At 40.9% G+C, this 144,179-nt stretch overlaps 2 protein-coding genes across 12 annotated transcripts in view; one reads left to right on the plus strand and one right to left on the minus strand.

Annotated features, from left to right (window-relative positions):
• Nucleotides 1-9,096: 9,096 nt before the first annotated feature.
• On the plus strand, nt 9,097-101,686 carry LOC144694437 (ubiquitin thioesterase ZRANB1). 2 transcript variants are annotated; one of them, XM_078564849.1, is made up of 11 exons: nt 9,097-9,473; nt 14,253-15,112; nt 35,509-35,624; nt 35,747-35,803; nt 40,530-40,683; nt 71,705-71,776; nt 73,336-73,534; nt 77,294-77,414; nt 95,091-95,220; nt 98,484-98,713; nt 99,646-101,686. In XM_078564849.1, the coding sequence occupies exons 2-11, from the start codon at nt 14,296-14,298 to the stop codon at nt 99,862-99,864; spliced, it is 2,115 nt and encodes a 704-aa protein (XP_078420975.1). In that variant the 5' UTR covers nt 9,097-9,473; nt 14,253-14,295; the 3' UTR covers nt 99,865-101,686. The 2 variants fall into 2 exon arrangements, with proteins under 2 accessions (XP_078420975.1, XP_078420974.1); XM_078564848.1 differs by lacking the exon at nt 35,747-35,803 and having other exon boundaries at nt 35,509-35,696.
• A 20,915-nt stretch (nt 101,687-122,601) lies between these two features.
• LOC144694436 (C-terminal-binding protein 2) overlaps nt 122,602-144,179 on the minus strand; it is a 312,875-nt gene continuing 291,297 nt past the window's right edge. For 8 of the 10 annotated variants that reach the window (XM_078564845.1, XM_078564840.1, XM_078564844.1 and 5 more), the window contains 3 exons: nt 136,898-137,025; nt 127,260-127,377; nt 122,602-124,466 (listed from right to left, as the gene is read on the minus strand). In XM_078564845.1, coding sequence (XP_078420971.1) covers nt 124,286-124,466; nt 127,260-127,377; nt 136,898-137,025 — 427 coding nt within the window. In that variant the 3' untranslated portion in view covers nt 122,602-124,285. Of the gene's footprint in view, nt 124,467-125,028; nt 125,067-127,259; nt 127,378-136,897; nt 137,026-144,179 lie in introns of all 10 variants that reach the window. The other 2 variants (XM_078564839.1, XM_078564838.1) reach the window with 2 other exon arrangements.

Here is a 144,179-nt window from a genome sequence, read left to right on the forward strand (position 1 = left end):
TGTGTTTGCCAATGAAAGAGAATTGGGCCAGGATTTTATGTGGTGGTGGTGATCCTGCCCACTTATCAGAAATTTGGGGAAAGCCATGACTCAGTTTTAGGTTCAACAGGCAGTTAATTGCCTACAGTCGAGGCTTCTGCCCCATGGGGCTGGATTACCCACCTACAAGGGCTGCTGGTCAATCAGAGGGCCGGCAGCTCTCCAGTCCCAGCAATGCCACTAGGTCAGTAACCACTGCTGGAACTACAGCCAGTCCCAGATCAAGGATGATGGAGCAGGCCCTGATTGCAGGTAAGCAGGGGTCAGGGGTCACTCATGAGGGCCGAGGGAGAACTTCCATCAAGCATGCTCTTTGCCACTCGTTTGGGGGGGGCGGAGGGGAATGGTTGGTGGGGCATCTATTGGCCGCACGGTGCCTGATTAGGAAGGACACCCCAGCATCAAGGTCTCAAGGAGGCCGCCAGGTTTTACTGGTTGACCTCCCCAGGTGGCAAAGTGGCCACCTGCCACTTAAGGGCCTCAGTTGACCTAAGGATTGGCAGGATGCCCACCACATACTCTACTATTGGTAAAATACCAGTTGAGGTGGGAAGGCACACATCCCTCACCACCCTACCTGATTTTATGCACCCCTGACTCCCACCACTCCCAGGGTTATTCAGAGCTTTGGAGAAGAGTCATACAAACTCGAAACATCAACTCTGTTTCTCTCTCCACAGATGCTGTCAGACCTGCTGAGTTTTTCTAGCATCTTCTGTTTTTGTTTCATACAAAAACAGGTCAGATTCTACATGTACAGTGAGATACCCAGCTCTAGCTCACCATCAACTCTCTTGACCCCTCTGCTGTCTCTGATTTGTTATATTACTTGTCCAACTAATACTCAAAGAACAGAAATTTCCTACAACTAAATATTAGGAAGACTGAAGTCATTGTTTTCAGTCCCCATCACAAATTCTGTTTCCCAATCACTGACTCCATCCCTCTAATTCCAATTTCCACCCTTCTCTCACCTTAATTTGTTCATCCCCAACTTTTTCATTCAGCTCCTTGACTTCTCTGTGTTCATTTCTGGGGATAAGCCATCAACAAATATTCTTTAAAATCTCACTGACTCCCTGAGCTACCTTAACTACACTTCCTCACAGCATGCTTCCTGTAAGGACTCTATTCAATTTTCCCATTTGTCTTTGTTGCGTCTGTTCTGATGATGTAACCTTCTGATATAACTTTCTTTTCCCTCAACGAGAGGATTCTGATCCCACCTCCGACTGCTGCTGTCAAAGTCCTCAACTGTGTGCAATTTATTTCCTGCATCTCTGCTCTCACCCCTTCCCAGAACCATGATAGGGTTCCCCTTGCCCTTATCTTCTACCCATCCAGCCTCCGTATTCAATTAATCATACTCCGCTATTCCTGCCTTCTCCAGCAAGATGCCATCACTAAATACATCTTCCCCTTCTCTTTCAGCATTCCAAAAGAATTCTGGGAGAGGTGGTGATACATTGGTAATGTCAGCGGGCTAATAATCCAGAGGCCCAGGCTGATGCACTGGGGACATGAGTTCAAATCCCACCACCATGGCTGATGGTGGAATTTAAATTCAGTTAATAAATATGGAATTAAAAAACTAGTCTCGGTAATAGTGACCATGAAACCATTGTAGATTGTTGTAAAAACCCATCTGGTTCACTCATGTCCTTACCCAGTCAGGCCTACATATAACTCCAAACCCAATGTGGTTGACTCTTAAGCGCCCTCTAAAATGTCCTAGCAAGCCACTCAAATATATCAAACCGCTACAAAGTCTACTAAGGAATGAAACTGGATAAATTACCCAGCATCAACCTAGCCACCGGATTCGACAACGGCAAATTCAACCCAGACGACCCTGCAAAGTCCTCCTTACTAACATCTAGGGGCTTGTGCCAAAATTAGGAGAGCTGTCCCACAGACAAGTCAAGCAACAGCCTTACATAGTCATACTCACAGAATCATATCTTACAGACAATGTCCCAGACACCATCATCACCATCCCTGGGTATGTCCTGTCCCACCAACAGGACAGACCCAGCAGAGGTGGCAGCACAGTAGTATACACTCGAGAGGGAGTTTCTCTGGCATCCCCAATGTTTTCAACATTGACCCTGGACCCCATGAAGTCTCATGGCATCAGGTCAAACATGGTCAAGAAAACATCCTGCTGATTACCATCTACCAACACCTCCCTCAGCTGATGAACCAGTACTCCCCCATGTTGAACACCACTTGGAGGAAGCACTCAGGGTGGCAATGGCACAGAATGTACTATGGGTGGGGGACTTCAATGTCCATCACCAAGAGTGACTCAGCAACACCACTGCTGACTGAGCTGGCTGAGTCCTAAAGGACATAGCTGCTAGACTGGGTCTGCAGTAGGTGGTCAGGGAACCAACAAGAGGGAAAAACCTACTTAACCTCCTCCTCACCAACCTACCTGCCGCAGATGCATCTGTCTATGACAGTATCGGTAGGAGTGACCACTGCACAGTCCTTGTGGAGACAAAGTCCCATCTTCACATTGAGGATCGCCTCCATTGTATTGTGTGGCACTACCACCAAGCTAAATGGGATAGATTTCGAAGAGATCTAGGATATCAAAATTGGACATCCATGAAGTACTGCAACAACAGCAGCAAAATTGTATACAACCATAATTTGTAACCTCATGGCCCTGCATATCGCCCACTCTACCATTACCATCAAGCTGGGCATCAACCCTGGTTCAATGAAGAGTGCAGGAGGGCATGCCAGGAGCAGCACCAGGCATACCTAAAAATGAGGTGTCAACTAGGTGAAGCTACAACACAGGACTACTTACATGCTAAACAGTGAAAGCAGCATGCAATAGACAGAGCTAAATGATCCCAGTACCAACAGAACAGATCTAAGCTCTGCAGTCCTGCCATATCCAGTTGTGAATGGTGGTGGACAATTAAACGACTAAATATCCCCATTCTCAATAAGGGGGAGCCCAACACATCAGTGCAAAAGCATTTGCAACAATATTCAGCCAGAAGTGCCGAGTGGATGATCCATCTTGGCCTCCTCTGGAGGTCCCGAGCATCACAGAATCCAGTCTTCAGCCAATTTGATTCACTCCACGTGATATCAAGAAACAGCTGAAGGCACTGGATACTGCAAAGGCTATGGGCCCTGACAATATTCCAGCAATAGTACTGAAGACTTGTGCTCCTAAACTAGCTGCGCCCTTAGAACAAAAACAAAAACAAAATTACCTGGTAAAACTCAGCAGGTCTGGCAGCATCGGCTTCTCCGCCGATGCAGCCAGACCTGCTGAGTTTTTCCAGGTAATTTTGTTTTTGTTTTTGTTTTGGATTTCCAGCATCCGCAGTAGTTTTTTGTTTTTATCTTTGCGCCCTTAGACGAGCTTTTCCAGTACAGCTACAACACTGGCATCTACCCAGCAATATGGAGGACTGTCCAGGTATGTCCTGTTCACAAAAAACAGGACAAATGCAACCCGGTCAATTACTGCCCCATCAGTCTACTCACGATCATCAGCAAAGTGATGGAAAGTGTTATCAGCAGTGCTATCAAGTGGTACTTACTCAGCAATAACCTGCTCAGTGACAGTCAGTTTGGGTTCTGCCAGGGACACTCAGTTCCTGACCTCATTACAGCCTTAGTCCAAATATGGACAATACAGCTGAACTCAAGAGAAGAGGCAAATGTGACTGCCCTTGACATCAAGGCAGGATTTGACCAAGTGTGGCATCAAGAAGCCCAAGCAAAACTGGAGTCAATGGGAATCGGGGGAAAACTCTCCGCTGGTTGGAGTCATGCCTAGCATATGGAAGGAAGATGGTTGTGGTTGTTGGAGGTCAACCATCTCAGTCCCAGGACATCACTGCAGGAGTTCCTCAGGGTAGTGTCCTAGGCCCAACCATCACCAGCTGCTTCATCAATGACCTTCCTTCCATCATTAGGTCAGAAGTGGGGACGTTCACAGATGATTGCACAATGTTCAGCACCATCTGTGACTCCTCAGACACTGAAGCATTCTGTGGCCATATGCAGCAAGACCGGAAAAACATTCAGGCTTGGGCTGATAAGTGGCAAATAACATTTGCACCACACAAGTGCCAGGCAATCTCCAATCAGAGAGAACCCAACCATCTCCTCTTGACATTCAATGGCATTACCATTGCTGAATCCCCCCACTATCAACATCCAGGGGGATACCATTGACCAGAAACTGAACTGGATCAGCATTTTAATACTGTATCTGTAAGAGCATCTCAGAGGCTGGGAATTCTGTGGAGAGTAACTCACCACCTGACTCTCCAAAGCCTGTCCACCATCTGCAAGGCATAAATCAGGAGTGTGATGGAATACTCTCCACTTGCCTGAATGAATGCAGCTCCAACTCAAGAAACTTGATACAATCCAGTTCAAAGCAGCCTGCATGATTGGCACCCTATCCACCGCCTTTAACATTCACTCCCTCTACCACCGATGTACAGTGGCAGCAGTGTGTACCATCTACAAGATGCACTGCAGCAACTCACCAAGGCTCTTTCGACAGCACTTCCCTATGACCCCTACCACCTAGAAGGACAAGGGTATCAGATGCATGGGATCACCACCACCTGAAAGTTCCCCTCCAAGCCACACACCATTCTGACTTGGAACTATATCGTCATTCAATCACTGTTGCTGGGTCAAAATCCTGGAACTCCCTCCATAACAGCACTGTAGGTGTACCTACACCACATGGACTGCAGCAATTCAAGAAGGCAGCTCACCATCACCTTCTCAAGGGCATAGGGCACAGTAAATGCTGGCCTAGTTAGCAATAGCCACATCCCATGAAAAATTTAAAAAAACACCTCCAACATCATTTTCCCCCTTCCCATGGCCCCTTTTCATGCAACTGCACAGCTTGCAACATCTGCCATTTACTGCCTATCTCCTCATTGTCCAAGGTCTAAAATACTCATTCCAGATGAAACAGTGATTTGTATGTACTTCTTTCTATTTAGTATACTGCATTTGGTGCTCACAATGTGTCTACTCTACATTGAGGAAACCAAGTTCAGATTAGGTGACTGCTTTGCAAATACCCCCATTCAAGCATGACTCTGAGCTTCTGATAACCTGCTATTTTAATTGTCCATCTTGCTCTCATACTGAAACCCCTGCCTTTGGCCTATTCAGTGTTCCAATGAAGGTCAATACATGCTTGAGGAACAGCGCCTTATCTTTTGATTGGGTGTTTTCCAGCTCCTGGACTCAATATTGAGTTCAACAATTTAGACTGTAATCTCTGCTTCCCATTTTGTTTGCATGTTTCAGTTTTAATCACATTTTTCTCTTGTTTTTGCTTTCGGATTGTACCTGTTCATTATTCTGTCATTCATACATCCTCTGGAACTATCTTTTGTTTTTTTTGTCCAACACTACTCCCTCTGGCTCTCTCCTACTAACTCTTTTGTCATTTAATGTCTCCTCTCTTCTGTCCTATCATAGGTCTTCTGTTTTTTTTCATTTTCCACCCTCCCCCTTTACTTGTATTTATATGCCGTTTTTCATGGCTCCTGGATGTCTCAGATCACTTTTTGGCCAATGAAGCAAGTTTGTGATGTAGTCAATGTTGTGATGTGGAAAACAAAGCAGTCAATTTGCGCTTGGCAAACTCCCACAAACAGCAATGTGATAATGATCAGATAGTTTGTTTTTGTGATGTTGATTGAGGGATATATAGTGGTGTGGAAACTGCAGATAACTCTCCTATTTTGCTTTGAAATAATGCCATGGGATCTTTTACATCCACCCAATCGAGCAGATGGAGCCTCGGTTTAATATCTCATCTGAAAGATGGCTTATCAGATGGTGCAGCACTCCCTCAGTACTGCACTGGAATGCCAGCCTAGATACAATATAAAATCAATTCCTTTCAATTGTTGATGCAAGATGCCTTTTTGACAACTGTTTGGATCCTACATATTAATAAAACCTACATATTAATAAAATCAAAGTAAGTTTGATTGTGAACTTGAAGACTGGAATATGCTTACACCCAGTTTAATTTTTATGTTAGTATTTTTCAGTTTTAGGTGAAACTCTTTCTGTACAAATAGTATTTGCAGGCTAAACAACAACAGCTTTGCATTTATAATTGCCTCATTAATGTGAAAAATGTCCCTTGGGAGTCAGGTAAGAAAACAAAAGCGGCAAAAGATAATAGTCATAAAAATAGCAGATGGCAGGAGTTAGGAGAGATGATAGAAAGCTTGGCCAAAAGATGGCTTTGAGAAAGTTTTTTTTTTAAATTGTCACATGGTTGGAACATCATGTGATCAAACACCCAGGTTCATCTCCAAGCAAAGATTGGCAACTCTAGTGCCAGAGCTTAAACTGATTCCATGTGCATTTCACCAATGTTAGCTGAGCGCCTAATGTCAGATTCCAACTACATGTTACCTGTGACTCAGTTGGTAGCATGCTCACCTCTAAATCTCAAGATTCTGGGTTCAAGTCCTACTGCAGGGCTTAAGTACAAAATCAAGGCTGACACTCAGTACAGGACTGAGCGAACGCTGCACTGTCAGAGATGCTGTCTTTCAGATGAGATGTTAAACTGAGGCCCTAGCTGCCTGTTTGAGTGGATGTAAAACACCCCACAAACAGCAATGAAATAAACAACACATCATCTGTTTTGGACCATAAAGTCATTATAAAACAGAAGGAGGCTATTCGCCCTTCAAGTCGATACCAGCTCTCTGTACAGCAACCAATCAATCCTATTCCCCCGCTTTATCCCCATAGCTCTGCAAGTTTATTTCCCTTGTGTGCTGATCCAATTTCCTTTTGAAATCATTAATTGTCTCTGCTTCCACTGCCCTCATAAGCAACAAGTTTCAGATCATTGCCACCCGCTGCGTAAAAAAAAACTTCCTTACATTCCACTGCACCTCTTGCCCAAAACCTTAAACATGTGTCCCCTAGACTTTGTACAATGAGCTGATGGAAAAAGCTTTTCTTTCTCTACCTTATCTGAACCTTTCATAATCTTACACACCTCGATCAAAACTTCCTTCAATTTTCTTTGCTCCAAGGAGAACAACCCCAGCTTCTCCAACCTAACCTTGCTGTTACAACTCCTCATCCCTGGTCTTGTAAATCTCCTCTGCACCCTCTCAAAGACCCTCAAACCCTTTATAAAGTGTGGTGACCAGAACTGAATACAATCATCACATTGTGGCCTAACCAGAGCTTTGTGAGGGTTCAGCAGACCTTCCCTGCTTTTTTATTCAGTACATTTATTTATGAAGCCCAAGGTCCCATATGCTTTGTAAAGTACTCGCTTAATATATCCTGCCACCTTTAAGGATATGTGTTTATGGACCCCACAAGTCCTTCTGTCCCTGCATGACCTTTTGAACTTACTTCTGTTACTTACCCAACCAATAAGATTTGCTTTCTCCTCCCCTTGAGAAATTGACCCATTAGTTTATACCCCCAATTTGCCCATTAAATATATGTGTAGAAATATTTAGATCATTTGTATGTTCCTCCATGTTGAGCCAGTTTGATTTAGAACATTTTACAGAATCACAGTAGAATCTCTCAACTCTTCCTGTAGCCCTACATTTTTTTCATTTTCAGCTAATAATCAAATTCCCTCTTGAATGCCTTGATTGACCCTGGCTCCACCACACTCATGGGCAGTACATTCCAGATTCTAACCACACGCTGCATGAAAAAGCTTTTTTCCTCATGGCATCATTGCCTCTTTTAAAAAAATTCATTCATGGGATGCGGGCGTTGCATTTATTGCCCATCCCTAATTGCCTTGAGAAGGTGTTGGTGAGTTGCCTTCTTGAACTGCTGCAGTCCATATGGTGTACACCCATAATGCTGTTGGGGAAGGAGTGCCAGGATTTTGACCCAGCAACAGTGAAGGAACGGCGATATATTTCCAAGTCAGAATGGTGAGTGGCTTGGAGGGGATCTTCCAGTTAGTGGTGTTCCCATGTGTCTGCTGCCCTTGTCCTTCTAGATGATAGTGGTTGTTGGTTTGGAAGGTGCTGTCTAAGGAGACTTGGTGAGTTCCTGCAGTACATCTTGTAAATTACATTTTGCCCATTATCTTAAATCTGTTCCCTATCTATTCTGTCCAAATGCCTCATGATTTTGCAGACCTCTGTCAAATGTCCTCTGAACCTTCTCTTCTCCTAGGAAAACAGTCCCAACTTCTCTGATCCATCTACATAACCGAAGTTCTTCATCCCTGGAACCATTCTTGTTAATCTTTTCTGCACTCTCTCTAATGCCTTCACATCCTTCCTAAAGTGTGGTGCCCAGAACTGGATGCAATACTCCAGCTGAGTCCAAACCTGTGTTCTATACAAATTTACCATACCTTTCTTGTTTTTGTACTCTATGCCCGTATTAATAAAGCATAAAAGCCTAGGATGCTGTATGCTTTATTAATTGCTATGTCAACCTGTCCTGCCACTTTCAATGATTTATGCACACATTCACCCAGGTTCCTCTGATCCTGCACCCCCTTTAGAATTGTACCCTATATTTTGTATTGCATCTCTGCCTTCTTCCTACCAAAATGAATCACATGAATTACAGGTTTAGTGAGTTTAAGGCGTGTTACTCTATTTAAAGTTTAAATAGTATTGGGTGAGTCTTTCCTTGCACCGCACAATCTGACACAAGCTCTTGATCAGCTGAGTTGAGTTTTACTTCACCGAACTGTGTGATGTAATCGCGGGCCAATCAGAAAGCAGAGCGGGACATCGTCACGTGATCGGCCGCTTGCTCCTCCCCCTCGCGTTTTGTTGACGCGGTGTCGTCACAGCCTGGTTACTCGGGGTGACGTCGGTTCCAAAACACCAAGGACGGCATTTGCGATTGGCCCGCCACCCGAGTCGGAGCAACGGCCAATCAGGGGAGCGGGCGGGCGCGAGGTGCGATGTGACGTTTAAAATATCCCAGCAAACTTTGTCTGATGTTGTCTTTGCCGTCGCCATTAGAGTCGAACGGAGGAGCCTGAGGAAAGAAAGAAAAATGTCATAAAAAAGAAGGAAGCTTGGGGAGGGGGGGGAGGGAGACGGGTGAAAGCTGGAGGTCGCCAGTCGGACGGGGTGAGGTGCGGTGGGACTGAGCGGGGGATTTTTTTATTTGACCCGGCCACCATGTAAGGGAAAGAGCGGCGGGGGTGGCGGGGAGGGGGGGGGGGAGGTGGGGGAAAGAAGCGAGATCAACTGGAGCGGCGGCGGCGGAGAGAGACCAGAGAGCGAGAGAGTGCGCGGGGGAGAAGGTCTGTTTGTTGTATGCTGCCCCTCTGACACTAACGTAAACATAAGGTAAAGATGGGGCGGCGGCGGCGGCGGAGTGGAGGTGCAGCCCCAGCGCAGCGGAATGTGAGGCCGGTGCCCGAGATCTGGAATTAGGTAACTGCTGGTTCCCGCAGCTCAAACCGCGCTCTTGAATTATCCTGCGCGGCGTGACAGAAACCTGATCGCAACCCGGCCAGGATCCTGTTCAGCTCCGCTTCTTTTCCAAGCTTCAGGGGTAAAGTTAGTTTAGAGAAAATGCACATTCGTTTCTCGAACAGCTGCTTATTTTGGGGTTTGGGGGGGGGGGGGGGCTTGGTGGGGGTGGGTGGTGGAGCGGTAGATGAAACTCAGCTGACCTGTGTAGGATTAAGTTCAGTTTAAACGAAGCTTTTCCGTATAGGTGTAAGCAGAGTTTTCAAAAGTTTGTCGCTAACAGTCGCGATGTCGATGCAATGTCGGCAAAAATTCCTGGGTTTGCTACTTATTTGCATGGGGAGATTAGTTCTGTTTTGTTTTTACGTGTCGCGGCTTTCTCAGAAAATGACCTGTGATATAACAGACTCTGGATAATCATTCAAACTTAGTGGTTTTAAAAAACAAAATACAGATGTTGTGTTACAAAAATAAACGTACCTAACTTGGCATGGCTTTCCCTTCTCTGGGGTTCTGTTTCCAATTGCATTTGCTCCAGATCTAATGCCACGTTTGTGGTGATTTACTTACCTCGAATGAACAGCTCGAATGTTTGTAATCAGACCACTGTGCGAGCAAATAATCGCCAGTCGTTCCGCCGCTGTTACTGAAACCCTTATTTTTATGATACAATCTCCATGGCTAAATAGAAGGAAAAGTAAAACATTTATAAATGTACGATTTTGTAGCAGTTTGTGAAACTTTTGCAATGTGGCCAACATTCCAGTTTAACATCGGGACTGCAAACATTTACAAATTGTCTTTTTCGAGTTCTGTTTATTGCTGACTGTTTCGTCTACAGTTGTAGTTTAATGGGAGATATTGGTTCAGAACCGCTGGGTTGTTAAATAAATTTAAGGTTGTGTTTTGACACGTTTGTTGAACCGTAATCTAACAACCTCCCCGAATTCAGATTTACAGTTCAGTTAATCAAAATTTGCTGAAACCCAGAGGTGCAGTAGTTGATTTATTATTCCTACTTCCTTGATTCAAATTGTCTGATTTTAACTCTACGTTCTCACTTTGTTTATTAATACAAGTATTTTTAGTGCAAAATGTGGACTGATGCTGTTTAATGGTAAATTGGGCAGGACTTTTTGGTGTTCTATTTTTAGAAAACTTGATTGGACCACGGGGTTGAGGTTGTGTAGCCAGAAGATGTCATTTTATTCTTAGGTAAAGGCTGTAGCGGTTTCCTTGCTTCCACTCTCATTAGATGTCTTGTAGTAAATAAGATGTATTCAGCTTCTTGGTAATGTCAATCCATTGGTTCTGCCTTTTTAGAGCTCCGCTTGGATATCAGGCTGTGAAGCTTATATTTCTCTCATAACATTCATTATTAAACTCTACAGGTTGTGTAATAATCAGGTGTAATGTTTTCAGGCGATTAAGAATTTCTGAACTAATATAAATGTATAGAATAGTGTAGCGCTATTTTCTAGGTTTATAGTATTATCGATGATATCCAACTTTAGTCCACCTTATTTCGTTTCAGATTTGTAGGTTGTATCCTAAAGTTCCATGTAAAAGGGCTGATTGAGTATTTCTTAATGGATTGTCTGTGTGTAGTGATTGTACTGGATTAAAAGCTCCTTTTATGGGTTTAAGCTATCTGGTCTAGGAAGGCCCCAAGTTTAATTTTAACCTTTTGTTGAGTTATTTGAATAGTGATGCTACAATTGCTTTCCCTACCACTAGATCAGAGAGAGAGAAATGGACAGTTGGAATCCTGCTGATCAGTATTGTGACTCTTGTTGGAAATTGGATGTGTGTGAATGTGGATGAGGATGGATTTGGACCTTTCTGTCTATCCTTGTTCCAAAATAATTATCAAACATTTGCTGTCATTCTCCCACTGTAGCCTTCCCTATTTCCCTCTGCATGTATTTTCTTCAATATAAGGCATTTTAAAGCTTCCTGAAAATGAAGAGTCTTGCAAAATGCAAGTCAGGAAATTGTAATGTTATTGTCTAATGTATATAGAAGATTTTCATATATTTGTTTTGATCATTATGTAAGTGTGACATTTTAAAAACACAAAGGGGTGTAACAATTTACATGTAGGGTTTCAAAACTTCCTTTGGTCTTTAAGTGAAACAATACTTCCCAGTAACAATAGTCACCATTGCAACATTCATTTGCTAACAATGTCTGAAAGATCTACTCAATGTTCAAAACTAATTTTTGAGAGTTTTTGTCTGCGAGTTTTGATCTGTTTAAAAGTTTCTTTGCAGTTAAATTTCTAACTTTTTCCTGTGGGGCGGGAAAAGGGATTTAGATCAAGCACACACATTCTCTCCTTTATAAAGGATAATTGTTACTATGCTTACAACCTATGGTTGTGTAGTTTTATAGAAATAACTTTTGTTAATGTAGACCAGAATTTTGGAATCTACGATGGGTTCAAAAGAAAGTTACTCCATAACATTTTACATGTGGCTTTGAAATACTAAAGAATGTATGTTGATCAGATTTTATTTTTATCTCTCTCAAATGTAAGTGCTATTTTTGTGTACTTGTAGTGGATCTCTGCTGTATTCCACTGGTTATTCTGAATCTCTCAAATGATACAATAATAGTCAGCTGAAAGCAGAACCTGCTAATACATGTGCCGTACACCACTAGCTACTTTGTCGAAGAATCTATATATATCTTTTTGAAAATCAGTTTCTTTGGATCAAAATGTGTTCTCAAGCAGGAATCAGTTTTTATGGATATTTGAGTGTTAAATTCTTTTTTAGTGCAACTATTATTTTGGGGCTTGAGTTTTCCTCCTAAACTGAGAATGTTTTATTTACACTGGAAGTGATGTTTACTGTGCTATCCATATAGTGCAAGGAGCAACATCACATGAAAATAAAGTTGGGGAATAAGAGGAAATTAGATCGTTGGAATATAGTAAAAATTACTAGAGAAAGTCTAAGCATGCAGCGAAGAAATAGCAGAGTTGATATTAACTTTCAAAATAGAATTAAATGATTATTTCAAAAGGGAAAAATTTTGCATGGCTATGGGGAAAAGAGTAGGGAGGGGGAATAATTGGGTGGCTCTTTCAAAGAGCTGGCACAGGCCGCCTTCTGTGTTTGTATAATTCCTGTGATTATTCATTTGGTTTGGCCCTAGTGAACAAGCAGCCCATAAGATGAAAACAACAATTGACTCTGTTAAGGTTAACCTTAGACTGATGGTAATTCTTGGAAATGTTGGACATTCTTGGCATTTCGTTTTAATAGAAAATTTCCAGTGCTTTTTTTTTAATTGTTCATTCTCAGGATGTGGGCGTCAATGGAAAAGCTGGCATCTTCCCATCCCTAGTTGTCTTGAGAAGGTGGTGTTGAGCCACTTTCTTGAACCGAGTGATGTTCTAGGCCATTTCAGCGGGCAATTAAGAGTTGGTATGGAACTGGAATCACATATAGGCCAGACCAGGTAAGGAGGGCAGGTTTCCTTCCCCCAATGGGTATTGGTTAACCAGTTAGGTTTTTAACGACAAGCCAATAGCTTAATGGTCACTTTTTTTTTGCGATACCTGATTTTGAAAACTGATTTCAAATTCTCAAACTGGCATGGTAACATAATGTAAGGTACATGATCAGTTATTAAATTAAATGATTTATGTAAATGCAACAGTATAAGTCACACCTCACCTGAAGACCAGCATCTGTGAGCACATAAACTTGTCATTTGCAAACAGCTTTTCAAATGCATGGGAAATTTGTTTTCAACGAATTAATGGGGGAGTAAGAATGGATGTCCTGCCTGATTCTGATCAAATGGACTTTATAATGAGTTCTGGGTTACTTTTCGAAGCTTATGTTGAAGAATGGGTGTAATCAGGGATAACTTGTACAAGAATGCACATTAAGCCTTGAACATAGTGAAGAGTATTAATCATTTTTTTGTGGACTTCACAAATGTGCAAATTTTCATCTTTCTGGTAACCAAATTACCAGTTTAAGATACCAAACATGTACTATGCTGTGGTCACATTGATTGGCTTGATACCAATTACATGCTTTGGGATGGAAATTGAATGTATAGTTGCTTTGGTGCAGTTGCACAGAATTAAGGCTATAGTATTGTCTTAACCCATGCAATAATGGAGAAAAAAATCCCTTTCTTAATACCAGTTAGCTTCATCCTATTCAGTGCTTATTTCACAATATTGTAAGTAGATTTAACCCCAGCACCTTTGTGATGTTGATTATTGCCAAGCCTTCCTTTTTCAACTTTTAATTTGTGGTTGGAAGTATTAAAAGCTCTCTAGGTTTGAATGGTGCATCCAGAAGGTGTAAGTTTTTAATCCATCAAATTTTCATTCAGCTACTTTTGGCTGAACTGTTTAAAAATGGTGTGCCTGAAGAGATTTTTTTTTTAAGCTAGCTCCACTATAGATAGTATAGACTCATTAACTGGATTTGGCCGTTTTTGTTCATTTGATAAAATGTGTATTTGCATCAGTAAGTTATTACTGAATTGACTTGTTTTGGTGTGGTGGGAGCTGTAGAATTGTCTGGACCTCAATAACATTGTGTTCCCTGACAAAATAAATAAATACAACGCCCTTCTATTAAAATGTATTTCTCATCCGACTATTACAGAAAGCAATGTAGTCTTTTATAATGTTTGCATTCAATAAGTTCTGCCAAAATGGTTGCAAGAGAATTCCTGTACTTAATATATTTTGATTTTAATTTGCAGACTCCAATCCAACATTAAAAACTGGTGCTGGGTGTGAGCAACGATGACTGAATATGGAATAAAGTGGGCCTGTGAATACTGCACATACGAAAACTGGCCCTCTGCAATCAAATGCACCATGTGTCGTGCGCCAAGACCTAATGGCACTATAATTACTGAAGATCCAATCAGGGGCAGCTCAAGTGATTTGAATCAAGACTGGGATACCACAAGTATAGAGGGTGGAAGCAGCCCTCTGATTTGTCCAGACTCTAGTGCTAGACCAAGGGTTAAATCATCCTACAATTCAGAAGGTGCAAGCAAGTGGTCATGCCACATGTGTACTTACCTGAATTGGCCAAGAGCAATAAGATGCACTCAGTGTTTGTCCCAACGTCGGACTAGAAGTCCTACGGAGTCCCCCCAGTCATCTGGTTGTATTTCAAGACCAGTTCAGGCTTCTCAGGACCCATGTGAAGAATATAATGACAGAAACAGACTGAACACAAAAGCACTGCATTGGACATGCACAGCTTGCACGTATGAGAACTGTCCTAAGTCTCGAAAGTGTGTAGTCTGTGACTATCCTAGACCTAATAATTTGGAAGCAATTGAATTTGCAGAGCCAGAGGAAGCTTCATCATTGATAAATGAGCAGGACAGGGCTCGATGGAGGAGCAGCGGCAGTGGTGGCAATAGTCAGAGGAGATCTCCTCCTATACCTAAACGTGAATCTGCCATGAAAATGGACTTTCAGAGAATTGAGCTGGCACCTGGGGCTGTAGGCAGTAAAGAAGAGCTGGAAGTGGACTTTAAAAGACTCAAACAAATAAAGAACAGAATGAAAAGATCAGATTGGCTCTTTCTCAACGCTTGCATTGGTAGGTCTTTATTAACTTAAATTTTGTTTTTAAAATCTTGTGTAATTTTCTCATGCACAGGATATTCATGAATCACTATAATATGCAGAATTCTTTGTGATATGATATTGGGGAAAAATGAGTGTGATGTTATTGCATTTATTTAAAACCTGCTTGAAGTGTTGGTACTTTGTTTATAAAATTCTCTGGATATTATTGCATGCTTGATTTTTGCTATCCAGTATGTCCATTTCTATTCTATAACTTGTTAATGCAGCGGACTGTTTGTAATTGGAACCTCTTTAGCAACCATTTTCCAAGCAAGTGGGGGAAAAAATGTGTGAACCAGTCTGACTGTAAGAAGTTCAGATGGAAAGTGCAGCAAAGAGAGAGTATGAGAAGGGACTGGCAGCCAACATAGAAGGGAATACAAAAGTTATCTATAGGCATATAAATAGTAAAACGGGGCAGGAGGAGCGCAACTAATTGAGGACCAAAAAGCGGATTTGGGCGTGGGAACAGAAGCTCCAATGGCTCAGTACTTGTAGTGAAAGCAGACATAGTTGATGGACTGGCTGGACTAAACATTGATAAAGAGGCAGCATTGGATAGGCTATCTGTACCTAAAGCTGATAAGTCACCAGGATCGGATCAGATGCATTCAAGGATACTGAAGGATGTAAGGGTGGCAATTGTGGAGGAACTGGCCATAATTTTTCAATTGTCCTCAGATGTAGGGGTGGTGTCAGAGGACTGAAGAATTGCAAATGTTACAACTTTGTTCAAAAAAAGGCGTAAGGATAAGCCCATCAACTACAGGCCAACCAGTTTAACCTCCTGTGGTGGGAAAGCTTTTAGAAATGATGATTTGGGGAAAAATTAACAGTCAGTTGGACAAATGTAGATTAATTAAAGAAAACCGGCAAGGATTGTTAAGGACAAATTGTGTTTAACTAATTTGATTGTTTTTGACGTAACAATGTTTTGATTAGAGTAATGCTGTGATGTGGTGCACATGGATTTTCAAAAGGTATTTGCTGACAAGCCTGTTATGTTTTTATTCATTCATGGGATGTGGGCATCGCTGGCAAGGCCAGCATTTATTGCCCATCTCTAATTGCCTTTGAAGGTGGTGGTGAACTACCTTCTTGAACCATTCCACTTAGTGACACTTTATTAAAGTTGAAGCCCATGGAATAAAAGGAACAAAGGCAGCATGGACTTGGTTTAGTGGCAGGAAACAGAGTGATGATGAATGGTTGTTTCTCGGACTGGAGGAATGTTTATAGTGGGGTTCCCCGGGGGCGGGTGTTAGGGCCACTGCTTTTCTTTATCTATATGAATGACTTTGGCTTGGGTGTGCAGGGCAGAATTTCAAAATTTGCAGATGCCACAAAACTTAGAAGCACTGTGAACTATGAGAAGGATAGTGATAAACTTCAAGAGGACACAGGCTGATGGAATGGCCGGACTAGCGGCCGATAAAATTTAATGTGAAGAAGTGTGAAGTAATACATTTCGGTAGGAGGAATGAGGAGAGGTGATATAAACAAAGAATAGAATTCTAAACAGGGCACAGAGGCAGAGAGACTCTGGGGCTATATGTGCACAAATTGTTGGATGTGGCAGGACAGTGAGAAAGTGGTTAAAAAGGCATATGAGCTACTGAGCATTGTAAATAGAAGCATTAAATTAAAAAGCAAGGAAGTTATGGTGAATCTTTATAAAACACTGGTTCGGCTTCAACTGGAGTACTGTGTCCAGTTCTGTGTTGCAAACATTCTATGATTTGATCTAGCATAGCTTTCAGTGATCTACATAGTGAAGACTTTTATTAAGGATAATTCAATTTTCTTTGTCTCAATTAAATGTGATTTGGGGGCAGTGAAGGCTGGTTCTGAACAAAAGTTGTGGAAATTGTGTTTCTAGGTTGTGTTGACAATGGGAATTGCTATTTGCAATAACAGTTCAGGGACTTGCTGGAAATGACCCAATATGTAGAATCACTGCAGCGCCCTATTTTTATAATTCATTTGAAAATAGACTTTAGTATAGCGAGCTGATTTTTAAAAAAAAAAATCCTGTCTCCCTCTGCCCATGTTAAAGAGGTGCTGCAACTTAATTATTTAGCTACTTCTCCCAATTTGGCTCTTTGTGGTCTGAAAGATCATTGCATGCTTCTGGAGTTTAATAACCTCTGTTCATATGTTTTTCTTTATAAAAACTTTTGATACCAAGAAGTAAGAATTTGAAATGTCGATCAAACTTCTTAGTACCGTGACCAAAATATTTGATTTATACTTTGCTATTGGAAAAAAAGTCTTGGGGCAAGACTAAACCTTTCTGCTGATCTAGATTGTTCATTTATGTGGACCAATTTTATGTTTCTGCTGATTCCTGTGATTCTCTGTTAAGTTTCTGGGCTTTTATGTGACATATATTTCATTGGTTTAGCATTGCTTGTCACTCCCTCAATTAGACCTTTTGTGCCTTCTGACCTCATGCCTTTACCTGCCCAATATTTAGGTGAATGTATCACCTAGGGTTGAACAGGGAGCACTTGTCATCTGACACAGGTTACTGTATAGTTCATGTGCTGCCATGTGATCTCTGCAATTTTGGTAGATGGCGGAATGGAGGAGGTAAAAAGTAAATTCCTTAATTCCCCACCAAATGAGGGGAGCTGTCCTTAACTTGTGTTGCTGTAAAGTTACGAAAACAGTATGTGTTCATGATGTACAGATGTGGTTGCAAGTGCTTGTTTTGGGAATGTTTTGGTGAAGTATACAAACATGGCCTTGAAGTAAAAACTTTAGTGAAGGTATCAGCCACAAAAATTTAATGGGCAAATGTGTCAATGTGCATTTTTAATAGTTCTTTACATCTTTTCTAATCTAATTTTAGACATCAGAAATTTCAGTTATGGTTCAACAAATGTGATGAAATGTTAACAGTTCAGATAGGATTTTCCCATTATACATGTTTATTATTTTTTAGGCAAGGAGTAGTAGTATGCATAGTGTTAGACTAGGCAATCCAGAATCATGAGTTCCATTATGGCAGATCATGAAATTGTATCCAGTAAATTTGGTAATTTTGTGGGTTTATTGATTCCATACAAAATCTAACTGATTCATTCATGTCTTTGAGAGAAGAGATCTTGCCACCTCTACCTTGATCTAGCCTACACACTTCTTTATTCTTTCGAGTTATCAACAGTCACAGATTGCAACTCTTTTGAGTACAATCACAGTTCTTGGTTTCCGGGAGTGGGACACGAACCCACAACCCTCTGATTCAAAGGCGAGGGTGCTATGAACTGAGCCACAGCTGACTTCTTTATGTTGCACGCTGTGGGATTGAAGCCTAATGCCCTCAATATCAGTAAATGACCCCTCTCTGATCTGCAATTTTGATGTGGTTGATCACACTACTGTCCCCTAAGGTCTCTCCATTGTCGACGAGTTGGGTGCGACTGTAATTGCCTGGTTCCATTTTTATTTATCTCATTGTAGCCAGAGTATCAATTTTGAAGTTCTCATCCTTGTTTTCAGATTCCTGCATGGCTTTCAACCCCCTCTGAGGTTTCTGCACTGACCTCTCGAACATCTCTGATGTTAATTGCTCCTGCATTGGTGGCCAAGGTCTGGAACTCCCTCCTAAACCTCTCTGATCGCTACCTCTTTTTTTTCTGCTCCTTATAACCTACCTATTTGGCCATCAGACCTCATATCACCTGTAACTCGGTGTCCAATTATGCTTTATAATGCTCTTCCGAAGTGCTTTGGGACCTGCATCATGTTAAAGGTGCTCCATAAATATAACTTCTTGTAAAATGATTGGTACTTAAGGCAGCCTGCTTGCTACTTTGGGACCCCCTATGGATGGACAATGAATATCTCTTTACCAGTGATGCCCAGATACAGGGAAAAAAAACACTTCATACCACTCCCTCCAAGCCACACACCATCCTGATTTGGAACTATATTGCCGTTCCATCACTGTTGTAGGATCAAAAGCCTGGAACACGCTTCCCAACAGCACTGTAGGTGTATCTGCACCAGACGGACTGCAGAGGTTTAAGAAGGCGGATCACCGCCACCTTCTCATGCGCCATTTTTATATTTTTCATAGTGCAGCAAAATTAAGGTTTGTGGGTAGACAGTGCATAACAGGCACATGATTTTAAATAGTATAGATCGATGTGTTTAGACTTTTTAGATGGCTCAGCTGGTTACACCAGGAACACTTTAGCAATGCATACTGGGAGGGGCTTTGCTAAATGGTAGAATAACACTACGTTGTCTGAGTTAAAGGAGGAGAGGGGGAGATCTTAACTGGGGTCCTACGTCTGATCGTTACCAAGCCATTCACCCATTCCCCTGGGTGCAATTTGGATGCCATTGCCCTGTGTTTAAGTAGACTGCCAATACTTGTTGAGTAGGCTAGTGAACAACAAATAACAGCAAAGGGGGACAAATAAACGTTGGAGGAAGGTGGGGTCAGGCAAGACAGATCATGCAGTGAGATTTTTACCTGCTACTTCCATAACTTGTTATAAGTCCTGGATTACTTATTTCTTCTGCCCCCTCCAGTGCTTCAGTGTCTCTTGTTCAAAGTTAATTATCAAAAACTGCATTGAAATACAGTATTTCAAATATGGTTCATCAAGGAGCTATTCTGGGTTGAAATGACTTGATTTGCTTGTAATTTCTTCCCTCAAGATGCATCAGAGTATTAAATGATGACTGAAATGATGGGATACTTGCCTTTATTAGCTGAGGCATAGAATATATGAGCAGGGAGGTTATGCTGGAACTGTATGAAACACTGGTTAGGCCACAGCTAGAGTATTGTGTGCAGTCTGGAATCCGCATTATAGAAAGGGTGTGATTGCACGAGAGAGAGTGCAGAGGAGATTTACCAGGATGCTGCCTAGGCTGGAGAGGTTTAGTTATGAGGAGAGATTGGATAGACTGGCGTTATTTTCCCTGGAGCAGAGGATATTGAGGGGGGGACATGATTGAGATGCATAAAATTATGAGGGGCATAGATAGGGTAGACAGGAAAGAACTTTTCCCCTTGGTGGAGGGATCAATAACCAGGTGGCATAGATTTAAGGTAAGGCGCAGGAGGTTTAGAGGGGATGTGAGGAAGAATTCTTTCACCCAGAGGGTGGTGGGAATCTGGAACTCACTGCCTGAAAGGGTGGTGGTTCTTAAATAACACTTAAGAAGTATTTGGATGTGCACTTTCGATGCCATGGCATACAAGGCCATGGGCCTAGTGCTGGAAAATGGGATTAGAATAGTTAGGTACTTGTTTGACCGACTCAGACTCGATGGGCCGAAGGGCCTTTTTCTGTGCTGTGGTCCTCTAACTCTATGACAGCCTCACATCGTTTGCATACTTTGGGTGCAATTATTTAAGTCACTCAAATTTTCTCCACTTTCACCTTTGACGAAAGACCCATTTGCTTGCAATGGTATGCTATATTGCATTAAATGTGAAATTTTACATTTCCCACATTGAAATTGAAATTTGTGTAATTTGGCAAATTTCCTTTGCTGCCTGAGAGCATTTAACTTCAGGCATGCATAGTATATGTAGAATCTGCTGAATTTCAAGCATGAATTCAACACTTTAGCTCTTGATGAAGGATCTTAAGTTGTGATTTTTTTTGTAAGAAATTGTCACATTTTAAAAAGAGTAATCTTTGACGAGTGATACAAAAATTAATTGCTTCCTCAAATGTTTATATTCCGTTTGATGTTGGCACCTTTAAGCTAGATGGCTGAGGGCTTAACAGATTGGCGCAAACTAGTATATATAAGTTGTTCCCTTGGGATCGTAATGTAATTTTTAAAAAAAATTGCTTTATCATTAGACATAGTGGTGAGACACTCTAATTCAACTGCTCACACAATAAGGAGAACTATGTTTCAGTTGGAAACAAAAACAGAATTACCTGGAAAAACTCAGCAGGTCTGGCAGCATCGGCTCTATGTTTCTGTTGGTTCTGCTTACCTTCAGGAAGACCTGTAATTAGTTGGTGCATTGTTGTACAGAACTTAGTACTAGTCACAGATGCTTTTTGTGCCATGAAGTATTAAAAATATTAAGGGCGTTCCCTTTACGTCCAACAGCTTTCAAATTTAATATCTCAGACAAGAACTAAGCTTATCTTTTGAGTGACCTGGGACATTGCCACAATTTAGAGGTTTTTCAGAATGGGTGCTCCGTAAGTTAAAGGCTTTTTAGAACAGGTATTTATGTCAGACAGTATTACATGGGCAGCACTTGGACCTTGGAGTCCTGGGAATTCGCCTGGCAATATTAAAAGGGAAAGGAAAGTGGTTTTGCTTTTGGTGTGGTGGTTGTTGGGATTAGGCTGTAATGCATGTGAACATGGCCCTAGTAGACCTGAGGAAGGCAGAGGTGAGTGGGACCTAAATTATTCGTGGCCTGTTTGAACCATCAGGTGGCATCCTTCCAGTGTATTTCTGTTCATAGCATCTTGCCCTAACTTATCTCCTTGGAGATGCCACCATCACTGTTTTCCTTGTAGTCTGCAGTTGTTACTTTTTTTACATTCCTGCCTTAGAAAGTAAGAATTAACTTTCTGCTTAAAATTAGTGGACAGAAAATTGCAGATTGGGTGTGTAAAATTTATGGGCTTCTGGGCCAGAATTGAAAGATTATTGGCTTCATAGACTGCAAGAAGAAAGGTTTTTGATAACTTTTTAAATGTTATTTAAGCATGCTAGTTTTTGAAAAGTAACTATGGCTTCACCTTTCCTCCCCTCCCTACCCCACTTCTGTTTTGTGACCATTCCTGTTTTAGTTTGGCACTGCTTTCTCAAAGTTTCAGCTATAACTACTATTCTTTCTTCCTCCTAATGGTCTAATTTTGTCCTGCATATTCATTTTGGATGATGTAAAGATATTTTTTAATTGATAGATCCAGAACTTCGAGGATATTAGTGGACTGGAACAATAGTTCACTGAATCTTTTTGCAATTTAAATTGTGACAATACTTGGAAGTATTCTCTTTTCCCTGTCTCTTTTTACTGTGTTGCAAAATTTGTGCTTAACCCAAAAAAGCTCAGTGAAATTATATTTATATTGTAAAGCACTGTCTTCTAATCCATGCATTCTAGAGTTGCAGCGTACATTCCTGGAGGTTCTTTCTAATGTATGGCCTGCTTGTATTACTGGACAGCTACAGTAAGAAAATATGCTGCAATGCCATTGGCTCCTAATGCTGTGGGGTCCTCCCCTCAATGTAAATAAGGTGAATTCCACAACATTGGGGCAAATGACAAAATAAATGCATAAACAGCCTTGCACAATAATTTGCTGCAACTCATGACTCCACTATTTATCATGATGGAAGGAATAAGACTATGTACAGGCCATTGATGGTTAACCATATGCTGTTGTGCATCTGTGATTGAACACCTGGCCTTCAGGAGTAATACAATTATGATGATGCATGGTGAAAAGGCAATGCACATATTTTTTGTTAGCTGAAGAATTGTTGGTGCAAAGCAACTCTGGTAAATCTGTGGAGGCAGCAGTGACACTTAAGAAATACACACTGGAAGAAAAGCAGTGCATTTTGTTAACCATTTGTTGAAGCCAGGCTGTTTAACTGGGGGGGGGAAATAACCTGAATATGAGTGAACTAATGTGCAACTTTTTGAACAGCTCTAAACATAGATGCAATGTCACTGATTTTCTAAACTAAGTTATTTTAATACTTACTATAGGTAATACTTACTGTAGGATAAAATGTTCTGAACTCGTTGTCTCAAATGTTTGGATGTTTTCTGTTAACATTCTTCTCAAAAGCTTTTTTAATTATCTGGTCAAGGGACTGCCATTTTATTGGAATAAAAAGAGAAAATACTGGAAATACTCAACGTATCAGGCCAGGTTAATGCAAAGCAATAGGGTTGATGTTTCAGGGCAATAACTTTTTACTAAAACCGGAAACATTAGAAATACAGGTTTTAAGCAGGTGAAATGTGGGAGGGTGGAAAAGGAATGAAAGAGTAAGTGGTGCAGCGTCAAAGAGCATGGTAATGGAACAAGTAAAGAAACAAAAGATGTGTCTAGAGGAGGTATGAATGGCAGAATAATAATCAGATGCTGTCTGAGAGCATAAATGAAAGAAGCTGGGACATGATAGCAAAATGGGGAAGAGATTACGGCCTGAACCTGATGTTGAGTCCGGATAGCTGTAAAGATGAGGTGCTGTTCCTCAAACTTCGGTTGACCTTCAGGGCTACATTGCTGTAGGTTGAGGACAAGTCAGCATCAGAGCAAGGTGGAGAATAAAAATGGCTACCCACCAGCAGCATGAGCTCATGCTTGAGGACTGAGCAGAGGTGTTCTGCAAAGCACTCATCAGTGTGCATTTGATCTTCCCTATGTAGAGCAAGACCACATTGTGAGCAGCAAGTAGTGTCTAAATTGAAAGCAGTACATATAAATCGCTGTTTCACTTGAAAGGAGTGTTGGGGTTTTAAACTGTGAGGAGAGATGAAACACCTGTCCTTTTGCTTCCTATGTACTTGCATGGGAAGGGACCAGGTATTGGGGGTGATTAAGGAGTGGACCAGGGTGTTGTGGAGGGAAAAAGTCCTTTGGAATGCGGGGGAGATCTGTTTGGTGATGGTTGTGGAAGCTGGAGGTGCCAGAAATGGCGGAGGATGATCTGTTGAATATGGAGGCTGGTGGGGTGGAATATGAGGGCAAAGGGAACCCTATTGAGTCTATGGGAGAGAAGTGAAGGGGTGAGAGCAGATGTGTTGGAAATGGATGGGACGTAGACAAGGCCCTTATCAACTGCAGACTGAGGAACTGGGAGAATGGAATGGAGCCATTACAGGAAGCAGGGTGTGAGGAAGTGCTCTTGAGATAGTTATGTGAGTCAGTGGGCTTACAATGAATATTTGTTGATAGTCTCCATTTCTGGGGATAGGCTGAGAAATCGAGGAAGGAAAGGGAAGAATCAGAGATAAACCGTGTGAAGGTGAGAGAAGAGTGGAAATTAGAAGCAAAGTTGATAAAAGTTTCCAGCTCAGGGCAAAAGCAGGAATTGGTACCAGTACCGTCATCAATGTACTGGGAAAAAGGTCAGCATTAGGGGGTCCATTAGGACTGGAAAAAGGAATATTCTACATAGCCCACAAAAAGGTAGGCATGGCTTGGACCCACCAGGGTACCTATAGCAATAGCTTTTATTTGGAGGAAGTGAGTTGAGTTAAAGAAACAGTTCAGTGAGAACAAATTCAGCCAAGCGGAGGAGGGTGGTGGTGGTTGGATACTGGTTGGGCCCCTGTTTAAGGAAGAAATGGAGAGCCCCAAAACCATCTTGATGGGAAATGGAAGTGCAGAGAGATTGGAACTCGTGGTGAAGAGAAAATGGTCAGGGCCAGGAAGTTGGAAACTGTTAGTGATGGAGGGTATCAGAAGAGTCATGGATGCAGGTAGGGAGAGACTGGGCAGTAGGAGAAAAATAGAGTTGAAATAGGAAGAAATCAATTTAGTTGGGCAGGGATAGCCTGAAATGATAGGTCTACCAGGGCATCTCTGTTTGTGGATCCTGGGAGGACCTTGGAAAAGAGGTAGAAGTAGGCTGTTTGGGGTTTATGGGGGCCACGAGGTTAGAAGCTGCGGAGGAAAGATCTCCGGAGGAGATGAGGTCAGTGGCAGTCCTGGAAGCAATGACTTGGTGTTTGGTGGTGGGGCCATGTTCCGGGGAAGGTAGGAGGAAGTGTCAGAGTTGGCATTTAGTTTCTCCTTGGTAGAGATCTGTTTGCCAAATAATGGCAACAACACCCTTATCAGTAGTTTTGATAACACTATGGTTGGACCTGAGAGAATGAGTGCAGCAAGTTCAGAGGGAGTCAGGTTTGAGTTGAGTGAAGGGAGCCGAAAAAGTGAGACTACCAATATCATGCCAGCGGTTCTGAATGAAAAGATCAAAAGGGTAATGTTGCGGGGTGGGGAGCTGGTGGGGGGAGGGCGTGGAGGAGGAAAGACTCATTGCCTTTTTGTGCATCCTGTAGTACTTGTAAGAAACTTGAAACCAATAACATTCAGCCTGCTTTTTATAGATTAATTTTATTGATCAGCATATATCTACTTAGTAACTATACCATGGGAAATTCATACTAAGTTTTTGTCTTATTCTCTAGTTAGTATGGTAGTTATCATTCGAACATAAAATTGGACCAGAAAAGGCCATTCAGGTCTTTGAAGTCTGTTGATTCCATAGTCCATGCATGACTATCAGTCCTGATCCCTGATGCAGAGTTGTGAAGATTCTGAAACTTAAAGCTTTAAGCCAAAACCTTAAGCCCCTCAGTATATTGGCAACATGTTTTTCTCAAGAAAAAAGTGGTTCCTTTGTAATTGCATTGGTTAACTGGTGATGCTAGCATTTGGGATTGTGTAGTGGTGATGTTAGGGTTTATATCTTAAGTATGAATTTACTATTGAAAGTATTGTTTTCCATCGTTGGAGCAAAATCCAGTGAACTGATAACAGGTTATATTTAAGATCTGCAAGCAGGAATTGATAAGTAGGGACTTAATACGATAAAGTTTCACAATGAAATATTTTGGCAATAAAATGTATTATCTGAAGGTTCACTACCTTGCCATGTAGGGAAAATCCTATTCCTTTCTGACAGCTATACTGATTGGTAACAGGTTTCAGTGAGTCATTCTGTTTACTTCAATGAAATATGGAGTAAACGATGAGCCCTTCTGAGGAATGTGTAACTGCTGCCAAACTCTCTCTCATGATGCCAAGTTTAAAATTCATTTGTTAGATTTATAGGGCAATAATTGTTAAGACGGCTACCATATTTTGTTACTCTGCAGGTCAAGCATCCCCAGTAATGTACTATTTTTTTATTTCAATTGACTACAGCTGATGGGTGCAATAAATTTAAGCAGTGCCCCCCCAAAGAAATGATCAAAATTGAGTTTTTAAGTGATAGCTGGATTTCATAGCTTCCACTTAGCAGATCTTGCTCTTGTGTGTAGTCTTGGTTGTGATTGTCCATTCTTCTTCAGAATGTTCTGTTTGCAACAATCTTTTCATTAACATTAATGTAGCATGTGATTTGCCTGACTGCACAAAGGAGCTTTTCAGTCTGGATCCATCCATAATGAGTTGAATAAATTTGTATAGAATCCATTGTTTGTAGCATTCTGTGCAGCACAGTGTCTCTCTATGAACAATCTTATAACCATAGTATTTCTGATGATACACAATACTTGAGCTATGACTGCCTGTTTTAATTTCAAAATTAAAAATCCCTCCCATACTCTTAGGTAAGATAAGTTGGCAAGTACGTTGTTTTTTGTTCGCTGCACTCTTTCAAAAGTGCATCGTTCAATGGTTGCTCTACACCAAAGTAATAATCTTGTAAGTAAAACTGATGTTCTTTGCTCGGCATTCCTTTATACATGGAAGATTCAAAATTACATTCTATTAGCACAGTTCACTTTTATAGTTTATTTTAAGGCAAATATAACATTTTTTCCAAGATTGTAGGCAGTGCTAATAGGAGAATACATTGAAGGTCATGTGATTTTATACTTATTGGGAACTGTGTACTTTAGAATTAGTATAATTTAATGAGTACAAGTTTACTGAATCTCGATAAATAAGGTCACTGCCCTTGGCAGGCAATAGGAAGGTTCTAATTCTATCTTTGGGGTTGTTGGAATTGCAGAATGCCAAGTTTGAAAAAAATTATTATAAAGTAGGTTACCAGTTTTTTTTTAAGTGTATGCAAGGAAGTAGCATGCGTCAACTCCTCCATTGATGCTGTTTTTAACAATGGAGCAGAAGATGTTACAGTTGATGTCTCTGAATCTGGACTAAAGAGGATGAAATAATGTTTCTCCTTGTCAGCTCTCCACTTACTGTTTTGAGGAAAATGTGCATGTTGGTGAGCAGTGAAGATATGGTTGATCATGAAATAAGCAATTCAAGAACTCTGAAATTGTGTTTTAGCTATTTACAAAACCAAAGTGATAGAATAAAACTTCCTGACCACAGTTCTTCGGAAATGGTACATATACAGTGACACAATTCAATGAAGAATGGTCTGAATGTTGTATTTCATGTATTCATGTGTTCATTTCAAGTAAGTTGCTGGTGCACTGGATAATTTCTTTTGTCTGCAGTTGAAAGCAGAAATTTGTTCCAAGATTGCAAGCAGATGGTGGCAAGGTAGGGCCCTGAGAATGTTGGCATGTCATGGCAAACATAGTTGGTCAACATGCATGAGTTCTTGGACCTGAAAAGAACTGGAACCAATTTCTTTGCAGGGTGATTTGCTAGTGATATTGGGGAAGATTTAAATTAACTTGATAGATGTGTGGCAACCAGTAGGTAATATTGGAGGGGAAAACCAAGATGCACAGAGAATTGGGAGAGACAGATATCAATAGAATAGGCAACTGTATGATATTAGGTGAGGTCAGAGTATGAGGGAATGTAATAAAGTCTAAATTAGGGTTACAGTGCATGTATGTGACCGTGTGGAATTTGGTAAATAAGGTGGGTGAGGTGCAGGATAGCCACGTGGAACTATGATGTTGTGGCAATAATGGAGACCTGGCACAAAGAAGGGCAAGACTAGCTACTCTATAATTCCAGGATTGAATGTGTTCAGGAAAGACAGAAGGGGAAAAAAGGTGGGGTAGCATTAGAAGGTTTATGTTGGCTATGGAAATTTGGAGTAAGAATAATTAATTGTGGAGGGAAACTTCAGTGGGGTGAGAAAAGATCAGGCCCAGGTACTCAGAGATTGTCAGGCAAAACTGTAACTGAGCAATAAACTGCCTTTTAAAGAGGAGAAAATTTGTGCACAGCCATATAACATTTCCATGAGGGAGAAAAGGTAGGGCAAATAAATCCAGAGCTCCCTGGATGATTGAAGCAATAGAGACTAAGATGAAGCAGAAAAAGTTCTCCTTTGAGAAGAGAAGGTTAAGAAGGAATTTGATAGAAGTATTCAAAATCAATGCTGCTACCCCTCCTCCTTTCTTTCCTTTCCTATCTTTCCTGAATACCTTGTATCCTGGAATATTAAGTACCTAGTCTAACCCTCCTTTTAGCCAGGTCTCCATTATTACCACAACATCGTAGTTCCACATGGCTATCCTGCACCTGCGGCTCACCCACCTTTATTTGCCGTACTCCACACTGTCTTATAAATGCACAGTAACCAATGTTAGGTGGGGAATACAATTGAGAACTAGGCTCAATATAGAAAGCTCAGAAAAAACCAATGAGAAACGAAGAGGCTGGCAGCTAACATAAAAGGGAATCTCTGTCTTTTACAGGCATGTAAATAGTAAAATGGTTGTAAAAGGAGGAGTAAAGTCAATTAGTGACCTAAAAAGGGATTTATGCAAAGAGGCAGGGAGCATGGCACGAAATGACTACTTGGCATCTGCTTTTACTAAGGAAGAAGATGCTGCCCAAGTCATAGTGAAAAAGGAAGTAGTTGAGATACTTGAAGGGTTAAAAATTGATAGTGGTATCAGATAATCTGGCTGTACTTAAAGCTGATAAGTCACCAGGAGATGAGATGCAACCATGGACACTGTGGAAGTAAGGGGGGAAATTGCAGAGGCACTGGCCATAATTTTTCAATCATCTTGGGTTATAGGGTTGTTGCTGGACAGGCCAGTTAGTTTAACCTCAGTAGTGGGGAAGCTTTTATAAATGATAGTACTGGACAAAATTAAAAGTTACTTGGGAAATCGTGGATTAATTGAGAGAAGCCGGCACAGATTTGTTAAGGGCAAGCCGTTTTTAATTTGAGTTTTTTGAGGGTAAGAGGGTCATGCGGTTGACGTGGTGTACATGGACTTTGCTGACAAGCCTGTTATATGACATGTTATCAAATGACTTTTTGAAGTTAGAGCATGTGAATTAAAAGGGACTGTAGCAGCATGGGTACAAAATTGGCTGAGTCTAAGGAAACAGTATTGGTGAATGGTTGTTTTTTGGACTGGAGGAAGGTATATAGTGGGCTTCCCCAGTGTCAGTGTTAGAATCGCTGCTTTTCTTTATACATATTAATGACCTAGATTTGGGACTCCAGGTTACACTTCCAAAATTTGTAGTTGACATCAAACTCAGAAGTATTGTGTACTGTGAGAATAGTGTTAAATTTCAAAAGGACATAGCTGGCGAAATGGGTGGATAAGCGCAGATGAAATTTAAGGCAGAGAAGTGTGAAGTGGTTTATTTTCATTGGAAGAACAGGGAGAGGGAATATAAAATCAAAATTTAATATAAAATATCAAATTTGTGGATCTGTACCGATGACATTTGAGTTCACTCTGTGCATGCATAGAGTTCAAAGTTTTATCAGTCTTAACAGTAAAGTTTTCATCTATATCAGGCTTGTCCAACTGGCAGCCTGCGAGGCCCCCCCAGGTGGCTCTTGGAGCCACTGTTCAAAAGCCAGTAAGACATGCCGGTAAGTTCAAAAGTGAAATTCAAGATTTTGCAAAGGGCTGCTCCTTCAATTGCAGGCTGTTCCTTTCCATTTTTGCCGCTGGTAGCCTGATGGGGAGAGAAACAGTTTCTGATTAGAGGAACAGCAAACACTGGCAGTGCTGAGGGCTGCTGGGCCCAAAGGAAGCAAAGGTGCGGCGGGGCTGGAGCCTGGGGAGGACCAAGGTACGACAGGGCTGGAGCACACATGCACGCACCCTCTCGCACTCCGGCCATTTTTATTAATTGCCCTTTTATAACTTAGCTATGACATTGTTTTACTTTTGCACAGCAATTGCTGCCTTTCTCAACTCAACTCTTTTTTTTGAAATTCAGTTTATTGTTGCGCAGAACTATATCTTTCCAATATTTGCTTACTGGCCCCTTGAGTGAGAAGAAAATGAAAATATGCCCCCCCTCCCACAGAGTATAAGCCTGATCTACATGTTCCAGCAAGGAGCCAAGGGGATGCCTTAAGGCCCAGAACTCCAGCAGAGCAATAAGCAAAAGACACCATTTAACATTTTCAGTGGACGGTCAGGACATCCTGCAGTATCAGCATGCCATTATCAAGAGTTTGCTACATCTTGCAGAATATTGCCTTGGAAGGTGGAATCCACATGAGAAGTGCAGCAATGGACTAGAGAAGAAATGCATAATCGTCGCCATAGAATGGCTACTGCATAGCAGGAGGCCATTCAGCCTGTCATGTCTGTGCCATCTCTCTGCAAGAGCAAATCATCTAGTTGCATTCTGCCACCTTCTTTCCATAGCCCTGCCAATTTTCCCTCTTCAGAAATTTCCAATTCTCTTTTGAAAGCCATGATTAAATCTGCCATTGCCACAATCTCAGTTAGTGCATTCCAGATTCTAACCACTTCCGTTTAAGAAAAAATGTTTTTCCTCATGTCACCATTGATCCTTTTGCCATTTGCCTGAAATTGTTGCCTTCTGGTGCTCAAACCTTCCACCAATGAGCGCAGTTTCCCCCTATCTACCCTGTCCAGACCGCTCATGATTTTGAACACCTCTATCAAATATTCTGTTAACCTCCTCTCCAGCAAGCCTCAGTTTCTCCAAGTTCTGCACTCCTGGAACCGTTCTCATGAACCTTCTCTGCACCTTCTCCGATGCCTTCGTATCTTTCCTAAAGCATGGTGACCAGAACTGGCCACGTCCAGTTGAAGCCAAACCAGTGTTTTATACAGGGTTATCATAACTTCCTTTCTTTTGTACCGTATGCCCCTATCAGTAAAGCCCAAGATCCCATATGCTTTAACCATGCTCTAAGCCTGCTCTGCCATCTTCAGGTCCCTCTGCTCCTACACCCCGTTAGAGTTGTACCCTTTGTTTTATGAGTTTTTTCTATAGCCCACTGTTATAATCATGTACCATCTCATGTAGGTTCCACATGAGGCAATATTCTGCAATATATAGCAAACTTTGGTAATGACGTGCTGATATAGATGTCCTAACCGTCCACTGAAAATGTTAAATGGTGTTTTTGGCTAATTGCTCTGGTGGCTTTCTGGGCCTCATGATATCCCCTTGACTTCTTGGTAGTCTGCAAACCATGGTGGAACCGTGTAGCTGAAAACTTGATGTAAAACTGATTAGTTCCTTCAGTCTAGGATTTAAAGTTGCTATATTTGATCTCTTGTCATCATTGTGTTTCATTGAGCCAATCCAATTGTTCTATTTAACTAGTTAAATTAATATTCTCTAGTAATGTTGGCTGTGGATTCCTGTGGTGACCCTTTTGTTTACCTTTTATCTTATTACCTCTAGTTCAAAAAAAGCAGATACTGTTGTGGCAACTCTCTAGGAGGATATTCATACAAATGCACTTAGCCCTGTTTGAAGATACTGACTTCTAGGAAATCTGGAAAAAAACAAATAAAGCCATAAGTGAAAACTAATTCCTTCAGTCGTAAGCTTTTTATGTAAATTCGAGTATAAAGTACAAATTTTTAATGGGCGCGAAATATAAGGCTAGTACTTGCAACTCAGATTTTGCAGTTGTATTGAGAGGCTGCAAGACTGAATATAACCAAACCAATGGATAGTAGATTAGAAACACTGTTGTTACAGTTTTGCAAAGGTATAAGCTGTTAATGGCACTGGGAGCATAAAGCTACATAGTATAGCATTGCATGATGGGAAAAATGGAGGACAGAAAAAGATTACACTTTGGTAAATGGGTGAAAGAGATCCGTGCTCAACTGCAGCTGAATGTTGCTTCATTAAAGATGGTGCTGTTATACCCTTAATGAAGTGCCAAAGAACAAGTCTGCAAGCTCTTAGAAACATTGGGATTCCACAATACCCTACAGGAAAAGCAGTAAAATTGTCCAACTGTGCAAAATAAATGAAATGTTATTGATGACCCTCAGAACATCTCCACGAAGGCAAATAAATAGCACAAACCTTCAATCGGATGCCGAAACAGTTTCCCAATGATGTTCCCTCAATTGAGATAGAAATTGGAGGCTGGGTTCACCCAACCACTGAGGCAGTCGAAATCCACCAACTATAACTTTTGCCACCTCCCCACCCCCAAAGATTGAAACTAGACTTCTGTATTGCCACCCTCCCTGTTACCTTTCTCCCTTGTGTCATGAAGATATATTAATGTCTGTAATGTTTGGAAATTATTTTAAATTGGACTTATAGTAGGGTCTGAGTGTGTGTGTGTGTGTGTGTGTATATGTGTGTGTGTTAATTGGATTAAAGCCAACTAGCCTGGGTGCTTTGATGTATAGTAGTTTTGAGATGTAAACAGTAAGGTAAAGGGCACATTTGCATTTTGTTGAATAAACCATTCAAAGACTGGGGTGAAATCTTGCACCTAGCTAGGAGACACCAAGCAATATGTTTATATTACTAATAAAATTGGTACTATGAAATGGGTTTTATTGTTAGAAAAGGTGGAGTTCAAAGGGCCTGGTGATACGAGAATTTGCATTCTAAGGGAAGGCCAGGTATACACAGAAGAGTTTTGTGTGTGGAAGTTAGAGGCATGTGAGAACTAAGCGCCTGTAAGACTACAGTTGTCTGCAAAGGAAACAAATTGAAAGGAACCTCATTTTGAATTCATAAGATAAAATGTGCTTTGCCTGGTGTCTCTTTAAATTCTATGGCTTATTGTTGCCTTGGTGAAGATTTTAGGAGTGATTCATTTGGGGATTTGTTTAATAGTTATTGTGGTAGTAGTTTGTAGATATGTATGTGTTTAATACCTTATAAAATTAATAAATGTTTAATTTATATAAAAAACCTCTGGAGGCTTGGTGGTTTCATTTCTGAATTCAGAGTTGCATCTCAAACATGCCAATTGAAAATATAGGTTATGGCAGTTGCGTAAAGTTTCTCTGGGATTTTAAATAACTCGGTCTTTACCAATTGCTGTGTCATTACAGTTGCGATAGAAATCAGGTTGAGAACAAATTAATTTCTTCCCCTCCCACCCAAAGCAGAAATTGGACAGTTCTTAAATACTCATTGCAAGGTTTGCAGGCTGAGCCTACCTCAACATCTCAATCCCCTCCTGAGACTTATTTGCTTTGGGACGTCCCACCCTAAGTGAAGTAGACTTTTCATGTTACTCATTACACTCTCTTTTATCCCCTGTTGTGTCTCTTCCATGACAACACCCACTGGAGTTGAAAACTCTTATTCTAATAGAACATGGAAAGCAGCTTTGTAAAAGTATTTATTTTGTCTTGAGAGAAAACTGGTGGAATTTGAAGTGATTAATATTTCTGGCTTTGCCTCCTGCCACATTTTACCCCCCCCAAAAAAAGGATACTCTTTAAAAGAATTGATCTTGTCTTTGTTTAAGTTTATTACCTACAATGAGCACAAACATTGCTTGCATGTTTGTAACTGTTTCTTAAATAATTAATGAGTAGCACAGGTCCTACATACTTTTTATCGTGCCAAGTATGCAAGCTAGAAATGTAATCGTGGAGAGCAATTTTTTGATAGTGCCAAAGCATACATGGTGTTTGTGTGGCAAATTCACCTAATGTACGTTAGGAATTCTCATCCACAGGAATGATAAATATTGTACATGCATCACATCGTGGCACAGTCTATTAAAGTTAAGTTTAGGATGAGGCTACTGATGTATCTGCATATGTATTTTTTATATATGTTTGTGTATATGTATATATTACACGAGAGATTTGCAATGAGTGCCATTTTTAAAAAACTTAACAGAAACAATTAAAAGTTTTCAAAAAGTAAACAGTGTAACCTGTCAAGTGAACAGATCATTATTAGGTGATGCGCATATTGATTATGGCAGTAGCTGAAACAGGAACTGTGATACCTGACACACTTAATACATTGACCAGACAGTGTGTAGATGGTTATGTGGAGTGTCCTCAACTGGAATGGGAACTGGAAACTGGCATTGCAGTCACTTGGGAATTTTTGTTAGACTTCACACCCCACACACAGTTTAAGTTCCATAAATTATCAGATGTGTGAAGTGACTTGTCTTGACTATTGTTAATTATGATGGTTATGACTTGAAATTGAGATGGGTGTATTAAATTGTTTTTAGTTTTCCAAGAGGGGGGCGGCTAGTTCAGGTGAAGTTTTAACTATTCAGTGTTTTGTTTGCTTCCAACTCTTGAATTTAAAAAATAATTTTTCAAGCTGACTTTTACTAAAGATTTTTGTTTGCTATTGAATTATGTCACTTTTAAACTTACCGTAACACCATTCACTTCCTTGTTAACTGTTTCCCACTGGATCTTTTACTATGACATTACTAACTAAACCTGCTTCATTACACAATGATAGATCTAAGCTAGCTTTACCCCTAGTTGGTTCCACTATGTACTGCTCCAAGAAACCGTCATAAAAACATTCTGCACTCAGTTTCTAGACCATTCTTGCCAATTTGATTGTCGCAGTCTATATGAAGATAAAAGTCTGTCACAATTATTACAATGCCTTTGTTACTGTAGGCTCCAATAATTTATTTTTTAATGCTCTGTCCACTGGTATAACTACTGTTCGGGGGGCCTATAAACTGCTCCCACCAGTGTTTTCCGACTATTGCTATTCCAAATCTCCACCCATACTGATTCTAATTCATGATCTCCAGAGGCCAGATCCGTGCCGTAATGCCCCTATGTTATCCTTTACCATAAGGGCTACCCCACCTCCTTTGCCATTCTGTCTGCCTTTCCGAAATATTGTGTACCCTGATAGGGTATGTTTGCGTTAATATGTTGAAATTGCTTTTTATCCCCCTCGCTTCCCTGTTATGAAATGTAAAAATCCTAATTTAGTACCTGATGCTTAAGAGCTACAGGCAGAACTTTGTTGAAAAGCAACCGATCATAGCTGAAACTGTAGTACAAATTTTGCTTGAATTTTAGGTAATCTGTAAGTGCACCATACCCATCCACAGACTTGACCATAATTAAATCTGTATGTGCCCTGAGATTTCCTGTAATTTTTTGAAGGTTTAAGCTGGAAGCTTTTTCCACTGTTTATTACCCCCATTCTAGAGTTTGGTAAATTACTGTAAACATCTGATTTGCTGTCTAATATGCCTTCTTATGCTGCATTTTCTCAGCAGAATTTCATATTTGAAAATGGATTTTTTACTTTTCAAACAATTTTATTTTATGCAAAAAGCTATTGAAGCCCTATGAAAGCAAGTATGAAAAAATTGCAGAAGAACAACTTTCAATAGGTGTAAAGTGTTTATATTTTTGAGTGATTTCTAATCTTTGCAATATTCACTTGGTCATGTCCTGTGTTCTAAGCCCTCTGATTATATTAAACTGTTGTACTAGATAGCAGTATTGAAATAGGTAATTTGAATCAAGCATGCTCTTGTGTCCTGCAGGAGTAGTAGAAGGGGATCTGGCTGCAGTAGAAGCTTACAAGTCATCTGGAAGTGACATTGCTCGGCAACTTGTATCAGATGAAGTACGCCTGTTGAATCGTCCTTCAGCTTTTGATGTAGGTTACACCCTTGTACACCTTGCTATCCGTTTTCAGAGACAGGACATGTTGGCAATTTTGTTGACAGAGGTGAGTTAGCCTAATAGTTCTATTATTTTTTTTCTTTTATTTCTGTTTAGGAAAGCTGCGGGTTGATGTCAAATGAGTCCTTGCAGTTTGAGATTAAGCCTAATATAGTAAGTACAAAAGAGATTTTTGTAATTCAAAAATAGTGAGGGGACTAGTTAAAATCCAAAGTGGCTGTCTCTACTTAACATACCTCACTACACTTGGATACATATATGTATATATAATGAATGATGGTGGCGTAGTGATAATGTCACTGAACTAGTAATCCAGAGGCCTAGGCTAAGGTCCTGAGAACACAAGTTCATATCCCACAATGGCAGCTGGTGGAATTTAAATCCAATTAATAAATCTGAAATTGAAGCTTGTTTCAATTATAGTGCCATGAAACTATCATCAATTGTCATTTAAAAAAAAAATCTAGTTCACTATTATCCTTTAAGGAAGGAAATCTGCGGTCCTTTCTTAGTCCAGCCTACGTGAGACTCCAGGCCCACGGCAATGTGGTTGACTCTTAACCACCCTCTGAAAGGGCATACAAGCCACTCCTTTATACAAAACCACTACAGAAAAGTCAAAGGAATAAAACAAGACTGACAACCTTGCATCAACTTAGGCATTGGAAACAACAATGGCACACTCCCACCATGCTGATCCTGCAAAGTCCTCCATAGTAACATCTGGAGGCTTGTGCCAAAATTGGGAGAGCTTGTCTCTTAGACTGGTCAAATATCAGCCTGACATAATTGTTATCATGGAATCATTGTTTATAATTAATTTCCCAGACATCACCATCCCTGGATATGTCGTGTCCCACTGGCAGGGTAGACCGCCAGAGGTGGCGGCACAATATATACAGCCAGGAGGGACTTGACCTGGCAGTCCTCAATATTGACTCTGCACCCCATGAAGCCTCATGGCATTGGGTCAAACAAGGGTAAGGAAACCTGCTGATTGCCACCACCTGTCCTTCCTCGGTTGATTAATCTGTACAATGTTTCACACCACTTGGGGAGTGGTTAGGGTGGGGGGAGTACTGAGTGTGCAAACGCCACACAATTTACTCGGTGAGAGACTTCAATGCCCATCATCAAGAGTGGCTTGGTAGCATCACTACTGACTGTGTTGGCCAAGTCCTAAAGGACTTATCTGCCAGACTCGGCCAGTGGCAGGTGGTGAAGGGAAAACCTACTAGACCTTTTCCTTGCCAATCGACCTGTTGCAGATGCATCTGCCCGTGACAGTATAGTAGGAGTGACCACCACACAGCCCTTGTGAAGATGAAGCCCAATCTTCACACTGGGCATACCTTCCACCATGTTGTATAGCACTACCACCATGCTAAATGGGATATATTCAGAACAGATCTAGAAGCTCAAAACTGGGCATCCATGAGCTGTTATGGGCCATCAGCAACAGAATTATATTCAACCATAATCTGTAACCTAATGGCCCAGCATATCCCTCATTCAACCATAACCGTCAAGCGAGGGGATCAACCCTGCTTCAGTGAAAAGTTCAGGAAGGCATGCCAGGAGCAGCACCAGGCATACCTTAAAAAAAACTGTCAACTTGCGTGCTAAACAGCGAAAGCAGCATGTGATAAACAAAGATCAGATCAAAGCTCTGCAGTCCTGTTGTATCCATTTGTAAATGGTGGTGGACAATCAAACCACTAATTGGAGGAAGCTCCACAAATAATTCCATCCTTAATGGTGGGGGAGCCCAGCACACATGCAAAAGAGAAGGTTGACGCATTTGCAGCCATCTTCAGCCAGAAATGCTGAGTGGCTGATCCATCTCAGCCTCTTCCTGAGGTCCCATGCATTACAGATGCCAGTCTTGAACCAATTTCATTCACTCCACGTCAATGGGAATTGGGGGAAAACTCTGTTGGCTGGAGTCATATCTACCACCAAGGGAAATGGTTGTGGTTGTTGGAGGTCAATCATCTCAGTCCCAGGACATCACCGCAGGAGTTCCTCAGGGAAGTGTACTTGGTGCAACCATCTTCAACTTCTTCATCAATGACCTTCTCTCCATCATAAGGTCAAAAGTGGGGTTGTTCACTGATGATTGCACGATGTTCACCATTTGCAACTCCTGTGATACTGAAGCAGCCCTTGCCCAGGTTTTGCTGCATAGGGGCAACATTCAGACGATGACCATATCTAACAGAGAATTTAGCCATCTTCCTTTGACGTTCACTGGCATTCATACCTTCTTCACCGAATCTCTCTCACTATCAACATCCTGGGGATTGCCATTGACCAGAAACTGAACTGAACCAGCCATATAAATACTCTGGCTACAAGAGCAAGCCAGAGACTGGGGAGTCTGAGGCGAGTAACTGTCCACCATCTGCAAGGGACAAGTCAGGAGTGTGATGGAATAGCCTTGGCTGGATGAATGCGGTTTCAATAGCACCCAAAAAGCTAAACACCATTTAGGACAAAGCAGCCCAGTTGACTGCTGCCCCATCCACTACATTAAACATCAACTCCCTCTACTACTGGCGCAGTGGTAGTGGTGTGTACCGTACACAAAATGTGCTGCAGCAACTCGCCAAGCCTCCATAGACAGCGCCTTCCAAACCTGCGACCTCCACCACCTAGAAGAATAAGGGCAGCAGATGCGAGGGAGCACCACCACCACCTGTAAGTTCCCCTCCAAGCCCTACACCATCCTGATTTGAAACTATAATTGCTGTCACTGGGTCAAAACCCTGGAACTCCCTACCTAACAGGACTGTAGGTGTACTTTCGCCAAACAGACTTCAGCCATTTAAGGAGGTGGCTCGCCACCACCATCTCAAGGGCAGTTAGGGATGAGCAACAAATTTGGCCTTACTTGCGACGCCCACATCCCATGAACAAGTATATTAAAAAAACAACGGGGCTCAGCACAGGAATCTTGAGTACAATGAGTAATCATGTCCAGCTTGTGTTGGCTCCACCAAACCCAAAGCATCTTTCATTTGAATTCCACCAAAAGAAAATCATTTTACTGAACATTTGAATTTTGTTTTCATTGTTCTCACTTGTATGTACCCCTGGAGTGTTTTCATGCCAAGATAATGCAGTGTTCTTTATTAAGCATTCAAAATAGTTTGTAAAAGAAGCACAGCCAATGAAGGTGAAAGACTAATTGTGGAGAATGATGGTGTAATGCTTTTACCTCCTATAGAAAACGCTTAAATTTGTCCTCTGATTACATTTGTAATCTAAACAATGAGAAAAAGGAAAAACAAAAATACCTGGAAAAACTCAGAAGGTCTGGCAGCATCTGCAGAGAAGAGCACAGTTAACGTTTCAAGTCCGAATGACCCTTCAACAGAACTAAGTAAAAATAGAAGAGAGGTGAAATATAAGCTCGTTTAAGGGACAAGAGGAGCTGGATAGAGGGTCAGTAATAGGAGAAGATAACCAAAAGATATCACAGACAAAAGGACAAAGAGGTGTTGAAGGTGGTGATATCTAAAGGAATGTGCTAATTAAGGGTAGAAAGCAGGACGAGCAAGGTACAGATAGCCCTAGTTGGGGTGGGGATGGGGTGGGGGGAAGGGATCGAAATAGGCTAAAAGGTAGAGATAAAACAATGGATGGAAATGCACTTAAAAATAATGGATGTAGGTGGGAAAAGAAAAAATCTATATAAATTATTGGAAAAAACAAAAAGGAGGGGGAAAATCGGAAAGAGGGTGGGGATGGAGGAGAGAGTTCATGATCTAAAATTGTTGAACTCGTTATTCAGTCCGGAAGGCTGTAAAGTGCCTAGTCGGAAGATGAGGTGTTGTTCCTCCAGTTTGCGTTGAGCTTCACTGGAACAATGCAGCAAGCCAAGGACGGACATGTGGGTATGAGAGCAGGGTGGAGTGTTGAAATGGCAAGCGACAGGGAGGCCTGGGTAATGCTTTCGGACGGACACTACCCAGACCTCCCTGTCACTTGCCATTTCAACACTCCACCCTGCTCTCATGTCCACATGTCCGTCCTTGGCTTGCTGCATTGTTCCAGTGAAGCTCAACGCAAACTGGAGGAACAGCACCTCATCTTCCAACTAGGCACTTTACAGCCTTCCGGACTGAATATCGAGTTCAACAATTTTAGATCATGAACTCTCTCCTCCATCCCCACCCCCTTTCCGATTCCCCCCCCTCCTTTTTGTTTTTTCCAATAATTTATATAGATTTTTCTTTTCCCACCTACTTCCATTATTTTTAAGTGTATTTCCATCCATTGTTATATCTCTACCTTTCAGCCTATTTCTATCCCTTCTCCCCAACCCCACTAGGGCTATCTGTACCTTGCTCGTCCTGCTTTCTACCCATAATTAGCACATTCCTTTAGATAATATCACCACCTTCAACACCTCTTTGTCCTTTTGTCTGTGACATCTTTTGGTTATCTCCACCTATCACTGGCCCTCTATCCAGCTCCTCTTGTCTCTTCTCTCTCTCTCTCTCTCTCTCTCTCTCTCTCTCTCTCTCTCTCTCTTCCCCCCCCCCCCCCCCCCCCCCCCCCCCCCGCGCCACTTAAACCAGCTTATATTTCACCTCTCTTCTATTTTTACTGTTCTGTTGAAGGGTCATTTGGACTTGAAACGTTAACTGTGCTCCTCGCCGCAGATGCTGCCAGACCTGCTGAGTTTTTTCAGGTACTTTTTTGTTTTGGATTTCCAGCATCTGCAGTTTTTTGCTTTTATCTTAATGAGAAAAAGGGAATGTTTTTTGGAAATTCTTGGAGATATATATATATCATTATTACATTCAGTTTCAATTTTTATAAATATTTTGTGAATGTATAGTACTTTTATTCTGCTTCTTTCACTATATAGGTGTCTCAACAAGCTGCCAAGTGTATACCTGCTATGGTATGCCCAGAGCTCACTGAACAGATACGTCGTGAGATAGCTGCATCCCTCCATCAACGCAAGGGAGACTTTGCCTGTTACTTCCTCACTGATCTGGTGACGTTCACATTACCTGCAGGTACTCTTATCATAATGTTACAATGGATGGATTTTGATATAATATTATCGTATGTCAGCTTTTAATAAAAAGAGCAAATCAGAATTGGAGAGTGGATATACGATGTGTAAGAGATATTTATTTGAACTTGATTGAGTTTAAACATGAGGTCAAATGTAATATATTTATTATCAACAATGATTATAATAGTTTGTTAATATGGGCAGAAGAATTTATTCCAAATAGGTGAGACAGCTATCTGGCCAAGTACTTGTCAGCCATTAGCACTCAGCAGGAGGAAGCTTTAACACAGTTTTTTTGATTAATTTTAGCAATAGTATTGTACCTTTTCATGTTAAGAACATTCCAAGGCACATTAGAGACCTAATCAGATAAAAATAGATCCAAGCTATGGGAGAGACCAAAAGCTTGGTCAAAGGGATGGATTTTGAAGGGGGTCTTTAAAGGAGATGGGGAAGGTGGAAGGGTTTATGCACCCCAGCTGGTGATATCTTTGGTACAGCAGGGAATAATAAATTGCTTGAACTATAGAACAACATAAGTCCACCACATTGAGAGCATTTTCATTGTGCTGTCAGCAGCTGCAAGAACCCTCCTTATCATGATAGCTGTGGCACTAGCATATTTATGTAGTGCTGTGATCCATGCAAGCAAATCAGTCTTTTCAATAAAACATTAAACCTAGGCCCTACCTACCTCAGGTGGATGTCAATGGTACCATGGCATTGTTTTGAAGAAATCTGGGAAGTTCTCCCCAGTGTATTGGCCAATATTTATGCAACATCAGGGCAACAGATTATGTGGTAACTATCTCATTGCTATTTGTGGGACCTTGCTGTGCATGAAAATGGCTTCTTACTATGTTACAACAATACCTGCAATTTACCTTGGGGATTGAAGCAATGTGGATTATGGAAATTGCCAGATTTTGGTTGGGCAGTTTGGGCAATGGGCTATTTGGGTCAAGCTGTGTTGGGTGGGGGTCAAGGGTCGCTGGACCATGGATTAGTGTGGCACACAAAGCAGCAAAACTGATAAACTAGTCTGGAGCCTACCGCACCAATGCAGCGCTTAGCTGAATTGTCCAGATAATTTAAAAAAATTTTTACTCATATTAACTTTGAATGGAACATTTATAAAAGTGTTCAGTTTTCGAACAATTCCAGTTTTTAGACAGCTGGATTTGAGACACTGTATCTGTACTTTGTAAAGTGCTTGGGACGTTGTTCACTCATGAAGAGCATTATATAAATGCAAGTCTTTCAATCAGTGTCAGTAACAAATTGATTATTTACTTCATGGTTGTTCACATGATGCTGCTGGTAAAGCTTGGTTGTTATGTTTGGTTTCATGGGGACGCCACTTCAAACCAGATATTATTGTAGATAGTCCCTTGAAACGTTTTGATGTGAAAAGTGCATTTAAGAGCATTTATTTTAAATTTTTAACAAATGAACTCTCCACATATTAGAATGTTCTAAGCTCCTACGATGGCTTGATGAGTTTATTCAGTTAGTAACTCAGCCATTCAGAAATACCTGATTTCCAGTCATTGAATTAGCTGATCTGAGCTGGAGTGATTGTCAGTGATAGATTCAACACGCCTGGGATAAGTAAAGAAAATTTGCCTTGGATTCCTGCTGTGGTACTCTCTGGTGTCCTCCCTTTCTCCTCCCACAATAATCGAGCATGTTTGGATGAGATGAAACCTGCCTGCCCTGTGAAGAATTGCCATGGTAGACGCATGAACTGTATGATGTTTAAGTGACATTGTTAATCATACTTGTGTAGGAACACTGCCCTAATCAATTTGACTTCATCTCACAGGCACTGCTTGATATATATTTGTACTGCTGCTAGAGATCCACCTCCAAAGGTTATCCCCAGTTCCCTCCCTGCACTCCCCAACCTCCCCTACAATACTAAGAATCACCTCATCTAGTGGTATAGGCTTCCATAATTTTTTTCATAGCTTTGGACAAGTTAAGAAGTGATTACTGACCTCCATAGTCCCCCTCCTGACTTTGGAGGAAGATTGAAAAACTGGGCATGGGTAGCATAGTGGTTATGGTAATAGAGTTCAAATTCTACTATGGCTGGGGAATTTAAATTTGATTAAGAGCTAGGATCAGTAATGGTAACTATGAAATTGCATAATTCTTGTAAAGCCCTATGTGGTTCATGAATGTCCTTTTGGAAAGTAAATATGCCATCCTTATCCATTTGTGCCTATATGTTAATTCAGACCCACAGCAGTATAATTTACTTTTAATTGCCCTGAAATGGCATGGCAAATCACTCGTGTCCACACAGATGCACTTGTATACACTCGGCTGTAAGGAGCAATAAGATTATAACTGGACGGGACACTCAGCATTTCCCCAGGCATGGAATATGACAAAGGCCTGGCAAACTCAGTCGACAATGCATGGTCCTCCTTGCTAATGTCTGGGGACCTGTTTGGGAGAGCTGTCCTATAGACTAGTCAAGCACCTATTGATAGTCATACCCTCGGAATCATACTTTTCATCCACTGTCCCAGGCTCCTCCTCCATCCTCACCAGCAGTGACAGTGCAGTAATATACTATTGGGATGGAGTGACCCTGGGAACCCTCGACATTGACTCCGGACTCTGAAGTTTCATGGCATCAGGTCAAGCATAGATGAGGAAATCGGCTGATCATCAACTACCACCCTCCCTTAGATGATGATTCAGTATTCTTTCATGTTGAAGACTACTTTGAAGAAGCACTGAGGGTAGCAAGGGCACAGAACATACTTGCGATGGGGAACTTCAGTGTTCGAGTGGCTCAGTAGCACCACTATTAATCAGGTTGATCCTGAAGGATGTGGAATTGGGCTAGTGGAGCATGGTGAGAACACCAACACAAGAAAGATATCTTTGACCTCGAACTGTAGTAAATTTGAAGTAAATGGGAATTGGAAGGAAGACCTTCCAATGGTGTCATGTCTACCACAAAGGATAGTTATTGGAAGCCAATAATCTTACCTGCAAGAGTTCACCAGGAGTGTCTTAAGCTCAATCATTTTCATAACTGCCCTCCATCATAAGGTCAGAAGTGGGGATGTTTGCTGATGATTGTACAGTGTTCAGTTCGACTTGTAACTCCTCAAATAATGAAGCAGCCTTGTGCCTCCCCACAAGACCTGGACAACATATGAGACTTGGACTGATAAGTGGCAAGTGATATTTGTGGCACACAGGTATCAGGCAATGACCTTTTCCCACTGTGACCCCATTTTGAGGCTTGAAAATTTGTGACCTCAATGTGAGCCTGTGCTTTGGAGGGAAGAAGAGAGCCATTAGAGGGTGGGGAATGGAGGGGAGAGGGAACTGAGGGGGGGTGGTGTCGAACTGTGAGGGCAGGGGGCTGATGGTACTGCAGGGTTTTTAAATAATTAGCACCTACCTTTTCACTGACATTTTTTATAACTTGAATTGGGCCTCAAAGATCAGCCAGTTGGCCAAGCCCATGATTTTGAAAAAATGCGAGGATTTAGAGGGGCCTCGCAGCTGTTAACACTCTCAGATGGAGCTCCATGACTGCCATTGCAGCCTCGGAACCTGCAACTTCCCAATTTTGTCTCAAGACCCCACTGAGCATCTCAGTCCACATTTTGGGTGCCCCTGATCTACAGCAAGAGTGTCCCATCTGCACCTCTCCTTGATATTCAATGGCATTACCATCGCCAAATCTATCACCATTAACATCCTGGGGGTCACCATTGACCAGAAAATTAACTGGACCAACTGCATAAGAATAAGGAAGGAAGGTTGAGTATACTGTAGCGAATAACTCACTACCTGACTCCCAAAGCCCTTTTGCCATTTAAAAGGTACAAATTAGGAGTTTGATAGAATACTTTCCATTTGCCTGGATGAGTGCAGTTCCAACAACACCCAAGAAGCTCAACACCATCAAGAATAAAGCAGCTCACTTAATTGGCACTCCATTCACCAGCTTCAACGTCCACTCCCTCCTCCGCTGACACTCAGTGTGCTGCAGCAACTTACCACAATGTCTATCGTTTAGAAGGGCAAGGACAATAAGTGTACGGGAGCACCTCCTGCAATTTTCCCTCCAAGTCACACAGCATTCTGACTTGGAAATATATTGCCGCTCCAGGATTTTGACCCAGCAATGATGAAGGAATTCCCTACCTAATAACACTGTGGGTGTATCTTCACCATGTGGAAGGCAGTGGTTCAAGAATGGGTCTACCAGCACCAGAGGTCATAGATTTGAAATAATTGGCAGAAGAGCTAGGGAGGAAGGCGGGATCTGTGCAAGCCGGACGGCCTGCACTTGAATAGGATCGGGATGAATGCTCTTGCAGGGAGATTTGCTAGTATTGTAGGGGAGGGCCAGTGACCTCTACATCCCGTGAATGAGAAAAATTGCATAATAATGACCTTTACAACTCAGTAATCTTGTGAAGTTTGTTTCATTTCTCCATTCCCTCATTATTGAATTGTGCCTGTAATGGAATTAAGTGAATTCAGACCCAAACAAAGAATATAATCTGCTTTAACATGGAAATTATTCTGAAATTTATATTTGTAACCAATTTTTAAAGAAGTGACTAGTCACCAAATGGAAATTAGGATTTAGTCAGTTTTAATGAAGAGGGATAGGCAAAGCAGCAATATTATTAGAGAGTCTCAATACTGCTGGGGCAATGGTAGAGTTAAAGGTGTTTCACCTTATTCAGAAACATCATTGAAATTCACTTCTAAGGTATGCATTCTAGCAGTATTTAGTGACCGTTTGTCCATTTGGCCCAGCTGTGAAAACTTAAATTTGTGTTCTACACAAGATGGAAATAGGATTAATATTTTTAAAGCTGGGTCAGTGATGTTAAATGGCTAAATAAAGAAATAGCTGCATGAACCTCCCACAACTCTTTCTCCGGTATATCGATAACAGTTTTGGTGCTACTTCGTATTCTCATCTGGACCTGGAATAGGTACGTAATATCCATTTTCCTGCAGTGAATAGTATCCTGTACATTTAATGATAGAAGTTAGTTAATATAGTATACCAGTAAATAGTGTATTACTGAAGTTTATTAGCTTCTTACTCAGCCTGTTCATGTGTGCTCTTCAGTACATTGTGCAATGTGAAATAAATACTGCACATTAAATAGAATTTTTTTAGCCTAGAGATCATTTAGCCCATTGTCTGTGCAGAATTTCTTGAGCATTATCCCTTTAATCATATCATATGCCCCATATACTCTTAGAATAACTTTGAAAATAAATTTCATACTTACAGTAGTGTTCAAAGGCTGATTTTTAAAACTTTGGAAGGAATTATATCTCTTTAAAAATACTTGAAACTATTATAGTTTGATCTCAGCAATATTTAAAGGAGGGGAGCATTCTATCGATTTATAAATATACATATTTCACTAATCTCGAATGTTGCTAGATAACCTGTTGCAGTCATCCTAAACATGAAAACCTAAACTAGGTGCCCCTAATTTGCATCTGCTTTATTTTGTCTTCCCTCCAACTCTTGTTTTCATCCCTTTTAGTATTATATAGACTTGACTCTTTATCTGCATTTTTAATTGGAAAAAAGAGTTGGGAATCCAGCAATTAAGTTTTTATACTATTGTGAGACATTTGGTACAGCATTCCAGTAACTTTTATTAAACCCAGATGAAAAAGACCCTGCAGATAAAAGCCAAGAACAAACGTGAACATTTAAAATGTTCGTTGGTACCACTGCTCTCTTTATTATGATTGCTGCAGTGACTAGACATGGCTGATGTATTAGTTCTTAATCTGTTTGATTGAATTAACAAAGATTAGCATTTGTAATGTCACAACTGGGGTCAACAGATTGACCCATTTATTGTCGAGGACAAAACTAATTCTCACTTGAAGCATGGGTTACCAAGGGACAACCAGCTCTGATTTATTAAAGGTAAATCATGTCTGACTAACCTGGTTCAGCTCTTTAACTTGTGCAATAGATGTTGTGTACATATGGATTTTTGAAAGATATTCTGTAATGTACAACATAACAGACTTGTTCAGAAATTAGCTCATGGTATTGGAGAGATGGTGGCAACTTTGATACATAATTGGCTAGCAGGTGGTGAGTAATGGTGAAAAGATGCTTTTCTGATTCGTGAAGTTTGCACTGGGATCCCCTGGATTGATATTGCGGCCATTGCTTTTCTTGTATATAAATTACCTGGACATGAATATATGAATGCAATATTGAAATTTGCAAAGGATAGTGTTCAGAAGGACATGGGCATGTACACGGCGGATGCAGTTTAATGCAGATATGTGTGAAGTGCTGCACTTTGGGAGGCATAATATGGAGGGCAGGCATAATCTAATAGTGCTATTGGGGCTGCAAAAGCAGAGGAACCTAGGAGACTCATATTCGCAAACCTTTGAAGGTGGCAGGGCAAGTTGATAAGGCAGTTAAAGCATATGGAATGGTTGGCTTGATAAGTGGAGGTGTTAAATACAAACACAAGTCATGTTAAACTTTTGTAAATCACTGGTTAGGTCTCAGTTGGAGTATTGTGTATAATTCTGGGTATCACTCGTGAGAAGTATCTCGGGGCATTGGAGAGGATACAGAGGCGGTTTAACCGGGATGTGGGACTTTGGTTAGGCGGAGAGATTAGAGAGCTAGGATTATTTCTCTTAGAGAAGAGTGGTTTAAAGGGGTGATTTAATAGAGGTATTCAAAATTGAGGTGTTTGGATAAACAAGTAGGGAGAAATTATTCCCTCTGGTAACTGGGTTGATGACCAGAGGTCATAGATTTAAAATAATTGGCGGAGAGCTAAGGAGGAAGGTGGGAATTATACAAGCCTCACGGTCTACACCTGAATAGGACGGGCGAATGTCTTTGCAGGGAGATTTGCTAGTGTTATTGGGAGGGTTTAACCTCGGTTGGCAGGGTGATGGGACCCTGAGGGCAGATTCAGATGGGACAGATTCAGAGCAGGAGACAGAAAATTAGCGAGTGACTCTGCTTCTTCTGTCCTTCAAAGGTTAAAAGGTTTACAGCACAGGAATTTGGTAATGTCAAAAGGTATTTAGTTAAATGCAAGGAGTATAGCAAACAAGACGATGAGCTGAGGGCACGGATAGACATGGCAGCATGATATCATTGCTATAATGGAAACTTGGCTTAGGGGGGAAAAAATGACTGCTTTTTTTTAGGCAGGATAGAGAGGGGGCTGAAAAAGGTGGGGTTGTAGCATGATTTGTTAACTAATCAATTGTACCTGTGAGGAGGGATTATGTACTAAATCATCAAATGAGGCCATATGGGTTGAGCTCAAATAAAATGGGGTCAGCCACACTACTAGGAGTGTACTAAAGACCCCCAAATAGTGAGAGGGGGATAGAAGAGCAAATATGTAGGCAAATTTCTGAGTGCAAAAACAATAGGGCAATAATAGCTGGGGACTTCATCTACCCTAATGTCGCCTGGGATACAAACGGTGTAATAGGCACAGAGGGCACAAAATTCATGAACTGCATTCAAGAGAACTTTTTTAGCCAGCACGTAACAAGCCCAACGAGAGGGAGTGCAATTCTAGATTTAGCATTAGGAAATGAAGCTGGGCAAGTGGATGAAGTAGCAGTGGGTGACTGTTTTGGAGATAGTGACCATCATACAGTTAGATTTAATGTAATTAAGGAAAAGGATAAAGATAGAACAGGAGTAAAAGTTCTAAATTGGGGAAAGACAGCTTTTACAAAGCTGAGAGATGATCTGATGAAAATGGATTGGTTACAGCTCCTTGAAATGACTGACCAGGGGGAGGCATTTTAAGTAAGATTCTATAGGCATAGTGTAGACGTGTCCCCAGGAAGAAATAAGGTGGTACTGCCAAATCTAGAGCCCCTGGTTATCTAGAAGCATACAAGGTAAGATAAAGCAGAACAAGAAAGCTTATGACAGTCACAAAAAGCTGAATACTGTAGAAAGCCAAGAGGAATATAGGGACTGTAGGGATGAAGTGAAAAAGGTAATTAGGAAAGCAAAGAGAGGATATGAAAAATATTGGCAGATGAAATCAAAGAAAATCCAAAGATGTTTTACCAGTACATTAAGAGATAGAGAATAACTAAGGAAAGGGTAGAGCCTATTAGATGTACATGGTAACTTGTGCGCTGATGCTAAAGATGTGGGCGGGGTTCCCAATGAATATTTTGTCTCTGTCTTCACTAAGGATAGGGATAATGCAGATATTCTACTTGGAGGACTATGAAATATTAGATAATAAGCATAGTGTGAGAGGATGTATTGGAGGTAGTGGCATCCTTGAAGGTGGATAAATCATCAGGGCCGGATGGATTGTATCCCAGGCTGTTGAAAAGAAGCCAGAGAGGAATAGCGGATGCTCTGAGGATTGTTTTCTAATCCTCACTAGATACAGGCAAGGTACCAGAGGATTGGAAGTCTACAAACATTGTACCATTATTTAAAAAGGTTGTGAGGGATAGGCCAAATAATTATAGGCTGGTCAGTCTGACTTTGCTGGTAGGCAAATTATTAGAATCAATTCTGAGAGACAGGATAAACTGTCACTTAGAAAGAAACGGATTAATTGGGGATAGTCAGCGTGGCTTTACCTTAAGACCATAAGACATAGGAGCAGAAATTAGGCCATTCGGCCCATCGAGTCTACTCCGCCATTCAATCATGGCTGATAAGTTTCTCAACCCCATTCTCCCCGTAACCTTTGATCCCCAATCAAGAACCTATCTATCTCGGTCTTAAATACACTCAATGACCTGGCCTCCACAGCCTTCTGTGGCAATGAATTCCATAGATTCACCACTCTCTGGCTAAAGAAGTTTCTCCTCATCTCTGTTCTAAAAGGTCTTCCCTTTACTCTGAGGCTGTGCCCTCGGGTCCTAGTCTCTCCTACTAGTGGAAACATCTTCCCCACGTCCACTCTATCCAGGCCTTTCAGTATTCTGTAAGTTTCAATCAGATCCCCCCCCCTCATCCTTCTAAATTCCATCGAGTATAGACCCAGAGTCCTCAAACGTTCCTCATACGTTAAGCCTTTCATTCCTGGGATCGTTCTCCTGAGCCTCCTCTGGACCCTCTCCAGGACCAGAACATCCTTCCTGAGATACAGGGCCCAAAATTGCTCACAATATTCTAAATGTGGTCTAACCAGAGCCTTATAAAGCCTCAGCAGCACATCCCTGCTTTTATATTCTAATCCTCTCGAAATAAATGCCAACATTGCATTTGCCTTCCTAACTACCGACTCAACCTGCAAGTTAACCTTAAGAGAATCCTGGACTAGGACTCCCAAATCCCTTTGCACTCCAGATTTCTGAATTCTCTCCCCATTTAGAAAATAGTCTATGCCTCTATTCTTCCTACCAAAGCGAATGACCTCACACTTCCCCACGTTGTATTCCATCTGCCACTTCTTTGCCCATTCTCCTAACCTGTCCAAATCCTTCTGCAGCCTCCCCGCCTCCTCAATACTACCTGTCCCTCCACCTATCTTTGTATCATCTGCAAACTTAGCCAGGATGCCCTCAGTTACTTCATCTAGATCATTAATGTATAAAGTGAAAAGTTGTGGTCCCAACACTGACCCCTGTGGAACTCCACTAGTCACCGGCTGCCATCCTGAGAAGGACCCCCTTATCCCCACTCTCTGCCTCCTGCCAGACAGCCAATCTTCTATCCATGCTAGTACCTTACCTCTAACACCATGGGCTCTTATCTTACTGAGCAGCCTCCTGTGCGGCACCTTGTCAAAGGCCTTCTGGAAGTCCAAGTAAATAACATCCATTGGCTCTCCTTTGTCTAACCTACTCATTACCTACTCAAAGAATTCTAACAGATTTGTCAGGCATGACCTCCCTTTGATGAAACCATGCTGACTTTGCCCTATTTTACCATACACTTCCAAGTATTCTGAAATCTCATCCTTAATAATGGACTCTAAAATCTTACCAACGACAGAGTTCAGGCTAATCGGCTTGTAATTTCCCGTCTTTTGCCTCACTCCCTTCTTAAACAGGGGGGTTACATTAGCAATTTTCCAGTCCTCTGGGACCCTCCCTGACTTGAGTGATTCCTGAAAGATCACCACTAACGCCTCTACTATCTCTTCAGCTATCTCCTTCAGAACTCTGGGGTGTAATCCATCTGGTCCAGGTGATTTATCCACCTTCAGATCTTTCAGTTTTCCTAGCACCTTCTCCTTGGTAATGGCCACCATTCTCAGCTCTGCCCCCCGACTCTCTTGAACTTTGGGGATGTTACTCGTGTCTTCCACCGTGAAGACTGATGCAAAGTACCTATTCAGTTTCTCCGCCATTTCTTTGTTCTCCACTACTACTTCTCCAGCGTCATTTTCCAGCGGCCCAATGTCCACTTTTGCCTCTCTCTCTTACCCTTTATATATCTAAAAAAAACTCTTGCAATCTTCTTTTATATTACTGGCTAGTTTACCCTCACATTTAATTTTCTCCCTCCTTATTTCTTTTTTAGTTGTCCTCTGTTGGTCTTTGTAGGCTTCCCAATCCCCTGGTTTCTGACTGCTCTTCGCCGCATTGTATGCTTTCTCTTTAGCTTTAATGCTGTCCCTGACTTCCCTTGTCAGCCATGGTTGCCTCGTCCTCCCTTTAGTAAGCTTCTTCTTCCTAGGGATGAATTTTTGCTATGTCTCCCAAATTACTCCCAGAAACTCCTGCAATTGCTGTTCCACTGTCTTTCCTGCTAGGCTCATCTCCCAGTCAATTCTGGCCAGCTCCTCCCTCATGCCTCTGTAGTTGCCTTTATTCAACTGTAATACCGTTACATCTGATTCCAGCTTTTTCCTCTCAAATTGCAGGGTAAATTCTATCATATTATGGTCACTTCCTCCTAAGGGTTCCTTCACCTTAAGCTCCCTTATCAAATCTGCCTCATTACACATCACTAAATCTAGAATTGCCTGTTCCCTAGTGGGCTCCACCACAAGCTGCTACAAAAACCATCTCGTAGACATTCCACAAATTCCTTTTCTTGGGATCCACTACCAACCTGATTTTCCCAGTCTACCTGCATATTGAAATCCCCCATGATTACTGTAACCTTGCCTTTCTTACACGCCTTTTCTATCTCCTGGTGTATCTTGTGTCCCACATCCTGACTACTGTTCATAACTGTCTGTACGTAACTCCCATTATGGTTTTTTTACCTTTGCGGTTCCTCAACTCTACCCACACAGATTCTACATCATCTGACCCTACTTCATTTCTTGCTATCGATTTAATTTCATTTCTTACTAACAAAGCAATCCCACCCCCTCTGCCAACCTGCCTATCTTTTCGATAGGATGTATATCCTTGCATATTTAGCTCCCAGTCCTGATCCCCTTGCAACCATGTCTCCGTGATGCCCATCACATCATACCTGCTAATTTTAATCTGCGCCACAAGCTCATTTACCTTATTTCGTATACTGCGTGCATTCAGATACAACACCTTCAGTCCTGTATTTCCCGTCCCCTTTCTAATTGTCATCCCTTTATCTGATGTGCTTGAAGTTAGATTCCTAGCCCCGTCCTATTTTGTGTTCTGGAGACTTTAATAGCCTCTCCTGGGCTCTCCTTTCTTTTCAGTTTTTTCATAATTTTCCATGAAGTTGAATCCACCCCCCGACACGCTAACCTGCTGCTTTGTTTCCCATTAGTCAATTAGCTTTGTTAGGGGAAGGTCGTGTCTTACTAATTTAATTGAATTTTTTGAGCAAGTGGCAAGGAGGATTGATGAGCTTAATGCAGAGGATGTTGTCTGCATGGATTTCAGTAAGGCATTTGACAAGGTCCCACATGGCAGACTGGTCAGAAAAGTAAAAGCCCATAGGTTACAGGGGAATGTGGTGAGTTGGATCTCAAATTGACTCAGTGACAGGAAACAAAGGGCAATGGTCGATGGATATTTTTTGTGAATGGAAAACTGTTTCCAGTGGCATTCCACAGGGCTGGATGTTGGGGTCCTTGCTGCTTGTATATATTAATGACTTAAATGTGGGTGGCATGATTGGGAAATTTGCATATGATACAAAAATTGGCCATGTAGTTGATAGTGAAATGGATAGCTGTTGTCTCCAGGATGATATCAATGGTTTGGTTGAGTGGGCAAGAAAGTGGCAGATGGAATTCAATCCAGAGAAGTGTGAGGTAATGCATTTGGGGAGGGCAAACAAAACTAGGGAATACACAATAAATGGAGGATATTGGGAGGGGTAGAGGAAGTGAGAAACCTTGGAGTGCATGTCCACAGGACCCTGAAGGTAGCAGACAGGTGGATAAGGTGGTCAAGAAAGCACATGGAATGCTTTCCTTTATTGGATGAGGTATAGAATACAAATGATGGAACTGTATAAAACGTTGGTTAGGCCACAGCTTGAATTTTGTGTACAGTTCTGGTAGCTACATTACAGCTCTGGAGAAAGTACAGAAGAGGTTTACAAGAATGTTGACAGGGCTTGAAAATTGCAGCTAGGAGGAAAGATTGGAAAGGCTGGCATTGTTTTCCTTGGAACTGAGGCGGCTGAGGGGTGACCTGATTGTGGGGCCTAGATAGACAGGACTGCCCTGTTTCCCCAAGCATAGAAGTCAAATACCAGGGCGCACAGATTTAACGTGATCGGTTAAAGGATTAGAGGGAGCATGAGGAAATATTACTTCACCCAGAGGGTGATGGGTGTTTGGAATTCCCTGCCTGGTTTGGTGGTGGAGGCAGAAACCCGCAACTCATTTAAAAGGCACCTGGAACTGCACCTAAAGTGTAACTTGAAAGGCTATGGACCGGGTGCTGAAAGGTAGGATTGGAATGGGCAGCAAGTTTTTTTTCCGGCTGTCATAGACACGATGGGCTGAATGGCCTCTTTCTGTGCTGTAACTTTTCTATGGTTCTATGGGGGGGAATGAGAGATTTTTTTCAGAGTTGTTAGATCTGGAGTAAACACCTGGAATCAAATTCCATAACTTTCAAGGCAACTAGACATGTATTTGAAGAGAACTAATTTTCAGGTTTATGGGAAGTAAGCTGGCAGGTGGAACTGAATTGCACACCTCTTTCAAAGAGTGAACATCAACATGGCAGGCTGAATGGCCTCCTTTTGTATGACCCTATCTATAGTTGGCAGAATTATGCTTTTTACATTGGGAGCAGTTGGGAAAGTGGAGCTGAGGCTTAAGGTGAGCTATGATCACGTTGAATGACAGAGGAGCCTTAGTGGGGCTGTATGACCTGATCCTGTGCCTATTTCTTAGTTCTTACAGTTTTTTTATTCATTCATGGGATGTGGGCATCACTGGCTAGCCCAGCATTTATTACGCATCCCTAATTGCCCTTGAGAAGTTGATGGTGAGTTGCCTTGAACTGCTGCTGTCCATGTGCTATTAGGGAGGGACCTCCAGGATTTTGACCCATCAACAGTGAAGCAATGGTGATATATTTCCAAGCCAGGATAGTGTGGGGCCTGGAGGGGAACTTGCAGGTGATGGTGGCCCCACGTGTCTGCTGCCCTGTTCTTCTATATGTTAGCGGTCGTGAGTTTGAAAGGTGCTATCTAATGAGCCTTGGTGAGTTCCTGCAGTGCACCTTGTAGATGGAAACACTGCTGTCACTGTGCGTCGGTCCAGGTGGAGGGAGTGAATGGCACCCCGTCCACAAACAATCAAGCGGGCTGCTCTGTCCTGGATGGTGTCAAGCTTCTTGAGTGTTGTTGGAGCTGTACTCATGCAAGCAATTGGAGAGTATTCCATCACACTCCTTACTTACATCTTGTAGATGGTTGATAGGCTTTGGGAAGTCAGGAGGTGAGTTACTAGCCGCAGGATTCCGAGCCTCTGACCTCTTGTAGCCACAGTATTTATATGGCTAGTCCAGTTCAGTTTCTGGCCGATGGTAACTCCTAGGATGTTGTTAGTTGGGGATTCAGTGATGGTAATTCCATGACTGTTAAGCGATGATGGTTAGATTCTCTTGTTGGAGATGATCATTGCCGGTCACTTGTGTGGCACAAATGTTACTTGTCACTTGTCAGTCCTGGCCTAGGTTTTGTTCAGGGCTTGCTGCATTTGGACATCAGTATCTGAGGAGTCATGAATGGTGCTACACTTCGTACAATCATCAGTGAACATCCCCACTTCTGACCTTATGATGGAAGGAAGGTCATTGATGAAGCAGCTGAAGATGGTTAGGCTGAGGACACTACCCTGAGGAGCTCCTGCAGTGATGTCCTGGAGCTGAGATGATGGACCTCCAACAACCGCAACCATCTTCCTATGTGCTGTTTATGACTCCAACCAGTGGAGAGTTTAACCCCTGATTCCCATTGACTCCAGTTTTGCTCCTTGATGCCACACTTGGTCAAATGCTGCCTTGATGTCAAGGGCAGTCACTCTCACCTCGCCTCTGGAGTTCAGCTCTTTTGTCCACGTTTGAACCAAGGCTGTAATGAGGTCAGGAGCTGAGTGGCCCTGTCGGAACCCAAACTGAGTGCCACTGAGTAGGTTATTACAAAACAAGTGCCGCTTGATAGCACCGTTGATGACTCCTTCCATCACTTCGCTGTTGATCGAGAATAGACTGATGGGCTGATAATTGGCTGGTTTGGATATGTCCTACCTTTGTGGCAATTTTCCGCATAGCTGGGTAGATATCAGTGCTGTAGCTGTACTGGAACAGCTTGGCTAGGGGTGCGGCAAGTTCTGGAGCATAGGCCTTTAGTACTATTGCTGGAATTATGTCAAGGCCCATTGCCTTTATAGTATCCATTGCCATCAGCCGTTTCTCGATATCATGTGGAGTGATTCAAATTGGCTGGACTGACATCTGTGATGCTGGGGACCTCTGGGGGAGGCTGATATCGTCAATCACTCAGCATTTCTGGCTGAAAATTGTTGCAAATGCTTCAGCCTTATCTTTTACACAGATGTGCTCAACTCCCCCATCATTGAGGATGGGGATACTTGTGGAACTGCCTCTTCCAGTGAGTTGTTTAATTGTGCACCACCATTCACAGCTACATGTGGCATGACTGCTGTGCCTAGATCTGATCCGTTGGTTGTGGAATCATTTAGCTCTGTCTACCACTTGCTCCTTACACTGTTTGGTAAGCAAGTAATCTTGTGTGTAGCTTCACCAGGTTGAGACCTCATTTTAGGTATGCCTGGTGTTTCTCCTGGCATGCCCTTCTGCACCTCATTGAACGGACTTGAACTCCTGGCCTGTTGGGAATGGCAGAGTGGAGGATATGCCAGGCCATGAGGTTACAGATTGTGGTTTTAGACAACTCTACTGCTGCTGATGGTCCAAATTGCCTCATGGTTGCCCAGTCTTGAGTTGCTAGATCTGTTAGAAATCTATCCCATTTAGCACAGTGGTAGGGGGAGAAGGTGACATAGTAGTACTGTCATTGAACAGAAGCTCAGGCTAATGCTGTGGCATAAAGGTTCAAAACCCACCATGGCAGCTGGTGCAATTTAAATCTGTAAAAATTATTTTAGGGTACTATAATGCCCTGTAGGGTAGGAAATCTGGCATCCTCATCCGGTCTGGCCTATGTAACTCTAGAGCCATAGAAATGTGCTTGACTCTTAACAGCTCTCTGAAATTGTGTGGCAAGCCACTTAGGTCAAGGGCACTTAGGGAAGGGCAAAGAATGCTGGCCTTACCTGCGATGCCCACATCCCATCAAAGAATAAACTTTAAAAAAGAAATACAATGGAAGGTATCCTCAAAGTGAAGACGGGACTTGGTCTCCACAAGGACTATGTGGTGGTCACTTCTATCAGTACTGCAACGGGCAGATGCATCTGCAGCAGGCAGGTTGGTGAGAATGTGGTCAAGTATATTTGTTCTTCCCTCGCCACCTGCTGCAGACACAGCCTAGCAGCTATGTCTTTTAGGACTCAGCCAGCTCAGTCTTGAGTGGTGCTACTGAGCGACTTCTGGAGAAATCTCCCACCCAGAGTACATTCCGTGCCCTTCCCACCCTCAGTGCTTCCTCGAAGTGGTGATCAACATGGAGGAGTACTGATTCATCAGCTGAGGGAGGGCGGGATGTGGTAATCAGCAGAAGGTTTCCTTGCCCATGTTTGACCTGATACCATGAAACTTCATGGGGTCCGGAGTCCGAGAGAGCTCCCAGGGCAACTCCCTCCGAACTGTGTACCACTGTGCCGCCATCTCTGGTGGGTCTGTCCTGCCAGTGGGACAGGACATACCCAGCGATGGTGGCGCCTGGGACATTATCTGTAAGGTATGATTCTGAGAGTATGCCTATGTCAGCCTGTGAGACAGCTCTCCCAATTTTGGCACAAGCCCCCAGTTGTTAGTAAGGAGGACTTTGCAGGATCGACAGGGCTGAGTTTGCCATCGTTTCCAGTGCCTAGGTCGATGCCATGTGGTCCATCCGGTTTCATTCCTTATCCCAATTTTCTGTACAACTGAGTGACTTGCTATGCTATTTCAGGGGCACTTAAGAGTTAACTACATTGCTGTGACCTGGAGTCAGATGTAGGCCAGATTGGGTATTTTTATATTATTGAATTCAAATTCCACCATCTGCCATGGTAGGATTCAAACCTGGGACCCCAGCGCATTACCCTGGGTCTCTGCATTATTAGTCCAGTGACTTCCATAACGTCACTGCATATACAATGTATACAAAAGTAGGGTTGATTTATTTCGCTCTTGAAAACTATATTTCCAAATGTATAATTTTAAGCTGAGCAGCCATATAAATGGGGTAGGAATCAACATTGAATTCTCCTAATGAGCAGAACCACATTTATACTTTAGTTTGAGCTATTTGCAGAAATAATTAAATATTTCTCCAAAGGTTAATGCAAGATGGGATAGGTTTGATTAGCTTCTTCGCCTGAAGTGGGTGAAGTTGAGAAAGCAACATGCAAGTGCAACAATAAGTGTTTGCAGACTTGCTACTTCGCTTTGTTTATGGTGATCTCAGTACAAAGACAGGAATTGCCATGATGTATTGTATTTAAACATTGAAAAATGGTCAGTGTCACAACTATTATTTATCAACCAAAATGTTGTTGAGGTGGGGGAGGAAACTAGGGAAAGAGTGAATGTACAGCCAACCTACAAAATGGGTGCAAATCAATAAAGTCAAATTATAAGACAAAGAAAGGTCTTCCACTGTTTGTTCACTCTACTTACAGAGATCCTACATTGTCCAGTTTTTTCTGAAGTCAGTGGAGGCTTGGTGCATATCCCACCTTGAGCTCTGGAGGCTTATTCTTTAATTTATTCTTGTAATCTATTTCTATCAGAAGTAAAAGAATGGACTGGTAGTGAAGCAAAGTTCTCACTTCAGCAAATGCAGTACATTTCAAAAGATTATCCATGGGCAGTAGACATTAAGTACCAGAAATGTTTGGCATGGTGTGTGTAGTGGAATGATTCGTAGATGTTGATGCTTCACTCGCTTTTGATATAGCTGTCCGCAGGTTTGTGGTGCAATTTTGTGAAAATGCATTTCTAATAAGAGTTTAATGCATTGGCCAGAGTGCAGAAGTACTTATGTCAATGGACTGGTAATCCGGAGGTTTAGACTAATGATTTGGAGATGAGTTCAAATCCCACCACAGCAACTGAGGAATTTAAATTCAGGTAATTGTATAAACTTGGAAGAAAAAGCTAGTATGAGTAAGAGTGGCCATGTAACTACCTGATTGACATACAAACCCCCAACTGATTCACTGATATCTTTCTAGGGAAGGAAGTGTGCTGTCCTTATCAGACCTGGTGTGTATGTGACTCAAGCCACACAATGTGGTTGATTCTTAAATGCCCTATGAAATGCCCTAACAAGCCACCCTGTTGTATTCAAGAAAGTGGCTCATCATCAACTTCACATTGGCAATTGAGGATGAGTAATAAATGTTGGCCTTACCAGAGACGACAACATCCCATGAATGAGTTTTAAAAAAAAACAACCCAGGGCATGTTTATGAATCCATGCCAGATTGTTGTGATAAAGACCCCTTTCAATAATTGTCAAGTTGTCAATGACTTGAGCGTTAGCAGGAATTGGGTCAAAGCTGCTAGGTGTGAGGCCATAACCCAAAAGTGCTCCTAATATGGTACTAAATTGGCAATCTCAAAGGCCTGAAGGATAGCTGGTATGACAAGGGAGAAAATGACTCTTGGTTTTACTCTGCAAAAGAGCTGTGCTTCACCTTAATCTCTGATGTACAATAAGGCCACTGGATGACAAAGGAGTAGAAGGCCTTTGCTTTCCCATTGCATATATCCCTCTATATTTTGCAAAAAAGTGAAGTTGAAGCATAGAGGAGTACTTGAAAACATTTTCCTCAAGTCTATTAGTGCCACAAGGGAGAAGTGAAGGGTTTTAACCTTGTGGGATTTTTTTTTGTTGTTCTCCAGCTATCTTGGGTGATTTATCTGTTCCCATGATACTTTTTGGAGTCATGTGCTATTATGTATAACAAATACCATGTACCAGGCAAATTTAAAACCTTTTAAATAAAATGGAAGTATTAGTCATTTTAATGATAGCAAATGGTTGTAACTTTGCACTCTTGCAATTTAGCACTGATATAATGTGTTAGGTTAAATAAGCATATTAATACCTTTACATCATCAAAATGTCAATTTATTGCTCACAGTGAGGAGATGTGGTTCTTCTCCCCTGACATTGCATTTCTTTACTGTTCCCACTACCATCCAAGGAATTGATGAGTTCCAATGTTCCCACCACTGGCAGGTTTATCTTGCCATTTAGCAGGGCAAGATATGTATGAATGTGGCATCATGGGACAACATTGAGCTTATTTTCAAATTCCATATTGGGAAACAATTCCTCTTAACGTCCACTTTTTTAGCTTTCATTTCTAGATAAACAACTGAAAATCAGTAGTTGACATGGTACTTGCTGACTTTATGCTGCTTTTGCTGACTATAGCTGAGCTGCTGAGTAAATGGAGCATTTATTTTTAGTGTGCTTTTCGAAGCAATAGCTGCTCCACTAAGAAATTAACTCATTTTAGAACACTAGTATACAAGTTTTAATACAAATTTTACTACAAAGGCTGTGTTTAAACTAGTTGCTGAAATTGTAAACACAAGTCCTGAAAGTGAGAATGCATTACCAGTGGTGAAATTTTATACCGCTTTTGAAATTGTCCCTTAGAAAGATGTTTGACGAGAATTTGTTCCCTTGTGTATAGAAGTTCATTTGTAGAGGTGGTCATTAACCAGAGCTTTTTGGTAAAATGCTTGGGAAAATTAATGTTTGCTCTCAATTCCATTTTATTCAGCTGTCTCAATATAGTAAGTAGTGACCAAAGGATAACTTTTGACGTCTGTCATTGTCTCTGGATGTATCTGTAGGCCTCAAAGGCAACAAAACAAATTTGTAAAGCATCTTTTTAATGTAGGATGATGCCCTAAGGCATATCACAGGACTGCAATAATACAAAAATTGGCAAATTGAACCATATAAGGAGATATTGGGATAGGTGACTAAAATCTTGTCAAAGTGGTAAGTTTAATTTTAAAGGGGGGCATTGGGGGGAGAGAGAGGTTTAGATAGGGAACTCGTTTCAGTCAGAGATGGCTGAAGGAACAGTTGCCAATGTTGGGGTGATGGGAGTGGTGGTGCATGGTTGGCGAACCCTAGAGTTCTTGGAGCGTCTTGTGTTGCAGGAGGTTAGAGAAAGAGAGGGCAAGGCCATGAACATGGGGATAATTTTAATTTGAGGCATTGGTCTGGGAACCAATGTAGGTGATCAAGCACTGGGCGATGGGTAACGGACTTAGTGTGGGCTGAGTTATGGGCAGTGGAGATTTAGATGAGCTCCAGTTTATGGAGATTGGGAGATGAGCGGTTGGCACATTAAAACAATAGAATCTGAGGTAACCGAATGGTTGAGGGTTTCAGCAGCAGATAAACTGGGATTAAAGATGGGGTTAAAAAATAATGTATCTAAGGAAATCGTGCCATCAAAACTTGGATGGGTTTAGTTTTCCTTGCTAAACAGTGTTTCTGCAACATGTGGAATGTGCATACAGGGCAAACAATAGATGCACATGGTTTCTGGGAGTGAATTATGAAAGGTTGCCAGGAATGTGGAAAGTAGATGTTAAATAATTTAAACCAAGGGAAACCACAATTAAGTAAATGTACAAATAATCAGTAATTAGATGTCAGCTTTAAAATGAATATATAGAACCACCAACATAAAGGAATCTGGTAATATATAAATAATAAAAAGTAAAGGACCCTAAAAGTTAATAAACAGGATTAATTGATACAAATTAATTGGAAATTAAGCTAGATCCATCTGCTAAATATAATAAATTTTGTAATTCTATTATAGTTAGAGACTTTAATCACTACTAACAAAGAAATAAGTAGAACACAATGCAGCCTCTGTCCAGACTGAGTGTGTATGGAAGCTTTGGACAGTGGTTCTGACGCTGATCGCCACACCTTCAGGAAATGCTTGGATTCTTGGACTGAATTTTCTCAGCCTCTTGTGGGGCTGGCAGAAAAATAGCAGGATGCCATTTTGGAGGGCTGTCTTGGCACATTCCTGAAGTTTTCCAGTGGTGGCCTGTGAAACAGAGCACCTGCCCATTAAATGGATAAGGCCCCAATTAGGTGCAATTTTGTGGCACTACTGGCATTTTGCCAGCAACAAATAGCCCCCTGCTGCATGTGGAGGTGGCCGATGCAATGGATGTGGAGGATCTTTGCCCCAAAAGGGGGCAGCAGGCAGGGAAGACATCCCCATGGCCCCAATGATACAGTCGGAGGGATTTTCCCTCTTCTCTGACGGCTCTTCTGCTTTCCCTTCAAATATTTAATTATCTTTACGCCCCCGAGGGTGCCTCCTTCCTTAGTAGGACGGAAAGCATGAAGGCGACCAATTAGGAGGCCACCTGCAGGGAAAAATAGTTCCCCTAGTCTGGCTCCCCACAAGTGTGAGCTTGGGATCCTAGTTTGGTCACTATGTTGGGTTCCTGAAGCTCGCAGGAAAACCCTGCCCCTTAGTTGGAGTGTGTGATTTAGAGATACAAGAGAGGGGTAGGAATTCTTGAGTATTGCCACAGGAAAGCACAAGTGTGAGAAAAGGAATGTATGATTCAGTTAAGAGATGAGGAACTGAGGAGAGATTGAATAACAGTTCGCACACAGTGTTGTCCCAGCAGGCACAATGTGCTTGATACTTTTGAGGAACAGGAGTAGGACTGGGGAAGGTAGTTAAAAGGGATTCAACAAATTTCAGGATAGATGGCATTCTCTGCAGCCACACTAGTGTCCCAAAGTATGTGAGAGTAAGGATTATCTCAGTGTGGCTGGAAAAGAATTTAGAGAGAAAGGGGTAAGGTCAAGTTGCAATAGTCCCTGTCTGGACCAATTAGATGGGGAAGGAAAAGGAGATGCTGCTGAGAGAGTATCAGGAGCTGGGAGTTAACTTTAAAAAGCGGGCCTTCACCGATGGTAATCTGAGCCACATGCTAACTGGCATTGGGGCAGATCAGGAAGGTGAACAATTGGCTAAAGCACTGGTGTGAGGAGGAGGGGTTCCATTTCATGGGACACTAGCAGTAGTACAGGGATAGGGAGCTGATGAAAGGTCACCTCGACCTGAAACGTTAACTCTGTTTCTCTCCACAGATGCTGCCTGATCTGTTAGGTATTTGCAGCATCTTTTGTTTTTATTGTAGAAGGGAACAATTATTAGAGTACCTGCCCATTAAATGGATAAGGCAACAATTATGGAGCTCAATGTACTATTGGGACAAGTTCCATCCCAACTGGGCTACTCGTGGAAAGGATAAGCAGGATAAAAAGAACTTTAAACTAATAAATGAGTGTGGGTGGGAGGGCTCAGTCAGGAACAATATAAATAAGAACATAACATAAAAATAGGAGCAGGAGTAGGCCATTCAGCCCTTCAAACCCACTCTGCCATTCAATGAAATCATGGCTGATCATCTTCATCATTTTTCCTGCGCTATTCCTGTAACTCTTGATATTTTTAATATCTAGAAACCTATCAATCCCAGTCTTGAACATATTCAATGACTGAGCCTTCACAGCCTCTGGGGCAGAGAATTCCAAAGATTCACCACCCTCTGAATGAAGTAATTCCTCCTCATCTCAGACCTAAATGGCCTGAAACTTATTCTGAGACTGTCATCCCTGGTTCTAGCCCCCCCCACCTCACACGCACATGCACAAAGCCAAGGGAAACATCATCCCTGCGTTTACCCTGTCGAGCTGTAAGAATTTTGTATGCTTGAATAATATCACCTCTCATTCTTCTAAACTCTAGAGAATAAAGGCCCAGTGTACTTATCTTTTCTCATAGAAGAATCACAGCATCCAAGGAATTAATTTAGTGAACCTGCATTGCACTCCCTCAATGGCAAATATATCTTTCCTTGGGTAAGGAGACCAAAACTGTGCTTGAGGTTCAGTTTCACCAAGGCTCTATATAATTGCAGTAAGACACCTTTACTCCTATACCCAAATCCTTTTGTAATAAAGGCCAATGTGCTATTTGCCGCCTTAATTGCTTGCTGTACCTGCATGTTGGTTTAGTGACTCATGAACAAGGACACCCAAGTTTCTTTGGAGCTCAACACTTCCCAGCCTCTCACCAATTAAATAACATTCTATTTCTATTTTTGCCTACCAAAGTGGATAACCTCACATTTCTCCACATCGTATTCCATCTGCCAAATTTTTGCCCACTCGTTTAGCCTCTCCAAATCTCCTTGAGGTGTCTTTGCATCCTCCTCAAAACTCTCACTTCTATCTTGTTTTGTGTCATCTGCAAACTTGGGAATATTAATTTGATTACAAATGATAGTTTTAAGGTTTTTTTTAGAAAAAGAGTAGCAGAGAAAGAGCAGAATTCCAATTGCAGTAAACTGGTCAAAACTTATTAGGTAAATCTACAGATGAATATTGTAGGGTGTTGAAAATGTAATTTATCTTAATACAACATTGTCTCCTGAAGGGGAAAGAGTTGCTCCTGCCAAATAAAACAGTCTTGCTCATCAAAAGAGGTGAGCAGCATATAACAGAAGGAAGAGCATGCAAAAACACAAGGAATAGTGTTGCAATTATGAAGCCTATAAATTAAAGGCGCAGTCCCAAAACAATCATAAGGTAAGTTTAAAGGGGGGTCATATATGATTTGTTCTGAAGTCTGCTTGACAGCCAGCCTGGGTGGTTTGATTGTTAGAGATTAAAGGGACCCAGGTTGTTTTACTGGGCAGAAGGTGCAAGGACTTAGCGCACAGGCTGCTACCATTCTCTCCAGCAGTGGATAGACTGAGTTTCTGAAGTCTCCAGGAAAGTGTTGAGAATGTCAGATTGTAAACAGTTATATTTTAAAATGTCCATTTACTCCTAAGATAAGAGAGCTGGGGTCTCAAGGATAGCTAATCAAGCATCCCTACCTGGATAGAAAACCGGTGATTCATGTTGCCATGGAGAAGGTCTTTGAAAGGGTCAGCGTTTCTAAGATATCCCTGAAAACACTCATAAGGTTACTCTGCTGGGATCTGGGAAGGGAGTGTAACTATTGGCAGCAAGACGCTGTGGTTCACCATGCAGGAATGTGGGTGGGGGCTCGCACTCTGATTGGAAAGACCAAATTCATGAAAAGTTAAAGAGAGGCTGGAAGATTTGCCTAGCTTTAGCTGGAGAGAAGTCTCCAGGAAAATCCACATCATGAAAGGCAGTTCTGGAGTTAAAAGTTTCCAGGCTGGGAAAGGAAAAGATTGGAAGTAAACCCCCAAGAGCTAAGAATCGTTATGGACTGTTTGTGGAAGAATTGAATGTCTGCTTGAAGGACAGTGTGAAATACTTGCAAAGTGAATTTTCTTGGTTGTGCTAAAAGTTAAAAAGGAAAAGTTCTGTTCTGTGGTTTGAAGTATAAGTTGCTTACTAAAATAGTGTTTAGTCAATGCTTTTAGTCAAGTGTTATAGTAAAAGTCTTAAATGTGAACTCTTGTCATGTTATCCTTTCAGCTACTAACTGGAAGTTCGAATTTTTTTTTTACAAGTTATCGTTCTCTACTGGGGTTGTAACAATATTGTGAATCCATGGTACAGGGAGAGAAATAAAGAACAGGAAAGGAAGACAAAAGATAGTAAGAGTTGCGGAAAGGAATGTAAAAAGAAACTTGAGGGATATGAAGATTAACATGGCTTTTAGAATTTTATTGAAGAGAAAAGGTAGCCAAAGAGTAATGTGGACCTTTTTAAGAGCCAACGCAGGTAATTCAAATGAAAATAAGGAAATTGTAGACTTGTTGAATAAATATTTTTTGTCAGCCTTCGCAGTAGAGGATTCCTGACATTCCAGGGAAATTAATGAATCAAGAGCTGGAACTCACTAAAGTTAACGCAAGAGGAAAACATACAAATTAGAAGTAGGCCTCTCAAACCAACTTCGCTTCTTAAAAAAATTTTATTCCCACAAGTCTTTACCCAACGTATTTACATTATGATCATGCTACCCCTTCTCCCCACCTCAAGTCTCTGACTTTATTTTCAGCACTGAAGCTTTTTAAATTAGTCCTGGCTTGGAATGAATTGTTTTGCTCACCCCTGCCAGGTCCTTTGACTCTGCAATCTCTGGGTATTCACAATGGACCCCCACCAAACCTTGTGGAGTCCTCAGCTGCATAGTGACGCTTTTTTCTTCGGCCTTTCTGCTTCCAATTCTGCAATGGAGCTTCTTTCAGGCGATCTCCCCCTGTGTCTTCACTTCAGGTGATTTTAATCAGGTCAGAATGCTGTTCATTTAGTTTTCCAGCATTTGAATTTCTGCTCCAGTTTCTGAGGCTCTGGGTTAAACAGTATGAGGAAAAAAGACACAAAACTCTCAAATCCCTAGGATCTGATGGTTTCCACCCCAAAGCTTCAGAGGAAGCAGGTGAAGAAATTGCAGATGCTTTAGCTATAATTTTCCACAGCTGCATCAGGAATTTTTCCTTTCTAGATTTGAGAACTTGTAAATATAACTTCATTATTTAAGAAAGGACAGAGAAAACTGGAAAATATAGACCTATTCGTCAAATATCTGTTGTGAGGAGTTATTGGGCTCTGTAATTAAGGGCAGAACATTTGAGCTGGGTAGGGAAAGTCAACATGGATTTGTAAAAGTTAGACAAGCCTAGTTGAATTTTCTGAGGAAGTAACTAAAATAGTAAACTCAGGAATGCCTATGGATGTAGTTTTGTATGGACATCTGGGAGGCATTTGATATGGTTCCACATAAGATATTGTTGGCTGTAATTAAAGCTCATGAATTGATGGTAAACTACTGACTTGGTTAGGTGATTAGTTCGGCAATTGACAGAGTAGGTATAACGGGTATGTACTCTAATTGGAAGTTAATAACTAATGGTATCCCACAAGAAGCTTGGATGTGACCTCAACTTGTCAATATTAATGACATCTATGACAACAGAGAACAATTTATTCAATATTACTGATGATGCAGATATTGGTAGTATAGTAAGTAGTGTAGACAGCCGCATAAAATTACAAATACAGTGTTAAAGTGAGTGGGTGAAATTGTGGCAGATAGGTTTCAATGCAGGCACGTGTAAGATCAGTCATTTTGGATCAGAAAAGATAGATTATTATTTAAATTGTGAAAACCTAGGAACAGAGGACATCTAAAGAGGCTGTGGTCCTCCATAATCACAGACCACTAAAATGGGCACTGAAGATAATCAGGCTAATGAAGTGATGACCTTTTTGAAAAGAGGGCTTAGAATGTAAAGGGAGGAAGTTTTGCTGCAGTTGTGTAAAGGCTTGGTGAGATCACATCTAGAGTACTGTGTACAGATCTGGGCAGTGCACCTTCGGAAGGATGTATTAGCTTTAGAAAGAGTGCAGTGCAAATTCACCAGAATGTTACCGGGGCTCCAAGGGTTAGATTGAGGAGAGATTACACAAACTTGGTTTGTATTCCCTGGCACATGGAAAGTCAAGGGTAATTTGATTGAAGTTTTAAGAATGTTGAAAGGAATTGATGAGAAAGATGGAGAGAAACTTCTGCTGGTTGGGGAGTCCAGCACAGAACATAACCTTAAAATCAGAGCCAGCCCACTCAGGAGAGAAGCTAAGAAACACTTCATACAAAGGTGGTATAATCGTGGAATTGTTTCCCACAAGAAGCTGTTAGTTACTAACTCGATTAATAATCTTAAATCTGAGATTGGATTTTTTACGAGACAAGGGTATATAAGGATGTGGAGCCAAGGCGCATGGATGGAGTTAAGATGCGGATCAGCCATGAATAGCAGAAGATGCTCAAAGGATTGAATGGCCTATTCTTGTTTTAATGTTCTAATGCTTATCATTTTTCTGGAGAAGCTGATCTCCGTAGAGATGATAGTAATAAAATTAATCTTATTGGTATGCTTAATGTGCTTGTTGGTGCAAAAACATGATTGCCCTTCCATTAGGAGCAAAGTTCTTCAATGACATCTACGCTGACATCTGGTTTGTTTCACAAATTATCTTCCTGTGAACCGTGCTATAGTCCAGAGATAGAACAAAGAAAAGTACAGCACAGGAACAGGCCCTTTGGCCCTCCAAGCCTGCACCAATCATATTGCCCGTCAACTAAAACATTTTGCACTTCTGGGGTCCGTATCCCTCTATTCCCATCCTATTCATGTATTTGTCAAGCTGCCTCTTAAACACCACTATCCTACCTGCTTCCACCACCTCCTCTGGCAGCGAATTTCAGACACTCACTACCCTCTGCGTAAAAAAACTTGCCCCGCACATCTCCTCTATAGTTTTCTCCTCTCACCTTAAATCTATGTCCCCTAGTAATTGGCTCTTCCACCCTAGGAAAAAGCTTCTGACTATCTACTCTGTCCATGCCACTCATAATTGTGTAAACTTCTATCAAGTCGCCCCTTAATCTCTGTCGCTCTAGTGAGAACAATCCGAGTTTCTCCAACCTCTCCTCATAGCTAATAACCTCCAGACCAGGCAGCATCCTGGTAAACCTCCTCCGCACCCTCTCCAACGCCTCCATATCCTTCTGGTAATGTGGCGACCAGAATTGCACGCAATAGATGTGAAGTAGAAGAATGTTTGGCTGAGTTTATAAGTTTGTTAAAACCATTCGGTGGGCTGCTTTCACTAGCTAGTGTGGAATTGTAAGTTCAGCACCTGTGTTTTTTTAATATACCAGCTCAATTAGGAAAATTGATTCAAACAATGTTTCTCTTGAATCACACATTGGATTTCTGACTGAAAGCATATTTGCTGTTTCCCGAAAGTGTAGTCCTTGACTAAAAATTTGAGTACCAGTTGAAAGCTTCAACTGGTTAATGGGCTTTGAAATTATTAACAGGACTTCCAATTTCTAAAATATAGCTATTTGTACCGCAAATATATCCGGCTATGTGGAAAATTGCCCACACAATGTTCTGTACACACAAAGCAGGACAAATCCAACCCGGTCAATTGCTGCCCTATCAGCCTACTCTTGATCATCAGTAAAGTGATGGAAAGGGTCATCAACAGCACTATCAAGTGTCACTTGCTTCGTAGTAACCTGCTCACTGCTCAGTTTGGATTCCGTCAGGGTCAGTCGGCTCCTGACCTCATTGCAGCCTTGGTTCAAAATGGACAAAAGAGCTGAACTCCAGAGGTGAGGTGAGAATGACTGCCCTTGACATCAATGCAGCATTTGACTAAGTGTGGCATCAAGGAGCCCTAGCAAAACTGGAGTCAATGAGAATCGGGGGGAAAACGTTCCACTGGTTGGAGTCATACCTAGCACAAAGAAAGATGGTTATGGTTGTTGGAGGTTGATCATCTCAGTTCCAGGATATCACTGCAGGAGTTCTTCAGGGTAGTGTCCTAGGCCCAACCATCTTCAGTTGCTTCATCAATGACCCTCCTTCCATCATAAAGTTAGAAGTGGGGATGTTCACTGCACAATTTTCAGCACCATTCGCGACTCCTCAGACACTGAAGCAGTCCATGTCCAAATGCAGCAAGACCTGGACAATATCCAGGCTTGGGCTGACAAATGGCAAATAACATTTGGGTTACGCAAGTGCCAGGCAATGATCATCTCCAACAAGAGAGAGTCTAACCATCGCCCCTTGACATTCAGTGGCATTACCATCACTGAATCCTCCACTATCAACATAGTTACCATTGACCAGAAACTGAACTGGACAAACCATATAAACACAGGCTACAAGAGCAGGTCAGAGGCTAGGAATTCTGCGACGAGTAACTCACCACCTGACTCTCCAAAGCCTGTCCACCACCTACAGGGCACAAGTCAGGAGTGTGATGGAATACTCCCCACTTGCCTGGATGAGTGCAGCTCCATCAACACTCAAGCTTGACACCATCCAGGACAAAGCAGTCGCTTGAATGGCACCCCTTCCACAAACATTCACTCCCACCTCCACCGAACAGTGGCAGCACTACAAGGTGCACTGCAGAACCTCACCACGGCTCCTTAGGCAGCATCTTCCAAACTCATGACTGCTACCAACTCGAAGGACAAGGGGTTCCATTGGGAAGTTCCCTTCCAAGCCACTCGCCATCCTGACTTGGAAATATATCGCCGTTTCTTCACTGTCACTGGGTCAAAATCCTGGAACTCCCTCCCTTAACAGGGAGTGTACCTATGCTACGTGGACAGCAGCGGTTCAAGAATGCAACCCATCGCCACATTCTCAAGGGCATTTAGGGATGGACAATTAATGCTGGCCTAGTCAGCTACGCCCACATCCCGTAAATGAATTCCAAATGTAACCTTTGGTTTTTTTAAGTACTGTGCCTATCATTTTTATTTCTTGACCAAACCTCCTAGGAGAAACTGCATATTTTGCCTAAAGTCTTTACATAATATTTTAATACATATTAAGCTTTCAATAAGCATTTTTAAAATTACACTTACATTTCTGTATCACACTTTACACATTACATTTTGAAATAAGTCAACAGAAGGTTTCATAAACAAGTTGGTAGAGATTACGCACTCATCAACACAGTTTATTATTCATCTAAAATCTGTGATTTTATTATCCAATTTACTGTTGGTTAGATTATCAACCTTGAATGTAGAATCCTACCTTTTCCATTAAAGGAGGGTGAGCCAAACTGTCAGCTTGCAACATTACCCCAACAAGGTCAGATTTTTCACTTCGTTGCTATGCAACTAGATCATTCAAAAATGACTTATGGATCCTGTCTGAAAATTGGGCCACTGACTTAAAATTTAACTCATGATTTGTATCATAAACCGCAGTCAGTTAGGAACTCCATGCTTCATTTGCACCAAAAAGTGCAATATTATTGCCTAGTCATTTTTGAAGTAGGACCATATTAGCTCAGGCTTGAATTCAATGCATGTTTGATGACACTGCAACACTGCCCAAGATGGACTAACAATGTCTGCATAAGCTGAAAATTACTCATTTTAAAACAACCTCAATAATATAGAATAGTTATCGCACACTCTCCTGCAAATTTTCTCCAGGTCTATTTTTTTATTCATTCATGGGATGTGATTGTTAAGAGTCAACCACATGTAGGCCAGATTAAGGACAACTGATTTCCTTCCCTAAAGGACAGTAGTGAACCATATGAGTTTTTACAACACTCAACAATGGTTTCATGGTCACGTTGGTCATCATTAGCCTTTTATTTTCAGATTTAAAAAAAAATTCAAATTCCACCATCTACCGTGGCAGGATTTGAACCCGGGTCCCCAGAGCGTTACCCTGGGTCTCTGAATTTTTTACTCTAGCAACAATACCACTATGCCATCACCTCTCCCATCCAACTACTTTGGAAAGCCCTGATTGTAACTGCCTTCACCGCAGAGGCAATACATTCCAGATCCTGACTATTTGCTGTGTTTTTTTAAAAAAAAGCTTTCCCTCATGTCACCGTTGGTTCCTTTGCCAATCAGCATCCTCTGGTTCTCGACTCTTCTGCCAATGGAAACAGTTTCTATCTAGACCTTTTGTGATTTTGAACACATCTATCAACCTCTCAACCTTCCCTAAGGAGAACAAACTCAGCTTCTGCAGTCTGTTCATGTAACTGGAGTCTCTCAGCCCTGGAACCATTCCTGTAAGTCTTTTCTGCACCCTCTAAAGCAGGGGTTCCCAAACTGTGAGTGGGGTTGCGAGCTCTGAGGCTATCATGGGGCTGTGGAACAAAGTCTGTCAGGAACACTCCTGGGACTGATTCTGAGCCCCATTAAACATGCGTCCGATTCTCCAGACCCACAGCAATGTGGTTGACTCTTAAAATGCTCTCTGAACAAGGGCAATTGGGAATGGACAATAAATGCTGACCAGCGATGCCTACATCCCGTGAATTAATTTTTAAAAAACGGCAGGGTGATACAGATTAAGGGATATATGTTGGCCAGGACACTGGGGATAGATACCCCTTCGCCTGTCTAGAACGAGGAGTCAGAGTTCTGGATTAGGGATTGGCTATGTAGGACTGAGATGAGAAACCCCTTTACTAAGGGTCATGAACCCTTGGAATCCTCTACCCCTGAACCACCATCAGAGGGTTGATGATGCTCAGTGATTTGAGTATATTCAAAACCGAGATTGGCTGGGCAATAAAGGTATCAAGAGATACAGGGAAGGGACAGAAAAGTGGAGTTCAGATAGAAGATCATCCCTGACTCCCTTGAATGGCTGAGCAGGCTGAAGGGGCATATGGTCGTCTCCTCTTTCTTCTGTTTTATATTAATAAATTTCATTCTCGAAATTACAATGGATCTACTTTAAGCATTTGATGTGGCGTAATAATCACATTATACATCTTGAAATAACAGTCCTTTTGTGAATGGGTAGTGAACTTTGGGGGCAGATGGTGGACAAGTGGATTCCATTGTTGGATAGTATGATGCAGTTTGGCTTGTTGTCTCTTGCAGATGTTGAGGACCTGCCACCATCAGTGCAGGAAAAATTGTTTGATGAGGTGCTTGATCGGGATGTACAGAAAGGTAAGCAGTTTATTAGTATGCTTTTTCAATTCTAATTGAATGATAACACTTCTGATATTGTATTAGACTTTGATTGCCATGAATTGTAGTGAGTATCCATTTTTGCAGTTGAATTGTTCTAGGATTGATTCAGAGCAATATTATTAAAGCTTAACACTTGCAACAAGGAAGTGATCTGGGATGGGAGATCAGATGGTGGGTTTAATAATACTGTTCTTTCATCTGTGCCACCAGGGTTCAAATGAAGGGCAAGCTGATGAATTGAAGTGATCTATGTGACCTGTAAGATTCCTACATAAAATGAATTTGATATGTTCAAAATTACAGTGCAAAACTATTCCTAATTTGGCACTAAATCAGTGATGTCCAGACCATTGGCATGACTGATGATGATAAATGGAAAATATTACATTGATGCAGCAGAGAAACACTTGATGTTAGGTGCTGTGTGATTGGACAGAAAGAAGAGCTTTATTGTATGTGTGACTGTGTCAACTCTGCATTTTTAAGTTTTTAATGGAGCTGCTGGATTAAGAATCTCATCTTGTTGAGCCAAAATATTCGCACAAAATTGGGACAGGAAAAATAAAATTAGGAAAAAGTGAACTTGATATTCTGGGGGGGGCCTCCACATCGAGCATCAAACTGAAGGTAATAAGATAATCTCTTTGATTTTGGTTCTGTTTTGTAACTGTACATAATTGAGGACAGGTTACAAAAATGTAGTTGGTATTCCCTTTAGTTTAGAAGGTGGAGGGTTGACTAATCAAGGAGATTTTTTTTTAAAAAAAAGGGATTTGTTGCAGTTAGAATTGTCATTTATTTGGGAGCTAAAGCAAGCTAGCAAAATTAGTGGACCAAGTTACAGGGCACCTGAAACTTTATTGAAATGTATCTGTGCTGCAATGAGTGGACAGTTATAGGGACTTGTGCGCCTCAACCCTACACCTGGAGTGTTGACAGTGCATCCTTGCTGATGTGCTCAAGGATATTATTTTTTTTGAGTCAATCTGGGAGGAATTTCCTTTCGTGGATTGGATAGCGAAAAGCTCTCTGAACCCCCCACCCCGCCCAACCCTACCTCACCAACCTCCTGGGTTCACACCTATAAAGCTCTGTGGAGTCGGTTCCCAATCAGATCTGCTTGGAGATAGGGGGTTAATAACAAGGATCCAGTTGAATTACCTACTCCTGTTCCATAAAATGTGCAAAAGTAATTCATTGTTTCCTTTCACTGGGTTCCCCATAGATAATATTGTGATTTCTATATGCTACTGTCTAATTTCCTGTATGATTGGGAACTGAATCTGCAGAGCTTTATAGGTGTAAGCCCATAGTCCCAGAAGATTGAGTATCAGCAAATTGCTTTACCTAATAGAATAATTTCAGTATAAAGACCTGCACAGGTTTGCAAAGCATTGGAGATACTTTCTCAGATAAATGAACTTAATTTTAGAAGTGTCTATCTTGTGAAACAAGCTTTTCAATAACTTTAATTTGAAAATTAAAATTAACTTTATAAAAGGCTATTGTAATTCTTTACTCTTTTGCTTTTGTAGAATTAGAGGAAGAATCTCCTATTATAAATTGGTCCTTGGAACTAGGAACCCGCCTGGATAGCCGACTTTATGCTCTCTGGAATCGCACAGCAGGTGACTGCCTGCTTGACTCGGTGCTACAAGCAACATGGGGTATTTATGACAAAGATTCAGTTCTGCGGAAAGCTCTTCATGACAGCTTGCATGACTGCTCACATTGGTAGGAACTTTAACTATAATTTACATTTTATTTTCTCCAGAGAAACCTTAAACCCATTTAATCTGCAAAAATAACAAATGCGTTATTGTAACTTAACCACAAAAGCAAACAATGACAATTCTAAAGTCAGATATTTCAATCAACTGTTGATCTGTATCAATTCACACATGTATGTATAAAACTGGTATTTCTTGTTGTTTGTACTCTGTATTCTAAATAAAAATACTATTATTTTGGGCTGCGGGTGGAGGGAGGAAACAGGAGTGAGGGGAAATTACCCACAGTTCAATTGCTTTGCTATTTTCCTTGTCGTGCTCCTTTCCACCCCTGAGGCTTATCTGTCCTGTATTGTGGTGCCCAAAACTGAACATACGACACTCCATCCAAGACCTAACCAAGGTCTTATAAAAGTTCTACATTGCCCCCATTCTTGCTGAATTTTGTCATTCGTTTAAGATATATTTCCTTCCTCTCTGATTTTAAAATTTATTACTTTTTTATTATTCAACTGCTTCTATTCAAGCAGTATTTTTATCAATTGCCTTTTGAAAATCCTTATCATATCCAAATAAAATAATGCAATATTTAGCAACTATTATTTCTTTAATTTTGATTAGGTTTAAATTCATTGTCCAGATTAATTCATGTTTTTCACCTCATATTATAGACTTTAGTGATATAATAATAGCTATAACTGACCTGTAATTTCCTGGTCTACCGTTATGTCTTTTATTTTGGCAACAGTCACGTTTGCCATTCTTGAGTATTCTGGTCCAAGTCTTGCTTCCTAAAAAGTCTGGTAAATTATAGTCCAAACCCCTCTTTTTTTTCTCTCTCTCTAATTTCCTCTGAACTCTCTGATGTAGGCAATCAGGTCACAGTGATTTGTCTATGTTGTTTGAGTAACTTAAAAATCTCTTTGAACTACTAACTGTTCTACGCCCACTTCTGATGATTCTGCGATCCTAATGTGCACTTTTTGAAAACAAACCAAGTTCTTCTTTTCACACTCCCCGTGCCAAGCTTGCCTCCTTTTTCTCTGTTGGCTTTCCTTGGCTCACCTTGACAGTCCTCTTACTATTCATGTGCCTTTGAAAGATTTTGCTCTTTCTCATTTTTCATTTTTTCCAGCTCCCTCTTAGCTTTGCTGATATTTTTGCAGCTTTTCTGTATATTTGTTTGTCTGGATTTTTTTTTTGTTTTAGTTTGTTCTAATGGGTTATTTTAATTCCAAATTTTATCCCATCTCCTGTTCATCCATGGAACCCTAATCTTTGATGCACTGCCTTTTCATTTTAACAATAAACCTAAAATTAACCTTCCCATGTCTTATTCAAAATTTCTCTTGTGATTTTTGGTTTATTTTCCCTTTCATTTAAATAGGGTAAGTTGCTTTTTTTTTATTCAGCAGGAATTTGTGGGGTTTTTTTTTCAGTCAAGTACCCTTATCTTCCATGTTTTTCTTTTTCCTTTTGTGTTGCACTGTTTTGGGTTCAAAGTGGAAGGGTCATAGATACAAGATAAAATGTAAGAGATTTAGAACGGAGGGCAGGAGAAACTTCAGAGAATGATGTGACTGGAATTCACTTCCCGTAGTGGCTGAGACAGGATCTGTCCACATTCAAGATTAGATTTGATGGAGGGATGTGGGCATAGGTTGGTTAGATATGATTGGAAACTATTTGTTCATATGGAGGTTAAATGCCAACACACACTGTTGGATCCAGATGGCTTTTTTTCTGTTTTGTAGCTTGTTTATATTTCTGTGGTATAATCCTAATTGTGTCTCACCTCCTCAATTTCCCATTTCTAACCTGGTGCTTGGAGCTGTAGGAATTTTTCATCCCATCACTTGTGGTATTTCTAGTATCTTTTCATGACATGTTTTCAAAGTGAGGCCTTGTAAACAGTAGAGTGGGGTGAAAACCAAAGGATGGGATCCTTTGAAACAATTGGGTTCCCAGGCAACTGAAGCACCCTGGATACTTGTAACGTTATGAATTCAGTTGATGTGAACTACTTAAATCTGTAAATGCTGCAAATCCATGTGTTAGATTCACTGTTCAAACAAACAGTGTGCTTTAAAAAATAACAGATTCAAACTGATTTGATTCAATTTTTAGAAGTAGTTCTCTTGCCTTTGAGCCAGAATGTTGTAGGTCAAATCTCACTACAGAGTTTGAGCATATTGTCTACATTTACACTTAAGCACAATACTCAAGGCGTGTTGGAAGATCTGCCATTTTGGATGAGAAATTAAACTGGGGCCCCACTTGCCTATTCCAGTGAATGCTAAAAATCCTATAGCACTTTTCAGAGAAGAGCAGGGAGTTCTGTGTCCATGCTAACATTCCTTCCTGAATCATTTGCTCCAGGACTGATTAACTCCATCTTCATTATGCTTGTGGGATATTGTGTGCAAACTGATGCAGCTACTAAAACAGTCAGGGTCGAAATGCAGCAAGACCTGGACAACATTCTGGCTTGGGCTGATAAGTGGCAAGTAATGCTTGTGCCAGGCAATGACCATCCTCAACAAGAGAGAGTCTAGCCATCTTCCCTTGATGTTCAATGGCATTACCATTGTTGAATCCCCCACTTGATATTGAATGGCATGACTATTGATGAATCCCCCACTATCAACATCCTGGGGATTACCATTGACAGAAATTGAACTGGACTAGTCATATAAATACTTTGGCTACAGGAGCTAGTTGGAGGCTGGGAATTCTGTGACAATAACTCACCACCTGTTCCCCCAAAGTCTGTCCACCATCTACAAGGTGCAAGTCAGGAGTGTAATGGAATATTCCACTTTGTCTGGATGAGTGCAGCTCCAAGAACACTCAAGAATCTTGACACCAATCCAGTGTGTAGTTTGCTTGATCGGCACCCACCCACCACCTTAAACATTCACCCCCTCTGCCATTGATGCACAGTGGCAGCAATGTGTAACATGCAAGATGCACTGCAGCAGCTCACCAAACCTTCTTTGACAGCATCTTCCGAAACTGCAACCTCTACCACCTAGCAGGACAAGGAAAGCAGATGCATGAGAACACCATCACCTGCAAGTTCCCCTCCAATTCACATACTATTCTGATTTGGAAGCATATCACCGTTCCTTCACTGTCAATGGATCAAAGACCAGCGTTGTTTGTGTACCTGCACCAGATGGACTACAGCAGGTGGCGGCTCACCACTACCTTCTTGGGCAATTAGGGATGGGCAACAAGTGCTGGCCTTGCCAGCGATGTCTGCATCGCATTAAAGAAAAAAAGAAAAAAGACATGTTTGTCTACAGAAGTCATTGCCCTTCAAAAAGCAATTTATTTATACTTTGAGACTTTTTGGATGAGCTAAGGAGCTATTTAAATGCTAGCTTCCTGTTCTACTCTTTCCTGATCTTCTGGACCATCTATATTTCCTTCTTAATTATACATTGCCTAACTGTAACCTCATTTTGTAAGTTGGAGGAGGTCGTCTGTTTCAGGAAAATTGTAGTTTCCATTGCATACAGTGCATTCTAGTTCATAGCGTTCTGTTAATGGGTGGTTGATCGCCCATTTACAACATATTGTAGGTTAACTGAAAAGGCATTTGCATGCATGAAAGAAAATAAACTGTTAATATTTTACCATGGAAGAGTTTTAGTGTTGGAAGTGCACGTTAAAAACTAAGAGTTTATTAATTACAAATGCAAATTTCCAGTGTTGTATTCTGTCTTAATGTTAAATCACCTTTTTTACCCCTTGTCAGGTTTTATATTCGCTGGAAAGAATGGGAATCTTGGTACTCTCAGAGCTTTGGGTTGCATTTCTCACTGCGAGAGGAGCAATGGCAGGAGGATTGGGCATTCATTCTCTCCCTTGCAAGCCAGGTATATGGTCACTTTTCTACTGTCTTCTACAAAGATCTGAAAGGTAGATTTATTTTTGGTTGTATAATTTTTCATTTTAACCACTGCCTAATTTTTTTTAATGGATACTGAATAAAGTTTTTGTCTGCACTAGAGTGCTGTTTTTGGCTGCAGCCCAGAGCTTCAGTTGGAGTTTGGTGACTGAGGGAGTTCAATTGATTGGATAAAAAGAAATAAAAGAAAAAGGGAGGCTTATGGCAGATACCGAGGGCTTAAAACAGTGGAAGCCCTAGAGGAGTATAGAATGTGTGGGGGGATCTTAAAAAGGAAATTAGGAGAGCAAAAAGAGGGCATGAAAAAACATTGGCAGGTAAAATAAAGGAAAATACAAAGTTATTTTACAAGTACATTAAAAGTAAGGATAACTAGGGAAAGAGTTGGACCCATTAAGGATTGTAGCAGTAATTTGTGTGTGGAACTGGAAGATGTAGGTAGGGTTCTAAATGAATACTTTGTGTCAGTGTTCACAAGTGAGAGGGACAATGTGGGTATGGAAATCGGGCAGAAGTTAATTTAACAATTAACTAAAAGTTGCTGTAAGGGTTGGAAGAAGGTGAGTTTTAGTTCAGCCTTAAAATGGGGCTCATACAGACTCTGCTCGCAGCTGCAGTAGTTAATTAGATAACTGGCTTAATCAGGTTTTCAGTGGCTGGGTTCAGAGAGTATAAAAGTAGGCTATCTTATAGTGCTGACTTTGTCTACACTGGTGTGCTGTTTTTGGCTGCATTCGAGTGCTTCAGTTGGAGTTTGGTGACCGAGGGGGCTCTGTGTGAAGGGAGGAGGGAGGTGCTCCTTTCTTTTTCTACCTTCCCTCAGAAGAGCGGTGGCCTTGGTAAGTAGAAACTGGTGAGTAAATTACAGTAGTGTAGTATTTTTAAACAAGTTGCTATACTTGGATTTAACTGAGAAGCACCAGGAATAAGGGGAATTTAAGGCCAATATAATAAAGTATTATAAATAATCCAAAGTAGAATAAAGTAAACGTAAGGGAAGTAGATTTAAGACATGGCAGGGCAGCTCAGTCGAGTGGAATTTGTGTCCTGTGACATGTGCGAAGTCATGGACGTTACTGGTGTCCTAGCTGACCACATGTGTAGGAAGTGCTGTTAGCTGCAGAAACTTGAGCTCTGGGTTTCAGAGCTCGAGCAGCAGCAGGAGTCACTGGTGCATCTGCGAGGCTGAGAGCTATGTGGATAGCAAGTTCAGACAGATGGTCATACTGCAGCTTAAGGGCCTGGAGACAGAGGGGGAATGGGTGACCACCAGGCAGTCCAAGTAGGCAGGTCATGCAGGAGTTCCCTGGGGTGCCGCTCACAAACCTGTTTTCTGTTTTGGAAGCTGGTGAAGGAACGGGTTCCCTAGAGGAGTGCAGTCAGAGCCAAGTTTGTGGCAGCACGAGCAGCTCAGCTGTACAGGAGGGACGGAAGAAAGAAAGAAATGATAGCAAATTCATTGGTTAGGGGAATAGACAGGTGTTTCTGTGGCTGTAGATGTGACTCCAGGGTGGTATGTTGCCTCCTTGGTGCCAGGGTCAAGGATGTCGCAGAATGGCTGCAAGACATTCTTCTGGGGGAGGATGATCAGCTAGAGGTCGTGGCCCACATTTGTACCAATGACTTGGGTAGAAAGGGGAATGCAGTCCTGCAATCAAAATTTAGTGAGCTAGATAGAAAATTAACCAGCTGGACCTAAAAAGTAGTAATTTCCGGATTACTGCCAGGGCGATATGACAGCGAGTAACGAAATAGGAGGATAAGGCAGATAAGTGCGTGGTTGGAAAGGTGGTGCAGGAGGGAGGGCTTTCGATTCCTGGGACACTGGGACTGGCTCTGGGAGAGATGGCACCTGTACAAGTTGGACAGGTTGCACTTGAACAAAGCTGGGACTGAGTTTCTTACGAGGTGTTTTGCTAATGCTGTTGGGGTGGGGGGGCTTTAAACTAACTTGGCAGGGGTGTGGGAACCAAGAAAAAATATTAGAGAGGAATACCAGGGTGTACAAAATACTGGGAGAGATAGATAGCACTAGTATAGAGAATAGTAAGTTAATAGGTAAAGTTGGGGCAAGGGAGAAAGTAACAAATCTAAATCAAGGTTGCTATACGTGTATGTGAATGCACAGAGTATAGTAAATAAGATTGGGAAGTTACAGGTGCAGATTGCCATGTGGAAATGTGATGATGTGGCAATAACAGACCTGGCTCAAGGAAAGGCAGAACTGGGTGTTTAATATCCCTGGGTACAAGGTGTTCAGAAGAGATAGGAAAGGAGGGGTGGTGGTATTGGTTAAGGAGAGCATTGTAGTGCTGGAGAAAGAGGATGTCCCAGAGGGTTCAAGGACAGAATCAATTTGGCTAGAGCTAAGGAACAAAAAGGGTGCAATTACATTGCTTGGTGTAGTCTATAGACTACCAAATAGTGAGAAGGCCTTAGAAGTACAGATCTGCAGGGAAATTAGAGAGATGAAAGCATTATAGCATAGTTATAATGGAGTCTTTAGTTACGCAAATGTAGACTGGGACAGTGGTAGTGTAAAGGGTGGAGCGGGGCAAAAGTTCCTAGATTGTGTTCAGGAGAATTCTCTACAGCATTGTGTCTAATCCAACAAGAAAAGATGCACTGTTGGATCTGGTTGTTGGAAATGAGGTGGGCCAAGTAGATCAAGTGTCAATGGGGGAATGTTTAGGAGGCAGTGCTCATTGTATTGTACATTTTAGGATGATAGAAAAGGACGATTGCAATCCAGAGTAAGAATAATTAACTGAACAAGAGCTGACTTCGATGGGGCAAGAATGGAGCTGGGCCAAATGGACTGGAATGAAAGATTGGCAGGAAAAACTGTAGCTGAACAATGGGCTCCCTTCAAAAAAGAATTTGTTCGGGCAGAGTCAAGGCATGTTCCATCGAAAGGGAAGGGTAGGGCAAACAAATCCAGAGCTCCTTGGATGAAAAAGGATATTGAAATTAAGATGAAGAAGAAAATGTGCTCTTATGACAGGTGTCAGGTAGAAAATACAATTGAGAACCAAGAGGAATACAGAAGGTTCAGAGGGGAGGTGAAAAAGCATTTTAGAGAAGCGAAGAGGGATTATGAGAAAAGACTGACATAAGGGGAATAGAATGTCTTCTATAGGCATATAAATAGTAAAAGGAGGAGTAGGGCCAATTAGGGACCTAAGAGGAAATTTGCACATGGTTGAAGGGGCCATGGCTGAGCTATTAAATGAATACTTTATATCCTTCTTTGCCAAGGAGGTAGATGCTACCCAGACCATGGTGATAGACGAGGGAGCTCTGTCAATAGAAGGGTTTAAAATTGAGAAGGAGAAAGTGTTGAATAGACCGTTGGTACTTATAGTTGACAAGGCACTGGCACCACATGAGATGCGTCCCAGGATATTGAAGGAAGTGAGAGTAGAAATTGCAGGGGCACTGGCCATAATTTTCAGTCTTCCCTAGACTCAGGGTGGTGCCAGAGGACTGGAGAATTGCAAACATTACACTCTTGTTCAAGAAAAGCTAAAAGTATAAGCCCAGCAATTACAGACCAGTCAGTTTAACTTCAGTGGTGGGCAAGATTTTAGCAACAATTATTCGGGATAGAATTAGTAGTCACGTGGGAAAATATGAGTTGATAAGGAAGAGCCAGCGTGGATTTCTAAAGGGGAAGTTGTGTTTAACTAACTTGCTGGAGCCTTTAAAGAGGTAGCAGAAAAGGTCGATGAGGATAATGCTGTTGATGTGGTGTACATGGACTTTCAAATGGCATTTGACAAAATGCCACACAACAGACTTCAGAAAAGTTATTGCTCATGGAATAAGAGGGACAGTAGCAATGTGGATACAAAATTGGCTGAAAAATAGGAAGCAGATGATAATGATCAATGGATATTTTTTGGGCTGGAGGAAGGTTTGTAGTGGAGTTCCCCAGGGGTCGGTATTGGGACCCTTGCTTTTCCTGGTATATATTAATGATCTAGATCTTGGTGTGCAGGGGACAGTTTCAAAGTTTGCAGATGATACGAAGCTTGGCAGTGTTGTGAACTGCGAGGAGGATGGTGTGGAACTTCAAGAGGACGTAGACAAGTTGATGGAGTGGGCAGATAGGTGGCAGATGAAGTTCAATGCAGAGAAGTATGAGGTGATGCATTTTGGTAGGAAGAGCATCGGCAGGCAATATAAAAAGGGTGAAATTTTGAAGGGGGTGCAGGAGCAGAAAGACTTGGTAGTATATGTGCATAAATTACTGAAGGTGGCAGGACAAGTGGAGAGCAGTTAATAAAGCATACAGTATTCTGGGCTCTCTTAATAGGGGCATAGAGTACAAGAGCAGGGAGATTATGCTGAATTTATGTAAGAAACTTGTTAGACCTCAGCTGGGGTATTGTGTACAGTTCTGGGCGACACACTATAGGAAGGATGTGAACGCATTGGAGAGAGGGTGCATAAGAGGTTTACAAGAATGGTTCCTGGGATGAGAAACTTCAGTTATGAAGATAGATTGGAGAAGTTGGGACTGTTCTTCTTGGACAGGAGAAGGTTAAGAGGAGATTTGATAGAGTTGTTCAAAATAATGAGGGGGCTGAATAGAATAGACAGCGGGAAACTGTTCCTGCTCGTAAAATGGTCTAGGATGAGAGGGCACAGATTTAAAGTGATTTCAAAACAATCAAACGTGATGCGAGAAAAAACTTTTTCACACAGCGAGTTGTTCGAGTCTGGAATGTACTGCCTGGAAGTGTGGAGGAGGCAGGTTCAATCGAGGCAATCAAGAGGGCATTGGAATAGGAACAGCAGCGGTATGGGGAAAAGGCAGGGCAATGGCACTCGGTCATGATGCTTATATGGAGAGCTGGTGCAGACACGACGGGCCGAGTGGCCTCCTGTGCTGTTTAAAATTTTGTGGTTCTGTCAAAGCAAGGCTCTATGCATCTAACTTAAAATGGGAAGATCTTTCAGAGCTGCCGGTTTAAATTGCTTTTGTTTTAACAAATGAATCTGAAATCACCATCTATTTAATACAGCCCTGTTGTTAATTATCAAGGGGATGGCTTTTACAATCCGATGGAATCTAGAAATTGACATAGTAAAAATTGATTTTACATGCAAGTTGTTCTGAATAGAGTAGTTATTATAGAATAAAATAATCTGCAGGGTCCCGATGAAACCTGGAATCATAACTCCCTTTTGCCAGAAGTGGATAATTTGAGTAACGCATTTATTATGGTAATAATTTGGGGGTTGTTACGCCCGCGTCATATACCTTATGAATTTATGAAGAAGACGGACATTTTTACTTTTAAAAATCAGCAGGGAATATGGACAATTTGCCTTGACAAGCTGAACTCCAGGGGTCAAGTTACCTTTTGTGTTTTCTGTACAGAAAGGGGGACTGATTCATGTCCGGGCATGTCTCTGGGAAGCCACTTAAATTGCAAACTACCATCCCCAGGTGCTGATGACTACCCCCCTCCATTTCAATTAAAGTGACTCAGATTAACAATATCTAATAGATTTGCTGGCCTCATGGAGATGGAAATGCAAATAACAATATTCGGAGGCTATTCGTTAATGGGATGTTGAGGATTTCAAACATTCCCCAAAACGTGTGACAATTGCTTAGCTCATCAAACCACTTATGTGGACAATGGGAACACCAATGCTGCAGTCACATGACGGAAACTGGCTTGTGGTAAGAAAACACCTTAATTCACAAGGGCAGATCAGGGCAGGCAGTCTGGGATACCAAGTTTACAGATGGAAGATATCTCACCCAGAAAAAGGAAGAAACCTGCTGTTAAATTCACTCACAGGCAGAGAAGTGGGGCTATTCTTTACCTGCAAATTACATCTTCACCACTACAGGGGCTTAATCACAACTTCAGCTGGTAAAACCAGAAATCTGCTGTTGCATGAAGTAAGCCAATGAATTCATCACCGAAACTATTTAATCTCCACTGTCTTCAGTTAACCAAGAGAGGATCTGCAGGCCTGCAACGTGTACAAATGAGAACTGATAATGACATTGACTTTTGGACTCTTGCGAAAATTTAAGTGCGTGTGTGTGTGTATATCTTTTGTGAATGAGTAAGTGGGTGCCTTTGCGTTTACATTTCAGGTGTTGAGAAAACAAACATTTGTTCTTGTAATTTAAACCTATGAGAGAGCCTATCCGGTGTTTGATCTTGAGTCACTACTGAGTTAAAACACTTCTCTGGAATACATATTGTTGTGGTCAATCGAGGTGGAAAAATGGAGTAATTATCCCACATCTCCTTTATCCGTAACAGATTGGGAGCTCAAGTCCTATTACAAACATTAGGCAAAGAATAAATTGGAAGTGGAAGGTGAAATTGGCCACTGCAACTAAAAAAAGTAAATTGGTCAACAGGTTTTCTCAATGTTTCACTGTGTTATGTGCTTAAGATGGCCATGTTCAATGCCAAAACCTTTGTAGACCAGGGTGACGTAACTTGGGCTGCATTAAAAGCATTAACTATTGAGGAACTAAGAGCTGTAGTCAAACAGGTGGAAGTAAATGTAAGACCAAAAACAAGGAACCCTGAATTCGTCCAAATTCTAGCTAATCAGTTTGATGTTGAATCAGAAACAAAGGAAACAAACATAGAACCAGAAATTGACAGAGTAGCACTGGCTAGAATCCAAACAGATGAGGAAATTGCCATACGGAAAATAGAATTAGAGCTCCAAAGAGAAGAAAGAGAGGGAGAAATGGAAGTACAAATGCCAAAGGAACAGGAGGAAAGAGAAATGCTGTGGGAGACAGAGATCCGGCAGTTTGAGCTGGCAAAGGAAAAACTGAAATTGGATAATGCCAGAACCCATAGCAGTTCACATACTGATTCGGATTCAGTGCAAAGCTTTGATTTTTTTGCAAAACTTGTGTTAGTGTCAAAATTTAATGCAGAGCAAGTTGAATCGTGCTTTACTTTGCTTGAGAAAATCGATAAGAGGTTAAAATGGTCAGAAGAGTCATGGACCCTCCTTTTGGAGGGTGAATTAGTTGTGAGAGCTTGTGAAGCTTATTCCAAGTTGTCAGAGGAGAGCACTGTGGACTATGAACAAACAAAAACTGCCATTTTAAATGCATACGAATTAGTACCCGAAGAATACAGTCGGAAATTCAGAAACTCTGGGCGAAGGCCTGCACAGACCTATTTTGAGTTTGAGAAAGAGAAAGATCAAGATCGCTGGGTAAGATCCCTCAAATTAGATGTCTTAGGAAAACTTGCAGTAGGTAATTCTATTGGAATAATTTAAAAATCCCAATTAACATTAGATTTCATTTTGAGGTGCAAAGCTCAAACTGCTATAATAGCGATGACTATAAATTCACACACAAACCTTTTAATCCAGGAAAACCCTTTCCTAATAATCTCCAGAGGTTTGGGAAGGACAGGAAGTGGGAGAGCAATAGGAAATGGGATAATGAAAGGGCAGAAGGCAATGCAGAAATAAACTCGAGAGGAGGAGAATGGATTAGAAAGGACAGACTAGTCCCCAACTTTAAAAAGGTGAAATTGGGAGTGGAGAAGCGAAAGGGTCTTGCCCAATCTGCTTCCATTGCAGCAAGCCTGAACATGTAAAGGCAGACTGTTGACATTGCAGGGGTAAACAGTGGGGGGTGCTCTGCGGTTAAAACGGTGTCCATGGCCATGAAAGTTTTAAGTTTAGGAACAGACCAGGATAGCTAATGGGTGATGACCTCTAATTAGATGTTTTAGGAAAACTTGCAGTTGGTAATTCTATTGGAATAATTTAAAAACAGTATCCCAACCAACACCTCGCTATCCTGAGAAACCAGGAAAAGAGAAGCATTCTCAGAGATACTGGTTGCACTCAAACTTTGCTTGTGGGAGGAGATGGAGATTTTCCACCCGAAAGCAGAGTGAATGCCATGTGAAGGACTTGCTGGGAAATGATTGGAGGTACTTTTATTCAAAATGTATTTGCAGAGTAACTTAGTTACAGGATTAGTAACAGTTGGAGTGATTCCAAGCTTGCCCATGCAAGGTGTAGGTCCATGTAATCTGTGTATAGGGTAGTGACTTGGCAGGATGCTGGATAACCCCCAAAGCCTCCGGAACAGTCTGAAAAACTAAGTTCTGCAGAGACTGATTTGAGGAAATTTCTGCAAGGATCCAACATGGAGACAAAGCCATTAGAATTGATGCAGGCTGAAAGAGAGCCAAAGGAGGGAAAAATACTGAAGTAAAGGCAGCAGACATTGAGAGAAATGCACCAGATGTGTGTTTAGCAGACACCACCTTTAAAAATTTAAATAGGGATAAACAAAGTTCTCAAACTAGCAAGCAGAAGTGAGTAACATGCCTCACATAGGTGAAGTGCCCCCGTGAGTGTAGTGGATTCTGAACAGGCACCTGGAGGTATTGAAGTCTGAGGACATGGGATAGATTGGGGAAAAACCCATTCCAGAAATACAGGAAAGAAGGTAGTATGCAAAAAATTAAAAGACTGTGGTGAAAACCACATGGGGATTGAAATTGAAATCAGTGTAGGTTTACTCACTGAGTCAAACAACCAGATTTTGTTGGTTCCAAATCCCAGGCCATCTGAACCTAGCAACTTAAACTTAAAACCCACCACGAATAAAGTGCCGGAGGATGGAGAGCACCGTATGTGCTGAAAGATAGTTGGTCACCTAAGTGATCCTTGAAATAAGAATTACTAATTTGCCTGAAACTGAAATGTTAGCCCATGGGTAGTGGGAACAGCAGTTGAAGGGTTAAAATCTTTACAGGTGGACTAGAGGATCGCAAAACTGACATCTTTAGGTCGCTGGTTCATCTCTGGCTCGCGGGTGCCTATGTCCTTTGGAGAGGTGGTGGTAATGTCACTGGATTAGTAATCCAGAGGCCCAGGCTAATGCTCTGAGGACATGGGTTCAAATCCCACCACTACAGATGGTGGAATTTAAATTCAATTAATAAAAAATAAAATGGAATTTAAAACTAGTCTCAGTAATAGTAGCCATGAAACCATTATTGATTGTCTTTAAAAATCCATCTGGTTCACTAATGGAAATCTGCTGTCCTTACCTGGTCTGGCATATGACTCCAGAACTGCCCTCTGAAATGGCCTAGCAAGCCACTTAGTTGTACCTGCTACAAAGTCTAAAAAGAATGAACTCCCTCCTTACCTTAACAGCACTGTGGGTGTACCTACACCGCGTGGACTGCAATTCAAAAGGCAGCTCACCACCACCTTTTTGATGGCAATTAGAGATGGGCAGTAAATACTGGCCTAGCCAATGACGTCACATCCCATGAATGAATAAATTTTAAAGGTTATGCTTCAAGCAACAAAGGGATCGACAGGCTGAAATAATGAAAACTTGGCATAGTAAGCACAGGAGAGAGGGACAGCTCTTCTCACCAAGTGGTGAACTCAAGAAATCATGTCAACACCTAGAGATTTAAAGGTGGAAAAGGCATAGAAGGCACCAAGTTTCGTTTCCCTTTTTTCTAGCCTTCCTAACTAAAAAATACTACAGCCAAAAAAGGGAAAAAATTGCCTCATCTTAAGGGATGATTTGTAACCCAAACACTAAACAATCAAATTCACAAGTAAGCTGGGAAAGGTTTATTGACAATGACCTTGAGGAGTGCTTGGGAATGAATTGTGCGTGAATGATTGCTATTGTGTATCTTTCCCTTCTGTTATGTAGCAAAGGAAAATGAAATGTCGGGGATTTTCATTTTTTCCCTTTTTGTGCGGATATGTTATGCCCATGTCATATGCCTGTGAGTTTATGAAGATGATGGACATTTTTACATATAGAATATAGATAATTTACCTTGACAAGATGGACTCCAGGGGGTCAGGTGGCCATTTGTGTTTTTTGTACAGACAATGACTGATTCATGGCATGTTTCTGGGAAGCCACTTAAAATACGAATAACCTTTCCCAGATGCTGATGATTACCTCCCTCCATTTCATTTAAGTGATTCAGAGTAACAATAACAGACTTTGCTGGCCTCATTGAGATGGGAATGCAAATAAAGGTATTCGGAGGCTCTTCATAACTGGAATGTTGATGGGGATTTCAAACATTCCCCATTGTGTGACAGTTGCTGAGCCCATCAAATCATTTGTGTGGACAAAGAGAGCAACAGAAACCTGCTTGTTGCGTGGAGTAAGTCACTGAGAGTTCATTGCCAGAAACCTCCAACCTCCATTGTCTTCAATGAACCAAGGGAGGATCCTCAGGCGTACAACGTGTCCAACTACCATCTTGAAAACTGATAGCACCAGTGACTTTTTGGACTGTCTTGGAAATCTAAGTATGTTACATCTTTTGTAATATTTTCATGTGTCATGTGTGAATGAGTGAATGGGTGCTGTTGTGTTTATATTTCAGGTTATGAGAAAATAAATGTTTATTCTGTTAGGCTTTCTCATAAATTTAAACTATCTTGTGTCTTTTCTTAGAAGCCACAGCACTCGAGGTTAAAACACTTCTCTAAAATACATCTTGTTCCGGTCAGTCGAGAGATGGAAAAAGGGGGAAATTATCCCACATCTCTCTCCTGTCAGTAGTAGGGTCATCTGGATGAATGTATTTGTGTGAATTGAGAACAGGAGACATGATTGTAATTTAAAAGCCATGATCCTAATTATAGAATAATTGTTTTAATAAACTGTCTATAACACTGGATGATGATTCATAGCATTCTGTAAGTATGGAATGAGCAAGTTATAATGTAGTGAGTAGCAGAGGATTGAAGTTGATCTAAGGACATAATGAAAAATGTACCAACCCTGAGCAACACTCTAAACAATGGAGCAGTGTTTCAAATACTTTAGTTGGCATTCTTGCTGTGAGTGCTATAGTTACTCTTTAATAACTTGATTATGACTTGAGTTATTTCAAAACTCCTCAGTTAAGTTTTGCAGCCAGCTCAAAATCATACTAATCAGTTACTAGGTTTACTTTGGGTAAATAAATTATATCAATGTTTAAAATGTATGTTCAAATATTTGCACTTGAAAATAGACTTTAGTTTTCCAACAAGGATGGAAATTCTGTTAAATCTTCAGGCTAATGTGAATAGTTTGGGAATTTTAAGGTATTGTGGAAAATAATTTGATTCTTTAAAATTTGAAGCTTTTTAAGGTATTCAATGGATTTTTTTTGTTTAGGTTGCAATGCTTTCCAGTAACTTTGCATCCATTTGAAAACTGTTTCTGAAAACAGCAGTGATTTCTTGTTAGTGAAGTCGATTGTGGCATGAAATGGTCTACTTGTACTCGACTTTCAGACTAAATTGATAGACTTTTTAACTATTGTTTTGCTTTTTATTACCTGATAAACATATTTATAATTTGGGCTGTGGGCATTTAGCTTTGTCTTGTTTTATTTGTAACACTGGAAACAAAATCAAAAATACAGCCACAGCACTAGGCATGTAATTAATTTTCAGTTCAGTATGAAATATCTCAAACTGAAGAGATACAGTTTGTACCACAACCAACTGCTTTTATTTCACTTTCTATTAATTTCTGAGGTTTAAGTTGATCATTGAGGTGGTTGGAGCATGTTATCATCCTAGACAAGACCCCCAAGTTCTTGGTAGGATACAATTGTTTTGTTTAAAGTAGACAAAGTTTGAGATTTAAGACACTTGTTCAGTCAAGAAAGCTACAAGATTCCACAGGTTTTGAACAAAAATAAACTTTACTATACAAGGTCAGAAAAATAAAACTTTACAATATCTATCTTATACTTAACATTCAGGTTAATATGAGGTACATGTGAATTCTCAAGCAAACTGGTGGAACATATCATACTGCACAATAAATATCAAAACAGATTCCACTGTTTGCTCATCAACCCACCCAGACATCAGTAACACTGAGCCGACCAATCTCACTGAAATTTCATCTTTCTCGCAAGAGTTTCCAATCTTCACCTTCGAATTCTCTCCAAAAGTTGCTCCAACTCGGACAGCTTCAACGACTCCTCACCTTACAGGTTTCATTCTTGTCTCCTGAGATTCTATTCCCCTGGATTCCTGAGTCTACTCTCCAGCACCAACTCAAGAACAATTTCAGCTCTTCAGCCATGCCAAGCAGAATGTTACTGCTCCAGACGTACCTCTGCCGCAACAGTCTGCAGCATGGAGTCATGAACCTTCCACTGCTGTCTTGGATCTTCAGGACTTCTCTCGCGCCCCCTTCAATTACCAAACTCGGACAGCATTGACATTGGTCCACCTCGCAGAGTTTCAGTCTCTCCTTTGAGATTCTGTTCCCTTGAATTCCCGAGTATGTCCAAACACCAAATTACAGGCACAACTTCAGATCTTTTGGCTGCACCACGCAGAGCCCTACTGCCCCAATGGCCTCTTCAGTTACCAAGGCTTCTCCTGAGACCTCCTCAATTAAAATCTGCTCCCCGCAGCCCTTTCTCTAATTTGGAGCCTGTTTCTCTGCTCCTCTTTTTATTTCCTTAACTGGGGCCTGTTTCATCCCTTGCCTTTGTCTCTTATCTGGGACTTTCTTTTGGATCTCTCCCAGTTCTCTCTCCCCTGTTTGGGACATCTGCCTGTCCACCTCCCTTGTCCCTGCCTGGGACACTATGGCGGCCCGCACCTGGTCACTTGACCTGGGTGTTTCCCACTCTTTTCTCTTTATGTGCAGGCAAGTGGGGCCTGCCCTGGGTCCAAAGTACGTAAAGATGTAGAACTGCAAATGCAGCACGCTCCCAGCCTGTACATGTGCATAAAATCTGAATCCGTTGGAAGCTAAAGTTCCCAACCTCTGAGCTCGACACTAAGGTAAGTTGGGTTTCATAACAAGCAGCGGAGATGGTGGTGCAGTGGTAATGTCGCTGCTATCGTAATCCAGAGGCCCAGGCTAGTGCTGCAGAGTTTTTCCAGCATTTTCATTTCAGATTTCCAGCATCCACAGTATTTTGCTTTTATCTTAGCGCTCCAGAGGTATGGATTCAAATCCCACCACAGCAGCAGGTGGAATTTAAATTCAAACCATTAATAAAAAATCTGGAATTGAAAGCTAGTCAATAATTGACCATGAAACATCGGTAAAATCCACCTAGTTCACCAATGTCCTTTAGGGAAGGAAATATGCTGTCCTTACATATGACTCCAGTCACACAGCAATATCTTTGACTCTTCATTATCCACTGAAATGGACTAATGAACATGGGCAATTATGGATGTGCAACAAATGCTGGCCTTGCCAGCACCCGCATCCCATGAAAGAATAAAAAATAATTTAATTTCCAAATTTTTCTGCTGAATGCTTAACATTGTTTTATAGATATAGGGAGGAGAGAGGCCATGGAGTGATTTGAAACCAAGTATGAGAATTATAAAATTAATACTTTTCTTGATTAATACTTCAGGCAATCTGACCCATTACTCACTCACCAAAATTTGGAGGTTCTAGTTAAAAGAACATAGACAGAAACAGCCAATGAACTGTACCTCTGGAGTGCTGCTATTCATGAAATTTAATGCTAGCATGTTAATGGAACTAAGTGTTAAACAAAGAAGGATTCTTTGTAATTGAACCGTCACTTATCAGGGTAGTTTTAGTATCAATGGGTCAGTTAATGTTTAAACAGTATTTCAGTTGATCTTCAAACTTTGTGGACGCATTCATTTCAATGTTCTAATTTCAGTATTCCGCATGGCTGGGCAGAGGCTTAAATTTATGGTTGCTTAGCCATGTCCAAATAAATTTGACCAAAACTTTGGCTAACATTATTAAATAATTGTATATTCCTTAACTTGAATTGTATTTTGTTGTTCTTGGATGGCAAGTGTAAAAAAAAAATTCAGGAAACCCTAATGTGGGTTTTCAAAAGACTGGATCTCAGTACCTTTAACTGGATCATGTGGTTTCATACAACTACCTTTAAAAGTGTATTGCTGAATTGGACACGTATTTGTTTATTTCTGTGCGCTTGCAAAATCGCTCCTACCAAATTAATCTCTATTTCAGCACATAACTTAATAAAGTAGTGACTTTTAAGAATTCAGCACTTGAGATTTAGTTATTTACTAGGTGTGGTGGTAAAATAAAGCTTCATGATCACCTGTCTTTAGTAATTTCATGTGTAGTAATGCAATTCTATGGAGAATTCTCTGGATCCTCCGTTTATATATTCCAATTTAAAATTCATTTAAGTTGATCATGCACTGCAGGAGAACAGAAACAAGTACAGAAAACAACTTATGTTAAAGGCGTTATATAATGCTTCACAGGAGCATCAAGACAAAGTATGAACGAGCTACACAAGGAGATATTAGGTCAGGTGACCAAAAGCTTGATCAAAGAGGTAGGTTTTAAGGATCTCTTAGAGAAGGGAGAGCGAGATAGAGAGGCAGAAAGGTGTAACAATGGAATTCCAGATACTGGGGCCTAAGTAACTGAAGGCACAGCCACCAGTGGTGGAGTGCTTAAAATCAGGGATGCACAAGAGGCCAGAATTGGAGGAGTACAGATGTCTCAAGAGTTGTAGAGTTGGAAGGGATTACAGATATAGGGATGGGAGAGGCCATGGAAGGATTTGAAACCAAGGATGAGAATTTTGAAATCAATATATTGCTTGACTGGGAGCCAATGTAGGTCAGCAAGTGCAAGGGTTACAGGGGAATGGAACTTGGTGCAAGTTTAAAACATGGGCAGCAGAGTTTTGGATGACCTCAAGTTTAGAGTGTAGAATGAGAGAGAAACCAACTAAGAGTGCGTTGGAATAGTCAAGTCTAGAGGTAATGAAGATATAAATGAGAGTTTCGGCAGCAGGTGAACAGAGATGGGGTCAAAGTCGGAAAAGTGGAAATGGGCTGTCTTGGCGATGGACGAACATGAGGTTGGAAGCTCACCTTGTGGTCGAGCATGACACCAAGGTTGTGAACAAACTGTTGCTGGGAGAGCGATGGAGTCAGTAGCTGGGGAATGGAATTAGGAGAGGGCACTGTAAACAATGGCTTCAATCTTTCCAACATTTAATTGGAGGACATTTCTATTCATCCAGTCCTAGATATTGTATAAGTCTGATAATCCTGCAATAAAGGAGAACTTGAGAGAGGTGGTGTTGGTGAGGTGGTGGTGGTGAGGTAGAGCTGGGTGTTGTCTGTGTACTTGTGAAAACTAATACTGTGCCTTCGGATGATGTCAGGAGCAGAAATGGGAGGGGGTCAAAGATAGACCCCTGGATACAGATGTAACAGTGCATGAGCTGGGAGAAAAATTGCAAGTGATTCTTTGGCTGCAATTAGATAGGTAAGAATTGAACCAGGTGAGAGAAGTCCCAGCCAACTGAGAAACATTGGCAAGGCATTGGAGGAGAATGGTGTAGAAAACTGTGTCAAAGGCCACAGGCAGGTTGAGAAAGATGAGGGAAAGTTTACTGAAAAGGAAGATTGGATTAAGGGAGGAAAGAAGTGGCAAAGGAAAATTCAAAAGTAAATGTAAAATTTTACAATTTTTAAAATCTCCAATACCTGAAGGATGAGATTCATACATGCAGTAGTCAGTTTTCAGTTATTGAGTGGTTGCTTGGTAGTCATTAACAGTAATCACATCATTAGAAGGGTGCTTAGGCTTGAAATGACAACTTAACTTTGTGATGAATTCAGTTCATACCTACCGTGCAAGTACAGAAATTTCATGCCTTTCAATGGTGAAGCAGATAAAAAGATGTGTTTGCAAAGCTAATGCTTTCTCAAGTTGAAGCATTAGCTCAAAAAACAGCGAGCGTCATTAGCCTTGCTGTTACTTTGACAGAAAATTATGTGCTATTAAAAATCATTTATTCCAAAGATTATGGAAGGTATGATTGAGGGTTAATTTGCAGTTCCAAAGAAGAATTCCGATTCTGTTATGTAGAATATAATGGAAACCCTGAAGCGACTACCAGGTAATCTTATTGATGAGTTAATTTATTATTTTAACAAGTGATCTACCTCAAAATAAAGTTGTGGCCTGTGGCTATTTTCTACAGTATTAACTTAGTGGTTGGAGGGGTAGCTTTGTCTTCACTTTGTTTATTCACACCAGGTGTCTTGAAGGACATCCCCAGGCTGTCACAGTTGATGCATGGTAATGTCCTTGCTTTACTCACTACAAATATATATGAATTTAATATGAATTGTCTTCTATAACCTGTGATGAATAGGTCGAATGATTCTGACATTTCATCAAGTGGCTGGATGGCATCCTAAATCACAAATGAAAAGCTAAGAGTGCCTTGTGCCAGAGGTACCCATTGAGTACAAATTGTTTGACTGTATCTATTGGTTAAGATCTCAACAACTGATATCAGATTTCCAAAACCAAACTGTTTATTTTGTGATCTTTCTACCACCCCAAGTATCCATTAATACTTGCTGCAGTGTCGTTTTAAATGAGTGAAATGAGGTCTGGCGTGTTGCCATGTGTTGTTGTCAGTGGAAGGTTTTTCACTTCAAAACAGGTGTTACTGACAGCTTGGACATTTCATGCAATTGATTTATGATGACATGGTCATGAAGGATTACAAAAATAATCCTCAATAGATTAACAAGAAGTAATGTCTGCTAATGGTGTAAATTTATATTTAGTGTATGTTTGTTGCAAGAGTAGCAATGCTGCTTCCTGATCAAGAGGGACTGCCAAACAAGAAAAAATAGGTTTCAGAAGTCAGGGAAATAGGACACAACTTTTTGACAAAATTTCTACATTCTTTTTAAATCCCGAGAACCTTCTGAGAAATTTGTATGTTACATCTGCATAAAGTTCTGATTGTAGCTGGATTATAATAATGTTTCACCACACCCTGTAAATTATTTCAGTGCTTAAATCTATATTTTAATCTAAAATGGGTATGTTGGAAACTTTCAAACTATATATAAAAACAGAAAATGCTGGAAAAACTCAGCAGGTCTGGCAGCATCTGTGGAGAGAGAGAGAGTTAACGTTTCAAGCCTGTATGACTTCTTCAGAGCTAAAGTGGGAATGTGATGAATTTTATACTGTTTAAGAAGGGTCGAACAGGTGGTGTAAAATAGGAAGTTGGGATAGGTGGGAGCTCAGGAGAGATTGACAAAGATGTCATGGACACAAGACAAAAAGGGAGTGTTAATGGTAGTGTTAACGACCCAATTCTCCACAGGGCCATCTGTCACTTTCTATGTTGTGCTTTCATGGGGTGCTAACCCTTGTTCAGCTATTAACACATTCTGCTATCTTACCTTTATGCCACTATCAGCGCCTTCTTTAGTCTTTAACTAACACTCACTTTAACAAAGATGTCATGGGCACAAGACAATCTCTTCTGAGCTCCCATCTATCCCTGACCTTCTATTTTGCTCCACCCCCTCTTAAACAGTATAAAATCCATCACATTTCTACTTCTCATTAGCTCTGAAGAAGTCATACAGACTCAAAATGTTAACTGTTTCTCTCTCCACAGATACTGCCAAACCTGCTGAGTTTTTCCACTTTTGTTTTTATATCAGATTTCCAGCATCTGCAGTATTTTGCTTTTATTTAAACTATATATGTCTTGTCCATCTTATTCAAAAGAAAAATCAATTTTTGATTTGAAGATTTAACACATTGCATTATTTTGACTCATTGCAGCCCGGAGCCAGTCTAGAGCAGACCCACATCTTTGTTCTAGCCCACATTCTTCGCCGACCAATTATAGTCTATGGAGTGAAGTACTACAAGAGTTTTCGTGGTGAGACTCTAGGGTATACACGATTTCAAGGTAAGTAATTTAAAAATATCAAAGTCAACTTGTCCAAACCTATTCCAAGAGCTGCTTCAAGCACTGTTATCTTAACTTTAAGTAGAGTAGCTCAGGTTACGTGCTTCAATCTCTGGAGTAGGGTTTGAATTCATGACCTTCTGATTCAAATGAAATTTCTACCATTGGGAGGCTGATAATGAAGTGATGCTGGATGATTCTTGAGGCAAAAATAGTGGAATGGGTCACTACTCAATTTCCTGTTCCCACTCGCCTAGGTGGACAGTATCTGGAAATTTGGCATTGCTTGGGAGAAATCCACTCTAGCTCCTCCTGCATTCTTACTACATGGCATGCATAGGTCTTGCACTTCCCTCAATTTGATCTACTGCATTCGCTGCTCCCACTGCGGTCGTCTCTACATTGGAGAGACCAAACGCAGACTAGGTGACCGCTTAGCGGAACGGCTTTGGCCTGTCCGCAAGCATGACCCAGACTTCCCTGTCGCTTGCCATTTCAACACCCCATCCTGCTCTCATGCCCACATGTCCATCCTAGACCTGCTGCAATGTTCCAGTGAAGTTCAGCGCAAACTGGAGGAACAGCACCTCATCTTCCAATTAGGCACTTTACAGCCTTCCAGACTTAACACTGAGTTCAACAACTTCAGATCATGAACTCTCTCCTCCATCCTCACCCCTTTTTGATCCCCTTTTTTCAAATATTTATTAATTTTTATATATACATTTTTTCCATCTATTATTATTTTAAAAATTTATTTCCATTTATTGTTTTATCGTCACCTTTTAGTCTATTTTGATCTATTCTGCCACACCATCTCCACCCCCACGAGGGCCATCTGTCACTTGCTCATCCTGCTTTCTACTCTTAATGTCACCATTAACACCTCCGTTAGCCGGTATCACCATCATCAACACCCCTTCGACGTTTTGTTTATGACACCTTTTGCAATCTCTCCTTTGCCTCCACCTATCACTGGCCTTCTATCCAGCTTCATCTGTCCCACCCCCCTTAAACAGTATATATTCACCACATTTCTACTTCTCTTTAGTTCTGAAGAAGAGTCATCTGGACTCGAAACGTTAACCCTGTCTTTCCCTCCACAGATGCTGTCAGACCTGAGCTTTTCCAGCAATTTTTGTTTTTGTTTGATTAAAACAATGAATGTTGACTGTACTGGCTCCTTGGCCAAGCTCTTATTCAGATGCTGCCTCAAGGCTCCCTTTTGAGAATTGACCAATTTTAGCAGTGCTTCAGCATAATTTCCCATTATTCACATCCCTCACTAATTTACAAACCTAGACAACTCCCAACTCCATAGTAATTTCCAAAGAATATTGTAGATTAGTTAAAAGAACAACAGAATTGTAGAAAGTTGGCTTAATTAAACGTTTCCTTATTTGTAATGCTGGATAATAATTTTTAATACAAAAATGACAATAGGATTAGTCTGTAGTGTAATAGGTTGTATATTTAAGTTGTCAAGTTTAGTGGGACAAGAGATGTGCTAGGGCCTCAACTATTTACAATCTACATCAATGATTTAGATGAAGGGACTGAATGTATGGTAGCTAAATTTGCTTATGTGACAAAGATAGGTAGGAAAGTAAGTTGTCAAGAAGAGGTAGAGAGTCTGCAAAGGGATATGGACAGGTAAAGGGATTGGGCAAAAATTTGACAGATCGAGTATAATGTGTGAAAATGTGAACTTGTCCACTTTGGCAGGGAGAATGGAAAAACAGTACACTATTTAAATGGAGGAAGGTTGCAGAACTCGGTGGTACAGAGGGATCTGGGTATCCTGATATGACAGGCACAAAAAGTTAGTATGCAGGTACAACAAGCAATTAAGAAGGCAAATGGAATGTTGACATTTATTGCAAGGGGAATGGAATATAAAAGTAGGGAAGTCTTACTGCAGGTGTACAGGGCATTGGCGAGACCACATCTGGAATACTATGTACAGTTTTGACCACCTTATTTAAAAAAGGATATAATTGCAATGGAAGCAGTTCAGAGATGGTTCATTTGACTTATTCCTGGGCTTATCCTAGGAAGAAAGGTTGAACAGGTTGAGCCTATACCCATTGGAGTTTAGAAGAATGAGAAGCGATCTTATTGAAACATATATCCTGAGTGGACTTGACAGGGTAGATACTGCAAGGGCGTTTCTACTCATGGGGGAGACTAGAAGTTGTGGACACAGTTTAACAACAAGAGGTCTCCTTTTTAAGGCTGAGAAGAGAATTTTTTCCTGAGCATTGTCAGTATGTGGAATACTCTTCCCTAGAGGTCATTGAATTTATTCAAGGCAGAGTTAAGACAGCTTTTGATAAAACAAGGGAGTCGAGGGTTATGGGGGGCAGACAGGAAAGTGAAGTTGAGACCACAACCAGATCAGCCATGATCTTACTGAATGGCAGAGCAAGCTTGAAGGGCCGAATGGCCTACTCCTATGTTTCCTTCCGATGTTCCTCTAATTTTTGCAGAACATTTGGATAATTGCTTTGTCTAATGCTTAATTCATATACACCTCTTACTACTTTATACTCAGCAGACGCACACACAGTTCTCCAATTAATCAAAGTTTTTGAAATGTGTGGTTGGTAGTTTGGATACTATTAATCTTTGCATCAATTCTGTGGAACAAAGATTTCAAGCACGTTGTTTGTCCAGCCTAGAACAAGATTTTTCAAATATGTAGTTTAGCCCCTGAGAACAGATGGTATAACTATAATTGGGTAAGATTCACAAAATTAGGGCTGAAATTTTGATTAGCTTATTTAACCTGATTATAATCATCTAGTTATATTTGCATCCTTCCCTTCCAGCACCACCCTGCCCGTTAAGAATTTAACCTTGTGCCCTGTGAATTTTTCCAGCTATGTAAGTAGGAGTGTTAAAGAGCAGTTAGGCACTTTGAAAAGATGTGTGGGGGCAATTTTGGAAATTGCAAATGTTTTATTATTCACAAATTATTTCAAAATGTGTATATTGTGAGGAAAGCAATGAAGCACATTATCATGGAAATATGAATAGATGGTGCACCCTAGAATTCTCCAGGAGATCAACAAGCATTTTAAAAGTTGCATAGATACATGGTTATAATGAAGGATAGCAAATGTTAATAGTGGCCAAAAACAGGAGTATGAATGCATGACATTATAGACTAATTAATCCTGTATTTATGATGGATCTTATTAGATTACAGTTAATATTGAATTCAAATTTATCTACTAATATGACTCTCTGCTCCTCCTCAGGTGTGTACTTGCCTTTGCTATGGGAGCAGAGTTTCTGTTGGAAAAGCCCTATAGCTCTGGGGTATACAAGGGGCCATTTTTCTGCACTGGTCGCTATGGAAAATGTTGGCTATGACAATCGAGGTGCTGGCGCCAACCTAAATACAGATGATGATGTCAACATTACCTTCTTGCCACTGGTGGACAGTGAGAGGAAGCTATTGCACATTCACTTCCTTTCGGCTCATGAGGTACGTGCAGGTTTGGTGGCTGTTTTAATATCCAAAAGTGCACCACATTCCATTTTTCTTTCAGTTTTTGTTAACCCAGATCACTGTAGTTTTAAAATGCTTCAGATAATCCGAAAATTTTATGTCAATTTATGCAGTTGTTCATTTGTTCATGTTCTATTACTTTGGGTTGTTGTAAGTATCATAACTATATATAGGATTCAGTTAGTGAGTAATAGATAATTTGTTTTTATGGAGAATTTTAATGAATAATCATAAGCTGAATGTGATTTTAAAAATGAATGAGATTGGCAATGTAGGCGTACAGTGCATTTGAGATGCATAAATTTTAATGTTGAAAAACACCAAAGTATTTGCTATTCTTTCTGGAACAACTTTACTGCAATAATCATAGACAAGGTTAAATTAAGTAACTAGTTTGCTTTGAAACTAGTTTATTTTAACTTTAATTTCAGTCTTTTATAGCTAGTGTGATCTATTCCACTTGTATCCTTTTTTCAATGTAAAACTTCCTCATTTTCCCTCTATTTTGAAAGTAGGAACAACTTTTCCTTCTCCAAATGAGATATTTGATTAACTAAAAACAGGGCGAAAAGGTTTTTTAAATCTAGCTGAATTATAAAGATCTAAAGATTAACCTTGCCTTACCAGGTCATGATTTTGGTGGCATAACAGGGAAAGGTTGTTGAGAAAGAAACAGCTTCAAGAAGACCAGTGTTCTGACATGAATCAATTTGTTTTTGTTTAATATTAGAAGTTTATAAATGTTATAATTAAATGAAGTTAGTGTCACTTGGACATTAAACCTCATCTTATAATTTAGTATTTTGTTGCATTAGATTTGAGACTTGATGAGTGATTCAGGGCATCATTGGCAACCCTATTGTTGTTAAGTTATAAATTTATTGAAATAGCTGAAATTTTCTTCACAGATCGGTAACGAGGACCAGCAGGAGAAGCTACTAAGAGAATGGCTTGACTGTTGTGTCACTGAGGGTGGAGTTCTCGTTGCACAGCAAAGGAGCTCCCGTCGGCGCAACCATCCATTGGTTACACAAATGGTGGAGAAATGGTTGGATCGTTATCGGCAGATACGACCATGCACTTCTCTTTCAGATGGTGAGGAAGATGAGGAGGAGGATGATGAATGATGCTAGGTATCTGATGGAGTCATGGGCATTACTTTGCTGAGAAGCCTGCAGATTGGACTCTTCTGGTTTGTCGTGCATCATGGAAAGTTTGGATACCAAATAGAAGTCACGTTTGAGGTCTGATCTTTGGCAACAAAAAAGGCTGATGTGTTTTGCCATGTTGAAATCAGAACTGGCGTGGTTGGACAACAATAAACTATGAATGCTAAATTTACTTTAATATTAAGAGAAAAAGCTTTTTTTCCCCCCCCCCCCCCCAAACTGTACATCCTTAGCTATAAATGTACTGCATGTGGTTGTGTAAGAACTGTGTAACAGGGAAAGAACTATACCAGCATCTAAAAATAATTGAATTTATATCGGTTTCCTAGCAAGGGCACTAAATCTCCTCGTTTCCGATTCCGGTTTGTTCCTTCTAGATTTATTTTATTATAGCCGTTTACAGTCTATAGTCAATGTTTTCAAAATACTTGTACATGTGTTCTTTTGAGAGAGAATTTTATGCCAAATTGTGTTGCTGAGGGACAGATGACAGGTTGTGTACTGGGGTTTGAAGAATAAGGGGCATCATGGATGGCAAAAACCATCATGAGAACAAGTGCATGGGTATTCTCTAAAAAATGCATTAGGATTGAATACTATAATGAAGTAAAATCTCTAAGGAACAAAATAGAGATGTTGGGTTGTGTTTGGAAAGTGTTCACCAAAGTATTGTCTTTGTTTCTGATTTTTTTTAAAAGAAACTTTACTCTATATAGTATGGAGTCGGCAAATTATTGTTTTCGAGTTTGCAGAGGTCATACATGTTCTCATCTCTTCACTAATGTTCACTACTACAAATCTAGTTTAGACCCTGAACTCTGGCAGTAATTCTATTCTGATAAGCCTATTTATTTAAAGTGACCTGGAGACATGAGGTACTTTTTCCCCATAAAATTAAGTTCAGAACCAATTGTGTGGATTTTGTTGATTGTTTACTCAACCCCGATGAAGAATTTCATGTTGCACAAATACATACTCTTGCTGTGAAAATGTTGCTGAATGTGCTGTTGACTTTTTTTTGTCTATGCAAATGCTGTGCACCACTGCTAAGCCAAAGGTTTCGACTTAACAACGTTATTATATTGCAGTTGCATGTGTCTCACTGAAATTTTATAGTTCTATTCAGTACACTTTTGAACTTGACAAGAAATACTTTATCTTGGTAACATTCTAGGCATTTTATGCAAATTGAGTTTTCTTTGTAATCCCTAATGTTCAGTACTTGTCACGTCAGCAGCCAGACAAATTAAACTACATTGATGTGAAATATTTAGATGAGTTATTTTCTGAAGAAAACTGCAATTTTCTGTTTCAAAAGATAAAATTGGAAATATAAGCAAAGTGTACATTAGGCTCAAAGTAATTCCAAAATTGGGAGTGAGATTTTTAAAAAATGTTTTATGAGAGTTATTCAAGACACCACCTTGGGTTTGAGTTTTAATTCCTCACATGGCTTTGAGGTATTAGTGCATAATGTAACTCTTTGAATTGAGATACACCATGTATTTGTTCTCAGGCATGCACTTGACCTCCCTGTTAACTGTTATGCATTAATATTTTCTCACGTTGAGACCTATGTACACCCACAATATCTTCAGGTGATGCATCCATGTAAAATTTTAAGCACAAGACTGGTGAGGATAACTGGATTGCAAATGCAATATGAGAAATGCTCTTTATAGGCATGATTTTATAATTTAAGTGTTTTCATTTTTTAAATATGGAATATAATGTGCATTGGGGAATCACTGAATATTAAAAAGAAATTCATCTGAACCAGCTTGGGCCACAAGTGGAATATTTCCATTATACACATGATAAAGGAATACGTGCATTTTCAGTATTTGTTCTGCTGTCATGGAAGAGAAAAAAGCTACAATATAATGCCTCTAGAAATGTCTGTTATTTTCAATAGATAGTTTATTTCATTTGGGTAGGGAACTTGCTTGTATGTTTATAATTCCACTTACCTTATTTTTCCTTGAATGACCTGCCATCTTTTAAAAATGTTCTATGTGCTGCTGATTTAATTATGCTATCATTCTGCTCCCTCTACACAGGATGGCAGTAAGCAAGTGGGAACGTTTAACTGTAAAGCAGGACTTCCAAATCTAACCCTTTCTTTAGACAGAAATTACATCTCAGATATGTTGATTAAAGTGATGATGTGTTCAGGTTTGTGGAGAAAACCATGGTCAGCAATTAACAAACTAGAACACTTGAATATTCATGAAGCGTCAGTGTCAAATTGTGTCATTGAAGAAGTTGTCTGACATTCATTGGATCCGGGCATGTAGCTAAGGGATGCAATTTTGTTTTTCTTTGTAACCTGTACCTGAGATTGTGTAAGCTGATCTCGATATTTTTATTATGGGAGTTGTGTGGACTGAATCCATTATAATGGAAGGACATCAGATGCAAGTAAATGTGAACTCTTGAAGAGGGAGATCAGAGATATCAAATTTACTGAGCATCTCTTTGGATATTGCTGGCTGGCTACATTTAGAAGGGGTAATATTGTATTTCAAATTTCAAAATAAACTATTTAAAGTCCCAAACAAATACTTAAAGTGAAACGTCACTAAATTGAAGCTGAATTTGTAAATTGGATAATGAATTGCCCACCTAAAACAAAATTAGTTAAATAGTGACACTGGGTATATTTTTAGTATTAAATTTGCTTTTTGAGATCCTTGTTCAAGATGTCTTGAAGATGAGTATATATAATGCCTAAATTAATAAACAGTTTCTTGCAGTTGCTTGCAAGTCTTTTCTATTATGAAGAATATGGTTCAAAAATATGTACAGAAATCTCAACAAGAAGAGATGGCTGTGTATTAATGTATAGGAATGCATATTGGCGCATTGAAATAGCCAAGTGCACACTACGGAGTGCAAGTTTTAAATAAGATTGAGCAAAAAGTGATTTGAGAGTGATCATTGATTGTCAAGTTGGATGCAGCAGTTGGTGAGAGGAAGAATTTGCTTGAGGTGTATGTTTAAGTAGATATGCATTTTCTAGCAAGTAATGCTGGCATTAAGAAAAACTACGCAGAATACATGTCCAGTTTTAGTCAGCAGGCAGAATAGCTGAAGAGATTGTGAAGATTGTTAAAGATAACTTGGGACATGAGATCACTGCATTTTAATAAGCTCCATCTGGCTCTCAATCAGTTATTTTCTGAATATCGGGGAAACTTGAACTTGGTTTCCTTTGAGATTTTAGGGAACAAATGAGGTGTAAGGAGAAAAAATAATACTTGTGGGGAGCTAGGAGAGGAGGAAGTACATCATGCATGGAAAATTGTTTTCTGCATCTGATTATTCCTGACTGAAGCTTAAAACAAGCAGTTTGGCAACTATCTAATAAAACAATATGGAAGAATAGGGGCTTAGTGCTAAGGATTAAGGAAAAGAGAATTTATACAGGTCCTAAATGTTAATTAATGGTCAATCTCCTCCCAATTCAGTGTTTTGTATTTTCTTTTATACTGTTTCTGTGGGACTTGTTTATAATTTTCAGTGAAAATACATTTACAAGTTAAAAGGAAAACTTAAATTTTAAATTAAAAATTTAAAAGTTCTTGTGCAGCACCTTGGTGTGATCTGCGAGATGGTAAGTTAGTTCATTTTATTACACATTCAGCTCCACTGAGTTTCTACATAGTTTAGAAAAACACTTCCTGCCTCATATTTTGTCATTTTTTTCCAGTCTCACCATTTTTTGATGAGGGCATATAGCTTGCATTTAGGTGCATGCTGTTGAGGCATGGTGCTATTCTGCAATCATCTTTAAGCTAGGGCTTTGTAGTGGAGGGTAGGGAAGAGTCAGTCTGTTCCTTGTCACTGCCAGCAGTTTGTTGGCAACACTAACATCATGATCAGATTAAGATAAAATGGTGTAATGTTACTATTTCCAAGTTACTCCTTTTGTACCTCATTTTGATGTATTTTTATCTACCTATTTATAGTTGGTTAACAAATAATGTGTCTTTGCTTGTATGCATTTTAAAGGCAAAATACATACCATACTCATTCTCAAACGTCAGCCAGAGTAAGGTCAAACAGTTGATGTGAATGAATAGAACAAAACTGTTTATTTTTGCTCTGACTGAACCAGCATTTCAAAAGCCTCTCATTGGGCCTTGCAGAATGAGATGCAAATTTTCCTAGTGATAGCCATCTTTCAATCATTAATAAATTGGGTAGTATAAATGGAGGTGTAATACAGTGCAGATAGAAATCGACCAAATGCCTTAACTGGATCTTGGAGGCCCTACTGGAGTTATACTGGAGGGAAGACCATTTACTTAACTGATATATCAATCCATTTTACATCTGAAAATTCACAAACGCTTACCTTTACTGCAGTGCAAAGTAGTTTGGTTTTTATATTGGAATAGTCATCTGAAGAGTAGATTGGAATATGAAACATATCAGACTGGTATACAAGGCATTAATACCGATTTGCAGTTTGAGAGATGAAAACCTATTGTGACCAGCACTTGTATAAAGTAAGTCAGAAATGAATGTAAATTCAGTGCAAATATCAAATGCAGGCATTGGAGTTTATTTTAATCTGCACATCCTCTGTCTTGAGGATATGAATCCTTAAGGCTTTTAATGTTGTTTCTATACTGTATTAACCATTTATTCAGCTGACCTTGTTACTATATAGAATAGGAAACTCTTGCTTGCACTAGATTATTAATGCTTTTCCTTAGTTACACTCAGGAAAGTATTGTGTACAAAAAATTATTTTAAAAACATTTATCTTCACTTTTAAAAAAAATTAACTTGTACATATTGTTACGATCCCTGACCAGACCTTCATTTTTCTTACAATCCGGTTAGGGACCAGTAACTTTTTTTGAAGTAGATGTAATTTGAAATCTGTTACTTACAAAGCCACAAGATTCCATAGTTTAAAACTAACAGAATAAATGTTACTATACAAAAGTCAGCAAAGCAAGCAGTCAGTACTATCTTACACTTGTAACATCCAGAATTAACATGAGGTAAGCATGAATTAACAGACAAACTGTGTACAAAACACAGGATAAACTGCGCATTAAATGACAGACACAACCAAGACAGATCTCTGAAATTTCTCAGCATCCCACCTAGATGTCAGGGATCACCTGAAAGTCACAAAATCCTTTAAACTCTGTCTTCCTCATGAGGGATTTTGGCTCCTCTCTTTTGAGGATACAGTTTATTTCCCTCAAAAGCCACTCCAATCTGGACTCCCTTAATGACTGATTGAGTTGCTCAATCTCTTATGATTGGATTCACAAGTCTGCACCCCAGCACCTAATTCCAGCTTCCTATTTACTCTGAGCAGATCTTCACTAATCATGGGTTTTCCTTTGCCTTAACTGAGCTGTCACTGCCCCTGAGTTTCTCTGAACTGCAGTCTCCCCAGCTGTACCAAGCAAATGCTGCTTCTGGGCTTCCTTGTGTCCCAACTCCTAGCAGAATAGAGCTACCAACAGCTGTCAGGGCTTCTCTGAGCCCTAGCCCCACTCAGCAGCATGGAGCTAAGGGCAGCACTTCAGCTGCGTGGAACTGACCTCCCTTTTCCGTCTGCTGTCGACTCCGTTACATGGCTTAACTTTTCGTGCCACACCTTGGTCCCATGTTTGTTGGTTTGCATCACACCACCATGCAGGCGCCCTGCCAATACAGCTGAGGAATGATGGATCGAACATGTGTGACCTGTCGTCTTGCCATGCTCTGCACTGGAACTCACTAATATCCTGGGAATTGTAGTCCTCAGCCTCTGCCTGGAAAACCAAAACAACTCAGGAATACAAATACCCTCACAATTTGCAGTTACAATACTGATATTCATGGATATTCTGCAACTATCTTACCATTTCTAATAGGCCATGGTTGGATGATGCTATGAATAATGGTGAGGGCATGATAATGAACTTAATCCAATGATTGTCTTGCCACTCTAGGCACCTCTACTTACTTGCTGGTAAAACTATATAGGTAATTGTCACAAGGCTATGTTCAACAAAAGTTACAACATAAAGTTTGACGAATGAAGCCACGACATGCCGAATAAATTAATCCGGCTGCATACATTTTTACATGAACTGCCTGTATGTTAATCAACAAGCAAATTGATTTCCCAGTGAGAAGGGATATGGTTTGCTCTTTGTATGCATAATAGCATTAAATTGTAAATTCATCAGAATGCTGTTCTCCAACTCAGGTTATTTCTGTGAATTATGGTTTGTAATGGCTATTGTACCATAATCTTGCTTTAAAAATGCACATGTTGAAAATGTTACAGCACACTGCATAGAAACCATCCTAGAGTTGACTGAAGGGATACTTGGCTTAGTAAAGTTGAAATACTTTAATTAATAAGAGCTTAATTAATTGTTAGTGCCCTGAAAACAGTGGTTAAATGCACTGCAAGGGAGATTCAACGTAGAAGTTGATTCCCCAGTGACAGAAATATATATTGTTTGCTCTTGTATATTAGCAAAATTGTAAGTTCCATGTAATTATTATTCTTGTATCCTTAGTGGATTTTTCATGTAATGCATGAACAGCAAAGATACTAAGGAAATGAAGCAAAAAAATGTATCATGTAAAATGTTTAATATTACTTTATTTTGCCTTTTTCTCCCTTTTTTCTACCTCTGATTTTTTTCTCTGCAGAAAAAAACTCCAGCAATCTGCTTGTGATCGGTTTACTTTTCTGCCTCCCCTCCCCCATTTTATTTGATTTCCTTTCTGCTTGATTTTCCATTTTTAGATGCCCTTTCCATTTGGTTCTTGCTTTCCTGGGACCTAGGTGTCCTATAGCATGAATCACTAAAGGTTACTATGCAGATACAGTAAGTAATTAGGAAAGCTAATAGTAGGTAAAGCATTTAGTATCCTAGGTTTTATTAATAGGGGCATTGAGTACAAGATTAAGGAGGTCATATTAAACTTGTGTAAGACACTGGTTAGTGCTCATCTTGAAGTACTGTGTCCAGTTCTGGGTGCCATACTTGAGGAAGGTATGGAGACAGTACAGAGGAGATTCAAAAGAATGATTCCAGGGATAAAGAACTATAGCTACAAGGATAGATTAGAGAGATTGGGACTGTTTTACTTGGAGAAAAGGCTGAGAGGAGACTTGATAAAGGTATTCAAGATCCTGAGGAGTATGGACAGGGTAAATGGTGAGAAACTGTTCCCACTCGAGAACATCAAGAACTAGAGGACACATTCAAAGTAATGGGCAAAAGGAGTAGAAGTGATGTGAGGAAAACATTTTTCACCAAAGGTGTTTAGAGTCTGGAACGAACTTGAAAGGGAAGTGGAAGCAGGTTCAATTGAGGTATTCAAAAGGGAATTGGACTGCTATCTCCAAAGAGAGAATGTGCAAGGTTACGAGGAAAAGGCAGGGCAGTGGGATTAGGCAGAATGGTCTTTCAGTGAGCCTGTTCAGACTCGATGGGCCGAATGGCCTCCTTCTGCACTGTAAAGATTCTGTATTGCGAGGGGAATTGAATACAAAAGTAGAGGTTATGCTTCACTTATACAGGGCTTTGGTGAGACCACATCTGGAGTACTGTGTACAGTATTGGCCATCTCATTTAAGGAAGGATGTTAAGGTGTTGGAAGCAGTTCAGAGATGGCTTACTAGACTAATACCTAGAATGGGAAGGTTGTTCTTTGTAAGGGTTGGATAGAGTACGTTTATATCTGCTGAGGTTTAGAAGAGTAAGAGGTGACGATTAAAACATATAAGATCCTGGAGGGACTTAACCGGTTCGGTGTGAAAAGGATATTTCCTCTTGTGGGAGAATCTAGAACTAGGGGCCACTTTAAAAATAAGTGGGCACCCATTTAAAACAAATGAGAGTTTTTTCCCTTGAGGGCTGAGTGTCTTTGGAACACTCTTCCCTAGAGAGCAGTGGAAGCAGAGTTTTTGAATATTTTTAAGGTAGTGCTAGATAGATTCTTGATAAAGAAGTTGAAAGGTTATCAAGGTTATGCAGGAATGTGGAGTTGAGGTTCCAATCAGATCAGCCATGATCTCATTAAATGGTGGAGCAGGCTCGAGGGACAGAGTGGCCTACTCCTAATTCGTATATTCTGATAAATCCCTCCTTTGGGCCTTTTGAATGTCTCTAAATGACTGTGCTTCTGATTTCTCTTGGTTCTGTCTCCTTTTTTCACATCTATATTATGTTCCTTTCCCAACTCGAGGCTTCTCTTGTTTTTCTCTTTATCACAGTGAAGGGATAGATTAGCTGAATACTGTTCAAAGTCAGTTTCCATATTCTTCAGATAAATGAAATCGTTAATCCTAAAGAAACATTGAGCGGGATTTTCCAGTCCCATCAAAGTCAACTGACATTTGAATGGTTCACAGTATTTGCCGTGGTTGAAACCTGCTGTGATGGGGCTGGAAAATCCTGGTCATTATTTTAGTTCTAGTTAGGGATTTTTTTTCTCTTTATATAAATGCAATTGATGTGACCTTTCCTGTCATCATATCTCCCTTTTTGGTTTTTGTCTTGCATCAGGCACCATGCTAGTGTGTTCCAAGATCTTTTTCTGGCCAAGGGAAGGTTTGTGAAGATGGCAGTGAAGGAGAAGGTGTTCTGGAGCAGATCCTGTGGAGAATGATCAAATCTCTGTTTGTTGGGAGTCGGTAAGGGAGACTTTGTAACCAACAACAGGGCAGGAAGCACCATGAGAAGGTAGAAAGGGAACTAAATCTGTCCAAAAGGCATAGCTGTTCAGGTATAATGATGTGAACAAACAGTTACAGTAAAAGCAGGGCCAGTGCTTCTGGGCTAGATTTTCACCCTCCAGGCCAGTGGCGGGAGTCAGGCGATGTCCCATTATGCTGCACCCACTTCGGGAGAAAATGCCCACAAAGGTGGGATTTGCCTTTGGGGGTGGTGGTTGTGGGGTGGTTGATAACGAGAGTTGGGCCCACTGTCCCTAGGAAGAGTTCAGAGGCAGCCATGAACTGCAGGCTGTGGAGGCAGGCTGCTGAAAAGACCCATCTCGATGCATTGATACTTAATACCAGTTGTAATAAAAACAGGCTGTGTAGCTCTCACCCCTCATGCCCCCCTCCATGCCCATCCATCCACAAGACACTGTGTAGAACCAATGAACCCCACAGTGACATTAGAACGTGTTAAAAAGTTTAAAATAAACATAAAAATTGCTTTTTCCTATGTGTCAATCATCAAGACCCTTTAAAGTTTCAATAGCAGAAACTGCAAGTACCTGAAACCTCTTTATCTTGTGTAAATAAGCATATGACTCTTGTGAAATTGACAGAGCCAGAGCTGTCAATCAAATAATGTTGGCTCTCAACCAAGTCTCATTATGATGGTTGTATGGAGGCCATGGGGAGGGATGGGTAGATAGGAAAGTCTAAGCATGGAGGGTAGGACGGGGTGGGTAGAGGCATTGCTTGGCATGGGGGCATAGGCAAGACCTTTTGAACTTGCATTCAAAAAGTTCCCTCAACTAGACTATGTTTCAGCTGAGGTGCTGTGAACCATGACTCTGAAAAGCTGGCCTGAGTCCATGAATGTTGTGGAGGACTAGGACATGCCTATCCCCACAATGGAGCTGGCTAGTCCAGCGTGAAGGTTGTGGGCTTACAACCTGAACCAACCTGCATTCATAAATGGCACTGCTGCAAATCGAAAACATGGGGAAATGGGGCCAGGAATCCTGGACTCTGGGCCCAGCTGCCATTTTCGCCCCTCTATGGAGTCTCCCCAGCCCCATAAAAATGTAGCTCACTGTGTCTGCAGCATGATTAGGAGATGGAGCAGAGGCTACAGAAATGGTAGCAAATATGGCATGGAGCACCAAATTGGAGCTGGGCTCCTTAACAAGCAATAAGTCTGCATGTCAGGCTAGCCAATGCAGCCAGCATTTCCCTGAGCATTCCCACTCCTATCCACATCCCTTCTAAGGGTTGTTCTTGAGGATCTTCTGACCTCCCTACCATCTCTCCTTGTACCCACCTGCATCACTAATGCCTCCAGCATCATGTCATTATGGATACTTCTCTTTGCCCTGGTGTTCAGTTTCCGAGAATTTCCATCACAGCAGTGCTTCCCTTTAAGAGCTACCCTGCCTTTGAGAGAGCAGGCTGCCGATAATGCTGTTGAGCCCTCCAGGTATGTGCAGAGCCTGCCAACAGTGTTAAGAGGCAGAGATCAGTGTTGGAGATGTACCAACTAGTGCCTCTGATGAGGTGGGTACATGACTTTTGCTCACCTCTATCTGAACAGATATGTGCATGTTAGGAATTGTGAACTCCAGGCCCAAATATCGGGGTAAACTAATTTCTAACCTAGTCTGTATTGATTTCCAGCAAGCCAGTCAGAACTGAAATCAGAAAGCATTATTTCGTACAAAGGACAGTGAATAGAATTTTTTCTCCCTCCCTCACTCCACCCTCAAAGGATGCTGAGCTATTTGAAGTTTAATACATTATTTTTTTGGTTCAAATGACTATCCATGGATATGGTGAGTAGGTGGGTAAATAGAATGGGAGGTACTTATTGGTCAAGAACCAATAACCAGGCTCAAAGGCTGAATAGCCGACTCCTATTTCCTTCACTATAGGAAAGCTGTTGGCCGCCACTTTGGATGAAGCAACTTGTTAATTATTAAGTAATAGTTAAGGTAACTGCAGTGATATTTTTTAAACCATAGCTGCCTTTATGCAGTCACTTTGTTTCAGTATTGCCATCTCTATAAACTTCAACTTCGGTACATGAAATTCAATGCTTAGAAGTTTCTCAGGATGCCAAGCTTCTGCTGTCTTGCAGTAACTTACTGTGCTGCTTCATGGAGGTTGGGTTACAGGATATTGAACATTTCAATAAACGGGCTTTTGTTATATGCAGCCTTGGTATTTGAAGCATCATTTAGGCTTGTCAAACTGGAGTCTAATAATTGTCATTTAAATTACAGTATTAATATACTAATTTTACTTTGCTACACTCAACCACTTGTATTTGGTCTAGATGTTCTAAAATGTTTCCTAAATGTTCTTGATAAAATTCAACAAAATTGTCAAACTAAATGTCACTGGCATCTTCTCAGCTTAGTGTTTGCTGCAAGCATTTTCTGCAGATTTATCAGCAATCTATACATGTTTGCATTTCCTTGTACCATGCAGAAAGATCACCACCACAGTGTAAACTAAGTAGCCTTTTTGGTTAACATCAACTTATTGTGAAGCTCCATTCCAACATTTCTTATTGACCTGACTTGTGAATTAAACACATGGCCCTAGAAGATGTTGGAGTGGGTCATTCGGGGTGAGCACTGAGTTGGATTTTTCCTCCTCACTCTGCACCACCAATTCATTTTGTGTGGCAATTGCTGAAAGTTTGAGTCATTAATAACACTACAACTTCAGAGAGGCAGCCTGGGGGCCTTGGTAAATGACAGGACCAATAAGAAACAGAGCAATTGATGGAGAAAGGAACGGGGGAACTAAACAATTTGGATACTGAAAGAGAGAGAAATTGGATTAAAAGAAACATCTGTTGGGGATGTTGACTGCGAGCTAATTTGAGGTTAATCCAGCAAACTGGCAATTTGCAACTCAAACTATCTGTTCACCTCATAAATTTTAGCATTAATATCAGTGTGCCCAATGAACTCGCCCATTATTTTCACAGCATACTGGGCCATGGTGATTTAAATCCAATTTAAGATATAAAAGTATATCGTAAGTTTTCAACATTAAAAGCTCCCTGATCTTTTTTTATTTTCACGCAGTGAGTGGTTAAGGTCTGGAATGCACTACCTGAGAATGTGGTGGAGGCAGGTTCCATCAAAGCATTCAAAAGGGAATTAGACTGAAGAGGAAGAATGTGCAGGATTATGGGGAGAAGGGCACTTGGTGAATTGCTCTTTGGACAGCTGGTGTAGACACGATAGGCTGAATGGCCTCCATGGGCGCTTTAACAATTCTGTGTTCACTGGAATATGTTAGCCTCAAGTTTAAAGTCACTGATTCTTAATGTGAGGTTTTGTATTAATGCTTCAAAAGGTAAAGATCTGAATTAATTCATGACCTTAATGAGGAATGGAAATTGTTGCTTATTCCTGTTGACTCTTTTTTAGCTTCTTAAAATGTGACTCAGTGGCAGTTTGTGGTTTACCCACCCTGCTGTTAATTGGTCCTAATGTTTGTCTTCCATTTCTTTCCATCTCTTGGCCCAGCCCAACTTATTCTGGTCCAGCACTGCTTCTTGGCTACTCTCCAGCCTCTCAAAGTCTTCATTTCCCCAGTTCTTCACCTTCTGTTGTCTTAGTCATCTATATGAACTGCAGTTAGGGGTCAATCTGTACGTGATATCTAAATAGTTTTATTAAAGAATTGTTTGGTGGAGGAAAACTTAAAAATGTTTCTTTTGCTCTACTAATTATTTAGACTTGTTTTGCTACAGTATTATGCAACAGTGAAAAGGAGCAGAGGGGAAAGGCTTGTAGAAAATTGTTTGGTACATTCAGCAAGTAAAGCGAACAAGTTGAAATGTTAGAAGGTATATGACCTTACAGCTAATTAACACACAAGCCGAGTGGGGATTTGGCCATTGGCCAAGTTGTATGGAAATTGGCCAACTAACCAGTTAATCCTGACTAGCACCTAATTTAGAAACATGGTCGAGTGTCTTGTTAATATTTTAAGTTTGTTTGCTTAATGTTGTTGACTTGTAGTTGTGTAGCTTTAGGTTATTAACCCAGAAAGCTGGTAAATCCAAGCTTGTATCAATTAGTTTTTTTAAAGTTTCTGCTTACAAACTGTAACACTGGACAAAAGGATCTTGCAGTATTGCTAATTTTAGCTACTTTTTGGAAATCAATTTTTTTTGTAAATCACGTACTTCATGCAATATTACCTATTCTGGAAGCTCACCTCTTCACTAAACTGGGGAAAAAGCATGCTTGAAATTGTCCTCTAATACATTGTCCCTTCAATAATTCCTAATTCATAAGATTTTCACTGAAGGGATTTCTCTCAGCAGGCAGTCTTCACATTAAACCTTGTGTAGTAATTTTGCTATGTTAGTTCATAACATTTTAGACAATTTCCATAATGCAGCAACAGGTGCTGATTATATGCTGCATTTTGAAAAATTGGGGTGAGCCATCAGCTTCCCCTATTCATTTAGATGATATGCCTAGAGTTTTAAAAAGCAAAATGCTATTTTGCTGATTTGGGAGAATCCAAAATTCAAGGGATCAATTTTGAATCCTTTTTCATGGCTATAAAAGCCTCAAACTGGAGTTGGTAGCTTTATCACCCACTGACACCAGCGATCCAGCCAGCTCCATTTTGTAAAGGCCTTACCTGCTGTCCAGATTGCATGTTGTTTCAGGCAATAGCCTTCTTTAATATATGAATCGGGTCCAATGACATAAATGACTCTGCTGTTTTAAGTCAGAACGGGTAAGGGCCATCTTGCATGCTCGTCAGTTCCATAAACAGACACAGTGGGCTGAATGGCGCCTCTGTGCTGTAACTTCTCTATGGTTCTATAAGTAATACAATCAAAGGGCCCACCAAAGATAAATGCTGAATTATATTTGAGTCCCCCAAAAATAATCCTTACATTAGCCCCGACCTGCTCTTCAGGCCTTAATATGGTGGGCTGCACCAGTAATTTTCTGGCACTCTACAGCTCACGTGTCAAATCAGAATGGTGGGTGGTCTCTTTCCACTCCTGGGTCATCTAAAAGTCAAAATCTATTCTGAGGTATCTTGGAAAACACAGCAGTAATATTGAGCTACCTCAATAATGAAGCAATAAGATATACACTAATCAAAAATATGGTTTACAACTTCATATTTTAGTTTAATTCACATTTTATGAAGGCTTCCTTATGCTTGGAAACGACTAACATTTATATTGGAACTGACAGTAAAATCTAACATTCATTTCGTAACTTCTGTATTTGAAAGGATTTTATTACTGTGCAGGACCTATAAATTATGTATTTATGGCATTTTGAAAGTGTTGTAGCAAAGCTTTAAAAGCACATTACACTTGGATTTTTCTGATTCATTAAAATAGGCCTTAGTTAGAAGCATCAAAAGAAATGGTGGAATGATTTTTCTCTAGTCTCAATGTATGGCCAGGTCCAATTCATTCGTATTCAGTCAAGACCAGCTAATTGTTAGTAATAGTTGTGTTTACCTGTAATGTTGTTCTTGCAATAAACATACTATCAATGCCATGTTTTAGCTTACAATCTACCCTTGTTAACTGTGCAGATATGCAAGAACAGTGTCAGAATGGCTAATAGCATTACAGGTAGAGCAAATTATTTAATAGCAATACCTGTGTAGTGAGTCATTGGCTCTGTGGAAGATAGCTGAGATCTTTTGCCAACATCAAGTGCTAAGAGTTGACTAGAACTGTTGTTGACATAAATGGGATATTGCACAGTATAAATACCCTTCATTCTTCTCATTGGTTGCAACCTGACACACAACTCTGCATTTAATTGTCTGTCTTAACTTTGTGAGTAGCCATTTACTACTAATCATGAATCATGTACTGTCAAGAGTTTTTGGTTAAATTATTTAATATTAAATACAATGAACCATTGAAACAAACACAATTCCGTGACAGAGATAAAATGTAGAGTGCAGTAAATGTGGTTTGGTATCAAGAATTTAAATTAATGTTAAACTGAGTTATACCTTATAGATCCCCACCTAAAAGCTACATTTTTAGATCTTTTATTAAACTTTAGTGAAATACTGACACCTAGTGGTGTAACTGGTCAGAAATAGCAAGACAAATGTAATTCTTGTCACAAAATGAACAAAAATCAACACAATTATAAAATAAATTCCTAAAATTTCACCGCCAAGATTTATCCCATCTGTGTATTTTCTCCCATTTTCTGGTAATCTTTGTACCGAGCATTAATTCCAGAGAGCACAGTTGGTGGTTTTCTGAAAGATTAAATCAAAGTGCTTTTTAAAAGTATCTACTATGAAGGCAATAATTACATTGGGACATAGGACCTCGGAGCAGGAGTAGGCCATTCGGCCCTTCGAGCCCGATTCACCATTTGGTAAGATCTGGTTGTGGCCTCAACTCCATTTCCTGTCTGCATTCTCCCCCCCACTCCCCAGCAATAACTGACTCCCTAGTCTATAAAAAAATCTATCCAACTGAACCTTGAATAAATGCATTGACCCAGCCACCACTGTTTTCTGGGGAAGAGAATTCTACAGACTAATGACCCTGTGAGATAAGGCAAAGCTTTTTCTCTGTCTTAGAAAAGATGACCCTTTTTTAAAAATTGTGTCCCCAAGTTCTGGATACCCCACAAGAGGAGACATCCTCTTGGTATGTACCTTATAGTGTCCCCTCAGGATCTCTTCTCATTCTTCTAAACTCTAATGGGTATAGGCCCAACCTGTTTAAACTTTCTTCGTAAGATAAACCCTTCATCCCAGGAATGACTCGAGTGAACCTTCTCTGAACTGCTAATGAAATTATTTCCTTTTCCAAATAGAGACCAAAACTATACATAGTATTTCAGATGTGGTTTCACCAATGCCCTGTAAAGCTGCAGTAAAACCTCCCTGTGTTTATGTTCCATTTTCTTACAATAAACGCCAACATTTTATTTGCCTTCCTAATCCCTTGCTGTACCTGCTGTAGTATAAGGATCTGGCACATAAAGCATTAATATGGGGCTGATCACAGTACCACCTATATCTGACCTGCATAGAGATCAGTGTAGTGTTGGACAGAGCTGTGTGCAGAAACAAGCATGGAGACAGCTCTTAGCTAGGATGTTTACTGTACCTACACATATAGTTTCTAATTGTTAATAAATACATACAGTTGAACTACCTAATGAATACCTTAAGACCTACTGAACTATGCCCAACATCTTACAACTAAGTGGCAGCAAATGGAGCAACTTGCAGAGACCAGAGAAGAAAATTAAAGTACTGGAAAACTGAAAGAAAAATGAACGAAGCATTCTGACCTGAAGAAAAACTCAAGGAGTGGAGGCGCACAAGGAAATTGCTGGAGTAAAGCTCCAAAGAAAGGCTTGGAAGCTAAAGGAAGGAATTAAATTCCTTACTGTAGCATCAGGCTCCATTAAATCCCGTGGAAATCCAGCTTCAATATCTAGAGTGTGTAGAGTCAATAGACCTAGCACAGGTGAGTTAAAACTTTAAAATTCCTGGACACCACAAGTCCTGAAAGAAAGTTAAATACTGCAGTGGTCAGAAATTGCCGTTTAAATTGTAAGTCCGAGAAACCCGATTCCCGAACACGTGAAGGCCAAACTCGCATCAAACAAAGAGGATAAAAAAAATCCAAAAGCTGGGATTCCACATTTCCAAGAGCTGAAAACATCATGCTAAAGCAGAGAGGACTCTAACCAGTTGATCCAGGCAGCCATTGTTTAAAAAATTTAAATGCTGAGATCACAAATGCCATTACTGCAGGAGCCTGCCAAAACTGGCAAGCGCAGGAAAACTCTTTATGTACAATATGCCATCTTGGATTTTTGGAAACCTCTTAAGGCTGAACCTGCAAATTAAAAATTTTAACCATGGATCAGTAATCCACTTTTCTAGATCAATTTAGACTTATCCAGGGTCAGAACAATCACAAAATTGGGGACTTCGGAGAAAGGGATTCCATGAATGCTTCAGGTCTAGATAAAAAGACACATGCTGAACAAGTTAACACGCTGCTTTATTCGGTAGGCCCAATAGCCGACGATATAATAGTTAAACAAGGAATCTACGAATCATCTGCAAAATTTGATGAAGTTTTAAAATCATTTGATGATTATTTTAACCTCCGAAGTAACAAGATCTTAGGGCTAAATTTAATAAATGTGTCTGGCAGCCAAGGAGAACCTGTCAACTCCTTCATTAATAAGCTGCACAGAATGGCTGAAGGCTGTGATCACAGTGACCTGAAATCTGAGCTAATCAGGGATAGAAGAATTGTAGGAGTGGTGGACAACACACTCTTGGACCTGCTTCAAGCGAAGGAAGATCTAACCCCTTGAGAGTGCCTGACAATCTAGATGGCTATTTGAAATCTGCTTGCAGCATTGACCCATATTAAGGGGAGAAAGCAAACTGTGATACAAAGTAAGTCCCACTCTGCAGTTAGTGAAACAGCACAGAAACAGGGAAGCTCCAGGCCAAGGGAAGCAATACCCTAACCAACCAGTGGAGTGAACATACCAGCGGTGTGGAGCAAAGCGTCCCTACAAGTGTGATCAACGTCCAGCAATTTCAGCCCAATGCTTTCAATGTAATGGATAGGACACTTGAGAAAGATGTGCAAGGCTAAACCATCAAAACACACGATCCCAAGAGGATTTATGAGGGTGAGACAGCACACGAAGAGGACACACAACATGTTTCTAGAGCGAGGTCAAAGATCCTGAATTTTCGTTCTGGAATGCGGACATCTCGGTTAATGGCCATCTCACAAACGTTAAGTTGGACACTGGAGCCAGTCTATTAGACAAAGAACCGTGGCTGAGACACCTCCAGCCACGAACAACAGACACTGCTTTATGGGCCTGGAGGAATCCAGCTTCCGGTCCTTAGCATGGTTCTAGAACCATTAACCTATGACAGCAAACAAATCTTCGAGCTGATGTACATTATCCATAACCAGTCTTTTTCTCTCTTGGGCAGAGATGCCTGTGCAGCCCTGAATCTCCTCAAAACAGCAGATAATGTCAAGTCAGACACTGTTGTAAATTATACAGAACTGCAAGTTCCCGAGAGCTCCAACAAAATTCTTTCGACTGGGGCTTCAGCTCTGAATTGTCTTCTCTCTTTGCAGAGCAGGTTTGTCCACTTTCGTTACAGGTGTCAGAAGCCTCTCATTGGTCAGACCAGCCAAACACACAGTTACCATGACACCTTGAGTAGATGATAGTCAAGAGAGGAACCAGCGACAAGAAAAGCCTCAACCTCCGGCTCCGACGCCAGTTGGAGAGATAAACCCTGAGACCACAGAGCAGGCGCTGTAATCCCCAGTCAGCATGATGGCGCCACAAACGATGCTGAAACCGAGTAGCAGTCATCCATTGACGACAGCACACCAAACAGCCAGACGCAAAGGTGAGCTTACTACCAAGTCACACCCTCACAACAGGAAGAGCCATCTACCATCCCAGCATGTGTCACGTTGAGCTGCACGAAAGAAAAGGAGAAAAAAACACTTCAGAGATGAGCCCAGAGCTTGTCTGTCCTGTAAAGATCAGGATCAACCAACATTACAATTGGGGAATCGACAGAACAATTCAATACCAAATAACAGAAGAGGATGAAAAGAGACCCAGGTGTCAGAAAAACCTCCAATTCAACGAAGTTTACATACAGTGACAGAACATGCCACTCCTCTGACAGTAGTGAGAACAAGATTTGGAAGGGCTATATGGCTTCCAGACCACCTGAACCTATGGATCAGAGACTTCAGGGAGGCAGATAGGTTAGTGGTAATGATGTAATACATGGGGTAAACTGGGATAACTTGTAAATACATTGGATAAAGACTTGGGGAAAGCTGTAGTATAAGAGTCTGGCACATAAAGGGTTGATGTGAGACTGAGTACACTACCGCCCACACACTGAGGTAAGAGAACACTTGACCCACACCTAGGACAGAGCTGTGTGTAGAAGCAAGCATGGAGACAGCTCCTAGCTTGGACCTTTACTGTACCTCTGAATATATCTAAGTTTGCTGATGATACAAAGCTAGGTGGAAAGGTAAGCTGTCGAGAGGACACAGAGGCTGCAAAGATATTATAGACAGGTTAAGCAAGTGGGCAACAAGATGGCAGATGAAATGTAATGTGGGGAAGTGTCACATTATTCACTTTGGTTGAAAGAATAGAAAAGATTAATATTTTTTAAAAGGTGAGAAACTTGTAAGTGTTGATGTTCATAGAGACATGGGTGTGCTCATACAAGGAAAACAAAAAGTTGGCATACAGGTACAGCAAGCAATTAGGAAGACAAACAGCATGTTGGCCTTTATTCCTGTACTTCAATCCTCTTGCAATAAAGAAGTCTTGTCAGAGTTGTATAGGGTTTTGGTGAGACCACATCTGGCGTACTATGTATAGTTTTGGTCTCCACATTTAAGAAAGGAAATTCTTGCATTGGAAGTGGTACAGTGAAGGTTCACTTGATTGGTTCCAGGGACGAGAGGCTGAGCAAATTGGGTCTTTTTTCCCTGGAGTTGAGAAGAATAAGAGGCGATCTCATTGAAACCTACTAAATTCTGAGGGGGTTTGACAGGGTGGACACTTTTAGATTCTCTGACCAGTGGAAACAGTCTCAGGATAAGGGACTGATCATTTAGGACTCAGATGAGGAGAAATTACTTCACTCAGATGGTTGTGGGGACTCCATCATTGAATACATTTAAGACTGGGATAGACAGATTTTTAGAGTCTCAGGGAATCGAGGAATATAAGGAACGGGTAGGAAAGGAGTTGATTGAAGCCCAATATCGTACTGAGTGGCACAGCAGGCTCGACAGGACATATGGTCTACTCTTTCTAATTCTTGTGTTCTATCTAAATCTTTTGTCATTTTCACAACTTACCTTCCTACCTACCTTCGCATCATCAGCAAATTTAGCAACTAAACATTTCGTCCCCATATCCAGGTCATTGATATAGATTGCAAATAGTTGATGCCCCAACATTGATCCCTGTGGCACTTCACTAGTTGCAGCTTGCCAATCCAAAATGACCCATTTATCCCTGCTCTATCTTTCCTGTTAGCATGGATAGAGGATTGGTTAGCTAATATGTTACCCCCTACACCATGTGCGCTTATCTTGTGTAGCAACATTTGCTGTGGTACCTTATCAAATACCTTTTGGAAATCCAAGTACACCACATCTACAGGTTCCCCTCTGCCCACATTGCTTGTTACTTACTCAAATCACTCTAATAAATTAATTGAACACTATTTCCCTTTCATAAATCTATGTTGACTCTGCCTAATTGCACTGAGAGTTTAAGTGCCCTGCTATAACCTCCTTAATAATGGATTCTAGCAATTTCTTCATGACATATGTTAGGCTACCTGGCCTATAGTTTCCTGCTTTCTGTCTCCCTCCTTTCTTGAATAAAGGTATTATGTTTGGACCCTTCCAGAATCTAAGGAATTTCGGAAGATTATATCCAATGCCTCTACTACCTCTGCAGCCACTTTTTTTAAGACCTTAGGATGCAAGCCATTAGTTCTCGGGAACTTGTCAGCCTTTAGGTCTAATAGTTTTCCCAGTACCATTTCCCTGGTGATGGTGATTGTTTTAAGTTCCTTTGTCCCTTTCACCTCTTGATTTTCAAATATATTTGGGAAGTTTCCTGAGTCTTCTGCAGTGAAGACGGACTCAAAATACCCATTCAACACTTCTGCCATATCTTTGTTTTCCATGATCAATTTCCCAGACTCACTCCCTAGAGTACGAACACTCACTTTAGTTACTCTTTTCCTTTTTAACTACTTGTAGAAACTCTATCTGTTTTTATATTTCTAGCTAGCTTTCTCTCCTACTAATTTCTCCCTCTACATTTTTTAGTCTTTCTTTCGACGGATTTTAAGAGCCAGCAATCTTCTGACCTATCACTATACTTCGCAGTATTGTATAGTGTTTCTTTGAATTTGATACTATCCTGAACTTCCTTACTTCGGCACAGATGATGCATCCTTTTCAAAGAGCCTTTCTTTTCTCACTGGAATAAATCTTTGCTGAGAGTTATTAAATATCTCCTTAAAAGTCTGCCGCTGCATCTCCATTGTCCAACTTTTCAATCTAGTTTCCCAGTTTACTTTAGCCAACTCTGCATTTATATCTTTATAATTATCTTTATTTAGGCTTAAAACACTAGTCTTTGACCCACACTTCTCACCTTCAATCTGAATGTGAAATTCTATCATATTATGATCGCTGTCACCTAGAGACTCCTACACCATGAAGTTATTGATTAACCCTGTCTCATTGCTGATTGCCAGATCTGGAATAGCCTGCTCTGATTAGCTCTAGAGCACACTGCTTTAAGAAGTTGTCTATGAATCCAATCTACATGAGGATTAAAGTTACCCATGTTTGCATTGCCTTTTTTACACACCTCATTTATTTATTTCTGTCCTACAGTGTGACTACTGTAAGGGGGCCATTAGTGACCTCTTACCTTTCCTATAAGTAACTGGTAAATCTGCAAACAAGGTAAAGTTTTGTCATTTAAGTAGCAGCTAAATGTACGAATCCCTGGGCACCTCATGGCACGTCAGAGGGCTCGTGATGTACATCAAGCCCTGCTGAGTCTAGCATTGAGCTGTAGCAAGAGGCACAGGATTATTGAAACTGAATACTCTGCATAAAACTTAAGTTAGAGCTGGAAGAGATGACATTTTAGCCCATAGTGATTAGCAGCTTTTTACTGGGACAGAAGTTAGCTGGAGATATCATAGCTTTTAAAACACAACCACTATCTTGTGTAATCTGATGCATTTAATGCAGAAAAACATCCCAAGGTGCATTAGCCAAACAAATCAGACAAAAATTAGTTTAAAGGAGATGCTGGAGGGCTGAATTGAGATGAGGTGTTTGAAGCTAGCAGAGGAGTAAGGATTTAGATTTAGTGATAAAGTCCACATTGTCAGCACAGTGATTTGAGCAGGCAGGGACAAGTCATAAGCATCTGTGAGCCAAGTTTCAATCATCTACAATATTGCTGTGGAAGACAAGGGCCTTGTTCATGAGAAAATGGATCTTCTGTAGGAAAATAGAGGGGGTAATTATTGCTGATCCACTGGCAGTGTGTGAGGGAGCAACTGTAGGTAGGATAACCTGGACTGAAGGAGGTTGGTGATATTAAACCCCCAGTGACTGTGCTGGGAAAGAACAGAGGATGGAAAAGTTTTTGGGGTGAGTTTGCTGCTTGTAAGATGAAAAACACCTCAAGAGGCCTTTTAGACAGTGCAGAAAGAGAAGCACAAAATGTAGCTGTGGACTTATCCAAGGGCGATTCAAACATTATGAAAAGTTTTGCTGGAGTTGGTGATGAGGAGCCATCAATTTAAAATTATTATAAAGATTGCCAAGACAATGATTTACAGCTTTAGTACAGGGTGTAATTAAGGGAAAAGCAGATAAACCTTTGAAGCATGCTATGGGAAGAGAGCAAGGCAAAATAATTAGCTTTGAATTTCTCTAGCAAAGGCACAATAAGCCAAATGGCCTCCTTCCGATCTGTAAATTGTTATGGTTCCTGAACCGAGGGTCAGCCCAATATATTCTTGATCATGGCTGAAAATGGAGAATAATTCAGGAATGAAGGGAATGCAGAGAGATGGTTCTTTTCCTAATTAATGGCTCCTCCTACACTCCTGATTTTCAACCAAGAGGACAAAGCCTCCGTTAACAGGTTGAGTATTTGTATATTTAAAAACCCAGAAATGAGGACTAATACATGAGGGATATAACAATAGCCTGAAATGTCACTTGAACCAAGGAATATGATTCCAGATTTTAACAATATATAAGAAGTTTCACACAAGTGACAGGATAAACACTGAATTGTTTTCTGTGTAAGTATGGTTTTCAGGAGCGTCCAGCAGTAAAACACATGCAAACAGAACTTGGAATATTTTTAATTCTTTATATTTTTCACTGTTAACACAAATCGTTGAAGAAGAAATATAGAAATTGAAAGACTGACTTTAAAAAATGATTTTACCTGCAATTGGAAACTGTCACTGCACAGCTACCAAAAAAGTTTCAAGTGAAAAAGGTTTAACACTAGTAATGTTAACCCAACATGGCTGCACACAACATCTGAACAACAGAACGGCAAGTTTTATGACACAGTTTAACAAACGGTAATAAGGAGCTTTCTAGATTAAATGATAACACTTTAGCCTAAAAAAATGTTTTAACAGAGTTTTTCACATACAAATACTCCATTATTGGGTGATGACCCATCTTATAAAGGGGTAGGTTAATATCCAGGTACAGTCAGTATCTCTCCCCCCTCCACCTCTCAGCAGTGGTATGCACTTCCATAGATTCACAGAAATCACCAGACATTTTGTCCTTGCTGATTTTTTTTTTTAAACTTTGTAACCTACATACAAGAAATGATTGCTATAAGTCTAGAATAAAAATAAGAGTGGAATCACGATAAACACATACTTAGCAAAGATAAATGTTTGGATCAGGACTTTGCATGGGTTATAATAATGTGCAATACTAAACTCAACTCAGTTAGTCATTCACTCAGCAACTGAATATAACTAAAATAAAACACAAAACACTTCTGTTATTTGAAAATAACATTAACCAAAAAATATGTTTTACAGGAAACTGAAAATGCAATGTGAGCTGCTGTTTTTAAGTGAAATCAGGCAAATGGATTGATAACATCCAGTGTGTTGTGTATCAAAAAAAAAAATTGATAGTGGAAATACATAAGCATGAATCAGAGCTGTGCATGGGTAGTAGTTAGATCATGAGTTCTGGCTAAGAGGAGTGAATGGGAAGGGATTTGTAACATTCTACATTTGGATCTGGTATGCTTTTTACTGGAAGAGAGTCCACTCTAATCAACACCACACCATAAGGAACATCACTGCTGGCTGTCACATCCCACATTATAGTTCATCCTTCTTCGCCAGCCTCAGTATGATGCACTTAGTTCAAAAACCATGATGGACTCAAATGTCCAGACAAAACATGTTTAAGGTGAGTTCATATAAAATGCCACATCATGAAGAAAAGAACAGTTTTGTGTGTTTAAGAAATGGGAGTCCTTGAGGAACAAATGTTTTGAAGTCAAACTTGCTGACAAACAATACAAAAGAGTTTGTTCCTGAGAATGAAGGGAAATGCTTCAAGCTACCTATTAAAATTCCACACCTAAGGCTACCATTTTCTGTCAATAACACATTTCACTCTCTCGTCATCTATCAAACACTTATTTCAAATTATATAAGAAAAATCTACCCAGTAAAGTTTGTGATCAACAGATAAAAGATATGAGGGACGTGACACACATTTATCAACAGGGACATATCATTGGAAAACACACTTTGTAAAATACTTCTTAGTTTCTGTTGAGTGAAGGGAGTTCTCTTGGGTTTAATGCAGCTTTTATCCCCATCCATGGATAACACTGTAACATCCCAAGCTGGCAGCTGTAAAGAGTACAAATTCTTAGAAGAGTTTCAGGTCTCAAATATCCTATAAATATTCCATTTTTATAATGATATTTTCAGTGTCTCTTGGTCCCAACCCTATAACCGGATGAGCTCTGTAATCTGCTATTGCTCAGTGGTGTGCTCTCTGTCGCCTTCGTGTTTTGTGGGCTGATTGGGAGATGGAGTGTGGGAAGGATGCACCACTGCAGGAAGGTTATGGGAGACGGGTACCCCCCCAGGAACCATTCCTTCCATGGATGCTGGGATTCCTGCAGGTGTTACGCCTACTATACCAGGAGGGTACCTACAAAAGAAGACAGGATCAATTGAATGTAAAACTTCCGCAAGGTACAGACAAGCCTGACTCAGTTCAACTACTGATAAGCTCTCGCCGGTAATGTTTTTTCATCAGTATTCCAGTCAATGAGAAGCTGAAAACACACATGAAAATCTAATGCTAACACTTAAGTTTTATGTATCTCTGCACACCCTGAAAGACATGCCTTGCTCCAAGCAAATTACATTAATGGCAAACAATACATCAATATCCAAATGCCATTTAAAAAAAGAAGCAACAGTGCCAGATAATGCAGTTATGGGTATTGGGTGAGAGGACAGAATGGGATTGGATATGAGGCCCCATCTTTGAAAACCCTGATAGAACTCCATCTTGCATTACCCGTGAAAAATGGACACTTGACTGACGTATTAAAGAACTGGCAGTGCCTATGGAGCTGAACCACAGCATAAACCAGCACCTTTAAGACTGAGGACACAGGGTGGGGTGGGGTGGGTTGGGGGACAGAAATTTCTCATCACTTAATCTATTAAGTGAAATGTAACTTTAAAACATAGGTTTTCCTTACCTTATAGCATTTTGTCACCAAATGATATCAGCTGCTGGCTGAAATATATGGCAAACTTTAAATATCAATATAGGAAGGTTTTTGTGAATGAGGAGAGTTCACAACAATTAGACTTTTCTCAAACGATTAAAACAGAAAATGAGTTTGTTTTCTGCTAATAGGCATTGTGCACCTTGCTATTAAGATAGAAATACACAGAACTCCTTTTCTGCTGTCTTTAAGCCAGAAGCAGGTAGCCTCCTGCCATCATCCAATGACAAAAAGCCATGATCCATCTACCTAAAGGTTTTGGAAATTAACCTAAAATGAACTTATTGAAATTCTAGCTGTCAATGTATTCCTCAGTAAAACAGCCAAAATCCTAGCTCTGCATCATGCATTTTGTTTGTAAGATGGTGCGAGTGCCTTCACTGAATAAAAACTCAGTGATTTCAGCAGTTTGAACACAGGCTGTGACCAGCTGGGCTGAAATTTAACCAGTGGCATCAGTGTTGAACAAGTCCACTCAGAGCAAGTGGAGTCACATAAAATTACCTGTAAACCTGACGGGTGTGCAAAACCTAACAATACCATTAACATTCTTTGCTAGAATTATGATTTACCATCAGTAATTTGTGTAGAAACAGTCGACAAGTCTATATGGAATTACTCTATCCACTATTCTGACAGGTCAGCAGGTTATCACAAACATGTCAATTTTTTAGACACTCATGGGAAAAGGTAGAATTTCTGGACAATAATTAGTCAATCGTGAAAAATGATGAACACTCCAATATTTCATTTTCAAATATAAGTCAGTTTGATGTTCTTGAGGGGGTGAAAGGAAAGAAAGAGTGGGGAGAAAGACTTTTGATCAGAAGCCCCCTGTTCTTTCTTAGGCAATTCTGGTCTTTAAAGAACAATTTATCAATTAGACATAAACAGCAACAAGGTTAGTTCACACTTATCAAACCTCTGCAGCTGCAAGATTATTATTGTAGAACAAAATATTTTGGGAAGTGAAATATCCACTATAATTTACCAGGATAGCTAATTATTTAGTTAATGTCGCCCGCTGTTTGCCTCTGATGACAATCCTCCTCCTTTGGTTAAGGATGGTGGGACAGTTTGGCATATAAACTGTTCAATGGCCATCATCAATAGCATTCGATTATTGGATGATAGTAAACCAGCGGTTGTACCAATTTCCCCTGAACTTCCACAATGAAGTACTTAATTGTCCAATATCTAGCAATGCTGATAAGCTCTTCCCAGTGCTGACTGGTGAATGCATCAGGGCTGGACTTTAAACTGAAGATCATTCAGTCAGCAGGAGTTACTGGTCAACATGTACAATGTTTGCCTTTAATTAGCAAATCAGAAGGCTTAAGACTTCCTGTAACACTGTTCTCAAATGTTACAGCTATACATACAATGTGATAAATGTCAAAGTCATGATTAGAATATTCTAAGAACACTCTATCTTCATCTGTGGCATAAAGTTAAAATATTAAACTAATCAATTAATGTCTCTGTTACAGCCAGCAGGTTATTTGTTCATCAAGAAATGACAATTTCTCCAGTCCACTGTGCTCAATATTGACAGACTGACACAGGGGTCATACGGTGTCATCACTGTACCATGCTTTCCACAACCTCAGACCATCCAATCGAGTGGACAGACAGGGCCTCAGTTATAAACATCTCACCCGAAAGATGGCACCTCCACTACTGCACTGTGCTTAACTCTCTGGAGTGGAATTTGAACTCTCAAACTTCTGACTCAGAGGCAAGAGTGTTACTATTTAGCCAAGACTGACACCAGGGGACGCATTAGCTTTCTGCCATGATAGAGGCTACAACAAGCTCTAACCATAGCGAATTGCCATTCAAAATGTCTGAGCTCAAATCCTGGGTATGAGGAGATTTCAAGATCACCTAACCCAGTATCAAAGTGAGATGCCTCACAACAGTAATGCTGTTTATCTTTGGAGCTTCAAAAATACAAGCAGGTGGACCTAGACTGCCCAGCAAAGCATTTCTACTGTTAGCTGTTAACGTAAAATGTTTGATGGCAGCTGTAGGGTATCTGCGCCCTGGAATGGAAAGTTTTAAAGGCTGATGAGGGACAGCAAGGAATCCAAGAGCTCAGAAGTAAAATTAAAATGATAAAATTTAAATTTACTACATCTAGTGAGAGATTGAATCTGAGTTTATTTTCCCGCAAACACATAAATAAATAATCCTCTTACCTGTAGGTGGCCCCATTGAGCTCTGGGTGGACAGCTTGCTGGTCCATTGTTGGCCAGGCAGCAGTTGTAACAAAGTAATCCTTATTTACACAGTTTCTTAAGCTGTCTGGGATTCGACCTGGAGCAAAGAGAAAGGAAGGGTAAGGATACCAGAATGAACAAACTAAAACCATATATTCATGAAGAAAATGTTAAACTCAAACAATCATTTAACTGTAAACATTCACTCCCTCCACCACCAGCACACAGGGTTAGCAGTTGTGTACCATCTACAAGATGCACTGTAGCAACTTGTCAAGGCTTCTTCGACAGCACCTTACAAACGTGTGGCCTCCGCCATGTGGAACATCAAGAGCAGCTGCCGATATATGGGAACATATGCAACCTACACTTATCCCTCAATTTACATACCGCCTGACTTGGAAATATATGTTTCACTGTCACTGGGTCAAAATCCTGGAACTCCCTCCCTCACAGCTCTTTGGGTGTACCTACACCACAGGGATTGCACCAGTTCAGGGGGGCAGCTCACCACCATCTTGCTTTTTTTTAAATGATACACACAGGCCGTCGATATTGTAGCTGAGCTAACTTTATTGATAACACATTTTCCTAACATGAACACATATCTGCAGTAATTGAATTCTATGTAGACAGGTTCCAACATGTGTTATCTGACCTTCAATCCCCAGGTCAGACTCCATATATAGTACAGAGTACCATATAGCATCTAATACTGGAGTTTACTACCACAATCAGCTATTATCATGACATTTCCCTTTTTAAAAAAAACTTTAGTACAACTCAAGTACACAAAGTCTCTTATCGATTCTTTCTCACTCTGCTTTGATCAGTCTGTTTTGTATTTTACTCATCCCTGTATCTCTATTTTTTTCACAATTCTTCCACTGGATGTTCTGAATGGTGACAGAGGTGATTTTGAAGGACAAGGGGCCTTCTCCAGCTCTGTGTCACTATCACCCCTTAGATAGTTTTCAGGACTCTCGAGCTTTGTCTGGTATTCTGTTGCTTCACTGGTGCACTTTGGTTTTTGATTTTCAGCTACACGTTCTGGTTCAGAGCAGGGTTGTGTTTCATTTGTTTTCTGTAAGAACTTCCGGTTTCTCCTGTACTATTGTCCGTTTAGAGTCTGCACTATCTAAGACCTTAGTTCTCCTGTGATTCCTGTGACAACAGCAGGATTCCAGATCCCTTCATGCTGAATCCTCACTGTCTCTCCCATGTTCAGGTCAGGCAGAGGTCGGGTGCCTTGATCAAAGTACTGTTTCTGCTTTTGCTGTCTCCGTTTGAGCAGGTCCTGTACACTGTAGCTCACTGGCTGTGGAAATAACAGTTTGGGCGGAGCTGGAAGCTTAAGTTCTCCGTCTTCTCCCATCAGGAGTTGTGCTGGAGATGATCCAATGCCCTCTAATGGAGTATTCCTGAAATCCAGCAGAGCCAGGTAGGGGTCTCTTCCATCCACCTTTGCCTTCTTCAACAGGTGTTTTAAGGTCTGCACAGTTCATTCCACCATTCCATTGGATTGTGGATATTTGGGACTTGATGTAGCGTGGCAAAACCCCCAGTCCTGTACAAATTTGTGAAACTCAGTGCCTGAGAATTGTGGACCGTTATCTGAGATGAGCACTTCAGGTATGCCCGGCAAGAACGAATTGATTTTAAATGATTCATTACAGTGATGCTCTTACTATCATTTCTGAGCACCGCAGACTCAAGAAACTTTGAGTAATAATCTCCTGCTAGTAGGTGCTCATTGTTCTCAAATGTGAAAAAGTCCACTCCAATTTTCTGCCAGGGCCTCTCTGGAACACTGTGGTTGAGGTCGTTCTTTTTGTTGTGATTTACTGTACTTTTGGCGCACTGCACACAAATTCACCATTTCCCCGCTTTGTGCTCCCATTCCAGGCCAATACATGACATCTCGAGCTTTTCTCCTGCATGTTTCTATGTCTAGGTGACTTTCATGAATGCGCTGCAGCATTTCTTTCCTCAGTGTTGCAGGAATTATGATCTTTCCTCCCTTGAAAAGTATTCCTTCTGCCACATGAAGTTCCTCACGAAAGTTCCAGTACTCTTGTACAGCAGAAGGGGCTCCGCTCAGATGTGTGGGCCAGCCAGTTTGCACAATCTGCTGCAGTTTTCTCAGGGTGGCGTTGTTCTTGGTCACTTCCCTGATCTCATCCAGTTTGGATACAGCCACGGCTAAGTGCATTGTCAGCATGTGAACCTGTGCTTCCGTTTCTTTATCCTCTTCCTCCGTGATGGGTATGCACGTGACAGAGTGTCTGCAATGTACATTTCCTTGCCCGGTTTGTATCTAACTCTGACCTGGTACTTCTGCAGACGCATTAGTAATCTTTGGATTCTTGGTGGTGCACAGTTCAGGGGCTTTTTAAGTAGAGCTTCCAAAGGCTTACGATCAGAATCTACCTCCATGTCTTTGCCATAGACGAACTGATGGAAGTGTTCTAGACCAAATACAATTGTCAGTATTTCTTTCTATTTGAGCACACTGCTGCTGTGTTTCAGTAATTGCCTTTGAAGGGTACGCCACTGGTGCCTCATTTTGCAAGAGGACAGCTCCCAGACCAGTCTTTTTTTGAAGCGTCCACTGAGATCTTGACCAGCTGACTGACATTCTAATACTTTAACGCTGGTGCCTGGGTCAGAGTTCTCTTCAGACTGGTCAAAGCTTCCTGGTGACTTTGTTCCCAGTGCCATTCCACATCATATTGCAAAAGTTCTCTGAGAGGTGCTGTCAGGTCTGACATGTTTTGGAATGAATTTCCCAAGATAGGTCACCATTCTCAAAATCCTCTCCAAGTCTTTCTTACATTCTGGGGTGGCATGTTCACGACTGCTTCGATTTTACTCTTGTCTGACTTCAGTCCCTGACTTGTTAGCACATGTGCCAAGTGCTTGATTTCATGAAGACCTATTTTGCACTTTTCCTTCTTCAACTTGAGATTCCTTTCTCTAGCTCTGGCCAACACCCCTACCTCAGTCTGTGGTCGTGCTCTTCTCATGAGGCTCCCCAGGCCAGCACATCGTCGATATAGGTTTCCACACCTTCTAACCCTTCAAACAGCTGCTTCACTGTTCTGTGGAACACCTCCAGAGCTGAATTAATACCAAAAGGTAAGCGTGAAAACCTGTATTGGCCATATGGTGCGTTCAAAGTACAGTGACAGGAGTTGCGTTCATCCAGCTCGACCTGCCAGAAGCCTGAACTCGCATCCAAGACTGAACAGTATTTAGCATTGGCTGGCTTACGCATGATCTCTTCTACTGTGGGCAGTTGGTAATGCTCTCTTTTGTACTGCCTGGTTTAGGTCTCTGGGATCCAGACAGACTCACAGATTCCCATCTGATTTTTCTACCTTACAATTGGATGAACCTACTTTGTCGGTTCTTCAATTTTCTTGATGATGTGAAGTTTCTCCATTCTGTCCAACTCTACTTTCAGTCGATCTCTCAGCATTACTGGTATTTTCCTGGGCAGGTGTATTTTGGGTGTCATAGTTTCATCAATCTTGATGGTGTGTTCTGCTTTTAGGCAGCCAATCCCCTGGAACACATCTTCATACTCGATCAGGATGTTATCAGTGGTGACAGTCATTATTCTCTTGATTAGCTTCAGATTTTCACAAGCTCTGATTCCAAGAATGGGTTTCGCATCAGTTTTAACCACTATGAATGCAAGTGCTTAGACTGTTTCTTGTAGTTCACTTTAAGTGTGCACTTGCCTTCCACAGCAATTATTTCACCTGTATAAGTAGACAGCTTTGCTTTTGTTTTAGTTAGCTGTTTTTCTTTGTTTATCTTACAGTACAGGTTTATGGGAATGACATTTGCTTGTGCACCTGTGTCAAACTGTCAGGGAAGAGTGTCCTGCCGTCAGTATCGTGGTGAAGCAGTCTGGGAAGAGTGTCCTACAGTCAAGCTCTTGTCGAAAATAACAAGAGTGACATCATGAGACAGCGTGAGAGAGCGGCGGAGAGATCAGAACCAGCGTGACTGCGGGGAAGCTTCAAAAAGTGACGTCAGCACAAAGGTGAGAGCTGATTGGTGAGTAGTGGCTAAGTATTTTTCTCCAGTTTAAAATAGATTAAGCTAAGGAAAGGTAAGGGTTCTAGTTTTTATTTAAAGTACATAAATAATTTAACATTTTTTTACTGTATTTAACTTAAGTAAGGTTTTTTTTTCAAATAGAGGCATGGCAGGGCAGCTCAGTCCCGTGTTATGTACCGCCTGCAACATGTAGGAAGTCCTAGATGCTCCTTGCGCTCTGACCGACCACGTGTGCAGGAAGTGCCACCAGCTGCAGCTACTTGAGCTCTGAGTTTCGGAGCTTGAGCGGCAGCTGGAGGTACTGAGGTGCATCCGCGAGACTGAGTTTCATGGATAGCACGTTTTTAGATATGGTCACCCCACAGCTTACGGAAGCGCAGACAGAGAGGGAATGGGTGACCATCAGTCAGAAGAAAGATGTCAGGCAGGTAGTCAGGAAATTCCCAGGGTGCATCTCGCTCGAGAACCGTTTTTCTGTGTTGGAAAACGGTGAGTGTGACGGTTCCTCTGGGGAGTGCAGCCACGCTCATGGCATTGTGAGTGGCTCAGCTGCACAGTGGGGGAGAAAAAAGAGGGGAAGAGCAATAGTGGTAGGAGACTCAATAGTAAGGGGAACAGACAGGCGTTTCTGCGGCCGTAGACATGGCTCCAGGATGGTATGTTGCCTCCCTGGTGCCAGGGTCATGGATGTCACTGAACGGCTGCAGGGCATTCTAAAGGGGGAGAGCAAACAGACAGAGATTGTGGCACATATCGGTACCAACAACATTGGTAGAAAGAAGGATAAGGTCCTGCAAGCAGAATTTAGGGAGCTAGGAAACAGATTGAAAAACAGGACCTCAAAGGTAGTAATCTCTGGATTATTTCCGGTGCCACGCGCTAGTGAGTAGGTGGTTAGTCCAGATGAATGCTTGGCTGGAGAGATGGTGCAGGAGGGAGGGCTTTGGAGTTCTGGGACATTGGGACCGTTTCTGGGGGTGGTGGGACCTGTACAAGGACGACGGGTTGCACCTGAACCAGAATGGGACCAATATCCTTGCAGGGAGGTTTGCTAGTGCTGTTGGGGAGGGTTTAAACTAACTTGGCAGGGGAATGGGATCCTGAGAGGAGGTTTAGCCGGCGGAGATGCACAGCCAAAATTAGAGAGAGCAAGTGAGTCTGGAACGCATAGAAACTATAGGCCAGTTAAGGCACAAAGGAGCTTGGCAAGGTTGGATGGTATTTATATTAATGCAAGGAGTCTGGCGAATAAGGCATATGAGTTGAGGGCACAAATTAACACATGGAAGTATGATGTCATTGCTGTCACAGAGACATGGTTGAGAGAGGGGCAGGATTGGCAGCTCAATATTCCATGACGTAGGGACTTCAGGCAAGACAGGGAAGGAGGTAGAAGAGTAGGGGGCATCACAATATTGATCAAGGAATCAGTTACAGCAGTAAGGAGAGAGGACATCTTAGAAGGCTCCTTAAATGAAGCCATATGGGTAGAACTTAAAAACAAAAAAGGAGCAATCACATTGCTGGGAGTGCACGTTAGGCCCCCAAACAGTCAGAGGGAAATAGAAGAGCAGATATGTAGGCAAATTTCAGAGAAGTGTAAAAATAACAGGGTAGTAATAGTGGAGGATTTCAACTTCCCCAACATTAACTGGGTTAGTCATAGTGTGATAGGTTTAGAGGAAGTGGAATTCTTAAAATACATCCAGGAGAGCTTTTTAAGCCAGTACGTAGAAGGTCCAACAAGAGAGGGGGCTCTTGGACTCTGGGTCCTGGACTTAATTTTGGGGAATGAAGCCGGGCAAGTGGTAGAGGTATCAGTGGGGGAGCATTTTGCAGATAGTGATCATAATTCCATTAGATTCAAGGTTGTTATGGAAAAGGACAAGGATGGGCCAGAAATCAGAGCTCTAAATTGGGGGAAGGTCGAATTTAATAAGATCAGATATAATTTGGCCAGAGTGGACTGGGAGCAGCTACTTTTAGGTAAATCTGCGTCAGAGCAGTGGGACTCATTCAAGAAGGAAATAGGGAGAGTACAGATCCAACATATTCCAGTAAAGATAAAGAGTGGGACCAACAAATCCAGGGAACCCTGGATGTCGTGGGATTTACAGGATTGGATAAAGAGAAAAAGGGAGGCTTATGGCAGATACCGAAGGCTCAAAGCAGTGGAAGCCTTAAAGGAGTATAGAATGTGTAGGGGGGAAACTTAAAAAGGAAATTAGGAGAGCAAAAAGGGGGCATGAAGAAACATTGGCAGGTAAAATAAAGGAAAATCCAAAGTTATTTTACAAGTATATTAAGAGTAAGAGGATAACTAGGGAAAGAGTTGGGGCCTTTAAGGACCATAGTGGTAATTTGTGTGTGGAGTCGGAAGACGTAGGTAGGGTTCTAAATTAATATTTTGTGTCGGTGTTCACAATTGAGAGGGATGACGTGGGTATGGAAATCAGGCAGAAGGACTGTAATATAATTAAAGAAATTAGCATAGAAAGGGAGGAGATTCTAAGTGGTCTGGCAGGCTTAAAAGTAGAAATATCTCCTGGCCCGGATGAAATGTATCCCAAGCTGTTGAATGAGGCAAGGGAGGAAATAGCAGGGGTGCTGGCAATAATTTTCAACACCTCTCTGGCCACAGGAGAGGTGCCAGAAGACTGGAGGACAGCCAATGTGATACCGTTATTCAAGAAGGGAAGAAGGGATAAACCAGGGAACTACAGGCCAGTCAGTCTAACCTCAGTGGTGGGGAAACTATCACAAGCAATTCTGAAGGACTGAATTAATCTACACTTGGAGAGGCAGGGATTAATCAAGGCCAGTCAGCATGGTTTTGTTAAGGGGAGGTCATGTCTGACCAATTTGATTGAATCTTTCGAAGTGGTGACCAGGTGTGCAGATGAGGGCAATGCTTTTGACATATTCTACTTGGACTTCAGCAAGACTTTTGATAAGGTCCCTCGTGGGAGATTGATAATGAAGGTAAGAGCCCATGGGATCCAAGGCAATTTGGTAAATTGGATCCAGAATTGGCTGAATGGCAGGAAGCAGAGGGTGATGGTCGAGGGGTGTTTTTGTGACTGGATGCCTGTGTCCAGTGGGATTCCATAGGGATCGGTGTTGGTTCCCTTGCTGTTTGTGGTATATATAAACAATTTAGACTTGAATGTAGGAGGGTTGATCAGTAAGTTCGCAGATGACACGAAAATTGGTGGGCTGGTAAATAGTGAGGAAGATAGCCTTAGATTACAGGAGGATATAGACAGGCTGGTCAGATGGGCTGATCAGTGGCAAATGGAATTTAATCCAGATAAGTGTGAGGTGATGCACTTGGGCAGGACAAACAAGGCACGGGAATACACGATGAATGGTAGGGTCCTGGGAAGTACCTAGGATCAGAGGGACCTTGGTGTGCATATCCACTGGTCCCTTAAGGCAGTGGGACAGGTAGATAAGGTATTTAAGGAGGCATATGGGCTACTTTCCTTTATTAGCCGAGGCATAGTATATAAGAGCAGGGAGGTAATGCTGGAACTGTATTAAATGCTGGTTAGGCCACAGCTAAAGTATTGCGTGCAGTTCTGGAATCCGCATTATAGGAAGGACGTGATTGCACTAGAGAGAGTGCAGAGGAGATTTACCAGGATGTTGCCTGGGCTGGAGAGTTTTAGTTATGAGGAGAGATTGGATAGACTGGGGTTATTTTCCCTGGAGCAGAGGAGACCGAGGGGGGACATGGCTGAGGTGTATAAAATTATAGGGGCATAGATAGGGTAGACAGGAAGGAACTATTCCCCTTGGTGGAGGAATCAATAACCAGGGGGCATAGATTTAAGGTAAGGGGCAGGAAGTTTAGAGGGGATTGAGGAAGAATTTTTCACCCAGAGGGTGGTGGGAATCTGGAACTCACTGCCTTAAAGGGCGGTAGAGGCAGATACCCTCATGACATTTAGGAAGTATTTGGATATGCACTTGCTATGCCATGGCATACAACACTATGGGCTTAGTGCTGGGAAATGGGATTAGAATAGTTAGGTACTTGTTTGACTGGCGCAGACTCGATGGGCCGAAGGGTCTTTTTCTGTGCTTTCTCTTTCTAAGCTTGAAATTCACCATCATGTTAAATCGACCTTCCATTCATTTTCTTTGGAATTTGTTGTTACTGCACCAATAAAAAGTTCAGTTTCAGTGTCTGTGTCATCACCTGCAATCATGTGTACTTTCTTCGATTTACACATCTTAGCGAAGTGATTTAGTTTACCACAGTTCTTACACTGCTTTCCATAGGCTGGATATCTACGTGCTAAATGCTCTGTTCCGAATCGGCTGCATTTAAATGTTTTAATAGCAGTTTTGTTGTTTTTACCTTCAGGCTGACTATTTGTTCTTTCCCGGGCTGCTCCTGTTTAACTGCGTCTAACTGCTTGACTATGTGCATCTTATCATCTTCTGACATCTGTTTAATCTGGCATTTCATTGTCCCTGCTGTTCCGCAGATATTTACTCCTTTTTCGAGCGCAAGATCAACTTCTCTCAAAAGCCATTCTCTCAGAGAGTCATTGTGATCCGCAAATTATTCTATCTTGGATGAGTGATTCTTCAAGCTCTCCAAATTCTCATGATTTAGCTCGTTTTCTCAGCTCGGTTACATACTGACTATTGCCTTGCGTGCACGTAAAAAAAAATCGGTATCTTTCATACATGATGTTTTCCTTAGGGCTGCAGTAGACTTCGGATTTTTCCATTATTTCTTTCAAGTAATTTTGTTTCTCATCACTTTCAAATGTGAATGTGTTATTACTCTTCTAGGGCTTTTTCTCCTGCTACATGAAGAAAGATGGAAGACTGTGCCTGAGGGTCTTTTTTATCACTGCCCGTCACTGTGAGGTACAGCTCGAAGTGCTGCTGGAACCTCCTCCAATTTTCAGCGAGATTGCCCTCCAAATCGAGCTCTGTTGGTGGTTGCAGAACCTCCATTGTTGCATTTAGTTTACTTCTGACACCATGTCTTGTTTCTTTTTTTAATGATGCACACAGGCCGTCGACATTGTAGCTGAGCTAACTTCATTGATAACACATTTTCCTAACGTGAACACATATCTGCAGTGTCTAAACTCTATCAAGACAGGCTCCAACATGTACTATCTGACCTTCAACCCCCAGGTCAGGTGACCCCATATATAGTAGAGTACCGTATAGTATCTAATACTGGAGTTCACAACCACAATCAGTTATTATCATCTCAACCACCACCTTCTCAAAGTCAATTAGGGATGGACAATAAATGCCACCCTTGTCAGCAATGCTCACATCCCGCAAACAAATAATTCTAAATTGTCACACCTGTACAGAGATTAAAATAACAGTAATTCTAAATACATAATGCTTTAAATATTAAAATTATAACCTTTTGAGTAGATTAATGAAAATATTTACTTATATTCAAGAGTGTTATACCTTTCCGCAATTACACATAAATAAGCATAATTATTGTTAAAGTTTCTTAAATTGCATCTAAATTACATCTAACTGTTAGATGGTCTCACCTGTAATAGCTCTACGAATCTCAGTAGCAGCTGCTTCTCTCATCTCTAGGGATGCCTGTTCACTGTACCAGGATGTGTGTGGTGTGCAGATCAAGTTGGGAGCATCTTTCAGTGGGCCTTGTGTAAAACTGCACAGGAATAAAAGCATAGAACTCTTATTCATTATGACTACACTCTGCATGTGAAACAACCAGTAAGACAAAGCAGTAAATTAAATAAGGTGACATGGCAAACAAGTGTAACCAGAATTATCAAAGCTGCCTACATTGCTGTTGAACACCTGGGGTTCTCTCAGGCCAAATACCGTGTTAAAAGCAGCAATCTTTGTTCGCCATATGGGCTGAATGGCCAGTGACATTAATGCACTCTTCTATCTTTCGTATCCCCTTTTATCTCCTCACAGACTCTACCTGTGGGAAGCAGCATTCAATTTTCTTGCTTTCTTTGGCTGAAGATTGAGAAAAAACAAGAGCCAGCTATAGAAGTCAAGCTACCCCAATATTCATAATAGCAGTGAAATGTCCAAATAACTTTATTAAAACATGTATTAATCACATATCACATTACATAAGATTACATAGAACATATGCCACAGAAACAAGCCACTCAGCCCAACCCATCCACGTTGGTGTTTATGCTCCACATAAGTCTCCTCCCATCTTTCCCCATCTAAGTATATCACCGTAACCTTCTATTCCCTTCTCCCTCATGTGCTTGTCTAGCTTCCCCTTAAACACATCTATACTATTTGCTTCAATCACCGTCAGTGATGGCGAGTTCCACAGTGAGACCAATTTTTGGTTGAAGAAATTTCTTCATCAAACTATTGTTTTACAATCCCCGTGGAGACCAATAAGTTTCAGAAAAAAAGAATCCCTATGATGCCAACAGAAATAAGATCTTATTTTTTTAAAAAGATTTTAACCATAACAAACAATCTAAAACCAACTTAGATCAAACATAAATTAACAGACAACTGATACATCAAATTAAAGAAGAAGGTATATTTCACATAAACTAACTAATGCAACCAAAATATGTCTTACAAAATACTTTTACTCTGTGCCACACTTCTGGCAGATGTGTCACATTAAAGGAACAGCCTTAAAGTCACTCCCAGCTCTCCAGCAGAGGGTCACCACTCTCTACCACACCGGGTCGAAACTTCTAGTGCCCTTTGACAATTGTTTCACTTATGTCTTAGCTTTCTGGAACCAATTATCACATACCTTGATGACTCCCTGTTCCTTAAATCTTCAAGGGCCCCATCTTTCTTGTTTCCTTTCTTTTGAACAGAAACTGAACCCGTAAAATCACCCCAATTAATCTTTAACACAAACCGTTTTCCCTGCTTCCTGAAAGCAGCAGCTTTCTGTCCTTCTGTGCCCAAGCAGCTGCTTTTCTTCTCTGCTCTGTGAGCTGTGATAGGTGCTAAAACTGCCACACCACACTTCAGTGAGTTTTTAATTGGAGTTCTTCTCCCCATGGCAACCTGAGATCACATGGGCCCTCCCTCAGAACTGAGGTATTTATCAGGAATTCACCACCCCCCTTTTCAGCACTTTCTACTTTGGGTTAAAGGTACATTTTAAAACATAATTATTTTGTAAATTTTAGCATTCATGACAATAGAGCCTACAGATTCTCTGGCACAGTACACCGAAGAGATCGTCAGGTGGAAAAGCCAAGGCCTGAGAATAACCATAAAATCCTGGTTATGCTGAATGGTGTAAACTTTAGATTGGTGACTTTTAGCTGGTTAGCAGTCACACCAATGTATAGGTTATAGCTCCAGCATAACAGCTTATAAAAACCTGGATTAAGGTACCAGTTCTGCAATGGATTTCCATTTTGATAAAGGAATAATTATTATTATTTTTAAAAATAATAAATCATTTTCTACATGATATGTACATACATTTCTACTAGTGACATCTGTACCTATGGTGATTATTTTCCCATTGAAATACAGAAATTACTTGACAGAAACATTTATATTTTGGATGATTAAATGTCAGACTTCAGTCCCAATATTCTTTGTCACAAATCAGCTATCTTTTGTTTTAAGTTGAAGCTTTTCTCATGGTGACAGTCATATTGTGTCTGCCTGTAACATAGCTAGTGTCCATTCCTCTTATAATAAAGCTTTGTATAATTTACTGTTTCATATGAAGAAGCACAATACAGTGAATGTACTGTTAGGGCTTGGTGACTGAATAAATAACACTAAACCTGATGGTACTGCAGCATTCAGTCATACCTTTCCAAAAAAGATCAAAAATTGAAAGAAGGTTAACAGTTTGCACAGCTCACCTGCAATTGGGCAAAGAACTTTGGCTACGGAAGGAGCAAAATGTGCGCTCATTCATCAGGATTAAGGAAGTACATTGCTTCAAAGTGAAAATCCAGCTAAAGGAATAAAGCTGGAGACAGCGGAACCGGTGAGTGTTATGGACGAAATGCTTTACAGGGGGATGCTGGTAATGATGGAATTAAGGACGTTGTAGTGCACATGTAGAGAATTAAAGATATTTGGGAAGTGATTACAAGGCAGTAATCTGATCAAAGGTTTCAATCAACTCTATAAACAGCGAAAGCAAATCTTCAGCAGCTTCTTCCTGTCATCTGAAGATCTTGCTTAATACTGCTTAAGATCACTAGTAATGGCTCCCCTGGGTGGCACACTTGTTGAATACACTCCCTTAACATGGTGGTGAGTCAGACTTGGAAATTTTTTTTTAATTCTTTCATGGGATGTGGGCAGCACTGACTAGGCCAGCATTTATTGGCCTCGAGAAGGCGGTCGTGAGCCGCCTTCTTGAATCGCTGCAGTCCACGTGGTGTAGATACGCCCAGAATGCTATTAGGGAATTCCAGGATTTTGAGCCACTATTAAGATTCAACCCTGACCTGTGCTGGGCTAGAGGCAAGAGAAAGGAAAATGAGTATTTGCACACCCTAGTGGCTTACACTGGCTGAAGTATTCGTGTTTACAGGTTTAAGGTCATCACTGAGGTTCATACGTAGAATGTAGAAACAGCTGCCTCTTATAAACAGTTCCATGTAATTTAAGAACAATGTCTATCTGAGCACTATTACTAACTGCTATAACATGAGCACAGGAACATCCGAGGTGACGTAGAACCAAATCAGTGAGTGTTGTACGGAGCCGAGGAGCCACAGTAATAAAACTTACTTATTACAAACATTCACAAGGATCTTACTTAAGTTTAATTGTTTTGCTCAATTTTTTGGGAACAATTCATTCATTTTGCCGAGTATAACTATACAGTTCTATCATAAGTATGAATCTAAATATTATTTACCATTTATATATTAAAAATCTTACATCTGTGTGCCTGTCCAAATAAAAAAGCTCAGTGTTATCACATTTGGTCAGATTTTAAAAGTCAACCGTTTCCAATTTTAACTTCCTATATCTATATTTATAACCAAAAGGAACAGCACTCAAGAAAGCCAATTGAATATGCCTGAACCCCAAATTTAAAATCATTATCCTCAGGTTTAAATCCTTTCATGACTTTGTCCCTTCTCATCTCTGTAACCTCTAACAAACACGACAAATATCTACAAAATAAGATGAATATTTACAATACCAGAGGAACAATATATGCACAATGTCTTAAGTTATGAATTAATAACTTTTTTAATCCTTAAACTGATGGATAACATTGAATTGTACTTTTGCAACAATGCTGGAATTGCAATACTGTAAGAATTGATTTAAAAATTACAGAAACGTTTAGATTCAGACCATTCAAATAAAATCTTGAAATTAAATATTTTGTTTAATTGGATTTCCATCACCATTTTTCCCTCCTTTTCATTTCTACCCTCTCTCCCACCCAAAACCGGGGCTCCCCTGCTTACCCCTCTCCGAAAGGGAATTGCTCCCTCTCCCATTCAACAGCTCATTCCCTCTCTCCCTCCCAGCACAAGGTGACCCTGTCCCTTTCTCTCTTCACACCTAGGGTGTCTTTCCCTTTTTCTCTCCAACAGGATGTCTCTCCTCTTATCAACTTCCATCACATTTTTCTCTCTCTCCTTCTCTCAACATTCCTCTTTTTCTTTCATCCTTGTCAACAGAACTTCTCTTACTGTCTCCCTAAAAACCAAAATCCAGCGGTATGATAAAAGTGGCTTAATTAAACCAGACAAGATCCACAGTTAGCATCAAGTTACTGACCAATTTTCCTCCTGAATGCTGGATGGTTGTGTGACTGGTTTCTCCAGTGTACTGTGTATTTCCAGCACTGAGCCTAGACCGAGCTGGTTAGTTATGGGTACAGCATTTGGTGCTTGCCCTAGCTGCCAACATTGAAAATGGTTTTGAAAGAGCTGTAAGGCTGCTTGGCCTAGAAATTTTATCACACTTTGTGCATTTGTAAGCATAAAGCCGGTACCTAAAGGTCCAATATGGCAAATGACACTGTATGCTCAGTCCATACTCTAAATGTGCCACTTGTTATACTGGTTAAGCAGATCAGCAGGCATCCGGTCCACAACATGTGCATATTGGAGGCTTAATATCGGTTTCAGGTCCTTTTGCCAAATTAGTTGTGAGTTTCTTCAGTCCCTCAACTTCGAGAAAGAATGAACCTGCATTTATATAGCACCTTTCAAACCTCGGGATATCTCAAAATACTTTACAGCCAATTTAGTGGTTCTGAAATCTAAGGGGGATTTTAACCCCAAAAATGGGTGGGCTTGGTTTGGGTGGAAGGTTAATAAGCTAAGGACCCAACCCACCTATTTCTGGAATTAACAGAGGCCGGATGATGGGGTGGGGGAAAGGCGGGGGATGAGGTCTGGGCTTTCGCAGGAGATGGGTTGGTTATTTAAATATATTAATGAGACTGCGTGCCTTCATTTTAAGAGAAATTTTCTTTTTAACAATCGTTGCCAGGGTTTCCCAGACCTCAGGAAAGCTGACAGGTAAAAGGAAGCAAAAAGACAGAATCCTTGAGTTCAGTGCCTTTACAGCACTAATTGTGGGCCAGGAGAAGATGGGTGCTTTCTTCCAGCAATCTGTCTGCTCTTCCAACACCCACTGTGATCAGATACCCCCACTCAACCATGACCTGTTCCCCCGCTTAATCGCACCCCACCAAGATTGATCTCTCATTCCACTCAGCACCCTGTCCATCCCTCCTCCACAATCTTTCACATATTCCACTACACCTACCTGCTCTCAGCCCAGCTGTTCTGCAGTCTTGTGCTGTAGGATTTCCCACCCGATAAGCAGCCAGTCTGTCAATCAGGCTGGCTGCAGGTGGGAAAAACTACAGATAAAAAAATTAAAAAATAACTTATAGAAAACCCCTACTTCCAGCTTTCCTGACCTCAAAGCAGAGCCTCCCCTCCACCCCCTCCCAGCCTCAAAGCAGAGTCTGCCCCATCCCCCTGCCTCTGAGGTAATACCTAGCCCATGGTCACAGTTGTCATGCAATAAATAGTGAAAAGGGCAGGCACATTTCCAGCTTTGTCGTTTTTAGAAAGTACTCTATTTTTGAGGTTCTAGTTTGTGGCTGTGACTAGGTAAGTCTTCTGCAATCTTAAAACTCACTATTTAGGCACAGACATGGCCAACCTGCCACTTTTTCAGTAACCTGGTATGTAACCAAGTTTCTTTTTCTGCATGGTCATGTTATTCAACTGGGGAGTCAAAAAGACTTTTGCAGGTCTCCAGGCTGATGCAGAACTATGGTGATACCAGGCTTCTTTCAATGTCAGTTGAGCTCACTCACTAAACCTCTTCAGATAAACAACACAGGCCACCGTGCATTGAAACCGTCTGCAACTAAGGACTGTCACAATATGCAGATATTAAAAAAACTTGATTTGCTTCATCTATGCACTGAGTCCAGATGAATAGGATTCTGTAAATTGACAAAATGATTGTGCTCGGTTTTCTAGAATATGCTTAATGCATATGAAGTGATATTTAGGTGCTACTAAGTGTCACAACTGAAATGATAGGTCAGAATGCAACACCAAACTAATCTGATTATGTTATAGTACAAATTACACTTTAATACCTTAATTAGATTTGTAGTATAAAATGCCAAAAAAAGAAAATACTGCTGGAGGCTCACACAATAAATCTGTTTGGAAAAAAAGGGCTAATTAAATTCTAAGCTTCACTTTCAGGTGAAATTAGTGATCCCTATCACCCTTGACAGAATGTAGAAAAAGTGGATTGGAAATTTGTCTTGGGTGGTGGTGCAGATGGACTGTATCACACTGGCCAATATTCAGTGCTGTTGCGATCAATGGAATTAAATATGAAACAAAATCACTTGGCAGTACAGAATTTGAGTATTGCTGAAAAATGACACGCTGTCAAAGTTTTTCATCTTACACTCATCAGGACAGATGCAAGAATGCTAAATTTCAAAGAAGTAACAATTTATACTGCATGAGAAAAGGGTGATGATTGGTTGGCAAGTTGACTCTGGTCAAGGCACTGCCATGGAAAATGCGCCAGGGAACTATTGTCTCCCGTGCTTTTGTTTAATTCAAAAAATGGCACAATGCCTGGACATATTCTTTTTGCTTGCAGAGGACAGGTTCCTGTGCCTGAACATATGTAGCTTTTAGCAAGTGTAAATGAGCCACATTGCGAGCCCTACTGATAATTCTTTATTGGTTGTTAGTGTAATTATTAGCACACTCGGAATTGTTCACCAAGTGCTGTTCAATCGTGGAATCACATCTAATGTCAGGTATTATATTATGAGCTTTGCAAGCACAGGCTGGTTGAGTACAGTCCACAAATCTGCCTACGGTGAACAGCTGGGACATGCTGTTTGGTACGATCTGCCTGTCCTTGGAATACATGGTCTAAATACCTGGCATTGCACGGCACTGAAATTCATATATCACATTACTCATTTGTGTGGTAGGCAGAATGCCTTTTTGCCTTGATAGCAGCATCCTGTTAGTGGAAAGTGTTGCTACTGCATAGTAGAAGTGTGAAACTGCGACTACCAGCCTGTGCTTGCAAAACTCTAGATTCCCCCATGAAAGGAACCCTCCTCCCAGCATCTACCCTGTCAATCCCCTCTTGGAATCTTACAGGCTTCAATAAGATCACCACTTATTCTTCTAAACTCCAATGAATACAAGCTCAGACTGATCAACCTTTCCTCACAAGACAACATTTTCATCCCAGGAATCAGCCTCGTGAACCATCTCTGAACTGCTTCCAATGCAAGTATATCCCTCCTTAAGCAGGGAGACCGAAACTGAACACAGTACT

Source organism: Cetorhinus maximus, chromosome 20, assembly GCF_964194155.1.
Source record: "Cetorhinus maximus chromosome 20, sCetMax3.hap1.1, whole genome shotgun sequence".
Classification (NCBI taxonomy): domain Eukaryota; kingdom Metazoa; phylum Chordata; class Chondrichthyes; order Lamniformes; family Cetorhinidae; genus Cetorhinus; species Cetorhinus maximus.

Bases quoted from the DNA above. Each gene is read 5' to 3' on its own strand.
- LOC144694437 (XM_078564848.1), top strand. From the start codon at position 14,296: ATGACTGAATATGGAATAAAGTGGGCCTGTGAATACTGCACATACGAA. The intron at 71,777-73,335 runs GTAAGCAGTTTA...TTGCTTTTGTAG, and splicing joins TGATCGGGATGTACAGAAAG to AATTAGAGGAAGAATCTCCT. The intron at 98,714-99,645 runs GTACGTGCAGGT...TTTTCTTCACAG, and splicing joins ACTTCCTTTCGGCTCATGAG to ATCGGTAACGAGGACCAGCA.